Genomic DNA, 140,696 nt, shown 5'->3' with positions numbered 1-140,696 from the left:
TTAACTTTTCTGAATTTCCTGATAGCGGTGTACTCTATGATCTAAAGTGAAAAATCTGACCCCATCTTCTAAAAAAATTGAAATAAAAGGCAAAAAGGCAGAGTTCATTTGGAAACATGTGGCGTTTTATATGTTTAATTCGAAGTTGATAAGCATTTGTTTGCTCTCACAATGAAGGATTTTGCTATCATTTTTCACTTGAGTTAGGTATAGGCGGCATTTATTTGAAAGTTGTAATAATGAGACTCTGGTAACAATTAAGGCTAAATCATTGGTCCCTGATGAAATTCCTTTGTTGTTTGTTGTTTAACAGCCGCCTCGAATATCAATGAAAAAGACTCAATGATCGGACCTAGACCCGAAAAGTCTGCGTCGGGTCCGATTGGGTGGCTGTGTGGACATCCCCACAAAGTTTGATGTCCACATTATGTTTCGTTAATTACAGTTAATTTAGATTGCTAATCTCTCCAGATATGGTAACAGTTTTATGCAAGTGAGCCAACATCCCATTACATCAGAGTTCAGTTTGCCTATACTTGGGTTGGCTCATCTTTTATCAATGGCAGAGTTAGGATTTTTTTGGTCGAGCGGTACTTCCTTGCTTCTTTCCGCATTCTTTTCGTCATACAATTAAAATACATTGAAGAAAGGAATCTGTGAAGTTCAATCTGTTGATGACATCTAGATGATGGTTATGATTTTCACAAGTCATTTGCATGCAAATTTGAACATATCGGATGTGATGCACACAAAAAAATATCATGCCTTGTCTTGGGCAAGCAGGTGATGCACATGGGACTCCAACTGCCGACTGCCCACCTTGCAGACGGGTTCTTCAAGCCCTTTATAAACTAGGTTTTATCGAAACTGGATTTGGCTTAACTTTAATGTCATTCAGATATTCCCAAGTAGAAGCTGTTCGGTAATAGTAACACATGGTTATTATTCCATGAATGTACCCCTAAAAATACGGTAGATTCATTCAACATTGTAACAATGTGTTCATGAATCTGTCTTATTTTTTGGACAGATGTGAGGGACAGTAACAATGTGTTACTATTGCCAAACAACACCTTTAAGATTGTTTAGCTAATAGAAAAGGTTCATGTTTAGTGATTTATGAACCTTCCCTCATTTTTTAGGGTAGGTTCATTGAAGGTATGTTATTGTTCCATTAGGCAAATGGGCCCCTAGTGTTATCAATTTTTTATGAAACATGAAATTTGCAATCATATGCATTTTGAATTGATTATCACAGTATGAATGGCTAGTCTAGGGCTAGATCCACCAAGATCAACTAGTAAATTAGTCTCCCCAAATGAAAGAACTATAAAGCTACTGTAAGTCTGTGCATCGGGCCAGGCCGTTGCCGGGTACCCGGTATCCGGCCCGATTCGGACCCGGGCCTGGGCCCGAAAAAACGTGACCCGCGCTGGATTGACTTGTTATCGGGCCTGCCTGGGTGGGCCCTGTAAACTCGGATTGGTCCCAATAATGATTTTTTTTAATTTTTTTATTAATTTATATATATATATATATATATTTATAATAACTTATTACAATTAATTATTTTTATGTATTAGTTTATATTAAAAAAATATTTTTTTTAATGTAATCGGGTCGGGCTCGGGCTCGTGTTTTTTGAATCGAGTCGGGGCCAAGCCCGAGTTTTAGATGTCAGGCCGGCCCGGGCTGATGCCCAGGCTTAAGCTACTAGGCAAACCCCGTGAGACTCATCTAAAATTGATTCTTATTGCGAAGATACCAGACCAATAGTCAAGTATCCAACCGAAACACAAACGAATCTTAGAGGACTCGGTTCTAGATTGGCTAAACCGATTGGATCACCTCAAGATTGATTGATTCTTGACTATTTCATTTAGCACCCCAATCTAGGTATAGCACTAAGAGATAAACTATGATTGTTTATGCAAAACAAGATAAACACATGTTTATTAGTTGTAATCTTTGTTTGTAGTTGCATTCATAAACTATACTTATTTGATTCTCTAGTCTCTTGGCAGTCACGTGAAATATTACTGATATGATTCAACTTCCTTCAACAAAATGTCTCAAAAGTAGACTAACAAATTTTTAAGATAGATGAACCCTGTGAAATTTAAAATACGTCATTTGCGTTACAGTACTGGATTTGGGCAAATAAAGAGGATTACACTATCTAAGCTCTGTAAGTGAACGATTCATAATCATTCGCACTCATGAACAAGAGGCAATCGTGTTACAGTTGAGCATAGCCCATACCAATAAAGGAAGGTGTAAGGGAAAAAATTTTGATAAAAAGAGCAAATTGCAGCTTATCCATTAGGTGGCATGATCATCTAGTCATCGGACCATCCAGTTCAATCCCCCCGGAGTCTATTTTAAGGCGAGCTGCAATTATGGAGTTGTTCGCAACTTTGCTTGACAAATCTAGTCATCGAACCATCCACTTCAATCCCCTAGGAGTCTATTTTAAGGCAAGCTGCAATTATGGAGTTGTTCGCTACTTTGCTTGACAAAGACATCTACTTTTTTTTTTTGTGAGGATGAGGAGTATTTCATCTTACTACCTATATAGACGCCGAAGCTCTTACATAACCATTTGTCTCAGAGTACAAAGTCTGTTTTTGGTGTATTGGAGTGTTGTATTGGAATGTTGTTCCTGCTGCGCTTCAACTTATGTGTAGTAACACAGGGAATTGAGAGCCTGAAGATTTGAAGAAGCTGATGCGTTTTTCGTTTGCTTATTTTATGTATGGTTTATCGCCAGTGAACATGGTTTGGCGATCCAACTTCCCTTATTAAACTTCCATGTTTCTCAAAAGTTGCGTGCCAACTTTTATCATTCCGACATACTTTTAGATGTCAATTTGAAATTCTCCCCTGCACGAGATATTGGAAGGCGTTACAATCTTAAAAAGATTTTATCATGGAAAAAGTTAAACGTGGAAAAGTACCGGACGTGCGCCTAATTAAGGGAGTCAACATAGGCGAATATGGTGTAGGCAAGTGATGGAAACTAAATATACTTCGAAAACTATGGCAGCTCATAAAACAAACATGAGATGGAGTGCCTTGAGACTCTTTGCACATAAAACAAACATGAGATGGAGAGCCTTGAGACTCATTGCACATAAAACAAACATGAGATGCCACTAACAAACATGAGATTGAGTGCCTTGACACCTGGACCTACATCTCTAAGGTTCTGTCTTGTTTCGGGATTGAGTAGACCTATGATACATCATTCAACTTGGGTATAGTGTTTGTCACTGTTTACAGTCTAAAAAAAGTAATATATTGAAAAATAACAGTGTCTAAAAAAATTTAAACTTAGACTACACTTGAGTGTGAGCTGTCTTGCCATCCGATTGCACTATTCACAGAAAGTGTATTTGTTCTAATGTGATATAATATTAATTTGTTTGATAGTTGTCTGCAAAAGAATGTTATGTTCAAAATATGTACCGATTCATACGGCCAACACAGCATATCGGTGAGACGTTTGATAACAGGAATGTTGTGTTCGAATGACCACACTGTTACACCAAACGCCCCTTTTAAATTCATAATCTGAACTTTAGAGCAGAAGCACATGTTTATAATGGATGGTTTTAGTTATCTTTTTCGTTTATTTGGTGATCAATGGAGTCATCCTGTTTGCTTTTGGGACTTCAACGGCCTAATATTTTATCAAACACCAAACCTTGCTTTCTACTTAAGACGCCTTTAGGCTCCAACTGCGTATGATGGACAGTTGGAAAAAGAAACTCTGGAAATTGATCAAGTTGAAGATTTTATATCAAATTCCAACCACTTTTCTCGCTTAACTCAGACCGGCTTCCAGCTTCTCACCTCCGAAGAGAAAAACTGGAAGACTGCAGCTCTTACCGATCACCTCCGATATTTTATTATAGAGAAAAAGGGGAAGAACTGAGGACCAGGCCGGCTGGCCGGTCGCCGGAATCGAAGAGCATTGAGCCAACATGGTGCGGAGACCAGACTTCCAAGTCGTGCCGTAAATGAATAGAATACCTACCACACCAGAATGTTTGATTTAGATACTCCTCTAAACAAGTCTACTGTTTGCTTGGACAGGACATCCAAGAAATTGGGATTTTATATCGGCCTCCGGTTCGCAACCGGAGGTTACCCTTAAGTTATATATGTTTGATTGCTGTGATAAGATGGGCTGTTTAAGCACACACTGGATAACCTAACCTTACTCATACTGTTATATATTTGAGCCTTTTTCTTGTACGTATGTTCATGCATGTAAGTGTGAAAAGATGGGGCATGGTTGGCGTTCAAAGGTTGAAAGTTGACTGGGTTGGCTCAAGTCGGCAAATTTGAATAAGAGAGCGAATTGGGTGAGGAAAAGGCATGTCGGTGTCTGGTTTTATATTGCCTGACGAGGGTCGAGGTAGTCCAAAATTGAACATTTTGGGCTTGATTTGGTCCGGACTGGGTCCCGCTTTCTCCTGATTATGGTTTATTTTCGGCTGGCGTTGTTCGGGACACGTCCTCGATCCGGCCCGGCCTATGTAACAGCATTCTGAATGGAGTTGGTTCCAATCCAAATTCGATTAGGTGGCCAGTCACTAGTTCAAATCTCAAGGGTGTCGTTAGCCTTTTACGCGAGTCATGGATGCATGGTAGAACCATGTGGGGAGGGAATCAGATGCGATCAAATCAGACACAAAAACAAGGAACTACGAGAGAAGAAAACAGTATAGAATAAGTAACCCTTTCTGTCTTAGTTTTCAAAGTTCAACTAATTGACTTCACAATCAGCATTGAAGTCCCGGGCTAAGCAATTAGTTGACAAACATTGGAAGATAAGGGTTCTGCAAAACGGTCATCAATGGGTTTCTTCTAGCTAAAGTTGGAAAATACCTAAACGGGACAAAAGCTATAATGACAGGCTTCAAGATTAGCCAAATAATCAAATGTACTTCATATTAATTCCGCTTTCTTGAAAGTTCTCTCTAGGTGGTAGGAGTCTGCTTTCTCCATTGCAGAGGCGGAGTCACATGTCGACTAATCTTTTAATCGTTAAGGGGGGTTTTTTGTGAACAAATCAAACTATGTGTAGTTACCTCTAAATTTCTCAAACTGAATCAATGAGAGTTTTACTGGAGCTTCTTTGCCGTTTTAAGGGACTAATTTTTCCCAAATTACCAACGCATGCATCAATAACCGTCAGTAGTGGAGCTAGTTGTTGGTTGGGGTGGGCCACTACCTAAGAAATTTCATTATAATGTGTTAACTTCATATTGTTATAACTCTAAATTAAATTTATATGCAATGTGCACACCAAAGTTGTGTCACAAGTGCCTTAAGGATGAAAAATCTTGGGTCTGCCACTAATAGCCGTGCGTGCAATCTTTCCTTGCGCATTTCATAACCTGTACGTTCAGGTGGTCAATTCAGGCGAGTGAGAGATTCATCTCTAGAGAAACCCGAACGCCCCCTTCATTTCCATTACTTTCCGGATCTTGATCTGCATGGACGTCATCGATGGTAGCGGTACATACAATAACAGGTTTTAGTTTGACCAGTTACACTATGTCCCTTAAAACTTAGGTCGATAAATGTGAGTGGCACCGGCTTTTGATTGGATGGATTGAATGGTAGGTCCGTCTCCGAGTGGCTTGGTCTTTTCAGAGTTTCTTATCGGAACGGAAAGTATTTCTAAAAAATGACCTGTTAAGAAAACAGTCACATGCTTGCGTCGGACAAAATTTCCTGGTAAAGCAATCGCCGCCACGTGCTTGCTTGGGACACATTTCCTCCTGAAGAATTCGCCGCCCTTGCCGCTTCTCTTTTCCTTCTCCTTTTCTTTCCGTCACTCCTCACGATGCCGTGTTCTTTATTAGTTAGCCAGCACACGATTCACGACTCCCTCACAAATATGTAACCATGGAAAACTCATTATTCAATTCACGAGGTCGACGCAGTTTAATATGAAAGACGAAAAGAAAAAGGAAAGGGTCTCTGTGAATTAATTTAGAATTTCTTTGCTTGGTGCCATGCAAGCGAACTGAGCACAGGATGACTGTTCTCTATCATTTTTATTCTTTTAGAGGGCGTTTGACGGCTTTAAATTTTGATTTAAAACAAAAAAACAAAATGTCAGAATTAGAATGGAAATTTCAGTTCTAGTTCTTAGTGTCTTGATAGTATAAAATTTTGATTTATGTATGGCCTAAACGCAAAAGAAAAAATTTTAAAATTCTAAAAATCATATTTGCACTTTTTAGGATTGAATCACAATTATAAAATTCTGATTCAAAATGAGTCAAAAAAATTTCGTTTGATGAAGCAATTTTCAGTTCATAAAAAAGAATGAAGATTTTAATTTTAACAATTCTGGCCTGATCAAACACCCCATTAATCTTGTCATTGTTGGTAATGAGCTTGCAAGTAGTAGTCATCGCCAGAACAATTAGAAACAAGATCAAACAGATGAATTCCCCAGATGAAGAAACTCAATGAAGTTATAATTTATATGTTAATTTCCCTGAAAAAATTCTCTCCTTCTCTTTGATTTTTCCCTTTTCTTCCCTCTGTTACACGCTAAGTTGCAAACCTCATGAAGCCGACCAGAACTTCATTTCGAGCGGTAGTTGATGGTATATCCAAAATCATTATGCAACAACACTACCAAGCAAACAAAATCTGACAACAGTAAAGGGATTTTAAGTGAATTGTGAGTTCCAAAACACTTCCACAAAACGGAATTATCAAATCCCTACGGTGATATGTTACAATCTTTTCATTTCAACTGTTCAAGTATCATCGACAGCTTTATCTGTACATTTCTTTATCCGACTACCTCTCTCAACAAATTGTCGAATACGTATAAGCCTGATCTCTTCTACACACTCTTACAAACCATGAACAAAATGAACGATGAAGTATCAACAAATACCTGGCTGCAACCATGATAAAACAGAGGCAACACCTGCCACCCGGTCACTCGATCGGAGTAGGCACTCTTCCTGCTCCATACAAGGAAACAACCACGCTAGAATGAGACTACTCGGAGATTATCCGGGAAGCCGGAGGGCAAGTCAGGTTCAGACCGGCCGCTTGACCTCCTTGAAGTCGCCGGAGTCAACGCAGTCGCCCCTGTCTCTGTAGGCGTTCATCATCTTCAGCAGGTCCGTAGCTTTCTCCTTGGTCCTTTCCCCACAGCCCAGCTGCAGCAGCAACAGCAGCTTCTGGAACACCCCCATCGAAAGGGCCTCCGTCACCACGGCGTCGTCCCTCGCCCCTTTGCATAGCCTCCACAGCACCGACACCGCCAGCTCCGTCGACGCCTCCGACACCCTCAGCACCTTCTTCACCAGCACAGGCACCGCCAACGCGTTCTCGCACGCCCGCTTCCTCCCCTCTCGGCACGCGCACGCCAGGTCGAGCACCGCCAGCACCTTCTCGCACACCCCGCGCTCGCACTCGGCCAGCGTCTCCAGCAGCACGGGCACCAAGCCGGAGTCCACGACCCGGGACGCAATCTGGTCGCTGGCGGACGCCATCCGGAAGATGGACGTCAACGAGGCCTTCGTCGCCGACGGGCAGATCGGCTCCCGAACTGCCCTTGCGAGCCCCTCCACCAGCGCCGGAGTCGACTCCAAAATCTTCCTGTTATTTGCAACCTCCACCTCGTCTTCCAGAACGGCCCTCAGAAACGACGTCGCGTTCTTCCTCCCCTCCAGGCTGCCCCCTTGAAGCACCCTACCCAGGCGCCTCATGCACGACCGAGTCCACACCCGGGAACATGCTTCAGCGTCCAGCGGCATCACCGCTGCCGCAGCAGCCAGCGCCGCCTCAACGGCCGCATTCGGCTCCACATCCCCCTCCGCCTCCGCGAACCTCTCACAGAAGGCCGCGAGAGCTGCGGTGAGAGCCGCACCCGAGCCGGCTCCCACAGCACACCGCCGGTTCCGCTCGTTCTCTCTCGCCAGAAGCCGAATCCGATCCACGGCGGTCGCGAAGCTGGGCGGACTGCCGCGCCGGCTCGCAATCTCCACCTGAGAGAGCATCTCGGCGACCTGAGACCGAGAAGCAGGTACCCGAGGCGTGGGGATCCTTTCGATTCCCGCGGATGGGTGGTCGACGCACCATCTCTGTATCACCCGAAGGAGCGAGTAGTTGGGGACGAGTTCGGAGCTTTGGAGGGGCTGCTTGGTGACGGGGCAGATGTGGTTGCCGTCGTCGAGCCACCTCTCGATGCTTTGCCGGTCGTAGGTGATGCCGGTGGAAAGGATGACGGGGTCCTTCATGAGGTCAAGCGAGATGGGGCACCGGAATGCAGGGGGTATGACGACCTCGGAGAGGTCGACCGCCGGCGGCCCAGTCTTGCCAGACAGCCTCTCGCCGGACTTGCTCCTTCCGGACCCCATTCGGATTCTCCACAGCGGCATCGAGCTGGTTAGTATGTAGGCGTTGTTGGCCAGAGGAACATAAATAAGGACGAGCGACCGGAACTCGGAGTCCAGTCCAGTCTCCCTACTTGCGTCTGAGGTTGGGAATTTATATTTGTGTGGGTTGGTTGGTTCTCTGTTTGCCCCCTTTAATACGCCCGTTGAGTCAGTCACGGGACGCGGGAACGAGAGGCTCGGGTGGGGACCACCCTCCAGCCGTTCAAAACATCACCGTGGTACCCCCAAACTTTGTCAAATCTACCGTTCATGGCCCACTTCTGTTGAAATTGACGGTCATCAGGGGAGGGTAATTTAGTAAATCGCTGCAAGAGAGGCCAGAAAAAGATTGATTATGGAACTGGCGCGTTTGAACGTTGACCGTTGAAAATTCAAAATGTGACGGTTTATTTCAAAAACTAGCGGTTAGTGTTGGGCGACTTATGGCACTAAACCTACAACTCGGGGACTCGGATTGAAAGATGATCCGGTAAGTGGGTTAGTTAGTTCACACATCAATTCAATTCGATCGAGTTTTTAAATAACCTAAATCGGATGAGTCAGAACCTAGTCGTGAGCAAATCAAGCCGAGCCAACCTTGACTCATGGCCAGGTTTTTCTCGTGAATCGAGCTTACTCAAACGATTCTCAAGCCAACTCAACGAGTCAGCCAAGTATGTTCTTGACTCACTCAAAAGACCAGGTCCAAAGCCCCCATAGAAATGACAATAGATCGGATTTGAATTACGTATTTGATTGAAATGCTTTAAAAAAGTTGAGAAAGCAATGAACATATGAATATGGAATTGAATGAGATTCAGAAATGACACCTGGTTGGATTCATGTTTATGAAGATCTGGTTGGATTTGGATTTATATTTAGTTCAAATTCGAAGATATATTCGAAAGTCATACTCAAGACTGATGTGAAAATAAAAGTTGAAATGGGATTGGATTCGGATTGCAAATTGAAAATTTGGGTTGTAAATATAATGTAGAAATTCGAACCTAAATTTATCCATTGACATTGCTATGAACGCATTTAACATGGGTTTGGTTATCACCTTTGTTAACATAAAGATGAGTTTTCCCATTTTATTCAATCAACTTTTCATTTTGTTTTCAAGTTTTGCCCTCATCGTTCCTTTGATACCACCGCCCTTCTGTGAGGGCATCCTGGGGAGTCCCTGTTTGTATTCCGGTCCGGACGCAAAGGCATGCATTGGTGGAAGACGTTCACATCTGAATCCATGGTCACGCCAACCAAGCAAAATTCATGTCAAAAGATGGCACAAATATCAAAGTCGGTGACATCGAGTCCTCGAATCAAAGCATTTTTCCAAAATGACAAAGAAAAAAGGGTAATTAAAAAAAAATGTGAATCTTTGGACAACAGGGTGACGGATTTGTCCGAGTGCGGCGGAGTTGACATGGACAATACAGAAGCATAAGATCGAGAGCAGAACCCGATCCACTCCTTTAGCCAGCGGTGCTCGTAGCACGAACTGCACCCTTATCACTCCAAGTCAACCGAGTCAAATGCTAGATCTGGATGTTAAATGCCTCTTGGTGGGGCTTAGTTATGTTGATCGAACCAATTTACATTAATTCCACATTCAAATCAACTAGCTGGGATTACATATTTCAAAACCGCACTGTCGCGACTTGACTATATATATATATATATATATATATATATATATATATATATATATATATATGTCGACAGTAGTAAAATACAAGGTTGCCAATTAATCTACTACAGTTTCATCATTTTTCCACTTAATTCACTGGTATCTTCTTTGAACCTATTGTAATGATACGATCAACTTTTCTTGGCCACCTTGGTCTAATGGGATCTAATCGGTCTCTTAATAGTTTCAATTTCAGCTCAAAAAAAAGTTAGCAACCAATACAACCAACTTTATAAGACCCTAAAGATTCCTCACAATCTTAAATACGATGCTCAACTGTTGGGCAGTTACAATCCATCCCTTAAATCACATGTGTACGTACATGTGGAACTCCAAGTATGAATGTTGAATATGGTTATGTAACGACCTGACCCACTATCACACCGAGCTCGGGCCTTTGATCTAACGAATCTCAAGTTCTTTTTTTTTTAGTTGAAACTGAAATTGCTAAGAAGTGAGTTGGGAACCGTCGAATTAAAGACTATACCTGATGTGAGAGTGAGTTAGGTCGCTACACCTATATACCATGTTGTCCAAAATATGGACAAGATCTAGAAATCAACTCTCTTAAGCACCACATTAAACTAAAGTCCTTAGTAAATAAATTGTCATATTCAACATAAAAAAAGCTCGAACTTGTCAAACGAGAAACAGCCATAGAGACGCATCATCATACTATAAACTTTAGACATTACATAGAAAAGACCGTTCTTTTCAATTATTTTAGTATAAGTAATTGCTTCACACTGCATGAGTCCTTTCTTCGTTATTAAGGAATGGATGGTACCAGCCCGCCAATTCAGTCATCCCGTCTTTTGTACAATCCGACCATACAAAATGCCCGCAGATTGTTTATTCAGAACCATATATTTGGAATATTTTATGATCAATTTTTGTAGTTTTCTTCATGCTCTATTCCATCGTCTACTGTGCTACTAAATTGCTACTCACATTTCAGGAATCAGTGGATCCCACTATCAATTTTATAGTCATCTTTGTGAATAATTTAAGGGAATAGTTGGACTACTTGACTGGAACAGTCAACTAGTTCGTCCCGATAGAACATTGCCAATGTAGGCAGGGGCAGAGCTAGGTATTTTTCATGAAGAAGCCCTTATATTAATACCTCATGGAAATTCACTTTGTTCCTTTAAAAACATGGTTTAATTGTTAGTGTCATAAGGACCCCTCTCTTCTTAAATGAACAGTTTTTAACTGTTCCATAAACTTCCTCAAAAGCTAGGAAAAATTCATAAATTATTTCGTAAGATATTATAAAAATCTATCTCAATCTTTGAACCATATTTATGTAACAGTTACGTAATGTTTCATTTACCAAGCAGGCACTTAAGAGCCATTTAGCAAATGAAACACTTTCTGCCTTAAAATTGAGGCAAATTATTTATAAATAGTAGTTCAAGTGTTTCATAAATCTGACTCAATATTTAGGATATATTATTGAACACTCACAATCAAACGACTTCTTCTTATGGATTATCGTTTGGTAACATGGATACTTTACGAGTGCCTCATGAATCTTTCCCAAAATTTGGAGTAGATGCATAAAATGCTTCGGGAATATCCCATTTATCGCAAATTATTCGGCTACGAAACGATCCCTTACCCAAAAATATTGACCGTGATATGGTAAACAGGTAGTGAAGGAGTTTGGTGTGAGCATTTGTGAGCTGGGTCCAGTCATATGAAGTCCATTGAACCCAGTTCAAAAATATTATAATTGCTCATCAATTAATAATTTCTAGCTCAGACATCGGCAACGGTTTTTCCACAATGAGAGGGAGGAAGTTGACCACTAACCGAGTCAAGCAGTCCAGTACAATTCGATCCTCTCATAACTTGGAAGGAACGATAGATAGAAATTCAGGAGAAAAACAACAATATCATATGATGATTCGGCCGATCACTTCTAAACTATCAAAAATAAATAAAATTACTGTTCGGTCTAAGAAGATTCACTTAGAAAATGTAATTCTGCTTCAAGCGGAAATCTCATTTTCAAACCATGTTCGGCAAAACTTACCTTCCAATGTAATTTCTTGACTAAAAGTATATCACTACAACATTATACGTGGCCACCACCGGTATAACATCCGTTTCACAATTTTTCTATAATATTATCCATAAATTAAAAAAAAAATATGAACTACCCTTTATTCCTAAGTTTCTGAGCTTGGAGATCACATATACATAGTTTGTCTTTGGAAAGATAACACCAAATGAATGAAGTCAATGGAGATATATATATATATATATATATATGAACGATAGCTCTTTCTATTTAGAATAACCCAGCTCTCAAAGTTGTTCTATTTAAAGTAGATGGATGGTTGAAAAGACAAACAAGAAGAAAAAAATGTAAACTAATATTAGATGACAAAAATATTCATCATCTTTTTCTTTTTATTTTTCTCTTTAACCATCCATCATGTTGGATCGAACGATACATATTAGATGACAGAATGACTCTAGAAAATTAGAGTCACCATTCAATTTTTCTATATATATTCATCAACTTGCGTTGACTACATTGCCGTACACACCGCTCATCGCTCCTATAGATCTCGCTTCTAAAGGATAGGCGAAGGCAGATGAGACGAGGATGAAAATGGCGTGAGTGGTGCAAGAGTTGTGAAGGAGAAAGATTTGCAGTCTACGCATGGAGTCGCCGGAGTCTTCTCGAGACTTGCTTGACTTCAACTAATTTGGGACCAACCAACCAGTAAGAAGGAAGTTGCACAATCAAGTCGTCCATTTATTCATGCAGTTCTCATTTATGAACTTTTGTTTCTTTTTCCTTTTCTCTACGCGCCATGGAATCAATGCTCCATGATCAGCCAGAGTTGAGTTCCATATTCATCTAATTTGCAGTAAATCAGCTGAGCATCAGTTATTTCTCTCGCCTTCAACTTTTTTTGCAATATCTTTCATCCCCTGAATACAGATCAGTATTTCCAAAACGTTTAATCGATCATGTGATCTCAATTAAACTATTTTTATTTGCAACAGTAGATTTGACTAGAAATTCTCGTGAACACCAAAGTTGTAAGACTAGATTCTAATCTTATTTGATCAGCTGAGCTGGGTCGTTGGTTCAATCTCATGACGGTCAACAACTTAATTAATTAAAATTCGGACTGAGTCTGTAGGCCTTACCTCATACGACCGTTGACTCAATTGGAGCTTTTTTGTTTTTACGGTTGACTGAGTTGTGTTCTTAAGGATGTAAACAGGTCAGGTTCGAGTCAGATATTAATTGGAACAAATCTGATCTATTCATTCACTTCCTTAATGGAGGAGACCCCGAGAGTGTTCATACCTAATCAAGTCGCGCTAACAACTCTACTGACCCATTATTAAAGTCTGATCGTCCAAGTCCAGTTGGTCAAGTCATTAGGCACTGCATGCATTTTCTTGACCGACTGGTCAGCAGTCAATGCACGAGAAAACAGGCACCACACACATATGCATGTGTACATACGCCTAAGTTTAAGCAGATTCATAAATCATATATATATATATATATATATATATATATAAAGAGAGAGAGAGAGAGGTTGAGTTTCTCCAATAGTCCTAGACGATATCTCTGACCTCCGACAACCATGGCACGTGAAAACACAATTAATTTGCCAATTTCTTGCTTATCTATATTTGCATGTCTCATTCACGAGGACCATCTCATGGACTGTTAAAAGAAAAACAAGAAAAAAAATGTATGAACTAATACTAATGTACGAAAATACGCAGCATTTATAACAATTTTCACCATTTAAATTGGCTTTGTCTGCCACTCTGGGGTTTCCATGGAGAAAAATTAACTCGTTTTGAAAAGCCAAAGACTGTAATCAAGTTCCGAAAACAAGCCGCAAAATTTTTGATCACACATATGATGCAGATCCTTGGCCGGTCGTCCTGCCAATTCTCAAGAACAAAAGCATCAGTCTTCAAAATGAAGAGAACCGAAACTCCTTGTTTTGGAACCAGTATAGAACCAAGTTCCCGGGAAATTATAATCAAGTGACGATCAAATTAAATTGCTCAGAACAATTATCTATAAGGTCGTCAAAACCCAAGGGGTATGTTTGATTGACTCGGGAATTTAAGTTGTTGGATTGGAGAACTTTAGATCCTTGACTTCTTATCAGTGACCGAAAATCGATGCACGAATCGATCAGCCGTAGGTCTCACTCCTGAAAAGTATGATGACACCATACAAACAGGCCCGCATTTACAATCCAATCTTGGATTCCGATTTACGTGATGAGCAATTCCAAGTCCAAATCTGGTTAATCTCCTCTGTAAAGAAGGAATCAAGATCGGATTATTAAAGCGAATCACAATTTTGGTACGCATTTTTTTATTTCAATCTGGGCGCATCAAACTACAAGGTCTGACGAGAATCTGAATCCAAATATATTGAAAAGATCGCCCCCATCTTAGTGTGGGCAAAGATCCATTCCAACAAATTCTTTTCCGCAAACAATTATGACTGAATGAAACCAACTCGTTTAAAATTCAGATTCATACGTGAATTTGAAAATCAGTTTCGGCTCATATTCGAATTGTAAAATTCGATTTTGATTTTTCTTCATTCACATGTGAACTAAATACCTGAATATCTGAAAATGTGGATATGGTTAATTGTAGATCCTATTCTAATGTGATCAGTTGGAATCCCTACTAGCCAAAGGTACATATGCGTCCAAAATATATATAGGTTTGGGGTATATATATATATCCAAACCTGTTATTCATCTTCTTTTCTCCCAAGTGTAACTGTAAAGTGTTAACTGTAAGAATCATTTCATCTTTTACGAAGAAAAAGTAAACGGTGAACAGTTAATATTTATACCATATGTCATGTAGGCGAATGCAAAACATTGAAACTTGTATTATCCAAATATATGATGATCTAAATCAAATTTCTGAGTCAGATTTTTCTTATGTTTTTTTCTGAAAATTCGTGCCTTCAACTAGTTTATATAATTCATTTTAATCGTTGCATTTTCACAATTTTTATTTGGAATTAAATAAAGAGCTTGAATTACTGGAAGCCATTGCGCAGGCATGTTTGGTATTTCTTAATCAAAGGATCCTATATGCATGTACATCCAGACTCTCTGTGGCAAAGCGTCCAACAACACCTACTCTTGAATGTACATCCACTTGAACTTCATGCTTTGTGTTATTTCAAGCAAATCTGGATATAAAAAATGAGGAGAAAGAGAGAGAAAGAAAGCTGATAAAATTGAAATATATAACAAAATTTGGGGACAAGAAATCCCTTAAAAAGAAAGAAAAAAAGAGAGGCAACTGTTCATGTAACCTTGTAGAGTCATTGAATCTTAGATTCGATAGACTTTATATATTAGAGCATTTTTACTAATGTACCTCAAATATTCGATGCAGATTTACAAAACAGTAACAAACTATTATCGAGGACTCATTTAATGAGTCCTTCTCATTTACAACAAAACAGTAACAAACTATTATCGAGGACTCATTAAAGTGAGTCCTCCTCGCTGGACATGCCAGTCCTGCTCGTGTGCTGCCATGTCCTGGCCACCATGTTATCAGGTGGACTCCAAAAAGGGTATAGCTTGTCTCACTCATTGTCCGCATGCACCTCAACTAAGCCTTTCCTACCAACCACCGAGTTTAAGTTTAAGATAAATCTCATACTAAAACACCAATTATTTATTAGAACCAGCAGAAACATTCCAAACCTCGTCGTTCTTCATTCAGACGATGCTGTCAGGCCTGTCAAAGCATTCATCTTCTTTCTTCTTCTATCTTGAAAGCACCGGATCCGAACAAAACTTCATGTAAATACAACTTGTCCTTATCCAGATTTATTTTACGAAAGCAACATTTGGCTTGCTGCGCAACGTCTTCATTAAGCCAAAGCTGGATCCTGCAACGACACCTGTCTCGCCGGCTGCACCTCCTAACAGATAAGAAAGGGCGGCGCAGAACAGACCAGGCCAGGCCATTGTCGACCATTCACTCTAAAAAAAAAGGGTGCCCGTGTATTATTTATTCAAAATTTGAGAAAAAAAAGGTTCTTAAGCTTCATATTTGGCTGGAAACCGTTGATTGGCACAAAATATTTGTTTATATATATATATATATATATATATATTAAATGAAGAGCTATGCACAGTGGGGCTGTTGCGACAACACGCTGCACATGACTGAAGCAACTTGCTGCCGGAAAGCGGGCTCCACGTGCAGGAGGAATCGGCCCAATTGGGGCCGAGATTGAAGCAGAGCGGCTGCCAACCCAAAAGGCTCAACTGGATAAGAGGGCGACCCTTTGGTTCTTAGCTGGACACCACCAGCTCTCACACCTCCGGCCTCCCCACCTTTTCGGTCGATCCGTTTATGCCGGAGACCTTTGCTCCGGGGTCGAGGACACTCTTGGACTCTTGACAGCGACGACCGAAGGCTCCCACTCTCCAGTCTCCCTGTGAATGTGCGAGGGAGTGTTTTTGGTTGTCAAGGAAGAATTGGTCCGGCAGAGGTAGACGTGGCCGGATATGAGGCACGTCGGAGGGCCGGCTGGGAGCTAGTGAAGGACATTTATGGTTTGATTCTCGAAGAAGTTCGGCCGGAATTAGTGGGGATGGGTTGTTTTATTCTTACCAGCTAAGGCCCACCATCGCGCATTTCTATTTCATTCCAACTGCGTTGCAGTTGGCGCAGCCGTTTTTCAGACTTTTCGTTTTCCGGAATTATTCAATTGTCCAATATCCATAGGATATGGAGAGTGGAGACGGGAGGAGAGGTCATAAACTCATAAATGGACAGGATACGACGTGGTTGCTCTGCTATCAGATTTAGTTAGAGTTTTCATGTATTTATTTTGTAGAAAATATTTTTCATATAAGTTAATAAGATGATGAGAAATGAGTGTACTCAACCTTACCAATCTCAGCATCAATCAATGCTATGTCTGCTTATTTCATCCTTTCTAAAGTACAAGGCTGCTTTTGATGCATAACACCCCCACTTCCACTATACTATGTATGCTATATCAGCTTGATCGCCAACAAGGCAACATCGACTGATATACATATATTGCCTTTTCAAGAAAAGAAACAAGTTAAAATAACATAATCTGATTTAAATTTAGAAAAAAAAAAAAAGAATAACAATGTTAGACAATGATATTACTGATACTGCTAACATAATGTGCTATGAATCTGTCTTAATGAATGTGTTCATGTTGCCAAAACGCCCCCTTAATTCGAAAATGGAATTTTCGTCTTTAATTAAAAAAGGAAAATAATTAACTCTTTACAAAGATGGGTGATCTATTTCTCCTCAATGATAAAACCGTGTGGCACCAGCACCCACATAAACCAGCTGATATTATAACGTTCGACCAACCTCCCACTAGAAAAGTAGTTAAGAAAATATATACCAACATTTTACTTAGGAAAGCAAGTACCACATGCACCCAGTCATGCAATTTGTCCACAAACTACGGTGGCCCCCTTTTCCCCAGCCAACTGTTCTGCAATCCACACTTCATGCCATCTGCAGTCTCCAATGAAATCCCATATTATTTCTCTTTTTTGTGAAGGTGCGACCGCCTTGCAATCCGGACTGGCGATAGAATATCAAGCAAACATCTGGGGCCAGACCACATGACTTTGAATGAGATGCTGCTCAAGTTGGCCTATGGATAAGCTTGGCTACAGCCCAGAACCCACAAGACGCCCATCCTTCAAAGGCCAAACATGTTCAACAACAACCACCACAAACATGGATTCAAGCAAATCCTTGACCCCATGGCACCAATATGCAAGTAACCAAGCTGTTCAGGAATCATACTGCGGGAGGGAGGATGCAGAGAGAGAAAGTGACCACTCATATTATAACTGATATTCAGAGTAAGAAAGAGAAGGTTGAAAGGTTCCAGGCACGATTGTTTCTGCTAATCTGTACATGGTCCACATTGGAAAGGAAAGAGAAAACTGAAAAGGCAAACCAGACTGGCCATCCTCTGTCGTCCTTGGAATCTAAACTCACAAAGGCACCTACACGAGAAAAATGAAAAGGCAAACTGCAGTCTGGCAATATTCTGCCAGCATTGAACCGAAGTCGTACAGAGTAAAAAAGGATATTCAAATTCAAAATATACATTCACCAAATTATACAAACAAAATGCAGAAAAAACCTCGGTTGTTAGCTCAATTTGGTCATTAGCCAATTTTGATTGATAAGTTACACAGACAATGTACATAACCATTGGCCAGCCAAATGCTCTACCATTCATAAGCATCCTCGTTGTCGGCCGCTTCACCAATGGAACTTTATCAGGTGGAAGAAGTGTTGAAAGGATAAGCAGGAGGAAAACTTTAGTTCCCACCCAAATGCAGAACGATGGTATCAAGTATCAACATCAAACATGTGATGGGAGGATCTACCGCAACACTCATGAGACTTGGTAAGATACAGGTCCACAACAACAAACATACGACAAAAATTGGACTTGGCATATGGTATACTCTCCCTCAGCACATTCACCAGAATGACAAACCTATATGACTTTTTGACCAAGAAATACTGAGTTACAGAAATAGAGATGAAATGAACGAAGGTTAAATAACCATACAGGTGCAGACGAATCTTGCCTTCTACCTTGCCTTCTACAAAATGAAGTCAAGACAGAACTCTTCATTTGAATAAAATACAATGAACCTACTGACGTCTACCAGGGTTACAAGATTTAGGTCATTCAAAAAACAATCCAGTCCATACCAGCATAACCTGCTTGATACGGTGTAAATACAATGGAGAAAAGCAAATAAGAAGACCAGCATTCTGACATGTAAAAGACCAGAAAGCAGAATTGAAGAATTCTTCCACTATTAGGCCGACATATGACACACAAAATCAAGAAACCAAGATATTTATGTACCCAATCCGCATCAGCTCCATCACGATAGAGCCAGAAGATGTAAGCAATCAGAATAAACATGCGAACCAGGAGCAGAAATGTAAGGTGCCACCATTTTCCTTGCTCAAATCATTTACCTTACACTCCTCAACGCCCATCAGAAGAGGTGAAAGAATCGGCGAACCCTGACGGCCTATTTGGAATGCTAGTCTGTGTGTTATCTAGACTAGCCATCGAAGCAGGGTAGGAACTATCACCCATCTGTGTGTCTTCAAAGGCTTGCCATTTCTTTAGAGCTTGAGGCAGAGTCATGTCAAGGTCAATACCATACAAGTCATCCGCATCCGGGCCTGTTGGCTTCCACTGCTCAACAAGTGGAGATAACACATTAACAGCATGGCTCATGTCAGGTCTCTGATATGGCTCTCTAGCACAACAATGGCAAGCGAGCTCTGCAACAATCAAGATGCTGGAAAGTGTCTCCTCATTCTGTTCAATTGAAGAGTCTATAGCATTTCTAAATGCATCCTTGTTTAGATGCATCCTCCTGAACCAGGTAACAAGATGCATGCTCTCCTCAGGCTGGGTCTCATCCAGAGCTCGTCTGCCACTAACCAACTCCATGAGAATCACGCCAAAGCTGAATACATCTGCCTTTGTTGTTACTCTCCCAGTAACTGCATGCCAAAGCAAATATATCACACAAAAGGATTAAGAAATATGCAAAGAGAAAATTCAAGAAACATATTGGATTACATATCCAAGCAAAGTTTAGGGCCGAAAATGTGCATCCCAGTCACATGCAACCCAAACCAGAACACAAAAAAATCCAACCAAAAGATGATCTTAGACTCTGAAGTACTTTGTGATTTCTAATGTCTTTTAGAGAACGAGTCAAATTACATCCTTTACAGCTGAAATTTCACTACTTATACCAATTTTCAAAGAAACAATATTTTTTTCTATGAATTAGGCAACTACTTAAATCTCTTATTATTTTAAGGAAGGGGAGAAGCTATGTCAATCCTACACAAGTTAAACAGCAAGCTTCTACACTAAGTGTGGCACATGCCAAGCCAGAAATCAAGAGATTGAGTCTCAGAAATCGTGAAGAATGAAAGATATCAACTTTATCTGTCCATTGATGAATGTGATCCTAGAAATGATATGGAGTCATGCAGCCTTTTCACTACTCCAACCTAGGAAAAAATTTTGAATTCCTTGGGGAAGCTGCCCCAACATAAAAAAGAAATAATTCCACCTTAAAAGTTTTTACAGATAGAAACATATTGAAATATTCGATCATGGTAGTCATGCAATTCTCTGTTCTACAACAACCAGAATATCAGATGTAGAACATATGTAGATTGTGCTAATCTCCACCCAAGTCAATTACCTGCATATTCTGGTGCCAGATAGCCAAATGTGCCAGCAAGTCTCGTCTCGACGGAATATTTCCCCTCTGGAGCTAACCGGACCAGGCCAAAATCTGCTACTTTTGCTCTCATGTCATCCCCAAGCAAGATATTGGAAGGCTTGAGATCTCTGTGTATGAAACTCTGGTGAGCTAAGCTGTGAAGATACTCCACGCCTCTTGCCACATCCAATGCTATGCTCAGCCTCTTCTTCCAATCCAAGGGCTTACTTCCTTCTTCCTTCCAATTGAAGAGATGCCTACTCAGAGGCCCCTGAGGCATGTACTCATAGACCAGAAGCTTTTCATTGCCATCAACGCAATACCCAAGCAGCGCAACAAGGTGCCGGTGGCGAACCTTCGTCAAGACAGAAATCTCGGACGTGAATTCATCCAACCCCTTCGAGCCAATCACCCCCGACTCCATTCTCTTCACCGCGATCTTTGTACCGTCATGCAATTCCCCCTTATAGACAGTTCCGAACCCGCCCCTGCCCAGAATATTCTCCTCGCTGAAATTGTTAGTGACATTTCTCAGAACCTGGATTGAGATCACCATGTTCCCAGCCTCCACCAACTGAATGTCGCTCGGGCCAGCCGCCTCTTGGCTCTGCGCACCGTTCAGGACGACATTGGCACTGCTGGCTCCAGCGACGGTGATCTTTAACAGCTCGGGATCAGACCCAGAATGCCGTGGGTGGATGACCACTGCGTTTGGACTTTGCACTCTTCCGAATCCCTTCTGCTTCCTCTTGTACGCCATGAAAGCCAACAGCCCCAGCAAGCCCAAAGCGCAAACTGCAGCTACCACGGAACCAACAATCACTCCAACCGATGCAGACGACCGCTTTCCGGCTGAGCCACCTCCAGAAGCTCCTCCTGAGCCCGACCCACCTGATCCGGACGAGCCAGAACCAGACTGGGAACCATCATCCTTCCCAAGCTGAGGGTTCCCGCTCATCAGAAGCTGCACATTCTGCTTGAAAAGCGGGACCTTCCCGGAGAGGGAATTGTTTGACACGTCCAGATAGGTGAGCGCTGGAAGGTCGGCAATCTCCTGCGGGATCGACCCGGTGAGGTTGTTATTGGACAGCATGAGCCTCTGCAGCGAGGGAATCTTCCCAAAGTCCGGCGAGATGGTTCCGGAAAAGCCCTTGTCCTGGAAGTTGATGACTGTGATATTCCCATTCGGACTGCATGTAATCCCCGCCCAGCCGCCGCATGGGTCGTTCCCTTGCCAGCTGTCTGCGAGGTAAGCCGGAAAAGCCATGGCGCCTGCTATCGAGAGGAGGACGGTGACCCTCTCGTCACAGTTTCCGGGGGTAGGGAGGCAGTATCGGTTCAACTTCGGGTCGTTGTCGACACCCACACCGGCATGGAAGACCGGGATTCCCCCCTGAAGAAGGTTGTTGGTGAGCGAGATGTTCTTGAGTGTCGGGATAGAGACGAGAGAGGGGGGACGGGCCCCGTGAAGCGATTGTCCCGGAGGTTGAGGTCGGTGATCGACGTCAGGGCGGCGAGGTCCGGCAGCGGGCCGGTGAAGGCATTGGAATGCAGCCAGACCTGGACGAGGTCGGTCATGTTGGCGAGGACGTCGATGCGGCCAGAGAGCTTCGGGCCTTTCTGGTTGTTAAGCCAGAACACCCGAAGAGACGTGCCGGAAAAGGAAGAAGGGAGGCCTCCGGTGAGATTGTTGTAGGCCAGGTTAAAGGAGAGGATGCTAGAGAAGGTGCCCACGAAGGACGGGATAGAGCCCTGGACGCCGGCGTCGTTGGCAGAGAAGTTAACGAGGGCCGTCGCATCGGCGAGGCTGAGGGGGATGTCCCAAGGGGCGAAGGGGTTGTGGTCGAGGTAGATGGCCTGGAGGGAGGCGAGCCCCGAGAAGAAGTCCGGGGGGAAGGAGGTGAAGGAGTTGTCGTGGAGAATGGCAACGGAAAGGGAGCCCAAGCCGGCGAGGCTCGGCAGAGGGCCAGAAAAGTTGTTGTTCTGGAGCTCAAGGGTCTGGAGGGAGGTGAGGTTGCGGAGGCTCGCCGGGAGGGTTCCGCCCAGCGACAGCCCGCCCAGCCTGAGCCCCGTCACCCGCCCGTCGCTACTGCAATACACCTGCTTCCACTTGCAGGGGTCCGTCGACGAAGACCACCCGAGGGCGGAGCCCCCGGGGTCGATGGCGGTCGCCAGCTCGTGCATCACCCGAGCGTCTCCGGCGTCCGTGGCCGCCAAGCACGCGCCTAACAGCAGCGCCACCGCCATGGCCGCCACCAACGCAGCTGCCCTCAGCCCTCCGCTGCTAGTGCTCGCCATTCTGTGTGTGTGTGTGTGTGTGTGTGTCTCCCTCTCTCTCTCTAGGGTTGTGGCCCTTGTGGGTATGATGGACTAGCGAGCGCTTGGGGAAGGGGACGAAGAGATCATTTCCGCTTCCGTTTCAACTGCGCGCTCTCTCGTACTCTCCATATTCAGAGAAAGAAAGAAAGGAGGAGGCGCGCACATGGCTGTGCGGGGCCCACACCAAAAGAATTAAACATTTTTTTTGTTGTTTGAGGCAAAAAGGAAAATTTATTTTTCTCCGTTTGGCTCACTCTTTTTCAAGAAAGTGCTGGAAGAGGATCTGTCTGCTGCGACTCGCCCTCACCCCTGCGCTCCTGCCGGTGCCTGGACAGTTTATTTCCGCCTTTATATAAATAAATAAATAAAGGTGGGGACGGGAGCGCCGATTTCCAGCGTGTATCGCGCAGAAAATTCCTTTTTAAAAAGAAGGGCATTTAATTAAAAAAATTTTTAAAAAAAATTTGGTCCCCTGCCCTGCCCTCCAAAAATGCCTTACACTTCCGTATCCGGAAAGCAGTTCCCCTTTCGATCGCTTCTGGTGGTCTTGTCCCAGTCCTTCCCGAGGGAAATCTTCGGATTTCCGGGTCTTTTCAGTTCCCGAATTAGCGTTGCGCAAAGTTCCTGCTTCTTGCCAATTTTCTCGATCTGCCTCCATGTTTTTATAATTTCAAGATCCTCAGAGTTCCTGAAACCCATTGACTTGCCCTGAGCGTCTGGGGTCCGACCGGTGACTACCTTTTCACAGGTGGAAAGCGGCAACCAACCTGTCTCCAGCCTGACCGGAAACCCAGGGACCAGGATTTTGGCATCCGTGGCCGTGGGGTCGGGTCCATCATTTTAAAAATGTTTGTAAATAAATAAAAAAAAGGTTATTATGACTTAATTTTAAATAAAAAAAATAGGAGGCCAGGCGCCAGCGCGGACTGTCACTGACAGCAGCCGCGCCGGGTCCCAGCCCTTTGAACTCTGGGAGTTTCGTTTGGTTGGGGTTAACCCAGACATGAGACATGGCCGCAGTTTTATAATGGAAACGGTTAAGATCCGGTGTTTGGAATTTCGATTAGTTTGGTGTACTTAAAATAAATTGGAAGGATCGATCGGTTTCCCGGCGCAGCTTGCGCAGATAATGTGGGGTTTGGACTCAGAAGTCAGACCTAAACCGAATCTGGGTTTCACCTAATCCTAAATTTTTGGTCACTGTCAAGCTTGCCGGTTTGGATCCAACTTAACTGGATTTCAAACTAAACTAAATACAGGTCGTCCATTTATGAAAATCTGTGGCAAGAACACAATGTTCTTCTTATTAAAAACTTTAAAGCGATTTAATTCTAAATTGCCCTTAGATGACACTCTCATTTAACCCAGTTTACAAGAATTTAGTTTCAAAAGCAAACACTCCAAAAATATTGTTTCAAAAGCAAACAAAGTTTGGTGATAAGAACATCCTGTTCTTGAAACATATAATTTTATAAAACATGTTTGAAAAACACCATATTCTTCTCATAAGAAATTAGATCATGCGAGCATGGAGATTATTTTTAAGTTTAACAATCAAATGTTAAATATAATCACGCAATATAGGCTTTTATAACTTTAACACACACACACATATATATATATATATATATGCACACACTATTTTGGCGTAAGGCAACTTGTTCTCTGCCTGTGAAATTAGCCAAACTCATCAAAGCTGGTTTTTCATAAAACCAACACAGCGGCAAGAAGAACTGTTCACAACTAGGCATTGCCCGGCCCTACCTATTTATTGAAATTAGGTGACAGAAGAATTGGGAATGATTGTATCGAACTCATATGCTTCCAGTTGCAGTTAATAAAAGAAAAAATATATAAAAAAAAAATGTTGGATGCACTTAGTGGTCCAAATACATTTTCTATTTAAGTAGGTGCAAGAATGGTGGGTAAAAGCATTTCATATAAAAATAGAAAATTTAGATTTTCTTCAAGGTGTATGCCAAAATTAGTTCTACCTATTCAACTATTTTTTTTTCTCTTGGGTGAGTGATTCTTTCCACTGCCCAAAGAGAGGCTGTAATCCACTCTCTTTGCCTCTTTCTCGGGATTCGTGAAGTATACTTCAGGATTATTTAGGTTCGAAAAGAATAGTACACTGGGTCACGACAGCGACTACCGAAATTTGTAAACCAGATTTCTTTAAAGTGGATCACCTTGTATCTCAGTATTCTACAAACCCTTTGAGGCATTCTACCCATTAAAGGTTGCTTTCTTGTTCATCATCACATAATTATAAATCCAAAATTTCTTATACCTTCAAGTAGATACAGAGGGTCGAAAAGCCTGGAATTCAGAAAAAATTACCTGCCAACAAATTTCGAAAGGAACCAGAGACCAACAAAAGCTTCTCTGGTTGAAAGTTAGGCAATGTGTTCCTGTAAAATGGGTTACAACCAGAAGGACTTGGAAGGCAAGCATCCGATCTTGAAACTCCATCGAGTACCGCTGCTTATTAGGCCTTTTTCCTATCAAATGTTCATATATGGCCTTAAATTTAGAAACATGATTGAGAAGATGCAAGAACGAGTTGATATTAAAGAGAAACAAAAGAAAAAGAAAAAAATGGGTATCGAAATAACAAACATTATCTAAACATGCTTGCTCAACAAGTACATAAAACCATTTTTCTTTCAAAAAATAAGGCTTTTGTTTTGAACATCTTGAAATGCAGCAGTTAATTTTGTACTAATTATCCCAATAAAGGATCGTGCCGGAGGTATTTGTACTAATAATTCTATGTTGTAAAATGTCATTTCTATATGACTAATGTCTGCTTAAATTAATTTCACCAGCTAATAACAATACAAGTAGTTGAATGAAGAGATTAATATTGGCTTTAAGTGGGTTGCATGCAACACAGCAGAGTGGGACAGGGCAAGACATAGAATTTGGTTGGGTGAAGAAACTTTCCTGAAAATGCATGATGAGCAAGACAACTTTCTTCTTCCTGCAAATACATAACAGAACTTGTCTTTACAAGAAAAAGGTAGGTGGGCACAGTTAGTTGGATCAAAATTCAGTGCTCTTTCTCACATAAATGTTATATATATATATATATATATATATATATATATATATATATATATATATATATATATAAGGGAGAGAGGGAGGGAGGGAGAGTAGTTGGGATTGAAATGGGATCATTAGGAACTCCCTTGTTGAGGTCAATGATGAAAATATATACCCTTCAATGAATTTGTATTTTGTTGCACTTTCCTTTGTTTATTACACATTAAGGACCAACTTATGTCTTTCTGATAGATTTAGTTAATGTTCTTCATCTCAGCTACTTGGAGATCTGCTAATTGTATGTAAGTCTCTCTCTCTCTCTCACACACACACACACACACAAAGTCATGGCTCCCTTAATTGAATCGATTAAAACCTTCGCTCCATTATTATCATTTTGCTAAAGGATCATCATTTATTTTTATTGAAAACAACTTGCCTCCTTTTAAGCAACCATTCAATTATTTCTTGTAAGCTTGGAGTTGTATTAATCGGGCTTAATATTATTATACTTGGCAATTAGATTTTATGTCAAAGGTTTTCTGGTTTTATGTATGCATTGTGTGATTTAGTCCGCCTCCCATTGCATATCCTTTTTGCTTCCGGAATTCATTTTCTATCTGCCATAAAATGAGATGGTTTTTTACCTGCATATTTACTCCCTGTTCTATATGTGCAAGTGTGTGAAGATGAAATGCAGGTCTTCCTTCTTTTTGGTAAACCTGAAGAAGATTTAGATCAGGTTCTTTTTCTTCAATTTAAATTAGTAAATGTGCTTATCATACTGTCTTTAATATTATGAAGGAAGAAGTAAGGTAGTCTTGATCAAGACTGGGTTCTTTATTAAAGAACCTTGAGATGACAATCTATAATTAGGTGTCAGTTGGGCAGCATTTAATATAAAAATTAAAAATTGTCCTAGTGTGCAAGGGATTTTTGGGGGAGAAAATTTTAAAAAAAAATGTAACTAAGCATTATTTCTTTTTACCTTCCTATTTAGTGTGTTTGAAACATAAAATTAGTTAATAATTGGTGCTTAAATCGACAAAATTAAATATTTCATTTTTTGTTAAAAACATCTCAGGCAGTAAGGCTTATGTCTGCAGTTCGATTCTAGAGGGTGGTATCTTGCGTGTTGATGTGGGTTGAGCTGTGCCGCTATCGAGGCCAAGTGGACTGGTTCTTGTCTCTCTTTTCAATACATACATATATATTCAGACTTCAAAATATTTCAAGTGAAGGTGAAGAATCAATGGCTTAGATTGCTCAAGAGAAGGCGTTGAAGATGAAAACTCAAATTTCTTTCACTAATTTGACATAAAATATGTTTCTTAATAAATAATTATGGAAAGACGTCTCTGCGCTTAGATCGGACAAAAAATATGAAGTTTCTGCTGAGCCCTAACGTGGGGCCTGACCGAAAAAGGTCAGGACCAACGCATATATCGTGAAGGGAGTGGGAAATTTTTCACGACAAGAGCACATGAGCCAGCAGCATCTTGAATGTGCCAAACCACGTGAAGCTTACAGCCATATATAAAACAACTCGTTATTTTCAGCCTACCGGATCAGCTAATTACATATAAAAATATATATATATTTCACATTTGGATCAGAGTTTTATATATACAACGAAGAAGCAAAACATCCAATGATCATGGCTGACCTGTTCACATTCAGGCCCATTCCAGACTTCGAAAAAAGTATATATATATATATATAGTTGTCGTTTTCAAAAAAATTAATTTTGCCCCCGTAAAGAGCTTGAAAAATCTATTTGGCCGATGTGAAAATTTTTTTATATAACACATAAATCTCATGTCATTTGTATTCTACTTCAGCAATGATTAATTAACGAATCTCATTCCTTGGTCAACATAGTGTTAAACGTCCCCTAGTTGCTTTCCAATAAAAACTCATCACTTTTATAAGCTATGCATCTTTAATACAACTCTTATTGGAGCTATAATTATTCAATACAATAAGATCGCATAATGATTTTTAATCATTATTAAAATAATAATTGGTAAGCCTCCACTTGCTTTTAACGGTTTTTAATAGTGAAATTCACTATATATACATCAAACACATGATAAATAGTCTTAAGTAAACTTCGATTCGAAAGAAATGGTCACTAATATGCACTTAAAAATTTTTATGTTGATAAGCTTTTGGTCTGTAATCTTCTTTTTTTGGCTTCATGTGTCCCGAATTATGTGCATTGGGAAGTGGAAAATTATAGAGACCACATTACCACGTCCAAATACTTTATCAAAAATGTAGTTGAATAATAATTATCTGCTCCAAGCTTTCATTCTAAAAGAGCAACTATGAACATAATTATCGCATCTGACAAGATGAGGGCAGTTGAGATTACTGCATCTATCATTCAAATTTAAATAGATTTCAAGTTTATGTATTAAAAAAAAATATCAACATAATTCTTAACACAAAACCATATTCGTTTCCGAGGGACAGCAGATCGTGCTACAATGACTCGGGAAAGTTTCCTCTCCTCAAGGGACTTTGCCATTTAATGAGAAACATCATGACCGATTGATTGAAGTTAGTATACAAAAATATCATAAAAAGAATGGTGAAGACTTGATTATTGCTCACTGGCAAACAAAAAAATTTTGAAAACTCGCTGACAGAGCAAGCTTGTCATTTTGTATGGAGCAATTACACAACTTACAATAGAATTTAGAACTCATATCATCATTATAATGATGTTCTTGGCTAATTCAAGTAATTCTTTACAATCCATCCTTGATCACTATATATATGGGCACTAACTATTTGCAGTGTGCAAATGGTAAAAAATTAAAAAAACTTTACTGATTCTTCACAAAACTGTGCGTGTGCACGACAGGGACAATTATTTAATGCTTTTTTCTTTTTTTTTTTACTGAAACGACGCTCAGCTGCATAAAAAATAACTTTGAACCTACAACATGCTGTGAATAAATTAGAAAAGAAAGTTGTCAGATAAAACTTTGTCAACTGCTACTTAGTAAGCTATAGAATATATATATATATATATATATATATATATATGGCCACTTATATCGGTTGAAATAATAGCTTGCCTCAGCGAGCGTATATGTATCATCTTGTGCTTCGCCGATCGATAAACAGTCATACATGGTTTTTCTAGTTTCATTTTTAAATTATTTAAGTGATTTATTAAATCACAAAATATACAAATAGACAAATGTAAGCCGATGCGTAAATAAGTATCATTGAGCAAACTTATTCACTGCCAGTGCAGATGTTTGCAGCGTTGTTCATTACTATATTTACTTGTTCTTGGCTTCTTGCCTTGCGTCAAAAGATCTATTGCTCTCAGTCAAAATTAAAACTCAAGGGGACCAATCGATTTTGTATTTATCAGAAAGCTTAGGTTGAGCAGAAACTTGGGGAGGCGGCCAGGTGTCCTCCCACCCATCGCTGCTCTCACTATATTGCTTCTGGTCCGGTTCCTAATCAAATATTTAAGGAGAAACCGATCGAATAATTACAGACAGACACTAATGGCGGTGGTGGTGGGGCTAATGGCCATGGCGGAAGGCGGTGAAAAGGGACCGACGGTGAATCAGATCCCATTCTCTGCGTCATGCGTGTATGGAAACGAATGCGAACCGCCATTTGACTTCTTCATATCAGGCAATCAAGGTGGTCACATGATTGAGCTCTGTGGCATCTCCACCTCCACGCTTTGTTTTATGACTCTCTCTATTTGCGTAACCAACCAACTGTGATCGATCGATCTTCTCCAATCGCAACTCTGTACGTAACATTTTCTCACGGTGCGGTCCTCCCCACTGTCTTTCTTGTCAAAGGCATCCAAATTAAAACAAAAGGAACGAAGGAGATGAATCTTACATTTCTCCTCCAAAAAAGATCCGTCCGATTAAGTTAATTAAATGATCGGAGATCCAGAGAACTCGCCGCCGTCAATAACAAAGCATGTAAGTCGATATGTATAGTCTTATATCGGCCTGTATTTTTTTTTTTAATAATTTAAATTATTTAAGGAATAAAAAAATAATGAGGAATAAAAAATCTTATACCGCTTACTTTTTCTTTTCTTGTCATTCAATGAACTTCTTTGAAAGGCGTAAATTGCGCAAATTAAATGGCTAAGTTGCCTACAATTTTCACCTTGTAGCTCAATGATATATACATATAGCAAGTCAGACCTATTCTAAGGCTAAGTTCACTGTGTTACTTAATAATTCGCCGTAGTGTAGAGTTTAAGAAAATAAAACTAATTGGAAACCCCACAAGCCCCTGTAAACAAAGATCATGATTATTTGATTATTATATTTATATCATGATATATAACCTGACAGATATGTTCATCCTTTCTTTTCTTTCTTTGTGCATTATTCTCTCGACACTGAGCCAGGAGCGTCTTCCACTTGTTCTCTTTCTTACGTTGCGTAGTCAAATTCTTTTGAGATCCTGAGCTGATATGCCTCAGTCGCGTCTCGTTGTAATGGCTCAGATCTGTCCAAACTTCACCTGAGAAGCTGATGTAATCGTAAGACAAGAAGACCACAGCTAACGCCACCATCTACTGTAAAGATCCCAAGGAAGGCCCACTTTCGAATTAAATTTGTTTTTCTTCCTAGTAATTTGCTCGAAAGCCAGAGAAAATGGGGGGATAACACCTAGAGTTCGGGCAGAGCATCAAGCTTTATGTACTCGCTCCTGTAATGTAATACGATTCCTTCCTTAACGAGGATGACTTACGGAGTTCACCTTTCAAGTGAGTGAGACTCATTAACTGACTTGATCCCTTGAGCTTCCCACTCGTAAATAAAGGATGATTTTTAATTAGATGGTGGACCTGCAGTCAATGGTTATAAACTAGCTACTTTTCATCTTCAAGTAGGTTCTGCAATGAGAAGATTAAACGAGGAGTCAAGGCACACCCTGCGTGGTTATTCTAAATATAAATCAAGTGTTCAGAGGGACTGAAAAAGGCGCCACTAGTTGAAAGTTTCGCAACAGAACGAAAGAAAAAGTTGCAGAAAAATGAAGTTCAAAATGCCTTTTCCGCAAAAGACAAAACAGGAAAGGCCAAAGATGACAACATCATGTTTGCGTTATCGAAGAAGTGATCATGGCTAAACACACAGCACAATCTCCGCGAGCAAGGCCTCATCTGTGAACAACTTTCAGATGACACGAGCAGAACTGCCACGTTGAGTCAAGCAGCAGCATGGCCGCGTCATGGTCGCCTTTGCATTTCCTTCCCCAAAAGTGCAGAAGAAGAAGACGAAGGAGAAAAAGAAGAAGAAGGAGGAGGAGGAGAAGAAGAATATGGGATTGTGGGGGCTGCCTCTGGTCCCGATATATGTAGGCTTGTACCACCTTATTTTTGAGTTCTATATATTTCAAAAATAATTTTAGATGTTTTAAATTAATTTAGAAATAAAGATAAAAACTTATAAGAACCTATGGCCTTACAATTTAGGCTTGGGATGTTCCAACTCTCCACTGGTCACTCTTGCAGTTGACTGCCATCGATCGAATTAGGTCGTTGCTGCAAAAGTGAGTGGAGAGAGTTTGCTAAGAAATCGTGTTCTTATAAAATGTTCACATGTTTGGGGCATTTATAATGACATACTAATCATCTTCATTACCTTCTTCTTCTCAAATCTGGAGATTGATCCACAAAAAACATGCTATCAAAGCACCATTAAATTGGTAGCAAAACCTTTTGTACATTTACCCTGTTTTTAGACTTCATCTTCAAATTTAGGTGTCCTATCCTACAGTCTGTTTGCATGTTTTTGTAACAAGATCTAAAAATCTTGTCTGCAGATTGTCCAGACAGATGAATATGACTTGACGTACTAGAAAAGAAGCCTTCGCAACAAAACAGAATGCAAGGTTGGGACTTAATCTAAGGTCTTCAACTTGACGCCTTCACATTGATCTCGTTCAGGGAGACATACGACGGAACAAAAGCGGCATGGACATGATCTTTCTGAAATACAAAGATCAGGTGCTTTAAAATTTCGAAGTTTTTAATTTGCATGGTGGCATGCAAACTCAGAATCTAGATTCTCTAGAGGGATACTGGGAAAGAGTATGTTAACCAGTTAGCTTTCTACAACAGGAGTACTGGCATGATGTCACTGTGTGATGCAAAGTTCGATGAGACGGCTGGATGATACCACGTTGAACGTCCTCAAGGATTCACGCGCGACCCATAAACACAGAAATAAATTTTGTATGGCCAGAGTTTGAATCAGCCACGGGACTAGGCCTGTGTTTAATGGCTACTTCCTAACATCATTGAATTCTCAAACAGAAGCTGCGTTGCTGATGGACGAGCAGGTTTGGAAGCTCATGGATGCGCTCAGTGTGAAGTCAATTGAAAGTTAATAACACGCTGGGTGGAGTGAAAACAGCAGTGCCAATGGAAGTAATTAAAGTAGCCTTTTGCGCTTGAACAACTGAATGCTCCGTATGAGAGCAGAGATTCAGCTCTATATCTTTCAGACCGGATCTATATCTCTGCTCTTCTCGACAGAGGCTGAACATGTAGCACATTAATAACAATGTTGTTTGGTAGACGCCGTAATTGACGGTGGTGTGAGAGGAATGTAAAAGCGAATGCTGGGTCCATTGGAGGCATGAAATGTAAAAGCGAATGACCAAATACTGGGTCTGCTCTCCGTAATTACCCAACCAATGCTTTGTGACAACACATCAATCTGTGGCATCTCCTTCTGTATTGGTCTCTCTCTCTCTCTCTCTCTCAGAAAATAGTTTTAGGTTCCAATAAACAGGATCTAATGTGTTATTTCCTATGATAATATTAATTAATATGGCTACTCCTGCTTAGACTTCGAAATAAAAATCTAATCTACACATTACGCACGATAATCATTTTTGGAGACCAAATACGAAACCATATGCCTTTTTTGTATAAATAAATCAAGTTCTTCCCAATCTAAGTGCAAGGAGATTGCATTTCGTGTCCTGCATGTCGATCTATATGTTCTTCGATGTTGACGGTTTGGAAAGATTGAAGATCATTTATGTGGAAGCACAAGGAAGACGCCCCAGAGTTCAGGAAGTACGGTGTGTGTGTGTGTGTGTGTGCGAGAGCGCGTGAGAGAGAGGATTCAAATATGCCAAATGCCTGATGTTGCCGGATGGTAAAAAGCAACAAATCTGTTGTTGGAAATATTATAAACCCTTGCTCCTGTGGCAACTGTCTTTTAGAAATATCCAAATGTGGCATCACCCGCCCAATGAATTAGGAATGTGACAGCTCAAACCGGCCATAGCATTTCAAACCTTCTTTTATATATATATATATATATATATATATATATATATATATATATATATATATATATATATATATATATATATATAAATAAATTGAATGGTGCTTTAGCTTTTTAAAGTCACTAAATCATCTAATCGATACCATTTTTTCTTTATTTTTCTCTCAACCATCTATCTATTTTACATTAACGGCTTTAATTAGATGTCATCTTTATATATATATATATATATAAATGGTGACTTTAGTTTTTTACAGTCACTCAGTCATCTAATCAACTAAAAAAAAAATATGATAGACATTTTTATCATCTAATATTAGTTTATCATTTTTTTTCTTTCAACCTCTATCTATTTTAAATGAACGGCCTTAATTAATTGGATGACTAGACGACTCTAGATAACTGAATGTCATCCTTATATATATATATACATATTTATTTATTTATTTATTTATTTATGTGTTTGTTTGTTTGTTTATTTATTTATATGTGGGTTTGTATTTCACTAGTCCCGCTGTATTATCTACTGCCAAAAGCTAAGGGCCATTTTCCCTAGTGCGGTTAGATTTAACACCTTGGAGCAAATCAGTATTAAGATGCATCTGTGGTCGTTTTTTGCATTATTTAAAGACCTCCATTTAACTATATCCAAAAAGTTAATAAATATGACAGAAAAAATCAGTTAATTCTCCATTCCCAAATGCCCAAGCACGTATTACAAGTTCCTAAAGGCAGTTTGGAGGAAAATAATCAGCAGTCACCGCAGCCGATCTATGGATCTTGGTGTTTCTTTCAACTGTAAGAAGAAAACTCGGTCCGCCAAAGTTCAATGCAACCAGAAGATTTAACTAGAAAACGGCATTTGCATATCTAATGCCCACAAATGAGGGATGGTACAAGCTCAATCAAAGTTGGATCACGAAGATCCTATTTCTGCTTGGTTTGTTGGAGCTACATTTGTGTATGGATCCATAGATGGAATCAGACCGCCGAAGGACAAACCTTCACCTATTTTCAAGAATCATTCACATCAAATAAACAGTTAGAAGCATGCCAGAACCCCATGTCGCATATCAAAAGCAAAAATGAAGAAACTGTAGATGGAAACTGTTCATGTTCTTGGGCTAAATATGTTAGATTGGTTAAATCCAAACCTAAAACAGGCAAGAACGATAAGATCTTATAGATCCAACCCTTTTGCAGCCCCAGTTGCAAACCTGCACAATGAGAAATTGAAGATGTAGTTCAGCTATTTGCACTAAGTACGCAACAGAGTTTTTCCCTTTAGCAATAATGATGCGTTTGTTAATCAAGAGGGTTAAATAACTGATCAAGTCTGGCGAATTAACAACAGCAGAGAATAAAGGGCAACAGATGTGTAAAATGGGTGTAACTTCTGTGTATCATGGTTGGGCCATTGTCAATGAAATCAGAAAGCTCAACATATTATCACAAACCATATGGTCACTTTCCTTTTCCAAGCCGTACCAAGCCATTCGTCTATGTTCTGCCACCAAATGTCTCTACATATGCGACAAGAAGAACTGGGCGTTCTGTACAAGACTACAAGGTCATGTACTCATAGACAGGAAGCACTGCAGGTCAAGAGATGTTCCTGGTGTTGGGCGCCTTCATCCACCATGATGATCTTCCAGGACCGCGTATCATAAAAGAACGGATTTCGTATAGACCATTAAATCCAGAGCGAATACATCACTATGCCTGAACGCCATCCACAGAAACGACCAGCATCCGGCCAACGGACACCAGCCTACCCGATAACAGCAAAATACATTGGCAATCAGGCCAATATTGCATGTAGTCTAGCCGAAGTGACATCAGAACCAAACACGGAATGCTACCTAACGGGCAGCATGTCCCAGTTAGTTCATCCAGCAACCTGCAAGCATGAGGCATCACAGTTTACCAATAACAATTCCTTTTCCTCCCTGTCAGCGGATCTGACAAACACTAGCAAGCTCAGTACAGACAGTAGACTGAGCCATTAATAAAAGAAAAAAGCGACGGAGGCATCCCGAGCAGTTCATTTGATTTCTCTCAAGAAAGAAGTTTAATGGTCCTCAACCATCAAAAATATAGTACACCATGAAACTGTAGTTAAGATATTTTCTGCACACTCTAGATACATAGCCCTCAGTACCTAATCTAACAGCCTGCGACAATTTACTATATTTACAGAACTTGGGTAACCCTTTGGCACACTTACTAGAAGTAAGTGTTCCTAAAAAGAATCAAAAATATCAAAAATATACACTTCAATCTCTTGGCCCGCACCATCCTCCAGACAATATATTGGCATGCATAGCCAAGGATAACAGAATTTTACAGACCCCCTCTGCAGTGTTTCGAATCGAGCACCAATAGTTACTCGTACAGTGGTATAATGCTGATCACGTTCTGTCTAGCACTATAAGCATGAATAGTTTCTCGGTTGTAGTGAGCAGGTGAGGAAACAGCTTTTGCCTTCAGGCTAACAGAAAGATTGCTGAAAGAATATGTAACTGTACAGATCTCACATTAGTTCTGAGCCAGGGGCTGGTTTGTATCAAAGAACTTGGCCACTGCTTGATATAGCTGCTGCTCTTCGAAGGGCTTAGAGACATAACCATCCATTCCACATTTCAGACACTCTTCGTAGGTAGCCTGAATCAGATCAGCTGTCATGGCCAGTATAGGCAGGTGCCACTGAGACTTTCCCGACCCTCCATCTAATGCGGACCCCACGTTCACCTGCTTGTTTGCCTGATTCTCGAGCTGCCTTATCTGCCTAGTCACCTCAAACCTATAAAGTGAAAAAAGAAAAGGTCATGACTGGAGATCAAATACAACTCAGTCAAGTTTAAATTGCCTTAGCGAGAGAGAGACTGTGTGGGCGTGGTTGTTGAGGAAAAGTGGTGAACAGACATCAAATACAGTCTAGGCAAGTTTAAATTACCTCAGAGAACAAGAGGGGGGAGATAGAATTTGTGTGTGTCTGTGTCGTTGTCGGGGACCAACTTTGGAAATGACATTTAAATCTATTTCTGATTCCTATCTAAAGCATGCATAATAGCATCGCACCAAAGCCAATAATTGCTAGACGTCCTTGAATCTTCTCTATGATTAGTACATGAAAGGGCGACCCACAAAGCAGTAGTATCAACTATCAACTATTAACCAAGATCTTAAAACACAATGACTCAGCAATCCACTCGAATTGACTTGTGCCTTGTCACTTGTCAGGTCAACGCAGTGACCCCACTTGGTTTTGTAAACTTCATTTTTCACATAAACTATATTTACACATATATGATACTATATTTAGTACACAGTTGACACCTAAATCATATATAAAATATGCATTAGAATGCTTATACATATGTGCAAATTTTTATAATATATTTACCATTATGTTACTAGTACCTTGTGCATCTCGCTTATGCAATGAAGTGATAAATATATATATATATATATATATATATATATGTGTGTGTGTGTGTGTGTGTGTGTGTGTGTGTGTGTGTGTGTTATGCAGAATCTATTTAACTATATACACTCGAGATTCGACTGAACCAATCAGTGCAATGACATGATCAAAAGTCTGTCTGGTCGTCTCATGATGACCCTAGGTCTTTGTCAGCTTCCTGGTTTTCATTTTCTCGGCCATGGTGTATCCAGAATCAATGTAACTAATTCATTTGACTAAACCAATATGTGTGATACCACACGCCCAAAACTCCCACAGCCAGCCGAGTCAACTAGGTGAAGCGGTCAAGCTTTCAGTCACTTGGAACAACCATCCACATGACCAGCCTGGAGAACCAGAGCAGCAATACCCTACTACAGAAATTCTTTTATCAAACTTCAGCAAATAATGGGACTTTCTTTCAGCACCACAAGTGCATAGAAGACAAACGAGAAGAAGCTGCTAAGAGCCACTATCAGTGACCAACGACGATGGATAACTGAGGAGGTGGACAATTCCATCATGTCCGCCAAATGACTCTACTGGATGCTCAACAGGAACCTTGATGACCGATTATCATCCTATGCCAGATGATACCATCAGTAATTTTGATGAATTCACGGTTCTGAAAACCATAACATCAATGATGGCCATGATGAGCAGGCTAGCATATTAGGTTTATAACTTCAATGATGGAAATGATGCATCCGAGGAAAAAAGAGCAATGAAAATAATTCTAGAACATGACAATCTAAAGATGAAAGAGAGCACATGATGTGTACACTAATAAGTTGAGAAAGCAGCATACCCATCCATTTCAGGCATCTGGACATCCATAAAGCAAGCATCAAATTTATGTGGAATTTGAAGCATAGCAAGTGCAATTTTTCCACTCTCAGCACATGCTACATTAGCACCATATTTCTTTAGAGCAAATTCAGCAACTTTGCGATTTACGCCATTGTCATCAACAACTAAGATTTTTTTCCCAGAAAGCACATTGCGCAGAAAAGGACCACCACTAAGGACTCCTTTCCCTTGCTGTGTATTGCCTATACCTAGCACCTGTTGAAAACTTGCAGCCATCATGCTGGCTCTCAAAGGTTTCATGATCAGAGTGTCAACAAAACCAGCAGACTTGGCTTTTAAAGACTCTGCAGAACTGATTGAGGTTGCCAGAAGAACCATCTTTGGCATTTCATGGACTTGCCCATTATGCTTGATGTCCTGTATGCACTCAAAAGTGCCAAGTTCAGCCTCACAATGCCAAGATTCCTTTTCCACTAGTATAATATCTGGGATTCTGCAAGATCTCCTGAACAAGTAAAATAAGAAACTCCAGAGTTCAGAAGAATGGAGCACCAATAAGCAATCAGTGAAACATTTATCGTATGATTTTCATTTGAAGAACCATACAAATACATGCCACTTAAGAAATAAAGATACCAAAACAAATTACAGTTTGCAGCCTTACTCATTAAGTGAGTGTTCAATAAGAAGAACACTGTGTTTGTGCAACACATGTTCTTAGAAAACATAGCCCAATAATATGCTGTTCAAGAAACATATTGTGATTAGGTTCAGTATTTGAATGTTGGATTTAGGAACAACAAGATCAATAATTTTATAACCTATGTCACATAGGTATGGTTACGGCTGCAGGTATGAGTATGGTTGCAGAGCACATTCAAAAGATTTGGGTACGGGGACACACCGTACATATGTGTGTGTGTGTGTGTGTGTGTACAACAAAAAAGAAGATTTTAAACAAACAAAACAATACAGAAAGTTCAATTAGAGAAACTAAATCACCAGAAAAATCGTCAAGCGCAGGAAAATCTTGCCAGAAAGTCTTGCATAACAGGTGCAGTTAGACCGCAGAGAAGATGAAGAGTCCTTCAAATTCTGTCGAGTGCTCTTCATTTTCACCATATATACACGATGGTTAAAAGAAAAAACCTAATTAGTGGACAAAAATGGACAACTTTGATTGAGTCCAAAAAGGGATGGACACGGCCATGGGTGTGTTGACACAAAAAATGCGTTTTTTTAGGGGGAAAAAACGTGATAAATTAAATGGCCGTTTAAAACTTTAAAAAAAAAATGTTTTTTTGAAAAAAACATTAAAAACGAAAAACATGTTTTTAACGCATTTTTTTCGAGTTTTTTTCATTTTTTCACTTTTTTATTTTTTCATTTTTTTAATGCTAAACAGTTTTTTTTCTTTTCCATTTTTTATTTGTTGCAAATATACTTATCTTTTGATGTTTGTGTTATTAGTTTCTCACTTATTTTATTTTTCTCTCATTTTTAGTTTTTTTTTAATTTTTAAAAATTTACAGTATTTTTTTCGTCTTTTTCCCATTTTTTTCAAGCTCGTTGTATTATACCTGAGAAAAACCTCGCCGTTTAAAACTCTGAGACATTACTTGTGATTGACTGCACCCGACACGGGGTTCACTGTGTTTGGGCCATGCCAAGGGCATATCCATACATGTGCCCATGTTGCACTAGTTTCAACAGGGGTCCCTCGCCCAAATGTAGGTACTCGGTGTAACATAGTTTGTAACTTTGCAGCATCTATTCCGAAACAAAAAGTATGGTGTTCACATGTGTTCTAGAAACATATGTTAATTGTTAAGCAAACACAATGTCCTTACTAAAAATTTGGGAAACTATATAATCAGAATTAAACTGATATAAACACAAACATATTCAATATTTTGAAAATAACCTAATATTTTTGGCAGTTTAAGAACAGCCAACGGTATCAGCAAAGAATCCTGGTATTTTCAAAATGTCATCAAAGAGAAAATGGCATCATATTATCCCTAATGATTCCTAAATATTTCTTTAATAAAAGTCTCTTTATATTTTCAAGAATGTGATTGTTTTCATGTTGTTTCTTTGATGTAATGTTTTCATGTTGTTTCTTTGATGTTTCAAAAAGTTTCTTATTGTATATTTATACTTAACAAGAAGGATACTAGAGAACCTATTACTTTATAACCCTTCTGTTGTTGTTTGCACCTTTTAAGTTTTAAAGCCCAAGATTTTACTGAAAAACTGCCCAACTTGAAACAAAATTGCCGAAGAAGTGAAAATGTCAAGATTAATATAGGTGACGATGATTATGCACCAACATTCCTTAAGCATAAAAATACTCAAGCCTTTTGGCACACAGTACAAGGTTATCACATACAAACCACGAGAACCAGGACTGTTGTAACTCCACTTTTTAATAATTTTCCCAATACAACATTGCAACCTAGTTATTTATTAACAAAAGCACATTGGACATTAAGATTCACAGTGAAAAAATATTTTCAGGAAAATGAAATCAGTTATTCTGATGAAAAAAAGGAGGAAAAGTTCACAGCATGACCAGAATAATAAGAAAATTAAGCTAAAAAACCCACAAAACGATGGCAGAAAACATACCCGTTTCTAGCATATCCATTTTGTGTAGAGATGACTCGAATTGCCATTTTCATGCAGCTCACAACCTCAACAGACATACCAAGCCTTTGAAGATGGTATTTTGTTACAGCTGCTCTGACAGGTCTGCCATCAACTATAATAGCTTTCATACCTTTGAAGCACATAGGTAGTGTCTCAGAAAGATGCATCTTCCGGTCAGTTAATAATAATTTATCACATTTGCGCACAACAACAGTAAAAGTAAAGGTGCTTCCAATATGCGGCCGACTGATGAAATTTATTTTCCCACCCATCAGCTCAACTAGGCATTTGCTGATGCTCAGTCCAATCCCAGTACCACCATATGTCCGTGATGTTGAACTGTCAGCTTGCATGAAAGGCATGAAGACACGATCTTGGGCAGGCAAGGGAATTCCAATGCCCGTATCTTCCACGCTAACCATCAAGGCAACATTGTCAGATATAGAAGTCGCAGCCACACACTCTGCCACTTTGTCAGACAAAGGCACAGAGTCTGAAAACAACAATTTGAATTTATCCCAACTATTGCTGTCATCAGAAGCTTCATATCCACTTAAGGTATTGAAAACATTGCCAGTTGAAACAGCCAAATCAGTTGGAGATCCTTTTGCACTAGCATCAACTCTAGTATCAACCAATAATTTAGCATGTTCCACAAGATGCACTCGAACAAAGATATGGCCGCGCTCAGTAAACTGCAATAGCATTATCACAATGAAATATATAAAGATAAATTCAGCCTTCAGGTAGAGATCAGGAATGAGAGAGGAACATACTTTCACCGAGTTTCCAACAAGATTGGTGATTATCTGCCGGAATCTTCCAGGATCACCAATTAGAAGTTCTGGAACCTTGTCGGATACGAATACTCCTAGCTACAATTTGTCATTGATACAAGGAGCATAAGCAAGCAGAAAATGTCAGGAATGATAAATTAACAAAGAGGAATTATATGTACAGATTAAAAAATGATACAAAAAATGAATATGAACAATTAATTTATGATACAAAACCAGGAGGCTATATTTATCAATTTATGTGCTATGGTGCGTTAAGTTCAGAAATCTCAGGTAACCAAGCAAAAGAGAAACAATATTGGAACTGTTCGCAACCACAAAGGCAAAACTAAAATCAGGAACGGTACCCCAGGCCACAAGAATATGTAGTTAACATTGTATAGTCAAATCTACCACGTTCAGCTCATATCCATTTTTGTTAGGTTAGACATACTGAAACGAACATGATCCTGTGCCGTTATGAATGATTATAAGGCATACCTCAATGCCTTTATTTCGAGATTTTCCCGAAAATAAAGAAAGAATGTCATCTAGAATTGATCGTAGGTTGAATGGCACAGCCTCAAGTTCTAATTTTCCAGACTCAATTTTTGCCCTGTCAAGCACTTCATTTATCAAAGTTATCAATGCCTTGCCACTGGCCTGTGCAGTTCGAACATAGTCCTTCTGAGTTGAATCCAAATCTGTGTCAAGAAGCATTTGGAGCATCCCTGCATATCAGTAAAGAGTAAAGCAATCAGACTAAGAGAACTTATGTCGAAAGCCTTAAACACTTTTAGGAAGTCTCAAAGTACCTAAAACTCCATTCATTGGTGTTCGAATCTCATGTGAAACAGTGGCCAGAAACTGTGCAGGAAAGAAGAAAATGAAAAAACGAAAATGAAAAGAAAATACAGACAAACTAAAACTAGGACATAACACTTGCAAAGATGGCTAGTCAACAGGATTAGCACCTGAGATTTAGCAACATCAGCAGATTCAGCTTGAACTTTTAGCTCTGTCATCTTGATATAGTCTTCCTCAATCTTAGCAATTTGGATGACAGCTGCATACATTATATACCCAGCCAATGCAGCTATGATAAAGACACCAGAAGAGGACAAGATAGCCATCCATGGAATGGGAGGATTCTGAAGGTACCTGCTCAGACAGAAGAAAAGAAACTTTGATATCACAAACAAAAGGAAGAAACGGGAAACCTGACTTGGCTTTAGTATAGCACCTGCAAATCATTATGTGCTTCCTGAAAGGATCTCCAAAATCAAGCATGCTGGAATGGATCAGTGACATGTCACCTTCAGCACTTTCGGGTCCATACATAGTCAAGGGCATTGAACTGTTTGTCACATCATATACATTCACCACAATGGCCTCATTCCCAGCAAGTTTTCTCAGCAGGTTCTCCACGAGCGACTCAACGTCAAATGCTCCACCAAGGTAGCTAATCAGGAATAGGAAAAAAAGAGGCAAAGCATGCATAAGACAATTAATGAATTTTCATACCAGAAATTTCTTAGTTAATAATTTCTCGGCAAAAATCTTTAAATCATGTTGTCATTCTTTTGTAGGCGTTTCAGGAGATTTTAACATACAAAATAGTCAAAAATAAAGGCACCAAGATGTGTTGGCAAATATGATCAGCCAAACATAACAAAACTAGATAAGAATAAAGTAAGACTTGATGCTCAAGGTGTTAAGAACTCTTTTATATTTTTATGAGGAAAGGCTCATGAAATTCATGATGAACATGGTACAAAAATTTACCAGTGGGCCCCACAATTAGTATCACATAGAGGTGGATGATATGGTTGCCTAGTTAAAGCCAAACTCCACAAGGTCTCCAAGACTCCAATTATTGTAAATTAATACCTTGTTTTAAGAACTAGCGATCACTTCACCCCCACACTTAACAACTTTCTTTTTTTCCTTTGAAGAAAGCTTAAAACCACTGCAGTTTTTCCCCTCAACATTTGCAAATTACTCGAGAAAAGCCTGCCTTCATTAGCAAAGAATATGTCACAAGACTCAGAACCAAAGATAGAAATAACACGTTAGGTGGACATTTTACTTCGGATACATCCTATCATGACAATATTGCCTTTTAAAACTTCTCAGTTATTATATACCTCGTATTAGAGTTTGCATATCTCCAGTAGGCACAGCTTAAATTTCATTTACGCACCATTGTGTTTGTGGGAGGGTGCGTAAATGTAGGAAAAATGGTTTCTCAGGATGCGCGGCTGTTAGAACTCTCGTGGGCTCTTGCAAAAGAAAATATGTGGTCATAAATACTTTATTCAATGAACATGAGTTAGACTGCTAATAAATACTCATAATAGGTAAAAAAAAAACCCAGATCGCACTGACGATTTGGCGAAAAGTCAGGCTTTTCTTTTACAGTTAATTCGTGCCAATGCTTCCAGTCAAGCATATAGACGATAAAAACATATTTAATAGTTTAGAGTTAACAACCAAACGTCCTAAATAAAGACAGATGCAAGTGCAACAACTTGGGACGCTATTCAAGGCCAAGATTGAGCCTGCATTATCTTTAATGGAAAGCTTCAAGTACAAAGCGTACAGGCGAAAACGAGTAAAATTAATGTTTGCGACAACTAGCAAGCAGAGAAGAATACGATATGACCACTCGCCTAAAGCAGGTTCATCCACCACTTCACCTAAACAGGTTTTTCTATTATATAATGAGGAACATGAAATTCTAACTCACCCAACAGTAGCTTCAATCCGATCCTCCACCGTTGCTTCCGCTGCAAGGCTCGATCTGTAGACAGGGAAGGTCAGAACAACGCCAAGATGATTGGACTCGAGCAGCTTGAAAGGGCTCGTGAGGACAGCCTTCCCGGTTGCCCTCGCCCTCAAAATATTCTCACGATCCTCCTGAAACACCGTCACCAGCAGCATAAGCGGTAACTTCCAGCAACAAATCCGAGAGGAAAATTTGCCGAAAGTGCGGGCAAAAAAATATATGAATAGGGTACCTGACCGGACATCATATCGAGCGACTCGATATAAGAAATAGTCTCCTGAGAGAAGATGGCAGGCGCGTATTCATCCTGTATCGGTGAAGCTTCCCTCTTCATCGTCTTGATCGTCCATCCCTGGTGCCTCTCAAAGCTCTCCCTCTCCGAGTGCATCACCCTCTGCGCGTACGCAACGCCGCTCAGCAACGGCCTCTCGAACGCCGTTCCTGCCGTATACTCCGCGAATGTTTTCTGCATTCGGTCGACCACACACAGAAGTGTGAGATACAGGGGCACGCGCCAAAGGATAGAGAGAGAAAATAGAGAGAGAGAGAAGCAACCTGGTCGATGGCGGAGGGACTCTTTCGATGGTGGAAGCTTGAGACGAGGATCGCAAGGGCGTGAACATGGTTCGTGCTCACCGTGAACTGGTCTTGCAGCATCCTTGCCCTCTCGTCGCACATCCCCGATAGCGATTCCATCCTCGCATTCATGTCATCCGCGTGCACATAGTAGTAGATGAAACGCGCCACAAACGCGAAGGCCACCACCCAGATGATGAGACATTCTAGCGGCCGCAATCCCCACCTCCTCTTCGCACCATCCTTCGCCTCTGCCCTCTTGCACCACCTCAGTGCTAGTTGGTGCCGGTGACTTGTCACCGGCGGTGGCCCCATCTTTTGCGTTTGCGCTTGCTCTTCTCCAGCCGCCCACCTCTTCTTCCTCCTCCTCATCTCTCGGGCCTGGTCCCGCCGGTCAAACCCCCAGCCATCGGCGAATGCTGATGCTGCCCTGCCTGCGCACAGCTCTCTGAACTCTCTCTCGAGACGGTCGCACCCTCCTTTCCCTTCAGCAGTCTGACACTGCAGCAGAGCTATACATGGAAAAGGTGGCCGAAATTCAGATGCATCCTTCTCTGGCCTCTACACGGCACACATCCCCCTCCCCCGTTATTGAAACGCGAGCCCAGCCGAAGCTTTTTTATTTAAAAAACCACACCACAAGCGTGCATATAAAAAAACAGAGAAACGAAAAAGAACAGAGATAAAAGAAGCAGAGCCCACGTACAGCGTCACTGCTATCAAAGACCCTCCTCCATGAATGCCGTTCAAACAACTCTCAAAAAGAGAAATTTTGGAGAAAAGAAACAAATAAACTAGCAACACTCGGAGTCCTAAAGAAGATGCAGACGCAAGACAATGTAGAGGAGAGAGGACCGCATTCCAGAGGTGGGCATGGAGTGGCGACCTGGTTTCTGCGTCTCAAAAGGCGGAATCTGCAATTCCCGAAACGCCATCATCATCAACGTAGCACCTCCTCCTTTCGAACTACATAGTCTTGTTACGAGTTTTCCTTTCTTTCTATCTGTATTTGTCCCTTTTTTTAAGAGTCATGTGGGCTGGGGACAATCTGTTAGAGGTGAGAGAGGAGAAGACCAGAGGCAACGGCGCTCATTGCATCCCTAAGTTCGTCAGTATCACGCAAAATCCCTTGATGTTGAAGTATGCTCCCCCACCCCCCCATATTTTGTGTTTTTTGTTCTCTCCATTGTATCATATAGCCTTCCCATTTCCCTATATTTTTCCTCCCCAAGTAAACTTGTCGATATTTTTTTGGATATTGCTAGATACGCTACTGTGATCACCAACGCGGCGTCGTCATTAAACTATTCCCTACTGTATACCCTTTTTGAGAATCAGCCGTTTCTTTATTGCCTTTTCCTTCCATCTTTCTTACTTTTTTACCTTTTTTCCCCGCCACTGTTCAACGAAAGATGCACAGTGACTCGCTTCCTGAGGTCAACTGGGAAGCGGCGGTTCTTGGCAAAGTTGGGGCAATTTTTTGGTAGTTACACCCCGGCGCAATCTCTCTCTCTATCTATCTCTCTCTCGCGGGCGGAAATCTAGCATCTAAGCACTGGATTTGTTTGCCGGAAACATCTAAGTCCATGTGGTTCTCCTCTCCTTCTCTGTTTCTTGCTAGATTCTCTTCTGGTTGTTTATTTGCTTCTCGATTTTTATGACTTCTTTTTGAAGGAGAATCTAGAGCCTCTTTCAAGGACGGCGCATCTTTGCTTTTCCTCGGGCGCTTGAGATTTGGGGGAACTTTCTCTCCCGGGGAATAATTTTTAACAGTCAAAAATGGCTGATTTAAGAAGGGGTCGACGTCTATTCGGAGGTAGATCGCCATTCGAATTTTCAAAAAATCATCTCCTACGAAGCGTTCCAAACGAACTTTGGGAATCAAACGTCCGACATTTAACCGATTACTTTCCCGAAACATTTCAACTTTCATGCGGAAGACCTACATCGATCACCCGATAGCTTCCTGGAAGACCTTCCACGGATCGGAAGCCGGTGAGCGGTGACGATCGTGCACCGTCCATCCCTCCTAGCATTGGGTCGCAAACCCTATGGCCGCGATCGATCGACGATGCCCCAGGAGAGGTCGCGAGGGCGCGATCCTTACTGCCCCCGGAGAGGTAGCTGGGGTTTGGACTATGGAGGAGGAATCGAATCATTTCCTTAAAAAGGCGTCCCGTCGAGCCTTCATGGCAGCTAGTGTACTGTGCTGCCGCCATGAAGCTGCAGGCTGCGCCTCCTCCGTCCATCGTGCTTCAGAGACGCACGCACAGAAGAAAACGCGCGCGCCCGCAGCAACACACGCACACTAAGACAGCGGTGCTTTCCCGCCAATACGGGCGGGTTTTGCCCGTTGGCCAGATGCCACAGGCGCAACCCACTCGGTTGTGATCTGGTGCGGAACAGGGTCCATGTAGGTCGCGTGCGCCGACGAGAGGCTAAATAAAGTGCCGTACCGACATGTTTGAGTGCAAAACGTCGTTTTGCTTTCAAAAACGGCCGTTTAAAGCGTGTTCTTGCGACTACTGAATTAAAAATTCAATTTAACAAAAGTATGTTTTTGAATCAAATACGATTAATTTGGCTTATCAGGGCCTTTATAAAACCCATGTTTTAGAAATTAGTTTAAAAGCCATGTTGCAAAATTTGGTTTTAATATTGTGTAAGAAATTTGGTTTTAAAAACCATGTATGGTGCATGTACTTGTAAGGGTGTGGTAGCCTAACTTAATTGGTCGGGTTAAAAGCTTGTAAAAAGTAGGTTTTTAGTTTGATTCTCGTGAATATTATGTTCTTGTGTCTTAAGATAATAAAACGCGACCTTAAGATAATAAAACGCGACATCTTGGTGTCTCGTGACCCTTTTGCTCACCCCCAAAGGTTGTGGCAGCGAGTTAAAATTTAAAAGATACGAGCTACTGCTGGCTACAGTACGTAAAGAGGTGATCGGGACACTTTGTTCCACAGTCGGAAATAGGGAAGAGGAGGAAAAAGTCCGGGAGCATCATCATGACGCGAGAGACGTCCCCCCTCATGTCATGTGCGCTCTATCAACCTCTGACCCTGACTGCCGTCTCCACCGAATCCCCTGTCCCCTCCGTGAAACCGGAAAAAAAGGGAGGTGGATGTCTTATACCTACTTCAAACGTGTAAATAGTATCTTGGAGCCATATATAATATATATATATATAAAGTGACAATAACTTAAATGAGTCGAGATCAAGATCAAGCTCAGGCTCGATCGAGCTTGCTTTATAAAGCTGGACTCGTCAATTCATAATCTTCATTAAACAAAAAAATAAAATGTATTACACAAAAAATTATGCAACTGCATTAAGTGTTGGTGATTGCTTCACTCGGCGCGCCCACCTACTTTTTAGGATACCCGACCGCAATATCTTCACGCTTGACGATTTCGTCTTTGGAGAAGGTGGGCCAGGGTAGGACGAGAGGAAAGTCCCACCATATTACTTCCGGCAAAAATTTTACTTGCTTTTCAGTGGCTTTTTGTCTCATTATATCAGGCAAGTTTTTATCTTTTTATTAGAGCATGGAATCCTTTTTACATACGTGATTCGAATAATAGTTTCTCGAGGAGAAAAGAAGAGGCTATCTACGTGCTTCACGGTGAAAAATATATTATTCCAGTTTAACTCGTCTCGGTAAGTTTTTTCATTATTGGCATTGTCTTCTGAATTGAGCAGACAAGATTCAGAGGGTTTGATGGATTGCCAATCATAATTGGATGGCCTCAGAATGAAACTATATATATATATATATATGTTAACTACAGAATAACATAGCAAAAAATAAAATAAATATTTTAAAGACAAGTTTCTTCTGCACCGATGGAAGGACGGGGAGCAGAAATGCTGCCTTCCTTTTGCACACTCAATGTCAAGTAAGAAGAAGACCAAAAATATGAAATTTTCCCCTTTCCTTCTATATGCATTTGGCTGCCCTGACTTAGGGCACATGCATTAAAGGCATGACAAAGGCACGTTTTCGCTTAATGTAATTCTTAATTACTATATTTTTATTTTATTTTAAAAAAAAAATCATTAAGAGGGCCTCGACCATCATGCCTTAACGTCCCCATTTTTTTTATAAATTATTATAGCTTTTATTATTATTATTATTTTCAAAATTTTTAGAAACACTGCATCAAAAAATTGAGATTAATTGTAACTGAAGCTAAATTTGATGACGGCTGAATAAGGCTGCCTTAGAAAAAAGAAATTCAGAATCAGAAGTCGCTGTCCGCAAGAGTGGACAAGAGGAGCTCCGATATTCGGTGAACGAGGAAGAGGAGCGGCAGAAGGACTTCGATTTCCATGATTGGGCTTCGTATGGAATATATGAGAATGTGAGAATTTTCGGGTCTGGAGCGAGTTCTGAGGAGAGAGGGACCACTTAAAAGGTGAATGTGGTGACGACGCATACGTCCAACTGGGCTAGGTTCGTTTTCCCCGCCGTATCTTATCGAATCCAGTATATTGTTTTCTTTCCCTCACATTCAATAAGTGGGTCTTGCCCTGTGGGGCAGGTGGCCCACCTCCCGACCCGGCCCATGTGGTCATATATATATATATATATATATGAGACTACTTTTGTGCGTATTCACATATATATATCTTGGGACTTTAGTTTAGGACTCTGCCACTGAGACCATGTTGCTCTTTGTCATCCCTATGTTTTCAGTACCAGTTGAATCATTGCTGAATCAAGTGGGCTAGGTTCTGTCCAGGGGCGGAGCCAAGGTAGGACCCGCTTTTGCATTTTGCATTTTTTGCGGTAAAACGACCGCACCGAGGTGCTTTCCATCAAACACGTGATGTGCCGCTCCATGAAAATTTAGATACATTGAGTTAGGGGCTAAAATTTATCAAAAATCAAACCTTATTGCATAAGATAACTTGGTGGTTAATTAATATCACTTTAGGTATTATGATGACAGAGGTTTGCGTTTGACTAAGGGTCGACATCCAACTTTAAGGTTTAGGTGAACCAAGCCTGGGCCGTCATCACCGGGCATTGTGGTGGTGGGGTCCTTGATAGCTAAGGTTCGAATCACATAGGCGTCGCTTTCTTTGGAGATGATTTAACAGATGATTTAAGTGGAAATTGCATATTTGAGAGGATCAAATTGTTTTTTTTTTCGTTTATTTAAAAAATAGCTTGATTTTTTAATGGGTTTGATTTTTTTTTTACGTGAGAAACAAAAAATAGTAACCTTTTGTTTTGTGCAGCTAATATTTTTATAATTTTAGTGGGTTTTATGATTAGAGGAGTGTGACCCCATGATGCCCACGATGAAGGAAAAGGGTACTTCACTACCTTAAATGCGTGACCTTTTATTCTTGTCACCCGATACGGTAGCAGATATGATATGCGAAATCAGGAAATGAGCCAAAAATTAATATATAAAGATGGATGTGAAAGTGCAAATCGATCACTCAAAGCATGGATTGCGATGAGATAGTCATTTTTAGATATCGCATCACTTTTGAACTTCTATGATTTATCACGGTGTCTGCAGGTAGGAAAAAAAAAAGGAATACCATCGGCAGCGTATCGATCTACACCAGATCATGTATGTAAGTTTTCATTTCTTAAATGATGATTACCTTTTAACCAATTCGAATGATTTCAAATCAATTTGAGACTTATAAAAATTGAACAACGATACGAGCCAAAGTCACTGCAAATACTTATCTCCAGACAAACTGCAAAATTTTACTATAAAATGACTCAGTAGGGGCAAAGTTAAAAATTTTTACACAAAGTAACAAATTTTCAATTAGCTTCATAGCAGTGGTGCAATGCAATACGTACTTCTTCATATCCGCCTTTAGTCCTTGCCACCAGAACTAGGCTTTGATCCGACTAAGGGTCTTGGCGGCCCCTTCATGACCCGCGATTGAGGTACCTACCAAGACTAGCGTTCATGAATCATGAGTACCTTAAACAATAACTTGGTTTTTTAATGGAAAATGACGGGAAGATTTGAAAACAACTATTATTTCAGTTTTTTTTGGGACAATAAAAGCCTTAATTCAGTTATATTTGAGTCCCAATATGGCTTCATAATAAACAACATTTTCTACTCGGCTGGTTTCATGAACTTAGGGGCCTGAGTTGAATTCTAAAAGCCAACGACAACGACAGCCTAGTCCACATGAAAATAAAAACAACCAGGACGTCGAAGTTTCTCCTTGCATTAATTTCCAAATCTGATATCAAAATCGGAATCAAATATATGGCACATGGTACAAACATATTCTCGATGGATCTGCCTAACTTATTTCTTTAAATTATTGTCATAAAATTTCCAACATCATCCTTGACATGTCCAGGCATTTGATGAACTCATTCATGTTCAATCCTAAAGTAACCGCGGTTAGAAGTTTACCATAGTCACTTTGTCAATTAACTTCGTTCTTATATTATTAAAAAAAACTTGTCCACTTGTCTACGCTTATGAAATGGGTATGGACATAGAAACCAAACCCAAGTCCAGCGGGGTTAGAAGCAAAAACAAAAAGGTTCAGACCATTGATTTCTAAATAAATACTATAAAATTTCGTCTACATATTTGAGAAGTACTTTTCTTTACAAGTTTCAATAGTATTTTTAGCCTATTAGATAAATCATAAACATGATGGCAAAACCACTTGAAAATGAAACTCGCCGTCGAATGCTTTTTATCGAGGAATGGCTTTTAGAAATGGTTTTTTCACACTCTTTTTTTTTTTTTTTACTTTTTCTTTCACTTACTTTTTTGTCTCTTTTTTTCTTTTGGATATCCACCTAACCTAGAATTAGGGAGAGGGGAGACCTCAAAAACCAAAATTTAAATTTGGGTTTGAACTTTGAAGCTTGTGCTAGCTCTTAACATGGCATGACATAGATCTGTCCAGCCTCATATCCACCCTAGTAAGAAGAGATTTTCAATTATAATGAAAATGGAATGCTTGTATGGTGTATGTCTGTTAGAATACGTATGTCTGAAACAATTTCGAACAGAAAAGGCCTTGTAAATTTAAAGTAGACCTCACTTTGCCAACCCTCAAGCAAAAAAAAGAAAAGGGCCTTTCTTAGAGCAATATGGGTTTGTTGTGGAAACTCTAAAGCCCTACTGCCAGTTGAGCCTCTTAAAACCCTTTTGATTCTCGGATGGAAGATTTTTTCGGGCCAGACCCGATCCACTAAGTTGGGCCGATGGCAGCAACCCAGAAGAATGGGAGCCAACTATAAGAAGAAGCAATTGAGAGAGGATCAGTGAAGAGGAAGCGAAGGCAGGGCGGGGACTCGCAGGGGAATTAGGAGTAGAGCGGAGGGAGACAGGGGAGTGAGATGGGGAAGACGCCGGTGAGGATGAAGGCGGTGATATACGCGTTGTCGCAGTTCCAACAGAAGGTGATGAGCGGCCTGTGGAACAGTGGAAGGAGCGCCACTCTCCTTCTTACCCCTCTCGTTGGCACCTACTCGCAATCTCCCCCTTAACGCTAATCTTTTGTTTTTGGCCCGCTCGCTTGTTGTTTCAAATCTTCTTGCGGTTTTGTTTCATCTTTTTCTCTTTTATGTTTGGTAGGAGGGAAAGGGAGGGATTGAGCAACCACTCCTTTGTTTGGTTGACGAGGGAAATGAGCAAAATGTATTTGGCTACAAGGAAAAGAAAAAGAAAGGAAAGAAAATGAAGGGATTGTCTAGTGTAAATTTCTTCCCTCTCAAATCGAACGGATTGAAAAGGAAAGGAAAGAAAGGTAAGTGGAAGAGTTTTTTATTCTCAAGCTACCCCTCATTTTCTTTACCTCTTTTCTAAATCCATGTGCTATTTAGTCTTTTTTTCAATCTCATTCCTTTCCCTTCCCTTTCTATCCAAACAAACCTTTTAATCTAACTCTTTCCATTCCCTTCCCTTCCCTTCCCTCCAACCAAACAAAACGTTAAAATTCCTTTTGTTTACGCAAATACTAGTTTAAGAAACTGCCCTCGAGAAGAATGTCTCCAGAAATGGATCAGCGCCTACTCGTAACTTGTCTTCCTCGGCCGGAACGGATACCCTCTTTCTTTTCCCTTCTCTCCTTCTTTCCTGGTCCTTTGCAACACCCGCTGGACATACCTCCTCGTTCAGAACTTGCTCCGCTGCAAAAAATGGCTGCAATCGGCTTCGAAGGTTATGAGAAGCGTCTTGAGATCGTTTTTTGCAAGCCTTCCATCTTTCCTGAAGGGAAGGGTCTCAGGGCCCTTTCCCGTCCTCAGATTGATGAATTCCTCAGTGCAGCATAATGCACCATTGTTACGAGTAGGCGCTGATCCATTTCTGGAGACATTCTTCTCGAGGGCAGTTTCTTAAACTAGTATTTCCGTAAACAAAATGAATTCTAAAAGAAAAAAAGATGAAACAAAACCACAAGGAGATCTGAAACAACAAGCCGGCGGGCCAAAAACAAAAGATCAGCGTTAAGGGGGGAGATTGCGAGGGGGAGATTGCGAGTAGGTGCCAACGAGAGGGGTAAGAAGGAGAGTGGTGCTCCTTCCACTATTCCACAGGCCGCTCATCACCTTCTGCTGGAACGGCGACAACGCGTATATCACCGCCTTCATCCTCACCGGCGTCTTCCCCATCTCGCTCCCCTGTCTCCCTCTGCTCTACTCCTGATTCCCCTGTGAGTCCCCGCCCTGCCTTCACTTCCTCTTCACTGGTCCTCTCTCTCAATTGCTTCTTCTTATAGTCGGCTCCCATTCTTCTGGGTCGCCGCCATCGGCCCAACTTAGTGGACCGGGTCTGGCCCGAAAAATCTTCCATTCGAGAACCAAAAGGATTTTTAAGAGGCTCAATTAGCAGTAGGGCTTTAGAGTTTTCACAACAAACCCATATTGCTCTAAGAAGGCCTTTCTTTTTTTTTTTTGCTTGAGGGTTTGGCAAAGTGAGGTCTACTTTAAATTAAGAAGGCCCTCTCTATTCGATATTGTTCCAGACTTACGTATTCTAGTCCTCATAGCAGCAGTAGTAGTGGATCTAAGGTTTTTTTTTTAGGGGCACTTGAGTAACAAGATCACATATGGTGTGTGCATGCCCCCTATGTATCTCCACCACTGCTTACTTGTGTTCACAAACAATCGCCAATTTTTTACAAGTCAATGGGACCTGCCCCATGCCCAACCCTAAGTAAAACGATAGATTTTGGTGAAGACATTTTTTTTTCCATTGCAAGGGGAAAGAATGTCTTGGTTGCATCATCAGCTTCTCTTTTGTTTTTCATTCACAAGTAGCCTAACCTCTTCACCTCTCTCTCTCTCTCTCTCTGTTCCAGTTCCGGTGGGGCCGCGGATGCCCGGATGAACAATTTCACTTCTCACCGTCTTCCTTCCCGTTCAACTTTTCACCCTTCTTCTTACGTTACGGAAGCATATGAATGCTGGCTTACCCTCCGGCGCTCATACGTCTCCTTCAAAGAAGTAGAAGTGCATTTGGACAAAAAGGACTCGTAACAATTTATGATTGAGCCCGGCCGAGTGATCGAATCTATTCCTGAAGCTAGTGACCAAAGCTTAAACCGATTGTTGTTGGTGTAACCGGATTACCAACCATGCCCTAAACTGAAGTCTTTCATGGATCCACTTATCCTTGATGCAGAGGGCCAACTGCAACTGTGCCAAAACAAATGGAAGAAGGCTCAGTAAGACCTGCTTTTGGATTTGGTGGAGCCTGTGAGTCTAGGAGGAGGGAACCCAGCCGCTCCTGCACGCAACCAATCAGTTGGCTGCTTCCGGCGTCCCTTTTTTTCGATCGAGGCCAGGCCTTCCCCCTCCCTGGATGCCTGTCGGAGAGGCGTGACCCTCTTTGCTTCTTCTGCTTCGTGTGTGTGTGTGTGTGTGAGAGAGAGAGAGAGAGAGAGAGAGAGAGAGAGAGAGAGAGAGATGTCGTGGTCTATCTTTCAGAGGAGGATCGCTCTCGCTCACTCGAGGATGGTGGTCTCAATCGACTGTTTTCTCACTCTCCTCTTGCATTGAAGTAACCACCCGCCAATATGCTGCTACTCCAACTAAAGAAAATCCATTAGAAAAAAAAATGCATTTCATTATTTGGGCTTCCTTCTTTTTTTGCGATGGTGGGCTGCTGAGACATAAAGATGTTTGCTGGATTATCCTGAAAGACAAAGTAAGGAACTAACCTATTCAATGGTTGTCTGGGTTGTGGGATGGGGACAAACTTTTCTATGACCGAGGACTTAACCTGAAGAGGTTGTTTACTTGTTTCATCTAAGCGAATATAAGAGATACAACTAGATGAACTCTGACACTGATTGGATTATGTGTACCTTGTTGGATTATAGTCGGGGCATATGGCTTCTATGCATGCCCTGCTCTTTTCTCCTTTGGACATTCCTTTTCTCTATTTGCTTGTTATGGAAGAAATTTCAAATGAGATAAACTTTTTCTTGTAATATTTCCTTGCCTGGGGCGCTTGGTCTTGGGGTTTCCTGTGAAAAGAGTAATGCTTTTCCTGCATATATTACTGAAGCAATTGGTAAATCCTGACCTAAAATGGCCTCTGTTGCGGTGGGCTGATTACACTACCAAATAGTAAGACATGAATGCACATACCTTTCCTTCTTGGTTTGTTAAACTGATAAGCTCTTTCGTTGCAGGGTACTCACTGTTCAGTTCAATGCAGATGTTGCTGATCATGTCATGGAAGTTTGTTCCGACACAACGAGAAGTACTCTAATTCCACAAACAGTAAACATTAGCTGTCTAGAACCTTTCCAGAAAACAAAGTGCACTAAGTCATCTTTCTCTTACTTTTCAGGTAAGAGTTAGGCCAGGAGAAAGTGCCCTTGCTTTTTATACTGCTGAAAATCTAAGTTCGGCACCTAAACTGGTGTCTCCACATACAATGTTACACCAATGAAGGTAATATTCACTTGAATTTGTTGATTGGTCGTCTCATATTGGTATTTTACTTGTTGTAGTTAAGATTGCAACATACACACAAATGCATGCTCTCCCGCACACCCAAGATATTTGGTCTTATAAGATAGTAGAAAATATCAGTCTTGGTTGGCGTCCGTTTGGTTACTCCTTGTCACTGTTTCTTCATTTTGATTTTTATGCTTCTGTTAGTGGGACCTTTGTTTATGATGAATGAGAAAAAAAATAGTGTTCTACTTGGCTAACCATCCGGCTTTCAGGCTGCAATTTACTTCAATAAGATCCAGTGCTTCTGCTTTGAGGAACAACGTCTTCTCCCAGGGGAGCAAGTTGACATGCTTGTAAGCATTGTGCTCTTCTATCTTACCTTTTTGATCTTTTCTGAAGGAGCAGTGTTGAATCACATGATGATGTTGGGTGGTCTCTGCAGGCGTTTTTCTACATTGATCCTGAATTTGAAGAAGATCCAGAAATGGATGGCATCAACAATTTAATATTATCATATACTTTCTTTAAGGTCAATGATTAACGACATTCTTATCCTTTTGCCTTTTTGTTTTCAATGTAATAATATGCTGGTAATAGAAGGAATTCTTCAAAGCAAATAATTTTGGAAATGCAACTTGTCTTATTGCTGTAACTTTTCTGGTGCATCTTTTTGTATGTTGAGGCCCTATGTGGACCGTTGTGTTTTGGAGGTGGAATATATTAATGTATTGGATGATTATATTTTTGCTTCTCAATATAATGAGGTCTCACATCCATGCTGAGCAGCATATGATAGCATTAAGATTAATCTCGTTGGAGCCGAATTGACAGTGAAATCAACATTAAAAAAAAGGCATCCATCTGGAAACTATGATAAGGTCACGCTGCACTTTACATGTCCTACAATGGACTACGCATGGTCCTGAGCCTTTTCATTGTAGTGCTGATGGAACATTGACAAGTATGAATGAATGGTGGCATTTGAGATTGCAGTCAGAACCACCGGACGATCTGATTTCTCCCTTGATTCGGGGGACTGAAGGAGTGGTCTGTGGAAAGTCACCTCTTCCCCCTAAAAAGTTTATTGAATCTCAAGTCTTCTATCAAATGATGTAAATTAGCTGATTAATGCAAAGGGTACTGGCATCAGTGAGAACAAACCATGTATAGTTGGAAGTTTATTTGTGATGTTCAGTAGATTCGATCTCCTCTCCTTGTTTGTGATGCAAGTACAATTTGTTTGCTCACTACAAGTAATTTGCTTTTGCAGTTAGCCAACAAGTGGCTTATTAGGATCACCCTTTCTCCCTGACTTTCTCTGTATAAAGCTTCTAAGGAACCTAAATTCCAAGTGTAGCTAGCAAATTATGTAGCAGAAAATAACGATATCATATGTTTGCGCATCGTTCAAAGTAGGGGTGGGTATCGGGCCGGGCCGGCCCGCCTGCGAGGAGGGAGAACAGAGAGGGGAAGGGAGAGGAGGGAGCTGAGAGGGAGAGGAGGAGGGAGACGGGAATGGAGATTGGAGACTGAGAGGGAGACTGGAAGGGAGAGGAGGAGGAAGGAGGGGGAGAGGAGCAGGGAGAGCAGAGAGGGAGAGGAGGAGGAAGGAGGGGGAGAGGAGCAGGGAGAGCAGAGAGGGAGAGGGAGAGGGAGAGGAGGAGGAAGGAGTAGGGAGAGCAGAGAGGGAGAGGAGGGAGACGGGAATGGAGATAGGAGACTGAGAGGGAGACCGGAAGGGAGAGGAGGAGGAAGGAGGGGGAGAGGAGCAGGGAGAGCAGAGAGGGAGAGGGAGGCGCGAGACGGAGAGGCGATCGGGTAAGGAGAAGAGGGAATGGAGGTGGGTGACGAGGACGACGCTGGAGCGGAGAAAGGAGTACAGAGAGGCCGTCTGGGAGGGCAGCGCCGCAGCAGGTAGAGACGGAGACGATGCAGTTGGCGATGGAGGAGAGCAGAGCCGCCGCCTCGTCTTGCTTCAGGTTAATCCCCTGCCTCGTCCGCTTCCTTGGCCTCTCCCTGGGCCTCCGGTTCCGCTTCTCGTCCGTCATTGCCTTCTTCCTAGCCATCGTTGTCGGGCAAGGGGGTCGTTGTCGGGCAAGGGGGGAAGGGGGAGGGAGACGGGAAGACAGCCCGTAGTCGGGCCGACCGGGCCGCCGCTGGGCCGGCTTGTCGGGCCCGGGTCCGGCTCGGGCCAGGATTTTCCCGGCCCATACCGAGCCGGCGGCGGCCCGGCCCGACGCCCAGCCTTAGTTCAAAGCGATGCATGAAAATACAAAAAGACAAAGAGAGTGCTATAAATGAACTCAGGGAGGGGTCTGGTTAATAAAAGGCTGCTCATTGTGTTTATTTTAAGGTATATTGGCAAATGCCTTTTTTTGTTTTTGTTGAAATCGTTTTCACCCAAGAGTTTACGTTTTTAAAATGACAACTGTTGTATGGTGTATTGAAACCATAACCAAGTCTTCCACAATAGACATAAATGGGATGTTTTATTCCAAATCCATGATACTGCAGTCTGCAGAACTTTGAGATTGATCAAATAAGAAAACAAAATTCAAACTTGAGGTCAACCACAACTTGAATTGAAACTGATACTAATAAGAAAATATCAAAATTATTCAGAAAGATTGTCATACATGTTAATATGGCTGGGTATGAGTAGGGCTAATTTAGTGGACTCTGGCTTGATTCATGATGGCTAGTTTTGATCAGCATTAGAAAAAGATTGTGATCAAGTACGTACAGTCACCAATCTTTCTAATAATCTTGGACATAACACTATTCCCAGTCCATTCTTATGCGTTAGATATTCTAATTTATACACTGAAAGAAGAAGCCTGTTGCAGTTCCGCATCCAAGGATGGCATGTCTCTTTGATACTAACAATAACATCAAGAAAGAGACTTGCTTGAGCTAGTCTAGCAAATTCTAACTCGCTTAGTAATTGAATTAATTCACATAAAAGGACCAATGAGTCATGATGTATCCGATCACAAAACTTTCTAAAGATCTTAGATGTGGGAAAATTTTTAAGCCACTCCCAGACATGGGGATGTTATAGTTAGAGCAATAAGCTTGTTGAATCTCTAATATCCAACATGGTGAATATGAACAATTGAATCAGGATACTGGGTTCAGGTACGGCCGCCTGGCTTCTTTGTTGAATGGGTCCGGTCGAAGTTCTATGGGCTAGGCTCGATCTCAGACCTGTGTACTTAGAACCATTCCAGCCCTTTGCTTCTCCCCCAAGAGCAGAATACATGACTACTTTTTTTTTTAGAATTTCTTGGGGAGGATAATCAAATTTTGCTTAATTTTTAGGAGAGATACAAAGGTTTTTTCACAAAAGACACCAATGAGTTCATGATTTTTTTTTGAAGTTAGAATCATCTTAAGAAATATAAACTCATATCCTCGTTTAATTTAACCATTTCAGGTTGGCCCTAAGGTTAAACTTGTTCGTTGATCAAATCTATTTTCTTCTAGAAGAATAACATACATAGGTGCCGCCTAAAACAAATAGACCAACGAAACTGTGAAAATCATGTAAATGCCACATGACTCTGACCATAGATTTAAATCTCATATCCCTTTAAATATAAGTTGCCTTGTCACCCAAGAACTTTACGCCCCTTGCATCAAAGTTTTGGTGCCAATATATGAAAATATTAACATCAAAATAAGTAAAGTTTGTAAGGTTGGGGTGGGCAACTGCCCACACTAGCCACTGTGTGGTTTCGCCACTGGTTTGTTGGTTTAAGTGTTTATCTTCTTCCTTTAATATTTATTTCAAAAATTCTCGCTTTTCGCAGATGCAAAAACTTGTGATCCATTTTGTTCATCAAATGGTAGGTTGTACAGGTTGGTTTAATGTCTTTTCATTAAACATGCATGGTTTTTCACCATGGAAGGCTACAATGAGCTTGGATTACACAATGCATAACGAGCTTAAATAGTTGAACTATAATCTTGGCAATGATAAATATAGGAAATTAAATCTGATTTTTGTGGAAAGATTTTTTTTTTTCTTTTATCAATAATTTTGATTGATCTTGCTGGGACTCTTTCCTTCAATCTCTCTATAACAGTTGCCTTTCAACCTTATTGTTAACATCCTCCCTCAAACTGGACAATGGATTTAAAAGTCTAAGTTTGTTAAAGAACATTGTAAAAGGTGATCATGCTGGTGAGCCCAAATTTACTTTATGATGTTTTTTGTGAAGGTATCGTGCTTTGGCAGCGATTCAGAAAACCCAAGTTTGAATCCTCAAGATTTTCTTCACAGGATCGAGTCTTCGCTTTGGGGAAGAAGGCAATGATGTATTTGATCGTCTATAGGCCACTTATGGGCTTCATTCTTCTTCGTCAAACATCCTGCTCTGATATCAAGTTAAAAAAATAAAGAAGAAGCAAAACAAATAAAAACCAGCATTGAAAAAATTCTTTTCATTAAACATGCATAGTTTTTCACCATGGAAGGCCACCATGAGCCTTGGTTATACAATGCATAAAACAAGTTTAAATAGTTGAAGTTTCTATAATCTTGACAATGATAAACATGAGAAACTAAATCTGATTTTTGTGGAAAGATTTTATTTTTTCTTCATCACTAATTTTGATTGATCTTGCTAGGATTCTTTCCTTGAATTTCTCTAGAACAGTTGTCTTTCAATCTTATCGTTAACACTATAATCTTGGCAACGATGAACATGGAAAACTAAATCTAATTTTTGTGGAAAGGTTTTTTTTCCTTTATCATTTATTTTGATTGATCTTGCTGACATTCTTTCCTTTAATATCTCTAAATGGTTGTCTTTCAACCTTATCGTTAACAGAATGAATCAATAGTAGCGAAGGAGCAAGCACGACAACACATAAGGAACTTGCTAAGGGATGCATGGAGGAGGCTGAACAGGGAGCTGCTCTCAGCTCAGCATAGCAGTAACAGACCGCCTTCTCTCGTTCCTTCATAAATGTGGCTCTCAACATTGCGAGGGTCTCCCAGTGCATGTATGACTATGAAGATGACGTTAGTGTATGGCGTTAGTGTCTTGGAGCATGAGTCCATAGACCATGTCTACTCTCTCATTGCTAAGCCCATCCAGACAGCCTAATCAAACCACCTGAATCCTACTTATGATGCTATGTATCATCAAGTAATACATTAGACACAATAATACATAAAATTTAGTTCTCTATCTCTTTGTCTCTCTCTCTCTCTCACACACACGTATGCACACAACCATAATTTGTCTGCGTACGTGCTTTCAATATCACCTTTACTGTCACTATTTTGGATCCACTTGTCTATAGAAACCAAACCCAAGTCCAACGGAGTTAGAAGCAAAAACAAAGCGGGGTTAGAAGCAAAAACAAAAAGGTTCAGACCATTGATTTCTAAATACTATAAAATTTCGTCTACATATTTCAAAAGTACTTTTCTTTATAAGTTTCAATAGTATTTTAGTCTATTAGATAAATCATAAACATGATGGTAAAACCACTTGAAAATGAAACTCGCTGTTGAATGCTTTTTATCGAGGAATGGCTTTTAGAAATGGTTTTTTCACACTTTTTCTTTCACTTACTTTTTTGTCTCTTTTTTTTCTTTTCGGATTCCCGTAATCCTCCACCTAACCTAGAATTAGGGAGGAGGGGAGACCTCAAAAACCAAAATTTAAATTTGGGTTTGAAGCTTGTGATAGCCCTTAACATGATGTGACATAGATCTGTCCAACCTCATATCTACCCTACTAAGAAGAGATTTTCAATTATAATGAAAATGGAACAAGTTTGCTGGATGAGAAAAAATATTTCATCCTTACTACTTGCTCATGTGCGTGGAACCCGACATAAGAAAAGATACATGTGAAAAATGGGAATATGCTACCACTATAGTATAGTGGTTGCCATTTGCATGGGTCACAGTAACATGTTCATGCTTGGGCAATATCTTACCTTTATCTAAACAAATTAAACCCCAAGAATGAAGGAAGTCAAGTTGAGACAAGAAGTGATGAGGGGAAACTTTGAAGTCGCATGAAGAGGAAGAGAAGTGTCAGTTTTGTTTTTTTTAGTCACATCAGATAATTGCACTTATCGACATCCTTTCTTTGCGAACAAGAGATGTTGGCACCCAAGCGTTAAGCCACTGCCATATAAGATCTTGCACGATGGCAAGTGTTTTCAGTCGTCCTGTTTTGAATGAAAGATGCTGGGAGGTAGACTCCCACCACTTATTAAGAAGGAATCATATGCATACGACCAAAAAAAGATGTACAAGGGTGACAAAGATGTCATGCATCCATCGGTAAGTAGTAAGCTCAAAAACCCAGAGTTGCTAACACAACAACCCCTCACAAGTAATAAAAAAAACCAGGTTAAGCCAAAAAAAGGCCTGATACGACCTATACCAAAAAAACAAAATTGAGTATATAAAAGGGTCAACTTGTGGAGTATCTGAAAGAGTTAGAGCAATCCTTTACCAGAGAGCCGATGTTGAAAGGAATTATATCATCTTTGAGCCTCCAGTGGTAACTGTAGTCAGCTAAAAAACTTCATTTTTCATATCAATTCCTTCTACCTTCAATAATAGACTTGAGACATTTGATCCATCCTTTGGTGTTGGAATGGATGGCAAGGGGAATCGGCTGGTGGAGCGCACAATTGCCCCACACTTGAGAATGTTAAATTCTGCATCATCTACATAATAGCATGCTTTTAGGGATAAAACTCCTTTAATATTAGCATCAGGCAACCAACCACAATTCTTTTGCATTTGATACTATTCTTTTGCATTCCATCATCCTGTTTTCTCTGCATATGTAATACATGATATTTTATGATAAGAACTTTCACCAGGTGTATATTTAATCTATCAACATTGATTTCATAATCATCCTAGAACCTAGTCTACACATAAAAAATTTATACTCAAAGATCATTTGTGAGGTATTTACTCATGATGATCATCCCAGATAAAGGTAGAATCCCACAAATTTTTGTAGGGAAACCCTTCTTCATTTTATGAGCCCATGGATCTTTTCTAGAATAATTTCAATGTGAAGTAATGAATTTTCCAAACCAAGATACATACATGCGACCAATGTTAAGAAAATTTAGGTTGTAAATGAAGTACTTTGGTCGGTCTAAATCTTTTAGTTGTTGCAGTCCGGGCTGTGAAATGTTACATTAAGAATTTATCTTTTCTCATTATAATATTTTCTTGGTGAGTAGGAGGACTATTTCATCCTACTGCATGGTAGAGAACAAAAGTCAGACCCGTGCCTAGTATGGTTCAACTTGTGCAATAACGACCCTTCTTAATAAAGGGCTGACAGTACTGCGGACATTGTAACCGAGCGCAAGCCATTGCACCAATCCCCTTTTGAATTTTCACTATGATATCTTGTCCTACATTAGTTGGCTTTTTATGTTAATCAAGTTGTATGATATCTATCGTCTGGGACTGCTACATTAAGGGTTTGCTGCTTTTATTGCCTCTCACTTTTCGTATTGCTTCACATCTTTGGTTGACATATGCTTATGCCCATAAGTTTTTAGATTAAATTAAATTATGTGACGAATCATACGATTTAGTTCCTATACTTGGAGAGGCAACATTTAAATTTCTAATTGTCATGCAGTTTTGGTAACCATCACTGGGCATGTAATAATATATATTTTTTTAAACCTTTTAGACTATCGTGAAGCTGTTCAGCAAAAACTTGGTCGTCGGCCATTTATTGCCCATCTTTATGCATGGTTTGGACGAATTAATGTGTCTCCTTCCTATTGTCTGGTTGGATACGGAGCAAAAAGCCTGTCCTGTATAGAAGTTATGAGGCCATTTATTGGATATTGCTGACTTTAGAGTTTAGACTTGGATACGATTTATCAAATTTGAGTAAGATCTATGTGAAGTAGTGGTTAGGTTTGATTAATAATTTGAACTTGAATTTGGCATGCAGTTGTGCACTCAGGTAATTGAAGTCCGAGCCTTCGTATTTATATAAATATTTCAGTATTTATATGATATTTAAAATTTTTGAACGAATTTATGGGATCTTGTTATTCCTTCATCTATCTGGCTAACCAATAGCAAAACTCACTTACCAAGTGCAAATATGCGAACCACTAACCAGTCTTGTATTAATGCTCACAAAATAGATAGAATTATATCAAAATATAATAGAAAATGCAGATGCAAATTTAAAGAGACCAAACAAATCTGGTTTCAACACTTTCTGATGGACATTTAAGGTTTATAAACTCATACATGCACGTAAAAAGTGAAAAGAGGGTCATGGGTCCTCTGTTGAGGCTGGACCCGACCCAATAAACAACCCTTCCAGCACTTCATTGAGTCCAACATGACATCTCTTTCTCCGTGCATGCAAACATGGAATTGGGAGGTGAAAGAAAAAAAAAAGGATCTGAAACTCTAATCCAACAGATCCAAACAGGATCCTGAAAATTAGAACTGGAAAAAACATATAAACCAGATCCAGTACAAAGCGGAATTACTGATGTTGGCTGGTTACTTTTCGTGTTGGCTTATCTAAATTTATGGGAATATAAAATCATGTTCTAGAATAAAGTTTCATTATCTCACGTATAATATGGTAAAGTTGTATATCTCGAGAAAATCTCGGTAAATTTTAAAAAAATTGAAAATATTTAATAAAACCTGAAAATTATAAAAAAAAAATAAAAATATGAAAAAACACATATAATGCGCATTTTTTTCACGTTTTTTATTTTTTGGTATTTAAAAAAAATGCGCCTAATTACCGTTTTATACGACTAACTTATTTCTCGGGTATTATACGTGTCTTTTTCAAATAATACGTGTTCTAAGTGACAACAGAACAAACTAGTGGATACTGGAAAAAATAGCAATGATAAACGTGATTATCATACAGCACCAATCTATTCTAAAACTTCATAATGAAATCCCTCCTTCTTGCCGAACCTGCATGCTAGAACTGGACAGTAATTAAGATGAAGATGCTGTCGCAGAAAATTAAGTTAGCAAACATTAGCAAGTGAAAGTGTTGGTTGATTTTAGCAGCAAAGTTGTTCATTCAACCAATGAGAGGGGCACCAAAACTTGGGCTCCCATAAACCGGAGCTCGCAGCATATGGATTATAATCTTAATAAACTTCATCGGTTGGTTCTTTAATGAGGGCTAGGCTAGGTAATTTGGAGACGGCCGACTAGATATAATTCATTCGGGATCTAGACTTGCAAAACATCACATTGCATTTCATCAATAATTTCATTCAAGAACCGAAGGGACAAGAATTATAGAGTCGTGGGGGCTGTCTGGGACACATGGTTCAGGACACTATAACACGCTCTAAGAGCTGTAGATGCAAAGTTGACAGACCATGGGAGGAAAGGCGACTTAGGTGAAAGATAATAAGGCAAGCACTAATTTGCACGGCCTCAGAAAACAGGCACCATTCCGGAATATGGATCTTAAGGCATAAGCGGTTTCGCAAAAGGGACCATTTTATTTGTTTCTTTACCAAAAGGAGCTCCTTAAGTTGGAGTCTGAATTGAAGTTGACTTTCCTTTCCCTTTACAGTCTGTTAAAACGACAAAAGCACTTTGACGCATAACGTCCCTTCCGGTACGAGCGACATCATTTAATATAATTATTTCCCATTGCGGGCCCAACTTTGGAAGTAATCACCGAAAACCCACGCTCTTATTTGAATATTTTCATTTGGCAGCATATGGTTACGGCAACGCCATGATCCATCACCCCCCTCAAATCTTATAGCGTCGCTGATAATTAGGGCTCATTCGTTTCAAATGTAGGATGATCTTATCTTGTTGCAGTCTAATGATTCCGAAATGGTTTAATGGCGACGAAGAGCAGCTTATATGGCATGAGGGTGGGAGGAGGAGGAGGAAGACGGGTAAGGGTGGAATGGCGGTGGTGGGAAGGGAGCCAATGGTTTTCTCACCAGTTCCGCTGCGGAAGTGTTCACGAACCAGAGAAGCCCACGCTTAAAACGGCGCTTATAAACCCACTCTCCACGCGTGAACGGAGTTTAAAAAGAAATTCCGAAAAAGAAGAAATATAAAATCTCTCTCTCTCTCTCTCTCTCTCTCTCTTTCCCTCTCTGCTTTTTACAGACAGCAACCCTAGCACCCTGTTTTGTCTGAACTGCAATCTCTCTCTCTTTTTCTGTATGTGTGTATGTGTGCGTTGAGAGGAGGCAGGAGCGAGGGCTGAGCGTTGCGTTTCGAGGTACGTATCTGTAGTGTGTGCCGTGTCTGGTCTGTTCTCGTCCCCTTGTCTTTTGTTTCATTCGTGGTCACTGAAAGTGTTACCATCTTGGGGGTGTGCATTGCTCAAGGCGTGTAGGGGGTCAGTGCCTCTTCTTGGAAACTAGGAACTCTTCCTTCTTCTTCGGGGTGCCCTGCGTATGCTTCTCTGTTTGTGTATTACATTTTTTATTTTTCTTGTCCCTTTTACTGTTATTTCGTGCCTGCACCTTGTGCTTTGCGCGTAAGTTCGTTGTCGTTGTAACTCGTTTAGCATTTCGTCAAAAGTTTTTTGACGTACCTTACGTGGTGTAGGCTGCTGCACTTTTTGCTTTCTTGTTGCTCTTCTCTTTTGCGGTTTCGGAAATGGTTGGTGTTCTTTATATGTATTTCTAGCTTTAATGTAGGTTAGGGAAGCCCTTTCTTTCTTATAATCTCTCCCTTTCATGAAATTGTTGTAGCAATATTCGAAGCGAACTTGCTGAAAGAACAAGCACCTTGCATTTGCAGTATTTTATTTGGATTTTTGGATGTGAAACTGGTTGTCGTTGAAACTTGAAAGCCATCTTAGTTGGGCGGCTTCTTTTCTACTCAAAGTCCTTATGGTTGTTTGTTTGCTTATCTTCATTAAATTTAAAAATTAATAAAAAAACTAGTAAAATTCAGGGCCCTGCAATTGTTCTGAATTTGTTATATCTGCTGAGTGCTGGTCTCATCAAATGTTTGAAGTTGGAACAAGGACGTTTCTGCCTGGAGAAGACATAAGTTGGTATTCGTGCTGAGTCCTTGGCAGGAACAGCAAGTTTTCTTGAGCTAATTCCTCTTTGTGACCTTCCATTTTCGTGTTCTTCTTCTTGATGCCTTTTGAGAAGGTATATTGTCGCTACTTGTACATGGTCAATGATGGATTACTTCATTGCGGTGGAGCTGCAGCCACTAGTAAACCCCTCCCGGAAAATGTGGTTCCGACTCCAGGAAGGGTGCTTCCTGCCGCTAACTCGGTTCCTAAGCTGTGCATGCCGCAGCTCCCTGACCCAAGTCCTCCAAGGCCGGTGACCTGAGAAAAGATGGAACCAAGACTACCAAACTTTCCTATATATATATATATATATATATAGGCTAAACGCATCACTATCTAGTCTATGTAATATGTATTGATGTGTACATTCTATGAACTTGAATGTGAATTTGGTCTTTCTTTATGATCTTGTCTCTTTAAGTATAATATGCTCTATTGTACTGACATTTTCTGTGTGGGATCAGGACTGCAAGTGCAAGGATAAATTCCAAAGCTAGATCTCATGCAGGTGTCATGAAAGGTGGTGGTGGGATGGATGCATCAACAAAAACTCCAAAGACTTCTTCAGGACAGGTCTCAAGTGACTTGTTTTTCAGCCACTGAGCAATGTCCCCATTGTTTGAAGGTTGAACATCTTTTGACTGTGGAATGTTTATCTTCTTTTTCTGATGTGCAGGAACAACCTTCTACAAGTAGCAGTGCTTCTGCATATACTGATTGTGCTTCATTTCAGGTTTTGATTTTCTGCTTATCTTTTGTTAAAAACATATTTTTTTCTTCAAATATCCATCAAATGCCTAGAGTTAAATATCCCTTTTGTAGGCATATTTCAACCCTTCTGGAACTTCACCTATTCCTCCAGCTGGCTTCTTTCATTCTCCAATGGGTTCCAGCCCTCAAGCTCATCCCTACATTTGGGGGGCCCAGGTATTCAAGTAAAATCTTAAAGCTCTTAACATGTCTCTACTTTCTTCCTATTTTTGGGCTTTTGGAATTAAGTTTGACAAATCATCTTAGTTAAAGATTGTGCCAAAAGGCTAGGTGGTTATTCTTGACTTAATCTTCAACTTGCTTGTATACTTAACACATGCCATTTTCTTATCCTGAGGATGATTGTTCCCTTTTTGTCATAACTAAATAAATGTGGTTCTCTAAATGAATGAGCGTCATTTTGCATCAGTGCTATTCACAATTTTATGAATCCTCAATGTCATGCTAAATTGTGGAGTTTAACATTTTATCTGTATATTTATCTCCACTTGCAGCAAATGGTTCCACCATATGGAACTCCACCTCCATATGTTGCAATGTATTCTCATGGACTGTATGGTCATCCATCCATTGCACAGGTATTTGCAATTTCTTGTGACTTCCCTTATTTTGTCAGCTTTGGAAATGAATGAGGTTATGGTCAATGTCCATGTTGCACACTTATGTGTTGTTTTTGGTTAATCTAATCTTTGCTTTCAGGGGTCTCATCCATATAGCACCTATATGATGCCATTCTCAAATGGGACTGCTGAATCTTCTGTAAGTACTTGCTGAAAAGAAATATTGGCTATGAGACTTTAGGTTTAGCATTGTGTTTTGAGCTTTCTCTAGGTGCATGTGGATTATGGAGAAGGGAGGTGTCCAACATCATTATCCTGTGTGTACATGTCTCTCAAGTCAAAGTTCTCTTGGTGGAAACTGATAGGGAAGTGACGTTTTCAGGCTGGAGGTGGTCCTGAACTGGAGGGTAAGCAGCGGAGTCCTATTAAGAGTGCTAAAGGAAGTTTAGGCAATCTGAATACCTTGACAGGCAAAGATAATGATGCTAAAGCATCAGGAGCATTAGCCAATGGCACCCCATCACAAAGGTAAATTTACAATTTGTATGCTATGCTGCTAGGTCTAATTTTAATTCAGATCTTTAGATGCTGATATTGCATGCATAAATTTTTGTTGGTCTTCAGCTGTGAGAGTGCAGATGAAGGCCCTTCTACTGAAGGGAGTGATGCAAATTCTGAAAATGTATGTAGAATTGATGCCTTTTCTGGTGTTCACATTTCATATATGATCTGTTCTATATTTAACGTTATGTGAAGGCCTCAGTTTTTCAACAAGACTGAATTTCAGTGGTATGGATTCTGAAGAGATCCATGTCCGTCTTAGCTAAGACATGGGCATCAGCCGATGCCTTCATCTGATCTTCACCCAAAGGGAGGCTGAGAAAGCAGTGTCTTATGCCCTTTTCAAAACTTAGAATGGTGTCAGTTATCTGGAATTTGCTTCGTTTCTCCCAACAAATGTGACTTGCATCTCCATCAACTTTGAAGTTGACATCTGTGTGATGCTTTTTAATGTCTAGTGCATTCTATATAGTCTAGAAAAGCTTCATGCTATTCATTTTGAATTTTTGAGTCTTTATACATCTCATCTATACATCAGGAAGGTATGATCCTGGTGCTGATTGCTGTGTTGTTTGATACAGATTGCACCTTTATAAAGTCAGTCTTGTGAAGAAGTAATTAGAGAACGAGTGCTATGTATTGACGCTAAGAGGCTGCATGCTCATAATGCAGTCAACATGCACCCATACTTGCTATTTTTCCTTTTCCGTCAACTGCACGATGCAGGAGATGTGTATCTTTGGACTATAGGTTCTTTAATGCCTGATGACTTTATTTCAATTTTATGTTCAGGATTCTCAGAGAGCACCAACCCGCAAGCAAGAATCACTGAGTGGTTAGTATTTACAACAATAAATTTTTCATGCTATTCATTTTTTTTAGTTGAGTTCTTTCATTTTGATACCATTTCGGACAGCTGAGGAGGCAAGGAATGAGAACACAGCATGCAGTCCTCAATGTTCAGTAACACAATTACAGTCATCACAGAATGATACTGTGCCTGCAATGGCGATCCCACCTGTTGCCATTACTGGTCCAGCAACTAGTCTAAACATTGGCATGGACTATTGGAATGGGCCTGCTTCTGCTCCTGCTGCAGCTATTCAAAGCAAGGTTCCTCCTCCTACAAGTTCTGCACCAATACTTCCTGCACCTTCTATGGGACCCCATGATGGTGTCCCATCAGAGATGTGGTTGCAAGTTAAGATGCTGTGCATTCTTGATTACTCTTCATTGTTTCTTCTTTTCCCACAGTTTTGTTGTCTCTAAATTTTTAATGTTTTTTATTTCTCCCTCCTGTTTCTTTAATGTTTAGGATGAGAGAGAACTTAAACGACAGAGGAGGAAGCAGTCTAACAGGGAATCAGCACGTCGATCAAGACTTAGGAAGCAGGCAAGTTATTATGTTGCTGCTTTATAAACAAAAGAATTGTCTGTTTTTGGTCCTGAGTTCCATACATAAGTAGCTGGTTGCCTGGTTGTAAACCATACTGTTTGAATTGTTCATTGTGGCATTGGTTCGACTGTCTAAACACCTGATGTCTTGGTTTGGCAGCGCCTGTAAAGACGAGGGTTGACATGTAGCTTACAAACTGGATATAATACAGAGTTTTCTCATAATTGGTTTACATTTTTAATCTAATTCAGACAATTTAAACTGATACAAATATTAAGGAAAGTGTCTCGGCCAGTCGGCCTACATTTTAGATGTCTATTAAGTTTGAATCAAACGTGAACGTGGATGTTGATTTAGATCGAGGTTCCATGCCATGTCCATCCCATCAGACCCTGCAAATTTTGCATCACATTGTGTCATGTTAAAAATTTAAAATTGTCGTTTGATATCCTATTGTTGGCCATTCTTTAGTAGCTGTATTATCCACTTGTTTCAGCACCACTTTATTTTGATCTATAATATATCAATCTCAGAAATGGCTATTCTTTAATAAAATTAATTACCTAACATCTCTAAGGCTGTTCCTGTTAATGCTTTTGTCTGCTTTTTTGCTGTTTATTTGTCCAGTATATGTTTCTTATAATCATATTAAGTTTCGTCCTAAATAGATAGTTTACATGGCTTCTTCAGGATTATAATCTCTTACCCAGTTTGGTACTCATTATAAGCAACAAATTTGTTTGCATGTTTGCTGTGCAACCTTCTCTCACTTTCCAAATATGATGATGTTCCTTTAGTAACATCTGATCCTTAGTGCTGCCTCCATATACAATGGCAGTGCAGAATACATGAAGAATTTTTGCCTATGCAATGTCAAGGCATGTATTTGAGAGTGTGGTTTTTGTTAGGAATTGGCCATACCTGAGATACTTTTGGTATTTCCAGTAATACTCTTATTTATTTTGCTGCCCTAGATTACTTGAGAAAAGCATAACTGTTCGTTGAACTTAAGTCTGTTGAGCTCCTTTCCAGAAATTGGTTTGGTCTTGGACTCTTGGGTCTTCAGACCTGGATCTTAGAATTTGAGGTTTGAACACCGTCATTCAAAAAGCACTCATCCTCAAGGTGGCGTTCATGGTTCAATTTCATTCAGCTTTTTCTGACTGGTTGTTATCTTTCAGGGAAGGGAAAAACTCATTTATTTTGTGACTTTTCTTTCAATGGAGTGACTTGAGAGTTGTGTGCGGCTGGGACTTTGTCTGGAGATAGGGTGGAGTGGAAATGGAGATGAACGACTGTAGTATGCTTCACGTGTGAAAAGATGGAAATTAGATGGATTTGTTTATTGAGAGGGTCAGATGAAACATGGTTTCTACAACTTTTGGATTTTAGCATTGAGCTGAAAATATGGTCAAAAGAGTGCCTTTGGCACTGCATGGGTCTTTATCATAAACTGGACCTGTGGATCAATATTAATGTGTGTTTGTGACAGAAACGTATGTGAGGCATGATTATTTGTTATTTTATGTTAGATTTCATGCAAAAGTACCAATCAAACTGGAGGAGGGTTTCCTCAAACAACAATGAGCTGAGGCAACTGTTCAATCAGATGACTTTTTCATGATGATTGATGATCAGGGCACTACTTGAGGTGGTACTGAACCTTCTTACGATATGGGGACAAAATGGGAAAAACCTTTTTTTTTGTTTCTTTTTAAAATACCTCCTTCTTTCCACTTTCTAAACATCTCTAAGAGCTGTGGGAGGGGGAGGTTTTACTAGTTTGCTAAAAAAATCAATCATATGTTGGTGAAGACCTTCCATTTGAAGGCATTGAAAATTAAAATTTAAAACAATTAACAACGAAAATAAGTTAATGAATACGAAGGTGATGATGATTATCATTGACCGGTGATAATCATGATATCTGGTCCCTGGCAATAACGAATTATATGGTGTGGACTTGTGATATAATCTAAAACATTTTAAACTTGTGATTGATGCTTATTATGTTATTTTGAATCTATGATTTCTCGTTTCTAATTGTGTTGTTGATATATTATAGCTTATGAATGATCAATCACAAACATTCTTTATGTGAGATGTGTTTTTTATATGGAATACATTTTCCCTGATTTTTTCTGTTTTTGTACTATTTTTTCTATTTTTTTTGTAATTTTTGAATTAAAAAATTAGTTTTACAATACATTACGATACAGTGTATAGGTCAATCTGACCGATACAAGTTACGGTATGCCTTTTACAACATTGGTTGGAGCTATTCTTGAAGCTCCTTTTCAGCTGCTTTAGGTTAAGTTTGGTTCGCTATGTAGTAAAAAAAACAGTAGTTGGGTCTAGGCAATTTGGGCGAAAGAAAAAATAATGGTAATAAGAAGAAGGAAAAAAATATGAAAGAATGAAGAAAGGAGAAAATAGAAGAAGAAAAGGGAAAAAGAAGTTTTTCCTATGGCCTCCTTTCAACTTTACAATTAGGTATTACGGCCTAGTTGAAAAGATGGTCCCCAAGGCCTACATGGGCATGTGGGAGCACTTGTGACTACATAGTTCATAGTTGGTATATGAAAGGCTCTCTAAAACCTATATTAGATAGGAAGTAAATTTTCCTAGAACACAGTTGTTGATTAGTTGAATGTCATTTCTCAGGTCATGGTATTGGATTACTACATTTGCAGGGTCATCATGACTTGCAAAATCGGCACAGTTGTTGAATGGGTTCCCCACCTTTAGACTGGCAGCCTTCCCTGGATATGGACAAGGTCTTTTTTACTAAAGTTCAAGTACAGTTGTCAAACCTGCAAGTCAACTTTGGAATTGCCTGAGTTTGTCCCAGATCACCAATTAATTGGGTCTGGATGCAACATCTGACCCATATACAGCTCAGTTCTTCAGAAATCAGGTGTAGATTGTCCGAATTGATGAATTGGCCATTCAGGCTGGAATTGCCCAATTCTGGTTTGGATCATTTCATGCTGATAAGATTCAGAATCAGCAACTCACACTTGCTTTCTCTATCCTGTTTCTAATTTAAAAGCAGGTCAACTACCTGTATAAAAGCCCTCACCTGAGGGCTCAAACATTAAAAGAAAAAAAATCCTTTCTTCTCCCTTGCAGACCTGGCCATCTATGAAACCAATGGTGCTGCCCGTCCATAAAAGACAGATCTCTCTCTCTCTCTCTCTATCACAAGGTGATGGCGAAGGAGGGTTGCTGATGGCCCCTTGCTGATGAGAAAGCTGGAAAAGGCTCCTCTCTCTATCTCCACCAATCTGTTTCCAGAGACTCATTGCTGATCCCTTGGCTCTGGTGCTTTCTTTTGGTCAGAGGAACATTTGGATCCTCTCTGCAACTGATTGTGGCTATTTGGCCTGGGCGGCAAGCAGGGTCCAGATTCTTATGATCATACGATGTCCTAGATCAGATGTAATAAAATCTGATGCATACCTGAATCCAGCGAACTCTACATATAATTGGGTTATTCTTGTCATATGTCGTATTTATATCAATGTTCATAATGAATGAGAATGAGGTCGAATATTGTGCCTGTTGAGCACCTCTTTGTTCTTGCTCTTCATACTTAATAATTCATGCTTGATGATCTCGTGGACACATTATAAAATCCAACATCCGCGGCCCTCTCTCTAGTCTCTATTGACCATTTCCCTAGCTTGTGACCCGTTGGTATGCCACTGTGCCTCTTCCAAAGAATGAGAACCAACTATTTGGTATGCAATAGTGTGCACTTATCTGATATTTGGATTGTACTTTTTTGATGCTGTTTGTTAGTTGTAATTTTGCAGTTGTGTTTCATAAACTACAGCTATTTGAGTGAGCTTACTTGATAGTTACTTGTCATTTAATAGTAACATTGAACTCCTTCAGCAACTTGTTGTGAAAACACCCTCAAAAATTTATTACCTGACCTAGTTATGTTGCCGAGTCAACTCAGTTACCCAATAGTCAGCTGATCTGATTAAGGGGTTTCCTGACTATAGGTTCAAGAATATATGTTCTTGAAGAAAGTGAAATATTGAAACAAGCCAAATAGGTATGAGTTCTTGGGACATTCCATCACAGGCTTAGACGCTATAATTCAATCTCTTTAAGAAAGACTCTAAATCCATGTTGCACTGGGTTCTACTGCAGGTAGGGATGCTGGTGCAAGTAGGTGTACTGCTATAAGTCACCAAATTCAGTAATGAGCTATGTCAATTGCAGTCAACTGTACCTATAAACGTCGAACCCTACCTTGATTTAAGCAAGAGTCCTATGCATCATAAACTCACATGCTTTGTCTGTTCTTTTTATTTTTACCGTTTCTAAATTTTGTTCACTTTTGAGCTACACTTATTTCTTTTTCCCAAACATGCCAAACTGGCACCTATTTGACACAGTTTGGCTGTAGATTTGCATTTTTTTGCATGTCTTTCTTTCAACAATGGTTTCATGTATACCTCGAACCTTTACCTGACACAATTAGAGGCAATCTTGTAGGAGATGGATAAACCTTGATCGATGTAGTAGTGTTCTCTTTGAAGTTTCACTCAACCCCTTCTCATATCCAAATTACCTGAATACAGATCATTTTTACTGTGCTGAGAATGTGGTATTTGATCAGGATTGCATTGTCAGTTGTTCTTTCTTAAGCTATCTGCGCAAAGATGCATATCTTCAATAATTGTTTTTTCCCTTTTGTTGTGTGCTGTCAAGATCTTGACCTAGCATTTTTGAGATCTCACTTCCATTACGTTGGGGTGGCTAACCTGGTGTACTTGAAATTTCAAGAGTTTGACTTAGGTTTGTCAAGCTTCTAATAGCTAGTATTTGGTACTTTTGGGCCCTTGTTGGTGGAAGCTTTCAGGATTGTTCCTGTCAACTGAGTGTTAAAGCAGACAGTAAGTTGCTTTGATTGATGATCAGCTGCCACGGTACAAAAATCTTAGATTTGAGTTCGATTACAAATGGCAAAGAGATCTCCCGGTTTACCTCTCAGCTTTTGGGGTTGGAATTTGAAACTTCGGCTACACTTAGCAGGATATCTGCGTAGCAAAGAGTCCAATAGAGTATCATATTGATCTTGTGGCTTGGAATGGGAATCGTCCTTCTTATCCTGCACATGAAAGTAGAGGTAGATGTATGTAGGTATGGAACCAAGCTGGACGGGTACTTGCGGCTTCTCCTTAACACCATTTGTACTCTTGATAACGTGTAGAGCATAGAGAGAGTTGTTTCTGAGCTCTGCCAGATGTCTTCAAATTTGAGTTTGGCTCGTGTCTTTCAGGTTAGGACTCAGTCAACTCAACTATTATTTTCTGTCTGACTATCTGTTTGGCAGTTAATGCTTGGTCTGCTGACCCAAGCAGTTAGTCTGGCAGGTTTTATTGCCTTATTGACTTCAGTTCAACACCTAAGCATATACCAGCGAAGACGCAACATAGAAAGGAGTCTCTTTTTCAAAACCTGGGATAGGAGACTATTGTCAAGCTACTCCCGAATGTGAGATATCATATTCTTGAACCTTGGAAGACAGAGATCTTTTTTCCTGTAAGGTTGAATATGTATCTCAACTGTTCAAAAATCCTTCCTAGTTTGCCAATGTGAACTTTGTTGTATTTTCTAATTGTTTTGTTTCACCATCACAATATTTCCAAGGGTACACTTTTCATTTGTGGTCTGATATCTCCAACTTCATAAAAGTTTGTGCAATTTTGTTCCTCTTTCCCTTCCCATCTTTTCAGCCAATCTTTTCTTTGGCTGCTACTGAAAGAAAGGGTAGTAAATATAAAATAAATATAAATAGTTCTTCCTAAATATGATGATGATACCTTATTAATGGGACCAGAAGTTTAATTGTTATATTGTCATTCCCAGTTTTACAGCCAAGACTTTAAAGTGCATTATGACTCTAGTACCATAAGTCCAGTTAGATTAGAATAGGCTTTTATGTTGAGAGTCCCAAGCATGGTTAATGATGAAGATTCCGTGGCAAAATGGAGTTTTTGACATCACCACCGTGTTCGACATTGTCTGATGGTTACTGGGTTCTGGGTTCTGTCCAGGATGTGTAGAAACTCCTAGCTATCATGGAAGCTCGCTTCCTTGGAGGCATTTTTATGAATGTGTGAAAGTGCTTTACTAACCATGTAAAGTGCAAGCTTTTTGGAGGCTGGACATTAGATTCTTCAGATTGATCCAAATTTGTAAAATCAAGTTGTAGTTAGTGTGATAAATATGCCATAGTTGGTAATCTTGTATCATATCTAGGAGTAAAGCAGAAGTCATTTTTTTTTTTACATAAAATTTTGAGGATACTCTAATTAATTTTTATATGTTACTATTAACTTCAGTCTTCCCGGTGTCTGTGAGCTTTCCTTTCTCGCTTTTTTCTTTGGTCTGTTAACCGATTTGTTAGTGGCTTCTCTGTAGTCAGGAATTTACATGGTTTGTTAGGGATGGTGCTATCCATCTCTATTTATGTGCAATCACAGATCTACTTTGGTCAGTTTGATTCTCACAAGTATTCTAAACTCTGTTTTACAGAAAACTATATCCTTTTCTTTCAATCACGATGTAGCTATCTCTCTCTCTCTCTCTCTCCCCCTCTCTCTCTCTTGAACCAGGCCATTATGTGTAGTGGGATTGATTATTAATTCTCTTGAAGATCTTACTTTTGTTAAGATCGTAACTCATGTTTGTATCTCCACTATATAGACCTATACACATATACACATTCCTTTCTCCATTTTTCTAATTGGATGCTGGATCAAACCAGGCTGAATGTGAAGAGCTGGCCCGGCGTGTAGAGACCTTGAAAGATGAGAATGGTTCTCTCAGATCAGAATTGCGTCAATTGAGAGAGGAATGTGAGAAACTTAAATCTGAGAATGATCATCTAACTGTAAGTTCTGCAAGCGACACTTTCTTTTAGCTGTCAATTTTCCTGCCAATGTAGCAGCAGCACTTGCCTTCTCTCTCTTTCTCTCTTTCTCTTGTTAATAATGGAAAATTGAAAATTCTGAATGTTGTATAATTTTGGGCTTCTGCAGGAAAGGCTTCAAAAAATGGTCGGAAATATTATTTCAGAAAATGGTCACGACCAGAGTGAATGCAACTCGCAGGTAGCCAGTAATTTAGAAAATGTGGAAAAGGATCCGTAATTTCAGAAAGTTTTTAACACGACCGGAACGAACCAAGCAACCGAATGTGGTTTTAGTTTTGTATTTACTAATGCTCGGGTCTCCCTCTGTCACTGATCTTTTTTCAAGGTGTGTGAGGATTGTTGGATCTCGATATCATAGGTAGGGTCAAAATTGAAATTGTAACCATGAAATTTCGTTTAATAAAGATTTAAAACATTTTTGTTCCGACTTTTGGTGGTTTTATGTTGGAACTGTGGCTGTTGGAACTATCTGCTTTATGACTTTTCCTGCAGACCCTGGCTCATGGTACGTGTATGTCTGAGGCTTGGAGGCCCTCCTGTTGGTCTCTCTCTCTCTCTCTCTCTCTCACACACACACACACACACACACACATATATATATATATATTAGACCATTTATGTAAGAGATGACAACTATTCCTGATGTTGTTAAACCAGCTCTGAACATCCTAATGTGTTTATAAATATTACCTTAATACATAAATCATGTTTCAATTCAAGTTATTTTTGTAAAATGTTAGATTTTTGTAGTACCAAAATTTGGTGCATAAGAGCTGTTCACTTATTGTTATTAAAAATTATTATTTTACTACATATTTTTCATCAGATCACTCTTAAAATCACATTTATATGGTTAGATCGTAAAAAAAGCACTTTAACAATTGATTTTAATAAGTTTGGTTTGTATCTCTTACCTAAGTACTCTCTCTCTCTCTCTCTCTCTTATATATATATATGTGTGTGTGTGTGTGTGTGTGTGTGTGTGTGTGTGGTTAAGAGATAAAAACCAGTCCTCTTAAAATTCGTGTTAAAAATGTTTTAAATAAAATGTAAACTTTATGAAGGGTTTATAAACAATAATTTAATATAAACTATGCTTTAGTTCAAGTCATTTGTGTGAAAAAAAATTGTTGTTTATATTACAAAAAGTTTGTTGTTATAAGAGCAGTACATTTTTTGACAACTAAAAAAACATCATTTGAGTAAGAAAATGATTAATTTAATATACATTTCCCATCAAATTACTGGTTAGATTGTAAAAAAATATTTAAACAATTAATTTCAATAGAGCATGCTCCTTTTTATTGGAACTTGTACTAGCAGTTCTGCATCATGGGTGGCAACTGTTGTGGATAAAAATATTCATTACTCTGTTTTAAATTCTCATGCCTCAATAGGGATTACACATAACTCCTAGGATGATCAAGGTATTCTATTCTGGTTTCTCTTACTTCCTCCCTCTGGCGTAGATGAAGTCGTCAACTATGTCGAATGGAGCTCGTGCTTGTGCTGACCGGCTCCTAAAAGCCCGAAATGTGGTCACAAACAAGTTCCTTAGTCCATTATTTGGTTTCATTCTCGCGAGAATCGTTATAGTATTCGTGCAATCGTTATGGTATTCATACAATCTGGTTGTGATAAATGCACGCACTACATAGTTCAACTTTGGACAAGTTAGTATGCCTCATTAATGGGGCTTCTTCCTTCATTGCCGCAATGACAGGTTGAACGAACATCTTCGGCTCATCTATGTACATACCAGTTGATGTGTGCCAATTTGGGGGTCTTCTATTTGTAGCCCATCTCGTTAGGGGAGATACTCCAAAGAGGTCAAAGCCCCTTTCATTTTTCATTTCATTCAAGTAGGATCCCCATTTACTAGAGTATTGTGCATCCACCATTTGCAGTTTAGATTGCAGTTTAGAAGAATAACATCCACAAGAATCAATCTGATAACTGAGCTCTTATCAGCCCCAAGTCCAAGCAGTTATTCTACACCCTTTAAGGCAGCCCATCTTGTTAGGAAATTCAGAAAGTAGCTCCACATCTGAGTTCAACTAGAGTACAAGATCTGGAAGGGCTGCAGCTGCGACACCCCGTCTCATGGCAAGATGTCTTAGAGTGCCGTGTGAAATTGTAATAGCGAACAAAGAAACCCCACTGCATGGTACGCACTCTTACCTTGTAAACATGGTCTCATAAGCAATCTGAAGGACTCTAGCTGTGACTTCGAAGTCCCTTGCACTGATTTAAAGTTTCAAATGCTACTGCATTAGTGCATGAAATGCAAGGCTCCCTCCCTAGATAAGAGGCATATCTTCCTAGCATGTTAAGCTTATCGGCCTTGTTAAAAATAAAAATCTCTAGACAATACAAGTTTCTCCGAATTTTGCAGTGTATGAAGCAGAAGATTAGGCCAAATGCATAAGCATAAATAAACATATAAAATTATACAATCTTACCTCAATAATGTGATTTCGACATACCCATCTCCTGAGAATAATTAACGAAAGTGGAAGAGAAGCACGTAGTTACCTTGGAAGCACAGTCTGTAGTGTCTTAAAAGTTAAAAGTAACTAAGAGGGTAATTTAATTCTCAAAAACATACCTAAAGATTTGGGTTACAATTTGAAACGCACCTACTTTTTGTAGATGGTCAAAAGAACATTTAAATTTCTCAGAGTTATAAACTTTAACGGTTTACATAAGTTTATTCTGTCAGCTGATTCAAAAGAATTATATAAATTAATTTCTCACAAGTCATTTTTTAAAGTGAACATTTATTACCCCTATAAAATGGACAAGTTACTCTGTAAATATACTTTGCTTTCTCGTGCAATTTTATGTGTGCATGTATGATAATATCGAAGAACACATTCCCAATTTGTCTAATCCTTAGGCAGCCGTTTGTGTCTGTGCCTATGAATAAGAGAGGGATATTGACGCAAAAAGCGTCGGAATCGTCTTTCGGAGCACCAGTCTCTCTGCTCTTGATTCTTATCTCCGTTCTCTGGCGATGAAGCTGGCTTTCGTTTGTTCCCCTCGATTTCTTTGCAGCTGCAAATGACTGATGTCATAAAGGACGTAATGGACTTAGTCTTACCTATTCTGATAATGCAACGGTATGCAATCTAGAGAAGAAGCGGCTGTTCGAAAAGCTTCTCTTCATCATTGTCAGGCAAACCGTCCAAATATGAAATTCCCACAATGAATGGCAGACAACACAAACTTACTCCTAATTACGCTTTGTGTGTATGAACTATCGATCCAAAAAATCATGTCATCTTCCAGATTTTATGCGTTTGGTCTCGCAGCTTCCTGCGAATCTTATTTCAAAATGATATTAATAACGTTTTTTTCTATTTTCGGACGCATACGTATGTAGTTTGCTTGAGCATTTCTGTCAGCCGGTTATGCTATGCACATGGTTTATTATTAGAGACTGGAGATGTGCTTGGAAAGGCGAAGATAAGAGGCAAAGCTTCTGATACAGAAGGGGAAAAAGCAAGTTGGTATGTTCAAGGAAGGTCGTCAAGCTATGCGGGTTTCTTCTCAGGTGAGAACCGATCATGCATGTGTTGACAGAAGATGGTGGCAGGTGGGTCATTTGGTGGCATGGCTCTGCTGAGTGCTGATGGCCCTTTTCAGGGATGACGTTGAGAGATGCCAGCAGAAGAAAAGAAAGAAAACAAAAAAAGGAGGACATGGCAAAGCGGTCCGCTGCATCGAAGGCAAGCATGCATGTCAGAGAGAAGATGGGCATGTGGATTGTTGGGGGATGTCGTCTACACTGCAGGCCAAATCTACGAAGCAGGGGCACTGTGGCATCAAGAAGAAGCGGGACCACTTTGAAAAGTGGTGAGGCGAAATTTTGGTAGTCCCATTCCCGCCTCCCACTTTTTCTTCCTTTTGCTTTAGTTATGTTTCTGTAGCTGTTCCCTTTCCTTTTATCTGACCGTCTCTCTCTCTCTCTCTCTCTCTCTCTCTCTCTCTCTCTCTCTCGTGTAGCTTTGGGCTTCCGCTTGTCGCAACTAACCATCGATCGCTTCCCCAGACATATGATTGTTATCACCATTAATACTGCCCAAAAGACCGACTTGAGACTCTCTCTCTCTCTCTCTCACCACAGAATTCAAAAGATAAGTGGGAGGCAGGGGAATTGCTGCTGCTGATTAGATGACCGATGTGGGTTGCTACTAGGTCTGAGTATGTGAAATTCGACATATTCTTTTTCTTGAAAATTGGCCTTTTGTTGTTGCTGGCAATCTTTTAAGAGTTTTTATTACTCTTTCGGATACTCCTAGCAACTGCTGGTTGATGCAAATATAGTAACTGTTGTCCTTATTAGATTACAGGCTTCAGTCCTTTCCTGTAAACGACACATTTGTTTGTGAGTCCCCGGAGATTGGCCTTGTCAAATTGATTCCTCCGATGAATAATTGTTTTGGTGCCTTCTTTTATGTTTTCGTTGTTTATCTTCTGAGGTTCCAGTTGTCATTCTTGGCTCTATCTATTGGGTTCGCATGAGTTGAAGTTATTGTAGTGCAGTGAGATCTCCTGTGTGGTTTGATGGAGAGGCAGTCATAGTTCAGTTTGTACATTTAGTATTGTTTCATCTGTTTAGACCGTGCTGGACTCCTAATTCTTGTTTTTTTTTATGCATGTATCGTGTCTTGCATGTGATTTAGCATTTATTCCTAGGCCCTGCAAAGTTTCTCCTGAGCTAAGGTCACACGTTGAAATTCAATTGTTTGGGTAGCTATTGACTTACTCTGTTGCATGCCATGAGATGACTGGGTTATTCATATTACGTTCTAAGATTTTGTCTTCCGCAAGCAAGTCCTTTTTGGTGGTTGTGTTTTCCATCCATTGAAGAATTAGTGAGACATATGCTTTTAAACAAAATGGTTGTGAACTATTTTGTGGTGGGTAAGAAGCAGGTACCTTTAAGGTGATCCTTTGGTGATCAAGTTCTTGTTTTGTCTAATCACAAACCTTACCATATTACCATGACTTCTCAAGGAACTTCAGTTGATATTCTATTATTTTTTAATTGTCATAGCATTTGATAATAGTGTATTGCTTCCAGATGAATGCGTTAATTAATTGATTGTTTTTGTACTAATGCAACTGTGCTAAACTAAGAGAAGCCGTTGATAATTGATATGATTCTTCATGGTGTTTATTCAGCAGGATCTTTGGTTGTACATAGTTTTGTCACTAGAAAACCACCTAGGAGCATGTCCTCTTCTTCTTGCAGATTGCTTTGATTTCAAAGTTATCACCTTCATTTGAACTTTTTGTTTGCTTTAGTTGTGCTGTGGTATTCAAAAGTGATCACACACGCTTGAGATGATTCTGTAGTCAGGCCATGATTGATGTTCTCTAGAATGCCATTCTGACAGTTCTGACAGTTTTATTCTTCAGGTTCAGTTGTGATGCTTTTGCCCCTCTCTCTAGGAGTGGCTTTTAACAAGCATTCTTTTGTAGTTGAAAAAACTAATAATCTTATCAAAATGGAAGCTGTCCCTCACCTGTGCCTTCAGAAGATACATCCTCCTGAGTTGTCGAAACCCTGTGAATCATATTCTAATACTTTTTTCCATCAATCATATTGGTTTCTGATACTGAATGGTATGTAGCCACAAATGGCATATGTGAGGTACAATCTACAAACAAAACCTTTGGATGGAATATATAATGGCACACATCCTTGATCCAGATTTGCTTCTCTCAAATGCTTAAGCACATTTTGTTTGACCTTAGAGGATGTTGAGAGGCATGCTAGACAGTCCCATGGCATTCATTTTACTTGTTCGCACTAGACAGTCTCATGGCATGCTTGTTTCTGTTGTTCATTTCACATAGCAGCCTCACAATGAGACCTTTTTTCTTGCATTTTTTTAATTCCTTGTTTCTTGAATCATGAGGTTGCTAGAAGAAAGTAACATGGATATTCTTAGAAGCTGATTTGAGGTAAAATGTCACAATGTTCAGTGACTTAATGTGAACTGGTGAACAGAAAGTTCCTGAAATAGCAGATGAAGCCCATGAGAGTGAAAAGATGCAGAAGGTCTGTCAGTTTCTCATTCAACTTGGCTGAGACTAAGTCCAGATCAAAGTTCTCACAAAGTAGTGAGTCTGCAGCAAACATTATGTCTATTCAAGAGCTTATAGTTTGATTTTCCGACTTAGAGAAAATAGGCAACATTTTAGTTACCTTCCCAGTTACTTTTTCCATGATTTATCAATTTATATGACAAATTTGTCATTCAAAGTTGGCGAAAGCATTAGTAGAAGCTTTCCGCAATTATTAGTGCTTAGACAAGTGTGAAGTGTTCTTGCTCTTCAGTGAAGTGAGGAAAGTTGAAGCCTCCGCATGATGGTTTTGGCCATCCCCGTTCAAATTTTCACTTGGGACACGACCTCCCTATGAAGGTTGTTTTTGTATAGATGAATCATGGAAGTGAAGAACTACAGGGCATTAACCAATGAAAATTCACCTTCATAAAGAGATTCACAAAGCATTCCTTCCTTACTATTCTGACTTCAGTATTCTAGGTGCTTCTTTTTGTGAGGGATATGGCTACTACATTGGTTCTTGTCCATCTGGACTTGCAAGCTAGAACCCAGCTAGCCAGATTATCTTTATACATCACATCATTATGATAGGTGTGTTCATATGTCAGGCAACCTTGCGCTCAAAACACTTATTGGTGTGCTAACATTTCACATGCATCAGCAGAAGTAAAAAAAAATTGTTGGTTGTAAAATTTACATGCATGGATGAAACTCTTAACTGGTATAATTTTGTAAATTTACAAATTACATCCTTATAAATCTGGTCACAAGAATGGATGTAACATGCATGGGTATATGAGCAATATGATTGTTTCAGTTGCAGTATCAATGTATGACAATTTCCTGAATGGATGAAGAAAGACATCACTCATATGGAGCATGATAGTGGAGGTAGAATAGTGTGAAGATGGTTGATAAGTGTCAACACCAATTGCGTGAAGTTGAGCCTTAGATGTGCTTATGATAAATGATAATGGAGTGGACCGCATTGCTTGATTAGTCATTACGTGATACAGAAAGGTCTTATAGGTTTCTAACCGAGTAAACATCGTGTAGTTTGAGCAAGCAATCATCACGTTGTTTTAGCGTACATGCTACCATAAGCAGTTTTTGTCACGTTGGTAATGCATGGTTGTCTTTTAGGTCCTCCATGTCAGGCCATATAAAAGGTCTGTCTGCACAAGGTGCATGAGTATTTAGGTACTGGTGCTACAGAAGGAATCATAAGCACCGTTTGTCAGCACCTGTTTTTAGGTGAAATTTTGACTTTCTGCCTGCAAGTTTTGATTGACTAGACGCAGCATTGTTTTTGTGAAACTTAGACTCTCCTGACGTGAGTTGTATGCTTGCCACAAGGCAAGTGCACCAAGAGGTTCTTTTCTTCTGCTTTCACAAAACATGGAGATGCAAACACAGTATTTGGGAGCAAGTGCACAACCACGTGCATGCATGAGAGAGTGAGAGAGTATGTTTGTGGTTCTTTTTTCTTATTGGCTGAAAGGCATAGGGAAGAATGAATATATTAACTTCCATGCATGCTTCATATACTAATTGTGCTGTTTTTGAGTGCTGCAAGTACATTTCCTATCAAGTGACAAACCTGTTTCTCATCACATGTGACTAAAGAAGGTACTTACCTTACAACGGAAATGTGTTCCTATGTGTATTTCATTATGTGTGGGTGCGAGTGTGCATAGTATCCTAGGCTATGAGGCTATTTCCTCGTTAGCCTTGGTGCAAATAACCATAAGTTGATGCTGAAAAATATTTAAATATAGCTTTTTCTAAATATGTAGCATACCATGTGACAGAATCGGGACATCCATAATCATGCCAAGATCCATGACCTTAATGGAGGAGTTGCCAGGTCTCTTGAAGGATTAACCTTATTGTCTTGACCGTTGCAGAAGATTATCTCTTCATAAGTGCAAGCCTTAATTTGCTTACTCCCACCACACATGCAATTGTCATGTCAGCTAATTTCAATCAAGGCTTCGTGACTTTTTTTAAGGTCTTGAAAATGCTGTTTAAGTGTTTATGCATCAGAAGTGAATGATTGAACGCATGTTTCTTAGAAAAACATGAACGTGTGCACAAAAAATATTAGTCCAGGTACATCTAGAATGGCAAATGCTTGTTTACGTGTTTATGCATTTTCATGAAATTCCCTCGTTCTTTTATGCGAGCAAATATGGTAATTTATCATTTTATACTGCTGTCTGCCTTATTTGTAGATAATGCTGTGCCAAATAGCGCTGTGGTCTTATTATTGGTACTTTTGGCTGTTAATTTTATTTCAATATCGATCCTGAACGTTCATCTTCTGCTAAATTCCTAGTTGTGTTAGACTAGTTGTGTTGGGAGCAAAGTGGAATGTGAAGGACAGAGGTAACACTATTCTTCTGTATGTGTGAAATAAAATTGTAATATCATGAAGATAAAAGTTTAAGCTTTCTTATTGGTTTTGTTGATATTATGGTTAGGACATGAGGTAAAAGGTGGCTTCAATTCTTTTTAGAAGTATTTTGATTGTGAAAAATAATAAGCATGAAGCCCATGCATTTCGCAGACCGACAAGGACAGGAATATGCTCTGTAAAAGTTATCTCCTGTATATTTCTCAGCAACCGTGAAGTTTCTCTTCGTTGCGTCAAAAACGAAAAATGTGACGGCTCAGTCTATAATTGATCTGAGTGCCTAGTGTGGCGCATCCAGATTCACCTCGTAGCCACTTTTATTGATCATTTTAAAAGGCTAAAAAAAAACAGGGTGCTTAGTAGTATGAAGCACGAGTATTAAAAAATGCTCAAGATTTTCAAAATTTTCAGCATATTTTTTAGTCCGAATATGTGATTTCGTAATGAAAATTTTAGTTTGGCATATATGTACCAAAAACTTCTCTTACCAAGACTTTCATTATTTGCAATCAAATTCACTTATCACACTAAGCAAAATGTCTGCAGCTTTCTTTTGGAGGGGACTAGTTTGCATGTGCTGCATCTTTACGTCCATCCTGCGGGAATCAAGCTGTAGTTCATTTGTCCATATAGGTTTCACTGACAACTGCAAATATCTCATGGAGATAGAATTGTCTTTATAAAACAGCTTAAAATGGTCTGCGGGTTATGCTTGCTAGATGAAATCGTTGGTACAAAAATCGTGTCTTAGTTCCAGATTTAGTAAGTTATGCCGTTTTGTTTCGTGAACATTGTCACATATATCATGTACGGGTATTATAGATTGAAAAATTTTTTAGGTATAATACGACAAAGTTTTATATTTTGATAATATTTCGAGAAAATATCGGCAAAGTTTTAAAAAAAATAAAACATTTAATAGATCTTAAAAATTATAAAAAAATAAAAAGATATTAAAAAATTTTAAAAACATGAAAGAACACGCATAATATGCATTTTTTTCATGTAAAAAAAAACTTGTTTTTTTCACGTTTTATATGTATGACTTATTTTTTGTGTATTATACACATTGTTTTCAAATAAGACTCGTTTTGTGTGACATGCTGTGGTAGCTCTGGATTTTTTTTTTCTCAGGTTTCCCTTTGCAATTCATGTTAAAGCAAGAAAACATCCGACTGTTCAGAAATAACACCATGTGTCACGCACATTCATGTGGACAGGAGAAACCTATTATGTAAGGACAAACTATGAGACACGCGGTAGACATCAGAGTATGAATGAGAAAGAAAATGATGTTATAGATGCAATGACTACGTGCCTCTTCAACATTTATTTTCTCAAGAAATCAAGCGCAGACATTTTCCCGAAACTAGACACTCTATTCAGAAGCTCCACAAGATTGTGTTAACAAACAGTAAATAGTAAAACCCGACCCCGAAGAAAAAAAAACATAGTTAGCCAGTTAGGGGAATTTCTAGGTATTGAAACTTGAATATTTACTAAGAATAATAAGATAATTACCAAAAAACTTAATGTACATGGTCTTCTTTTTATTAAGTACATATGCTTGCTTTGAAAAGGAATCTCTGAAACACATGTTGCAGAGTATCAGTTATTGCATCCGATGCGGGTATTCTGAAGGTTTGAACGAGCAAGTAGTCAAAACCAGTCTGTGCATATCAGAAAGATACTGTAGTTTCGTCATTATTGGACAAGCATCATACAGTGCAGTGGATGTGGCTTGCAAGTTGCAAAGACCAAAGCCATGTACTAGGTACTGAATGAGAAAGAGAACACGCGGCTTTCCTTTCCTCTGCTAGCTATGTACTGAAATCAGAAGTACTTAGTATTCGTCTTTGAATGGTTTCTGCACTGCAAATATGAATGGTTGTTGTCTCCACTCGAAACGCAGAGAAGCACCGTGAAATAAAGGCACTCTGATTCCTTTTGGCTCATAAGAGAAGATGATGATGAAGAACAGTTCTGGAGCAGAGCTTGAAGCTGAAAATTACACCGAGGAGGAGACAGTTGTTAGCAATCACGTCGTTTCAACTATGTTCATCCGAGCAGCCTCCCCAGAAACTTTTAAGGATGCTTATTCCTCTCCCACTCTTCGGACCTTCAGCTCCCAATTGAAATCTGAACCAGTTTCTCTTGACTTGTCACTCAACTGTAACAATGGTATCGCTGCTGCCGATGTTTCTGCAGAAACCAACCTCGATCTGATGGTTCATACAGGTGCTTCAGTGTCAAACTCAAGCATGAACAGCAATGACATCAGTGCTGCCGGACTTGCTGACTCTCCTCTTGTATCTGAGTCGAAGATTTTCTCTTGCAACTATTGCGATCGCAAGTTCTTCAGTTCTCAGGCACTGGGTGGCCATCAGAATGCTCATAAGAGGGAGAGAAAACTGGCAGAACGTGCTCATGAATTGGCTGTGTACTCAGAAAGATATGCAAGCTGGGTATCCTTTTTTCCTTATGGATCTGAACACCGGTCTCTTGGGATCAAAGCGCACTCTCTGGTGCATAATGCTGGTTTTCACAGGGCTAGTAACAGAGGTTGTGCAAGATTTGAAGGTGAGTATGTCGGGCTGCCGGTTTTCATGGACGACGGAATAGGACTTGTCTGGCCAGGAAGTTATCGAAGCACGGTAGAGCCGAGCAGCACAGACAAGGATATTACTTTTCAGTTGCAGGGAACTCCAATAAATGCTGGCATAAACAGTCTGCAGCTTCCAAATGGCAAACCATCAAACTTAGACCTTACACTTCGTTTATGATCTGCCCTGCTGATGCTTCCTTCCTTCTTGCTGTCTCCTATACGTAAAACTTTTACTCCCTCCCGCAGAAGCCAGAGGAAGGTTGTAAATTTTGTTTCCAGTAGAACCATCGTGGTTGGTTTTTCCCTTTCAATTAATGTGATGCTACATGTCATTTTCCTTTAAAACTCAAATATCTCTCTCTCTGTCTGCTTAGAGGGTGTTATATATATATATATATATATATATATATATATATATATATATATATATATAGACTGTGCTGTGAATCGCAATAACCGTCCATGAGTACCATTTTGACTGGTTGGAACAGGTTTTTCAAAAGAAAAAACAATAAAGGGACAGGTGCTATTTCTGCCGTCTTTCTCTCCCCTTTTTCTTCCTTTTAGTCTAAAGCTAAAGCTGGTTATATATATACATAGTCTTTGTGTATGAAATTTCATGCATCCTTTTAATAATGATAAAAAAATGTCCATGATTAATACAAAAAAGAAACTTTTTGTAGAGACAAAAAAAAAAACAGTAAAACAAAAAAATTGGAGACCAGTTTGTAATATATCGATATGACTAATATACTTATTTAAGCAATAAAAAAAATCTTTGTTTTTTGTCTGGCTTTTAACGTTATTTCATTATCTTATAAATATTATCTCATACTTATGTTTAGCGTTATCTCATATATTTATCTATTATCTCATCATTTCATAAATATTTTATTATTATCTCATAAACAATATTTCATAAGTACTTATGTTTAACATCATCTCATTCGTTCGTCATTTCATTATATCATAAATCTTTTGTTATCTCATAAACATTATTTCATATTTATGTTTAGCGTTATCTCATACATCATCTGTCTGTTATCTCATTATTTCATAAATCTTTTCTTATCTCATAAGCATTATCTCATACTTATTATTTCATACTTATTTATTATTTCACACACATGCATATATAATGTTTAGGCATGAAAGCAAATATACATATTAATAATAGGATTCGCATCCATCGTACGCTTATTAAATACACGAAATGGTGTACCAAATTCGTTCTTCTCTACGTTTCACTCTCTCTGGACAAGTAGAGAATTCGTTGAAGAGTATAAAGCAATGTGAAACGCCAAGTTGCACTCACATTTTTTCATGTACATAGCACTCGTCATTTTCCATTTACGGTCTCATGGGTACATCGGCGAAGACGTCAGGGTCATGTCTCATCTTAAATTGAGGCAGTGACTGTGTTTGCGAACCATCTCATGGAAATGGCTGGGCTGGACGCAGCCTCTTCAACATATCACGGGTTGAGGTACTACCAGAGGCCGAGCCTGGTCGAAACTCAATCCCCTTAATTGGTTGATGCCGTGTCCGGCCGGCGCAGTATCAAGCATCTGAGCCGTGGCTTGCCCAGTACTACTGGACCAGCCCAGCCTGGTTGTAGTTGGTTGGCCTTGCGTTGTTGCGACTCAACATCTTCCTTTCAATTCACATTGTCAATGAAGTTTAACATAGGATTATGAAATTCAAAACAAAAAATACGGTTGAGGGTTTTTATGTATCGTGAAATGGATTCTCTCATGTGGCACTTGATTACCAAGCTCGTAAATACTAAGATATACGATCCATTATAGATTATATTAGAAGGGCCTCACATAGTACAAGTAAACTATAAAAAAGTTGATTACCAAAAGGAAATTTATAAAGCTCTAGTCAATAGAATCTATTCGAAAAAATCAAGAAACAGCTTGAAAGATACACCAAAAAATTCATCATCAGAATCACAGCACTAGTTTCTACAAATTTGGGCCAACATTGAGGCCTCTGTTGGATGAAACCCATTGTTTCATTGTTAAGTAATTGATCTGGAAGCTAGAATCTTCTTGATCCTCATTCTTCTATTCTTGAGGGATCTTATGAGATTGGGCTTCTTGTTATGTGTACATTTGATCTTTCAGTCTCAACGGAAGGTATGTTTTGTCTTCTTCAGTACAGCATGAACATGGAGAGTTTTGACCGGCTGCCTACTGTTAGGGGGAGGGGAGACAAACTCTGCTTTGGTTTATCAGGAGAGCAAGCGATTGTGGATCTCGGCAGCATAGACCAGTGGCTGGAGAAAAGGCGGGAGGGACAATGGGGGAAATGTGATGGACTTGTCGGAATTCCCAGAACTATCGAGAGGGGCCAAGAACTCGGACGATGGATTCATCCAATCGCCAGCGCCCGAGATGAGGTTGAGATTGGTCCGCCGGCATTGCAGGGGAGCCTCGTGGGTCGAGATTGCAAGCAGAGGGAGCTACCACTCCACTTGTCAGTGCATTTGGGGGAAGAGTTGGCATGATTTCGTTCATGGGTGTCGATAGTGGAAGGTGAAGCAGAGGATTCCAGCATGTGATGTGGCTCCCTGCTCTGGAGCAGAAGGAAGTTAATGGGAAGAAGAGATTCTTCATTTCCAAAGCCACGTACTAAGAGATGATAAAGACCTACTAATATGCGGTAGTCGCAGCCATGGCGGGAGGTGACAGTTGGATTCGGCTTGACTATTCCTTTAATTTTTATTTGTTAAGAAAGCTGTGGAAAGATATCCCTGTTGTTAAATTTTCGCAGGTGGGGAAAAGGACCATCCTCATTAGGGTATCCTCTGAGGAAGAGGTGAACCTCCTTCTCTAGACTGGGGCCTGGAGAATAGGCAGCAAAGTCTTGGTGGCCAGGCAAGGAAATGGAGGTCAAGGCCGCCTCCATAGTCAGAATCTGGGTTAGATTGCCGGACCTTCCGGTTGAGTTCTGGAACAAAAGGGCCTTCTCTGATCTGGTGCAGATCATGGGGGTTCGACTAGTGGGTATTGATCAGTTCACCTGCAGTAAGGAGAGACTGGGGTTCGTAAGACTCCAGTTAGAAGTGCCCCCGGGCTTCATCCCGACGCTGGAGGCTTTATCTATGGTTCCACTATTGACGTCATCCTGTGGAGAAATTAAGGGATCTGTGTCTTCAGCTCGAGATAGTGAAGATGCTTTTGATCGATCATCTGTGAAAATCACCTCTAAGGAAAGGAGTGTTTCCAGAGGAGTCGACAGGAGGTTGGTACTCCCTTTCAAAATAAATGCCAAGTCCTGGATGACGTAACTACTCCTAAGAAAGAGGAAGGTGATGCTAAAGAGACCCCATCGTCGCCTTCTATGCCTCCTCATAACAAAGAAGACACCCAGGTAATGAAGCTGTAGAGACTTCATCTCCCTCGAGCCTTCAAAAACAAAGTCTAAGCCCGAACCATATCAAAATCAGAATGAAAACAATGATGTCCAGGTACAAGAAACAGTCTTAAATGCGAGGAGGTCAGCTTCTTTAAGAAAAAAGCTGGATCAAGCTTGCTCAGCGAGGTGTTAAAGTGAAATGCAGCAGGACATTGCTGTAATGAGAAGCGTCCGTCGATCATGAGTTGGGGAGACTTGGTCATGACCCTGGTCCACACGAGATAGCAGCTGAACCTCGTAGAGACTCGCCCATGGAAGCTACCCTAGTTCCTTCATAGATGCAAATAGAAGATGGAAACCTTGATGGAAGGGGACGCTACGCTCATTGCATAAGGTGCAGCCCTCCATTCGTTTCCATGAAGATGATCAGCCGGAATGCCGGCGGTCTCTTGGGCAGAGCCTCCCTCCCAACGAGAACTAATGCTGATGTTGGGAGATGAAAAAAAAAAAAAACAGATGTGCTTGCAGTCGTGGACTCGGCTAGATTTCGAGGGTCTGAGACTCTGAATAAATTGTTACCTCAAGCTTTCCGGACTTGCAGCAGTATCTAACTTAGAATGGGAAGGTCTGTTGTGGACGAGAATCGTAGTATTTTGGAGTGTTTCGATAGATATTGGATTGATTGTAATTTTTCTGCTTATGGCCTTAATTCTGTCCTTGCTTTTGTTGGAGTGTACTTAGATACAAACTTTTGTAAAAAGAAATCTCTCTTCACCGAGCCGAGTTCTTTGATTAAATGGACCCCTGTGCTGCAATGATAGGACTCGAAAATTCTTCCAAAAGATAAAAGTTATCAGGGGCCAACAACGATTTGTGTATCCCCCCTTTGAAGAGTTGAATCAGTGTTCTCTTCCCTTCATTTGCTAATCGAACAAAGAAGAAAGACGAAGTTGGCAGTCGGCTTCTGTAACTCCACTCTTTTGCAAACTATCATGTTGAAGAAGAACAAAAGTTCCATATCCGAGACACGCGTCCTTGTTGCCAAGATTTCAACGGTTGTTAAAGTCCAAATCTCGTTTAGACGATGTTCTCACGTAACTGCAAATGAATCGCGATGAATTAAGTTCGTTTATGGAAACTTCTGTAACTTAAAGATTTCAAGGCTTTTCGTTCTCATTAATTGCATTGGTGGAAGTTTTTGTGGTCCGAGACCCATAAATCAACTATTATCGCAGGGCCTTTGCTTAGTTTTGAAAATGAAAATAACGTATCAAGTTTTAGAAATCTTAGCACGTTGAATTCTATGTTCTTGGAAGTGAGAAAAGTGAACAAAATTTCACTGCACCAAATCTGGACACGGTGCACATCGGGTTGATGAAGAACACCGATGAGGATGCCAACGAATTTTATCTGGATCAGATACCGCTACCACTGTAACTGACTTAATCTGATATTGCATAACCAGACTCGAATCGGTTGGGATCCAAATAGACATCAATTATATATCCAATAAATTTAAGCAATTTTTAGAGTAGATGCATGAATGAAACAGTAACAGGTCACAGATGTTTGTTATGGCAGCGGGATCCAAATTTGGTTTCAGGAATTCATATTTTGAATATGGAGCCAACACGGTTCACTTGGATACCACTCGGGTTCAGGTTGGGGAAGAAATCAAAGATAATCCGGTCATCATGCCCACAAGAACTTGTCACCAAGTTTAGAACTTCTTTTTGTAAAAGCATGACCAAATTGTATTTTATTAGGTCAGGACCACCGGTAGTCCATGGTATGTCCGGGTATGGAAGGTCCTGATTTGGATCCGAATGTAACCGGAAGTAAGTGGTGCTACACCTTTAGAATTGGACCTGGGTCTGGACTCTGGATCCAACTGAGTGAGCTCAGGTGAGACGATTCGAGACACTGTGGGCCCTTTGCTCAGCCTCAACCGGGTCTCGGTTTGGATTTGGAAATCCGGGTCTGAGATGTGGTTCTCTGAGCCCATCGAGAACCCGGTATATTGGCCGGACCCTCCCCATCCCCCACCCCCTCCTCCTCCCGTTCTGCCCCCACACCACAACACCTCCCCCCCACCTCCTCCCTCTCCCTCTTTTCTCTTTCCTCCCCACCTCCTCCCTCCCTCCCTTCCTCTCTCCAGTCTTGCAATACCCTTTTGCCCCTGCGTGCCCTAGTTTTTCCCTCGACCGCCGTCCGGCGCCGGCCGGACTTTCCCTCTAGCATCCAATATCCGGCGCCGGCGTCTCAACGTCTCTGCCGCAGGTGCTCTCTCTTTCTCCCTCTCCTCCCCTCTCTCGGAAGAGGCCTGAAAGGGAGCTTCTTTACCGCCATCTACCTCTTTTTCAGCTGGTCGGAAGTGGGTGGGCAGCAGCTCCTTGACCTGCTTCTGTGTCTCTTTCTCTCTCTCTGGCCGAGAAGGGGCCAGGATGCAACCCCATTTACCTGATTATCCTCTTATTCTCTCTATTGCTGGTCGGAAGATGGGACATGCGGCAGCTGCTTTTGCCCATTCCCTTCTCTCTGTTTATTTCTAGATTTCCATTTAATTTGGCGTTTTTAACCTAAATTTTGTGACAAGTGATTATCGATCTTCTATCGTCTCAATTTGGTAGTTGCTTTGACGTTTGATGTAAGATGATAAACAAATGGAATTACGATGGAATTGTTGTTCTGTGATTTCTCGAATCCCTAACAGTTGCTATCTTTTTCGGCCTTATTTCTTTTGTTATTTGATGGCATTGCTAGTTTTCTTGACCATTGCTGGCACCAATTAGAGGTTTGCATGGGGGTTGGAATTCACCCGAAAATAACTGGTTTTTCTTGGTCAAATGATCTGAAGAACTTCTTTTTGTACTTCTTGTTTTGCCTTTTACAAATATTACAGTTCGCTAAGATGGTGATTGTTTTGTGGCGTTTCTCTTGTTGGCGATGATGGCAATTTAACATCACTGTCAATTCTTCTTAAATAAGAAACAAAGATACAAAAATAGGTACTGTTGCTGATGTATGCATGCTATTGCAAATCTCATTCGAATTTGAGTGGTAGTGGGCTAGATTGTGAAGGACTTTTTAATTCTTCACTGAATAACCTTAGTCCTATTGTGTATCTGTAGGCAAATTATTGTAATCACTAGAAGTTACATGTTATAACTTAATCTGGAGAAAAATTGTGAAACTCGACGAGCAGAGAAAGAACATGCTATCATCCAAATAGGAAAACCAGGCTTTTGAGGCCTTCCATAAAACAGATATTCACCCTGTTATCCTTTTGAATTTGCATAATCTTCAAAGTGAGATATTCACAAATGTGCAAAAACACATAGACACACTCCAAAGTCCAAACGTATTCTTTGGATGTCAAGCTACCTTCAGGCAAAGATGCCATCATTCAGATACAGAAACCAGGTTTTAGGGTGTTTCATAAGCCAGATCTTCAATCGATCGTCCTAATGTTTTGGTCTTTTCCATAATTTGGTAATCTTCTTTTCAGGGCCATCGTTTGCCACCTGTGTTTATGGTTAAATCAAGGGGATCATTCAACCAATTCGTCCCTTTACCTTAGGTTGGTATTCCGCTGTTTACTTCAAAATAAATAAGAATAAATCAAATATGGGTATTTCATGATCTTCTAAACTCACTAATAAGTAACATTGTCAAAAATTTCAAGGATTTGTATTCTGGACATTTGAGTGGTGGACACAAGGAAGCTAAATTATTGCATTTGCTATCATAACTGTGCTGGAAGATGTTAACATTTTCTTTTGTGTCCTTTTTTCTTTCTCAGCTTCCTGCTTCTCCTATCTGGGAATTGGTTTCTTTGATGTTTGGCCTTTTCAGTTACCTGATCTTATATGCTATGTGAGCCTCTAAGCCTTTTTTATTTCTTCATTTGATGTTTCTTATATATTATTGATGCAGATGGTAATCTGTGCTTGCCACTGCCAGTTTGAAACATAGAGACGTGGAATGATGGCTGTTCACGAACCTGCTAAGCGTCAGTTAATTGAAAGCAGTGATGATGATGATGATCGTCCTTTGACATTCAGAAGAGGCAGCATATCCTCCAAAACAAAACAGTTGGATCCATTGGTGAGTCGGCCACCACTGAAAAAGCCTACCACTGATATACGGGCTCCTAGTGCTCAAAACTCAAATTTGCAGGCAGATAAAGGTGTGTCATCCACAAAAGTAGTGGTGAAGAAGCTGTTTCCTGCAACTTCACAGGCGTCTTCTCTTGTGTCTTCTCGATCAGATGCAAATCAGTCATCAAGTCAAGCCAATAAGACGAAGGTTTTGAGCAGGCCTTCAAATGCACCAAGTATCGATTCTGATGATTCAGATGATGATAGGCCATTGAATTTCAGAAGAACAATGCTTACCAAGGTAGTTACTAAACCTAAGCCAGAAAACTTGATTGACTTGAAAAAGGAAAAAATAAGTCCAACAGCCTCATCAGAAGATTCTGAAGACGATAAACCATTGGCTCTGAGAGCAGCAGTAAAGCCTTCAAATTCTGCTGGCATTTCTATTAAACCTGAGATAGACTCAGATGAAGAAGACAAAAAGCCTTTGTCTTATAAATTGCAGCAAAATGGTTCTGGCAGAGGCCTAAATGGTCAACTGACTTCAAAAGCAAACAGTGATATGAAGAAGAGGCCATTAGATGAAGCCAATAGGTCTTCTAGTGTTCCTTCAGCTAAGAAGGCAAAAACATCTAGTATCTCTTTACCAGCCAAGGTTAAAGTAGAAACTGGGGTTAAGAGAGAACCAAGAGAATCATTTGATGATGAAGACTATCATCCTATTGCAAAAGGGATGAAGAAATCAGTTGCAGATGGTAATAATTCCCTTGCTAAAAAGGCTCCAGCAAAAGTGGCAACTTCAATAAAAAAATCAACAAAAAAACTTAAGAAGACATTGAAGAATTCCAAATCGCAGTATGGTAAGTCTGCAAAAGTTCCACCAGGGTCAGGCGGCGGCAAGAAATGGACTACCTTGGAACACAATGGGGTGATATTCCCCCCTCCATATAAGCCTCATGGTGTAAAGATGCTTTATAATGGAGAACCAGTTGATTTGACTCCTGAACAGGAGGAGGTATGCTTAACTATTAACGGTATCACCTACATCTACTCATTGTCTCTTTCCAGTGCTTTCTACTTCTGTATTCAGGTGTTACAGATTTATTTATTATTTTTAATGTTTTCTGTAGTTCTGATTAATATAGAGAACCCCTAATCATTTCCCTTAAAATTTTACAGGTTGCAACGATGTTTGCTGTGATGAAAGATACAGAATATGCAACAAAAAAGACATTTATTGAAAATTTCATGAACGATTGGAGAGCTATACTTGGAAAGAATCACAAAATCAAAAAATTTGAGCTATGTGATTTTACCCCGATCTATGATTGGCATCAGAACGAGAAAGAAAAGAAGAAACAGATGAGCTCAGAGGTATTGTATGTGACAATGCAAAACAGTGACATGGATTATCGTGCTTGATGAACAGATGAGCTAAAACCAAGTTCATATGTCCACATTTGAAAGTAATATATGTATTTATTGTAGTTGACGTCTCTGCCTGTGCTTTCTTTTTGGGTACTTGCATAATGAATTTCATTGGTTTTACTTGAAAAAGGGATTCAAATTTTTAGCTCCGATGCTCCTGTTCTTGGTTATAGGATAATACCTAATGTCTGTTTATAAGTCCCTCAGCCTCGTTAGTAACTGTATCAATGATTTCCACGAAAAGGTAATCTAAAGACTTCTGTTACCTACAAGATGGTGTGTTTTAGGGAAAACTGGAGTGCTGTAATTTTAGGTAGATATATTCACGTTTTCACAGTGCTTGGTAGTGCAACATGGGTAACATGCCTTATTTGAGAGTTTATTATTTAAAAATTTTCTTTTACAACCAAAAACAGTTTCAAGGATAAGATCCCTGTTAAGAGATTACTTTAGTTGGATTTATCAGACTCTCTCTCTCTTTTTCTCCCCATATATGTGTGGATGTGTGTCTGCACGTATTATACATATTTCGAACTGATCAAATATTTGAACCTCCATGCATAAAAATATTGAACTTTATTCTCGCCTTGATAACATATGTGTTGGAGTTACTTACTGGTTTGGCTGTCCACATGGCTTATCCATACATTCAAATCATAACTGTACATGTCAAATTTGCACAATATGGTGACATATTTCATCTACGTAGAACTAAAAAACCACTATGATCTACACCATTTTATTTTTATATTTTGAGTTTTATGCATACCTTCACAGCATTGTTATAAGTGCCACAATGTTTTTGAAATACCATGATATTATTGCCAAAAGAAAAAGGTGTATTTTTATTGGGAGAATATAACAATATTTTCAAGATATCCAAATGATATTGCGACAATATTGCAATAATTTTCCTTTTATCTGAAAAACCCTTTTTTGTAGGCTCTTATTGTGTATTTCGTTCTTCCTTTTTAAATTTAGAAAACCTATTTTGAATCTTTACCAATACTGTTCTATGAAAATTAGTAAAAAAACCTAGAAGTTCATACATTTTTTAATATTTTGTAAAATATCTGAGATTTTCCCGAGGAAGACACATGAAAGAAAATTTCAAAAGAAAAACCTAGCCACGTGATACCTAAGAACATTGTCTGTGACTATGCGATGGATGCATTCTTGCACACTGATGCATGTCTATACTATTATCTATACTATTGTCATTTACAGGTTTTTGGTGGCAAGATGTTTCTTGGGTGTTAGATGGAAGGGTTTTTATTTTCTTTATAGTTATACTTTTTTTGGAGAAAATCTCGAAATTTTGACAAAAAAGAATTAAAAAAAATAAAAAGCTATATAAGTTTGAACCTCTACTAATTTTCTTACAAAACCATTGGTTAAAATCCAAAATAGTTGTAAAATATTGGAAGAAATGTCAAAAGTAAATTTCCTGGGTAGGAAAAAACATGAAAAATATAATATGTCTATTATACTTTGTTGTTTTTGAGAACACTTTATTTGTTCTCCAGTTCAAGAAGAAAACAATGATCCTTAGCAATTTGAAATAAGCTCTCTAGTTGTTCTAACATGTACATATATATATATATGTGTGTGTGTGTGTGTGTATATATATCATATATGTATTACTGGAGAGCTATTGTGTTTGAAATCTTAATCTTGCATAAATCTGAGCCATGTTTTTGAACTTTTCTTTACGTCTTTCAAATCTTATGCAGGAGAAAAAATCTCAGAAAGAAGAAAAACTGAAACAGGAGGAGAAATACATGTGGGCTATTGTTAATGGCGTGAAAGAAAAGGTCGGATCCCATTTTTCCTTTTCTTTTTCATAGTTTTGTTGTTCTTAGTGCTTTGGATGTCTGGTCTGTTGATATCAATGCCACACCGGTGCTGGTGCAGCTGCAGCATTTTCAAAAAAACATGGGTGCGTATGCGGCGAGTGTGTGTGTATATATACATATATATACATATATGATACAAAAATTTGGTATAAAAATGTGTCCATAAACAACAAACTTAACAGTTCACAATTTTCAATTAACAACCTATCATTCTATCGATGGTTCAATGAAAAGAAAGTAATTTTTTGTTGTTGAACGGGATTTGTATCTGCACCCAGCATGACTCAGATGCTGTGACTGTTTTGGTGAGTCCGTTTGACTTAGGTTAGTAAGTGAATTAAATGCAGTTTCGTTTTCAGAAGGATAGCTTAGACCTCCATCAGTATTATTTTGTATTAGTGCGTCAGGTGTTCATTTCTTTTCCTATTCTAGAAAATGTGGACGGCTAATTGTCAATGTCGAGTTAGAATTGAACATGGTTTCTTTAAAGGGCCTATTGATTTTTACTGGTTTGCTGGTGCATCTGTATAAGAAACTTGGTGACATTTTCACTTTTGAACAATAATACTTTTATTGCTTTCAAGGAAGGTTGGGCATCTCTTTGGAGGGGAAGGATTAAAATATGCGAGATCTTGATACAGTTTTTGGTTGGATGACAAGTATCTCCTCAAGGCCCAGACAATTGCTAGTCTTATTTTGCTCCTTATGGAAACTTCTAAATCGGACAGCATAAGATTTAAGAGGCTATCTATTTGATATCTTCTAGTTTGGGCCCTCTTTGACTTAAGTGATCATATTTCAACTGCCAACTTGGTTGCTTGCATTCATGAATCATGTCCTTTGTTTTGCATTCCCTTTTTGGAGAGCTGCCTTTGGTTCGTTTTTTTTTTCTAAGAATAAATTATTGACCCTTTCACTGTTCAATAATTGATGGCCTAGCAACAAAACAATCTATAATCTAACTTGGGATTTGGACGAACTAACTATTCTCTACCTCATCAATCATTTGTTGTACTGAGCCTATAAAATTGGGGTGTTCGTGATAGTTTCAGGCCTTGCTGATGGATGCTTACTTGTAAGTTTTTCACTTAAAATATTTTAGAGTTCTTGTGGTACATGAGTGAAGGAGTAAAAATTTTCAATTACTGGTTATATATTTGTTTGTGATTTTCTGGAAATTTAAGTTGATACTATCAAACTGCTTTTTCGCGGATAAGTAACAACTAACAATAATCTTACTTTGGATCATTTTACCATTTACATATCTGTTTCCTTGCTCTTCACTCATGCACCCGGGGAAAAACCGAAGGCTATGTTTTTAGTTTTCTTTTTCTGCATTTTGATGTTCATTTGTTCTCGAGAGCATGATGGGGTCAAGGCATTATAGCTTAGATAAGTCTTGATTGGCCCTAATTTTGCCGATTGCTCCTTGCTATTATGCCTCTTGTTTTGATACTATGACTTGTTTGTTATCTTGGAGTTTTCCATCAAACTTGTCTAATAAGTGCAATGGGTGGCCGTGATCATGAACAAGGAAGAACCTCTCGAGGCATGCATGGGGTCACACTGCAAAAGAGGATCCTGCTGTTTGAAACTCTCATGCATACTCTTATCTTTTGGGTGCCACATTGGTATCAACGTGGCTGGACATAAGTGCAGCTTTGAATGCGGCTTGTACACAGTTCAAGAAGTGTTGTGAAGTCAGCACACCCATGTTTATTTCTGCCCAAATATGGACGTGGTTGGATTTTCCAAGTCTAATTTGTCCAGAAAGTCAATATATTTTCGTTTCTAAGTCCATTTCAATATGCTTTGTTGGTTTCTAAGTGTAGTTTTTTTATCTTGGTCATTGAGACATTATTGATAGATGACATATATATATATATATATATATATATATATATATATATAGTTATAGTGATTAGATCGTCTGTCCCAAGTTTTAGGTGCCCTGGTATTTCCTGACTTTACACCATTAAATGATGGTGTGGTAAAACGATCTGGTAAATGTGATCTTCACAATATATTCAATGGTAACAAGTTTTGAATAACATCATCCCAATGTGTAAGAAGGGAAATGAAGCTCATAAAATATCAATGACTCACGATGCATCAAAATTTGATGATTGGAAAACCGTGATTTGTTTCTTACAACTATAAACCAAAGCATGATGTTTAACAGAAAAAAAAAATGCTAGATCCATCTATGCATCGGATTATGTATGCTTTTATTTTAAGCTGGGGCACACAATGGCACACCTTCACTCTACTTTTAGTATTATTATGAATCCTCTGCCAAGGAGGTGACTACTTGGAAGGTTTTGGTCACTCAAAAATTTTGAAATGATTTTCTGTTAATGGTGTATGCTAAAGGAGTAACGCCTGGATTATATTTGCTTTGTTTGAGCATTTTCTTGGCAGTGTTTAAACAATTGCCAAAGATGAATTTAGACTTTGAGTAGAAAATGTTTCCTTTGAACTAGTTTGGTGGGTTTATCACTACAGTGAACTAATAAATGGATACGCAAGAAACCTGACATTTGTTGTTTGGTAGCTTTTTTTGGCTGATTAAGCTTGCATGAGAATCTGGGAAGTGATTCCTTGCATAAAACCAAGTAGTATCCTTGTTATTTGATCATTTCCATTTTGTTAAGCAAAAAACTGGTTGGATAATGTCATTCTAGGGGAACTAGATCCATCAACCAGTTCTTGATCTTCAAAATCTAATTACCTCAAAGGGCTTCCCATGGTTGAGTCCCTAAAGATGTTTCTGAAGATGCAGCTGAAGTGAACCACCTGAACCAGATATGTGATCTCTGAGTTGGTGATGGTTCAAGAGATTTACTTATGGAAATGCTTTAGCCGCATGACAGTTGTTTTAATTTTATCATTATGGCCAAAACTAATTTAGTTTTTTCTATTGTAATTGTCCAAATCCATGTTGGTCAACTAGTAAGCTTCTGTTCGTTTTCTGTTTAGCATTCTTTTAGGATGTTCCTGTATTAAACAAAAAGCTTTAAACCATTTTTGTCCCTTATGCAGGTCGGCAACTTTAGAGTTGAACCACCTGGACTTTTCCGTGGTCGTGGAGAACATCCTAAGGTATTTTTCTCCATATAGCTGCTAATTCTTCTAGAATTGCCATATTCTTTGCTTGTCGTAGTTTCAATATTTATATTATCAGTGTTTTTTTCTTCAGATGGGAAAATTGAAAAGGCGTATCATGCCGAAAGACATTACCATCAACATTGGAAAAGGTGCTCCTATCCCAGAATGTCCAATTCCAGGACAAAGGTTTATATCGCCATGCTTGCATCATTAGCATTTTCTTTGCATAATGGTGCTTTATTTGGTTTAACTTTGGTGAAGTACAGCTGGAAGGAGGTAAAGCATGACAACACAGTAACATGGCTAGCGTATTGGAACGATCCAATTAACTCCAAAGAATTTAAGTATGTCTTCCTTGCGGCTAGCAGTTCTTTGAAGGGGCAAAGTGACAAGGAGAAGTATGAGAAAGCAAGAAAGTTGAAGGTAAAATTTTCCCACATGATTCATTAAATTTATTTCCATTTGTCTTGGTGACATTCAGGGTGTGTTGTTTTAGCATGTTATTGTTGGAGTTACACAGTGGAGCTTTTCTGTGGCAGGACTACATTGATGACATAAGGAAAACTTACACAAAACATTTCAATCCAAAAACAGACATTACACAAAGACAAATAGCAGTTGCAACTTACCTTATTGACAAGCTCGCTCTCAGGGCAGGAAATGAAAAGGTAATCTTTGTTTTTGGAGAGTGCATTTAGGTTGTTTGGGTGCAGTGATTTTTCTCTTATCATGGTCTGTGTTATTTGATAGTCCTGTTTTGGAAAAACAGCTATATTTTTGTATGGCAAGATTATATTTTAAGTGTGACCTTTTTCTAGTTTTTTCCTCTTGTATCTTTTTTCTCCCTTCCTTTTCTTTCTGAAGTAAGCTGAAATCAGATTACTCATTAACGGTAGAAAAGTTCTTTACAACATTAAATAAGATATGACTTTTGGTGCTGCATACAGCACTGGAATGAGGAAGCTCTCATGCTTTTAAATTACTATCTTAAAGCTACTTTATATTGGTATAAGATGGGAACAGCAAGTTCTGCATTGTAAAGAATTATTGCACTTAATAATGTGTCTCAACTTATATATATTTGAGTGCAACTGCAGTGCTCAGTGTAGGTATACTTAGTCAATATCGGGTTGGACATTACCAAGCCTTTTCTCTAAGATGCTTCATTTCAACATGTATCATGTATTTTTGGTAACATTTGATGTCCGATGCATGCACCTTAAACCTCGTCTGTGACAGAGAAGATGGTTTTCTTCTTGAAGATTAGCCTTTGTCCATTTCACAAGGATGTAACTTCTAAGATTGCAAATGCCTGAGCTTTGGGTATCTACAAAATTTGTTCTGGTTCAAGCATTCAACCACATAAATAAGCTACACTGATTTTGGAATTGAAATTTCATTTTCAAAATTTACTTACTTTAATCTACTATTCTTTGACAACTTATTTTCTGTTTAAGTTTGTGTTTTCACATCATAGACTATTTTCCATTTATCTGGGCCTTTTTCTGCTCCATCTGTAATATCCTTTAGGTCGATGGACAAAATCTTCCAGATAGTTGGAAGTGGTATTAACAGGCCGACTTCTGATTTTGTAATGTGATTTCTGTTGCTGTTCTAGGTGTACAACATTTATGATCTCTCATGTGTTCGTGAAAATCCTTCTTTGGATGTTTTATTTCTCACAGGATGATGATGAAGCAGATACCGTGGGTTGTTGCACTCTGAAAGTGGAAAATGTTACATTGCGACCTCCTAGATCACTTGAGGTAATCCAACATGTTACATCAATATATTTAAATAAACAAAGTTACTGCATGCCTATCAACTACCATGATTTGTCACCAGTTATCGAACAATTTACATTTTTCATTTCCAGTTTGACTTCCTTGGGAAAGACTCAATCAGGTATAGGAACACAGTAGAAGTTGAGCTTCCTGTATATGAAGCAATTGGGAGATTCAAGGCCGGTTAGTGGATTGATTTTGCACCCTTTTGGTAGTCTTTGGTAATATGTATGTCCGGGCCTTGCTATAATGTCTTTTGTTGGACAGGTAAGAAAGAGGGAGATGATCTCTTTGACCGGCTGGATACAACCAAACTAAATGCACATTTGAAAAACCTCATGCCTGGACTTACGGCAAAAGTTTTCCGTACATACAATGCCTCCATCACATTGGATACGGAGGTAGACTGCCCAGTACTACTTGAACTATGCGTGTTGCCTTTTTATTCTCCTAAATTCCTTATTAGCTTTCTTGTCATGCCCACCTTATTTTTTTTCATTTACATTTATGTTTTTCAATGTTCTCCTCCTGGTGGTTAGTTGCGGCAAGAGGAAGCTACTGGTAGCTGGCAAATGAAATCTGTAGCAGAAAGAGTTTCTGCTTATCAAACTGCAAATAAGAAGGTGAGAATGCTATTTTTGTATGAAACGATTCACTTTCGTATCTAACGCTTTTGCTTAACATTGTTCCATGCCATATCCATTGTTTTTCTTTTTGCAGGTTGCAATTATCTGCAATCATCAGCGAGCTGAATCAAAATCACATGCTGCACAGATGGAAAAATTATCTGAGAAGGCTGCCAAAGCACAGGTTACTTAGCCTTCTTTTTCTCCCTTCCTCTTTTTGCATGGTTCAAATGCAGCTAGTTTAGCAGGCGTTAATCAATATATTGTCCAAATTATACCAAGTTTCTCTGTTGCTAATCATAGGAAGAACTGGAAGCACTGGAAGAGGACCTCCGCAGAGCGAAGAAAGGGAAGCCCCCGCTAAGAGATCCAGATGGAACACCGAAAAAATCATTGGCGCCTGAATCGTATTGATACTCTTCTATCTATTCTGGACATTCTTTTAAATTATTCGCTTTTTGAACAGGTAGGAGAACCTTAACCTTTTGTTGGCATGCAGGCTAATGAAGAAAATTGCATCATGTAAAGAAAGAATAGAAAAGATAGACAGGGATATAAAAACTAAAGAGGAGATGAAAAATGTTGCCTTGGGTACATCAAAGATCAATTATATGGATCCACGGATTTCTGTTGCGTGGTGTAAGCGTAATGAGGTTCCTATTGAGAAGGTGACAACAATTTCCATCCTCTTTTTGGTCTTTCTTTCTATTTTACCTTACTGATCTGGCTGTACTGTATATGATTGCAGATTTTCAACAAGTCACTTCTGGCCAAGTTTGCATGGGCCATGGACGTGGAGCCTGAGTACAGCTTCTGATTTATGAAAATCTTGAAGGTACCACAGAAAATTTCAAGACACAAATATAAATCCCTCATGATGCAGATCGAAATTTAGAGTCCCCCCTTCATACGCATCAACAATGTGATTCTTTCGTTTGGAGAAAATTCTTTGGTGTTTGCTCCATGGTTGAGGCCAACCCATGACCAGTAGCTGGAGACAAGGAAGCCTTCAATCGAACATTGTATCATGCGACTCCTTTCTCTACGTCCCAAAATATGTATTGGCATTAGCTACGTTCAAAGTAAAGGTCTTCTCTTTCGTTATTTCTTTGTGTCTGTCCTTTTTTTTCCCTCTACCTTGGGTGCTTATGGCTGCCTCAACTTGCCCCAAGATGGCATAATTGCATCCCTGTGGTTCTCTCTCAAATGAAAAATTTTCAAACTGGAATGTATTTTTGTCACATAACTAATTCTGTTGCCTTATGAAATATGCAATACTTGAGGTTGGCATTTGATTAATTCTTTCAAAACTCAACTTTCTATGATCCGCATGACAACGAAGGTACGGGTCACGAGGGGATGAATTCGACGCGATAAAAGGTGAGTTTAACCAACTTGAACGCGAGATGGGTACCGGCTCATATGATTGCCCACTTCGTGATTGCTCACCAGCGTCGTCCTTTGAACGTTCCTTTGCTTCAATTTGTGAAGTCTCGGACAGTGTCCTCATCTTGGTCGATGGTGTCTGTAGTCACTTGGCGTCTGTGTGTGTCTAAGCTTGTGAAGGAGTTCAAACTTTCATATAAAATTTGGTTGGAAATTCGTAAAAACTAGACGGTTACGTCAGAGATAAAAACTAGGCCTGAGATAAAAACTAGACGCTTTAATTTTGATGTTTAAAATGTATCTTTTTGCAATCTAACCTTATTGATGTGAACGTGATATGTAAGAGAACGTGATATGTAAGAATAGGTTGATGCAAAACATATATTAAATTGATTAGACTTTAATAGTATTTTTATAAAGAAAAGATGTATCCCCCCGTAACATAACATTTTGATAATTAAAAGAATCCACATTTTTCATGTAAACAACTTGAACCAAAGTATGTCTTTTTAAAATATTTTTTTTGCCAAAAAAATTAAAGGGTTTGGTTATTATCTGTCACTTAAGCGTTGCTTCTCTTTCTCTCTCTATATACATGTACACACACATGTGCGTCAACCTTAATTTTTCTTTTGGTTTTTCTCTTAATTAAATATATATGTAACATTTAAGGAAAGACAGATATGTCAAAGTTATCCCAGCAAAAGTTCTTTGAAACCGTGTATATGAGCATGCACGCTTCTTTCACTTGTTATCTTAACATCATATTTTTATTCTAGAAAACGTAGTGTGATTGCAACTAGTGTCTAATTGTCAAATTTAAAAATATCTATAATCACCAAGAACATGTGCTCTGGGAACGCGTCATTCAAAAAACAGTACTTTTCTTACCAAACGATCTTTTTGCATGCGTGCATGCGTATCGAACGTATAAGATTCATTTTGATGCCTCTTTTGTGGTTCTGAGGGTTTGCTCTCAAACGCTCGGCAAGTCAATACGTTTACATTACTTGTTTAACTTGCTGATAGAATGACATATAATTCATTAAGGAGATTTATGTACCTGTGATTTTAAGAGGACGAAGAAGTTGATGATCCACATGGCACCATGCTTCCCCTCTTCTATTAAACTGAGCACACAAACACACCGTACGATGTGAATATCTTAATAATCCTTGAAAGTCATCGTATAGACATCCATGTTAGGGCCTTTACGGCTTTGTCTTTGAAGGAGAAGAGGAAAGGGCAATAATATGGAAGATCGAAGCACTGTGTGCTGTTACAGATTGTTTGTTATAGAGGTGAACACTAACTGACCCTTAACTGGATTATTTATAGACTAATGTTATCAGTTCTCACCATAGAGGATCTATAGAGATTCGTTTGATTGATTATAATCACATATACATAATGATAAGAACAAGATTTAAGTCCTTCTATTACACCTTGTAGTTCATGCAATGAAATTAACTTGTAATTACATATAGAGATTTGTTTGATTGATTGTAATGACATGCATGTAATGATATAAATGAAATATAAATCCTTCCATTATACAGTTATAGTTTGTTCAATGACTTTTACTTGGCTACATGTATAGAGATTGATTTAATTAATCATAATCATATGTACATAATGATACTAATGAGATATAAGTATTTCTGTTGCATGCAATGAAATTAACATGTAGTTACATCTGTTCTTCAGCTTTCATCATGTGCCAAGCTCACACACTGGCATGAACAAGCTGAAACTGATGGGCCTAAGAATAATGGCACACTACCAATTTGCAATCTCACTGCATTATCATGTATATCTAGGGGCAGAGATATGTGGGATCTCCTCTATGAATCATCAAGAAACATACTTTTTTGGCTTGAGTGTATATCCTCGGGAGGACGAACTGATCGGCTCCTATAAGATCCCATTAGGAAACACAGTTTTCAAGTATGAAGATATCCTCATTACCTAGTTCTGCAACATCATGAATTCTATATCACTATCTTTTATAAGGTTTCTAGGAACCCAGTGTCGCAAAAGAGAATATTTACTTGCACTGTTTATAGGGCTGTGCAAGTTGCAATCTTGCAGACTATACAGGGAGAACATGGACTGTCCATAGCTCTTAAGGTCTTCAAACCGGTGGATCTTCCAAATAGGGTTTGTTGTAGCCTACCAAAGCTTTTCGCTGACTGTTTCCCTATTATGGAAAGTTCGAGTATGAATATCCCAGAACATTTCCATGTTGCTAAAGGTTATTTTCCAAATCATATGCAACTAATCAGTCTAAAACCTTTTGGAGAAACACCACTATAGCTTTTATGTGCTGTTAGTTTGAAGGGCAAGAAGTTGCATCTTATATAAACCTTTTGGTCACAATATTTCTTTTGCTCTTCAGCTATGAATGTACTGATTGGCAAGGGAAATTTTAACCGGTGAAGTTTTTTTTCGGGTATAATACAGCGAGCTTGAAAAAAATAAAAAAAATACGGTAAATTTTTAAAAACTAAAAATAAAGAAAAATAAAATAAATGAAAAACTAATAACACAAACATCAACAAATAAGCAAATTTGCAACAAATGAAAAATAGAAAATGAAAAAAAAAAACTGTTTGACATTAAAAAACTGAAAAAAATGAAAAAAGTGAAAAAACACAAAAAAACGTGTTTGTTTTCTTTTTAACGTTTTTTCTAAAAAACGTGTTTTTTTAAAAGTTTTAAACCACTAGTTAATTCATCGCAGTTTTTTCACTTTTTTTTTTTTTTTGAAAAAAACGCGTTTTTTGTGGTTTTAAACCACTATGGTTTTAACTGATGCGCTAGAAAAGCATCAATAAAAATAAGCAACACGCCCTCTTATGTAAGGACACAATCAGTGAGGAGTAGCTCAGAAAACAAAGAAAAACTTTTCAAAAGAGGTCATCCAATGGAGTGCAAAATGAGATCCTTTGTGTGGGTAAAGTGGACCTGCATTTGAAGATTTCCTCTAGTAGGCCGCTGAATTGGGCTCTTTATATTCTCACATCACCTTAATGGAGACAAATTATGAGAGAGAGGTGGACTGCAGTACGTACTCCCATTCCTGATCTTCTTGAGATACCAGGGCTGCTTTGGAACTTGGGTGATTCATAGTATACCTTTCAACTCTACTATATATATATATATATATGCAATCTAAAGAACAAAAGAATTAAAGGGCAGCCCTACGCTCAATCCCATCAGCCATGTATACACCTCAGTGAAGAAGGTTGAATGTTCCATGTTTAGGTGGTTGGAAAACATGTCTATGAAAACAATATTCGTTAAAGACCATTTGCCGGCTTTTCCAGATTAGTACATTTCCCTCTCTGTTTGGGCACTAAACTTGAGGTGATTTTATTCACGGAGCATCCTCTGTCCTTGTCCAGGGCCAGGGCCTCTGCTTTACCGTGTTTGGGTGCATAAAAGTGAGAGAGGGAGAGGACAAAAATCTGGAAAGTAGGTGGCAAAATGTTACATAAGCGAGGGAAAAGGCTGAAGAAGTCACCAGAAGTTAATTAAAATAGTATCTTTTTTTGCTTTAACTATCAGCAACTTATCAAGTTATACACTCAACGAAAAGGTTCATATTATTTCAAAATTTTTATACAACTCTCACGTTCTTTTAATAATATCATTCCAATCGAAAACCAATATTTGCTAATGAGTTTAACCTCAGAAAGCGATTTGGAAAGCTCAAGTAAAATATAAGAACTTTCAATGACAATAAAACGGGGATTAACTAAATCCTCCCAAAGTTAAACGAGAGTGTGTCAATACTGAGAGCATGATGAAATGAAAAATGTATGGACAAAAACGGGATTGCCACCAATGAGAAAAAAAAAACACGCAAATCGAGGATAGAGAGGGAGAACGCGCGATTAGCGAAGCGTCCCCTCCGCCACCACCCCAAGCCAAGCAACGCCATGAAAACTGCCTTGAGCAAGAAACCATTCCCCCGCTCGAGTTCGCAAGCCTCGAGGAGTTGTTGCCACCTCGCCCGCGCCTTTTCGACTTCCTTGTTCCTAGAAGGCGATGTTCTTTAAAATAATGAAGGCGCGGGTGAAGAGTCAGATAGCCAGAAGGAAGAGAAAACGAAGATTGAGGTCTGCATGCTTCCTCAAATTCACATCCCGTCATTGCTTCCTCCATGCGGGTCCTGCAATGTCTACGTACTTTACGGTCTGTTAAAAGACCGCCATGTTCGCTAGCAAGTTAAACACTTGCCTTCTCGGTAGTTCACATCGGCGGTTCCCCTTCTTGTCTAATGTCTAGTCACTTGGTAACGGATCGATTTTTCTCCAACCATAGTAAATTTATCACTTCGTATGGAAGTTTATACTTATTCAAATGGAAATTCTATACTTTTAAAGCCCTAAATTGTCTGTGTCTTCCTTCCCGTTGCTTTACCCCTTGTGCAAGCTACGTAACAACAGATGCCGCCGTCACTTTTGAAAAGGAAAGAAAACCAGAGAGAGATTTTTTTGGGCTCAATGATTAAGAATTTAAGAGCGGAAAACTTGCTCCTAACTTTCTAGTAATGAGGAATTTTTAACAGGAAATTAACCTTTTGTTTTAAGGTAGCTGGAAATACTTGTGTGAGACCCGTAATTCTTTTTTCGCAGTTTCTTTTTTTTCGGATATCTTAAATTTCTTAATGACGCATATCACTTCGGGATTAGCGAGCACGCTGGTTTGGTTTCTTTCTTATTTTGTTAAGTTCATCGTTACCACCTCGGTTTCTTTCTTATTCTATCATGTTTTTCCTCTTGTTTGCATCTTTCAGGCTTGGACTCCCGGAACTCTGTAAAAAGCGTGCCAACTTCCATGTGAACTAGTGAAGGGCGATCAAGTGATTGAAGTTGCAGAGGAACCCAAAACAGCTAATGGGTAGCCTTCATCCAATCGTAACGTTATTGGTTTTTTTCTCTTGTTGCTGCAACTGCCATTCATGGAGTTGGTTTTCTTCTTCTACATCCTCAAATTCTGAAGAGATGCCTATGGTGTCAAACATTATGAATGCCGAGTTTTCGATGGATAATATGAACAATCCCAAGGGAGTTGAGTTGGTAGAGAAAGCTAAATCAAGATTAGTTTCTTCAAACTCATGTTGGCAGGAAGCCTACCAGAAGCTGTTCTCAAGTTGTGGTGAAATAATTGGAAACCAAGAGAAGCAGTCTAGGCTAGCATGGCATTTGAGTGATTGTTTTCAGAAGGATTCCGGTAGACCTGGTTTCTCTGCTTGCGATTCTGCCATTCCCATGGCTAAGTGCCTGAAAAACTTGGATGAATTTCAGCATAACATCTATCTTCAATTTTTCCTTGAAACAAACGCTATTTGCCATCAGCTGCAGTTGAGTATTGCTCAACTTTCATTGTTTTGAAAATTTTGCTCAACTTTCATTTTGTTTTGAATTTCTTTTATTCTTTTCTCAGTGTCGGTGAAGAATTCTCTTTGTGATGTCTTTAGGTCTGAAGCATTCAAGCGGAAAACGGAGAGGTTGGTGAACGAGTTGCAAAGGTCAGCCAGCTATGCAGAGGAGAAACTGGAGGCTATAGAGGAAAAGTCCGATTTATTACTAAAAGATTCTGACAGGATTCATGATTCATTAACATCAATTGATATGCAGACAGAAGAGCTGGTTCGTACATCTAGAGTTGTTGAGGACCACATAGGCAAGGTGTTGGACAAATCAAAAGCCGTCTTTGAGCAGTCCAAAGAGATAGCTGCTTCACAGTCAGCGGTACTAGAAGCTCAAGAAAAAATGAAAGAAGGGCTTAGTTCCAGCGTAGCATTCCTTAGTGAGTCTTATGAGAGTTTGGATCAGGGGATTGCAAAGCTGCAGAGCGGAACACTGGAAATTCAAAGGGAAATATATCAGGTTGGCGATAGCATGTCCTTGCAGATGAAGAGCCTTCAAGACAAAGCAGATGATATTGAAAATGTTGCATCGGTATCATTGGATAAACAGAGGCAGCTCCTGGATGGTCAGTCTCAAGCCCTTCAAGGGCTCAATTCTATTACCCAGTTTCTGTCACAAGTACTGGAGGAAAGCAGGTATTTTCTCTTATTCTAAAGTCTGCACAAAATTGGAACTTGCAATTGTCATTAAGTTGAAAAAAAAGTGCCTGAGATTGGCACATTCTTTTTCACTTGCAGGTCCAATTTGCAGAAGTTGGCAGACTTTGGGGAGAAACAACAGGAGGAGCTGCTTCGACGGCAGGAGCAGCTTCACGAGACTCATGATCGCCTTGTTGAAAATTCAGTGTCCATGTTGGCTGCACAGGTTAGTCTTCAATTCATTCTTGTACAGTGAATGAACTTTCTCTTGAAAAAACCAAGTTAAACTTGTTTTACTCACGGATACACGTATTTCTATTTTCAGGAGGCATTCGAAAAGAAGCAGGCAATCATGTTTACTTCTCTAGAGAAGTTATTTTCGTTGCATAATGCCATTCTATTGGAATCTCGCGCCATAAAAACTTTTTTCTTCTACTTAGGCATGGTCTTTGTTATCTATATGATGACCAGTGCAAAACAAACATTTGGTGCTAGAGCACGGCTTTACCTTGGTGAGATTTTCTATGGTCATGACATCCGGTGAATTTGTTCAGCATAAGTGTCTAAGTTGAACCTGAAATCTTCTGAAAACCAAAAAATGGTTATCAACGACTCAAACGAATTTACTTGTTGTGTCATCCATAACATGACAAAATTGCAGGTCTGTGCATTGTATTCGCTGTAGAAATCTTGCTAGTTCGGATTGGAGCTAATGATCTTGATCAGCAATCTTGGGTTTCATCTAAAATCTTCTTAATCCGGTTATCCTTTCTATCTGCTGCCTTGATTCAGATTGTGTACTCTGTTTTCAGTTTCAGGTGAGAATTAGGTACTATGATGTATCTATCATTTTCTATTACGTAGTTCAGTATATCTGAACATGCCATGCGGTGACTTTGCAGGGATTATGAAATTCTTAATCACAGGATGCTGTTGACAGTAATAGAGAAACTGAATGCCATAGAAGGAGCTTATGGTGGGAACAAATCATCAGGTATTTACATGGCCCTTTCTTTAAGTTGGAAGTTAACGTTCAGTTTTTCTTCTTGCAGAAGATGACATGACATCATTATGCACTGGGGATGATACAGCGCTTGTTTCGTTGATGAAACGAGAGATACTGGAAGAGGAAGACATCCATCAAGATCCTGATTATCATCTTCCAGAGGAAAAAGGAGAGAACTCGGTTACTGATTCTGTCTCTCGGACGTACAATTTTCGGCCAAGGAATAGGCGTATGCAGCCTCTTAATTAAGCTCCGTACACATAATAATGTATTACTCTGTTAGTTATTGTGGTGACTGAACATGTCTATGCTCATGAATGTATTTCTTTGGTCTTGCGGACTCATAATCGTCTTAACCTCAGACCTTGTGCAGTATATATTGATTGCCGTGTGCATGAGCCAAAGTACAATTGGCTACTCCAACGACTAAGTGCAGTAAAGTAAACTGAACAACAAAGTCGAGGGAGACGTTTTGGGAGAAGCAAATAGGTCAATGGTGTCAAACACCAACAACTGTAATTTACATATCAAGGAACAAGAGCAAAGTCCTTGGAGAGTAATTTTCTAAGAGAAGTTTTTCCTTATCACCTAATGAGTAACACAGAATGCTACCGCAGCACCAAAGAGAAGTACCATGAGTCCGAGGAAATTCACTAAGTATGCTTCACTTTCACGAACCAGGCGTTGAAATATGAACTTCTCAGCCAACCCAGTCTCTGCTGTGCAAATTGTCAAAAGGAAGATTGTAATACCCATAAGTGCATGCCAAGGCACTGCTTGTTCCCTCCGGGGAGTTGATAATCCGGGATACCAGAATGATAAAAAACCCAAGAGCCACTGCCCAAAGACAACAAACGCATGGTTCATGATAGGTGAAAAATGTGAAAAGTTAGGTTGACTAATTTTCTCACTTTATCCAGTCGAAACAAAAAAAAAATGGAAAAGTTAACACGACTTCCTGTCTTCAGATTAATACCCATGTGGGACAATACCAAGGGTAAGTTGGATGGGGGATTTCCCCTTACCCTGTAATAAGTTTCAACACAAATGGTCTTTATGGATAAGCGGAAAGACACAAAAGACCATCTGTGCCGGCTACCAGAAAGATCCACAGCCCATAGCCAACCAATCGGCTACCTATGGCTGTAAAGTCCTCGGTTGTCCCCAGACTTTCGGATGTCTTCTCTCTCTATTTCGTTTCTGTTTATGAGCTTCCTCCTAGTTGTAGAAACGTTGAAATCTCTTTCTCTCTGTTACTGAGCGAGGAAGTTTCTCTCTCTCTCTCTCTTTCTAGAGTCGTTATATGGAAGTACCTGTAAACCGAAGAGGCAAAAGGTGGTTATACCCATCCATGAATGGAGTGAATATACATGAGCAACACCAATCTCATTGTGAAACTTGAAAACAGCGTAGATTCCCAGAATGCCCAACGAAAGAGCAGCAAGATGCAGCAGCAAGTGAACCAGCTTCTTCGTTTTCTTTGGAGCAGGCAACATTTTATACATAACATTGGCCTCCCCAGCAATAAAGACAACCCCGATAAACATCGAAACTGGATGAATCTGTACATCAAAGGAACAGAAGAACCGAAAAATCAGTGGGCATACGTTGTAGCAGCAAACCTTATTATTCCGTAAGGACTAGAGAAACGGGGAAGGAAAACTCAGATCATGTTACGTTAAAGATCCTCTGTTTATCCTGAGCGCTAAAAGAAAGACCTCCCCTGTAGTGCAGGTTCCACACAAGCATGAGCACGGCGGCTATTAAACCCAGTAGGTGCACCACCAACAAAACTGGCGTAACACTAACACCCAAGCTCGTTTTCTCTTTCGCAGCCATGGCCATCAGAGAGAGAGAGAGAGAGAGAGAGAGAGAGAGAGAGAGAGAGAGAGAGAAACGGGGCGATGGTAGTAAATCTGAACGACGCCTGCAGTGAGAATGGTGAGCACTGACCGATTTACGGGAGCTTTCTGAGGATTGGCGGTGACGGACTGTCGTATTTATGAGAAGAACAGTTGGATGGTTGAGATTATTAATACATTGCCAAAAAAAAAAGTTGAAATATCTCATGTCCGGAATGCTTGTGTGCAACTCATGTGGTCTAATACCACTTGATCCACTATCATATTTCACTCAGGACAAGCCACTACGGCCTTTGATAATTCAATCAAACAAAATCTTTGCTTTAATTTTTTGTTTCTATCTGAAACAAGTTATAACTTTCGTTTCAGATAAGTAACTATGAGCTTATTGACTTAAAAATTTAACTTAAAAAATACTAAACCGTGATTAAGTTTATTCTTGCGGTCCAAAGATGAACGAGTGTTAATGGGGGGGTCCATGTATCCATTTTTATAGCTGCAAGCCTGCAAGAGTGTAAGACGAGTGGCGCACGGAGTCTGGTGCTTTAAAATGAAAACGACGAGCAACAGCTCATCGTCTTTTGGTGTGGAATCTCTCTCTCCTTGCATCATTCTCATGTCACCGTGACCGCACTTGTGATTGTACGCTTTACCATTTGAAGGCAAGGATCACAATGATCTTCCAAGAAGCCTATGTGAGAAAGAGAGAGAGTCAACAGCATCCCCAACTTCAACTGCAATGGCGGTTGTAAGGTTGCAATAACGTATGTGGTAAAATGTTGAAAATATGAACGTGATCGTTTCAAAGTCCAAAAACTAGAAACCGGCTCTTGAATTAATTTATTTTAATGGGCAAGCAAGACTTCGCTAAGAACGAATTTTTGTAGTTTCTAGACAAAGGTGCTCAACTTGTATTGATATAACCAGGAACACGATCAAGTTTGAATTTTCTTGAAGTTTCCAGAGAGAAGAGGAGCCGCGCCACCCGTGCAAGCCAGATTGATTGATGTTGGACCAATAAGCAGTACTGGTTCAAAACCGACATTGACAACATCGTGCGTATCAATTTGTGCAAGGGAGTGACACCCACATTTCTTGAATAAGCAGCAAGAAGTGTTACAAGGATATTAAACTCTTACGTCCTTTGGCAAGAATTGCTTAAGCTGTCCCATCTAGCTAGGTTTCCAAAGCCCATGTAGATAACAGATAAAAGGATAAGATCCAGACTCCAGAGAAGAAGAAGAGAAAGGAGGCTTGCACCCGTTAGACAAGCAGAGCAAAACCTCAATCTCATTTCAATTGCCTAAATCACAGTGACCATAATGCAGAAACTTGCAATAACCACATATCACAACATCAACCATGTGTTTATACTCATGGCCGCCCTGGCCACTTAAAATGAGCTAAAATGCAAGCCAGGATTTTCTGCCAAAGATCTTCAAATAACCAGCACTTGTTTGCGCTGGTTGAGGCCTTTTTTTTTTCTTTTTTCCTTCCCGGAACCAGTTGAAAGAGGCAAGCTAAAACCCATTAGGGAGTAGTAGTAAAACCCCTTGGGTGTGCCTCCCACCTCAGCATCGAGGCTGAAGCACTTGCCATACGCTCTATAATAGAGCACATTCACTCTTGTGTCACACATGGCATCGAAGTTGCCTCTGTGCTGTACTGAGAGTCTTCTGCAATGTAGTGACTGTTATCCTTTTCGTCATGCCATCTGAGTACCTCCTTGATGAATTTGAAAGCTTCATCAATGTTGCTCCTTTGCCTGGCATTGCCTTGCCACACAAACAGCTTGCGGTTACTGTGTTCACTATACAGGCTCTTGAACTGCTTGGCTACGTAGAAATATGCTTGATTTGCAACTTTAGCATAACTTGATCTCACGGGTCTAAAGTCCTTAAACCATTCACATACTGTGAGTGGGACAGTATTGATTTTTCCCTCAAAGACATCAAACTTATTGAGGACGAGCACAAACGGAGTGTCTTCAAAAGAAGAATGCCGAACCATGCATTCAAACAACTCCTTGCTTAGCAACATCTTGTTCTGTGGAGGAGACGAGTTCCCTGCAGCTACCACTTGGTCATAGTCACTCAGTGAAACACAGAATATCACCGCACGCATATCTTCAAACATTTCTAGCCATTTGCATCCTTCACCCAACGCATTGGAATTCAGTCTAATTAGTTGGTACCTGTGAATTGTAGGACATAAGTTAAAGCCTTGGTCCTTTGATTTGCTCACGTCTCCAAAGTCAAAAGTAAAGAGACTTACTTTGTCAGTGGTGAGGATGATTCATGGTTCCCATCAAGTGACACTGAAATTTGGCTTTTATCTTCTAATAAGAAATCCATAGATGCAAGACCATCACCAAGAGACAATCCATCAGCATACAAGATATCCATCTCTGAAGGTTCATAGTCATTTCTTGATATTTCCATTGCCTGAAAAATGATAGACAAATGGAGGGATAAGAATCTACAACCCAGAAGAAAAGAAATGACAGTTTCATATTACAAAGAAGCAGAGCTAAATTATTTGGAATTTTCATCTGAAAAAAAGAAAGGATGGTAGATAAGCACGTCTAGAGAATGGTCATCAAAGAAGATACTTGATAGACTGGGTCAGATTAAAAATATTAGTTGTCTGTTCCATGATTCTTTCTTTCATCATTAAAAAGTTCAAAACAAGAACCAAAATTGCTAAAGAGAAGTAAAGTTACACCATGTTTTTGGAGCATGAGGACTAAAGAGTGGCTAAACAATCACATGCAAAGCATGAACCCTTACCTTGTCTAGAAAGTAATTAGCAACATCAGGAAGAGCATGCACTTCATCCTTCCGCTTGTATGTCTCCTGAATTGCAGGATCATTCCAGGCATCAACCAAACTTGAGGCATGTTCACGACTTGCAGCAGGAAAAAATGCATCAAAATTTCCCGTAGAAATGGTATCCAGAAGCCAGTCAGAAAAGTGCTTGAGTCTGGTGTTTAATGAATATAAGGAAGAAATCTTTATTGCTTCATCTCCCCCTGAATATAATTGTCCATCAAATAGGGTGGTCGCGGATGGGTTTATGCATGTCATTATGATTAAGAATGCACAAAAGAATATTGTACAAAAAATTGTGATACTGTTGTCACTTGTCAGGTGCTCATGTGAAAAACATATAAATATGCCTATGGAGTATGAATGCACAGATAATCGAATGTACAGAAATGCAGAGGATATCTACCTAAATGATCCTGTGAAGCTGTTTGATTCTCGAAGAAGAATTCCTCCTCAAAACGCTCTCTTGCCTCAAACAAAACACCCAGGTACTTGTAGATGTCACTTTGAATTAGGAACTTCATATCCACTAACGCTTCTTGAGAGAATGTATCAAACAAATACTTTGCCTGTTGAGTTGATGTGACAAATGTAATCCATATGTGAGGAGCAAAGAAATGACAGCAGCGACAATGTTCACCAGAGCTATATTACTAACAAGATGAAAAAGTTAACTAGAGGATCATTTTTTATCATGCTCATAACCATAGCATCAAGCAGATATTATCTTATATAAAACAATGTAACTTCCATGTCAAGGTCAAAAGAATTAATTAACGGGTCATCCTTATCATGCTCAAGTGCACAGTATCGTACAGATGTTCTCTTGTAGATTACGATGTAGTCTTCATGTGGAGGCCAACTTAGTGGGGATTAGGACGAGGTAAATACACTTTCATATTGAGTACTTCTGGTAAGCTGGGGAAATATTAAATGTGACTGAGTACTTCTTGTATGCTGGAAAATATTAAATGTGACTATGTATAGGTATACTACATTTGAAAACAGACATGCATAAAAAAATGATTGAATTTCAGCTTTCCTTTCGATTGGAAAGAAATAGATAAGACACTGCATTTTTTATATATGGACCTGTAACAAGAACAAGAAAAGGAAAAAATCATTCTTTCCCCTCTTTGGAACCAAAACTCCTCTGTCCAATTTACACCAGAAAAATATTTGATTGAAAGATAATTATCAGAAACCAACTCAATCATTAGAAACACTGATGCACCAACCAACAGTATGCCCGTACCTGTTTAAAAATGGTGGTAGTTCCTGAGCCTTGAGGTCCAAGTAAGAGAAGTCTTTGAGTTTTCCTTTCCTCTAAATACTTTGGCACAGGTCTAGGAAAAATAGATGCATCCTTAGCTGTTTTAACATGGGGCACTGGCAGCGATAAAAGCGAACACAAAAGACGAGTCTGTGCCTACATAATGAAAATCAATTTTACTTCTTAAAATGAGCCAAAGTTCTAAAAAGGACTCCGAGAAAATGATGTTTTCTGATGGAAGACGACAAGAAAGCTTCATTCCAATGTTTACCTTCTCCCAGATTTTGCCTCTAAGATTTTTCTGACCTTCTTCTACAATGGAGCCATCGTCAGATAGCCAAAAGATGGTTCCCGGAGGGCATTGTATCTTGGCCCACTGTATTCAGAAAATATTATCTCTCAAATTCTCATGACACTGAATTTAATGTATTCTTAAAATTTTCCATTTTGTTTGGAGAACCATACAGAGAATATATTTAAGGAAACAGATCCAGCAAATCTACTATCCAAGTGAAAGCAAAAATCTAGAGATGTTGTCAAGCATAAGATCTATTAAGTTAGCATATCAAAATTGAAAATCTGTAACAATATATAATATTTTGTGCACAGGTAGAACCAAGAAATGCTTAACGGATTCAAGTACTTATGATGATATAAGAGTGGAGGATTATACAAGGAAGTATATAGTGGAATACATTTTCCACCATAATAAATTGCAGTATTTCTTATAACATAAAAATAATATTTGCATGTGCATGAAAGTTTGTACTTTGTATTGCATAACACAAGAATCAAACAATCCACTTGGGTATTTCATATAGCAAATGAAGCAAATGAGGAAGGCAGAAAATGACCATCACATAAGCCTATCAAACACATTCCTCAGAACATTTTTCATGCTCATATTCGTGAGATGATATGAAAAAAACTATAGAGTGCATTTTTCAAATAACAAACACCAAGAGGAAGCAACACCAGTAGTTATTTATAGCAAAACCATTAACTGACAGGTGGTAACTTAAATCTCTGACGTATTTGTTAGATCAAATCCTACGGATATTAAACACTTGAGCGACGAGTTTGCAGCTCAATAAGTGTCCAAAATTTTCTTGTCCAAATATGTATTGAATTTTACATTGGCTCTAAATTCATATCCTACGGCTAAATATGTTTTCACCTGCTCGCATCTAAGTGATTTCATCTTGCCCGTGAATCCCAGTTGCATTTGAATGACTAAAGAAAGAACTGTCAGCTGCGGGATAAATGTCTCGTAATTTCCCTTAAATTTTTATCTTATCCATCAAATGTCTAACGACCATGCATATTTTTATTCTTTATTTTTTACCTTTTATTGTTTAATGTTCAAATATGTTCTGATTCTTTTGAGCTGATCTCTCTCTCTCTCTGTCTCTCTCTCATGCTCACGTAAACACACACAGACAAACACTAATGCGCTAGTTCGGTAACAAAAATGGAAACTATTTTCGATATATGATTTCTACACTTCATTTTGCCTATCAATCTTGGTGACATCTAAATTAACATTCATTTAGCAGATAAATAAGAGCTTCATAAAAATTTTCTCCAAAGATCAGCTTATAAGTCATGAAACGGAAACCATAATCTTACTTGTAGCACTTTTCGTTCTTCCTTTGTAATTTCTCGGCCGTTGAAGTAAACTTCAGTGTTCCCATTGCTCGCCTTTGCCTGGAGTTTTCCTCCAATAGTCAACTTAGAACTTATGATCATATCAGGCTTTCTACCCTCCTGTTATTCAACATCACATGCATCCCAAACAAATCAGGAATTCAGTGTCAAAATAGAAACAAAAGGAAATGCATTTTTCAAGCATAAGAAAAGAGAAACTCACCTTTCCCCAGAACCCTGAGTCCTTGTCGTACCAGTATCTCCCTGGCTTCAACCTTCTTGGGGGTATGGGGCAGCCCTGCAACTCCGCCAATTCTTCTCGACTAAGTGGCCTGTCGTTGACAATGATCTGCTCGGAACGCAGTTGATTGGAAGGGCACTCAATCTCTGCCTTCATGATTTGCTTGATCTCCAAAGGACAGTAAAGCTGATGCAACAATCTCGAAGGTCTGCCAAGCCTCGACCTTTTTGATTCATCAATTGGTTGCCCAATGCAAGTAATGCACTTCCTTCCTTCAGGCATTGAACCCATGGCCCTGAGTACACAGTTGCCACAGTACCCAGCTCCACACGCCAAGCAGGACAACGTTCCCTTGAAGAAAACTCCTCTCCCGCACCTGGAACAGATGTGTTTCTTTCTTGGCTTACATAAGACACCTCGATGACGAGATCCACCATCAGTGAATTCGTGGGAGGACGAATCCACGGTTCTTGACAGAGAAAACTCTGAATCATCAACTTCAGAGTCGTCCATTGTGTCGAACGTCACAGGCATTACTCGCCTCCTCCTGTTGGCTCTCTGGTTCATTCTATTGCTCGGGGAAGATGTGGATGCAGCAGGGGGACACAAAGGCAATGAGGTACGCTCATCCACTGAAGATGGGGATGAAACAACAGAGTGAAGCCTCTTCGACCCCAAAGCCGATTCATGTTCGTCATCAGAGTTGCGGGTGGAGATGGCCTTATCTGATGCCTCCATTTCTACTTCCTCAGAGTGACCTGGTATAGAAGCGCGCAAGTTGGATGGTCCAACATGGTCCGAACTATTTTCATCATCTTTTGTTTCAGAAACAGAGGCTTCATGGGGAATTTTTGCTTCCACTCCCATCGACTGAGAGTGATGACTAGAACAATCAGTTCCAGAATCAGGCAAAGAAGATGATCCAATACCTTTCAAACTTGAAACAGCACAATTTTCCTCTGGTTCCGAGAGGACAGTTCTTCTGTCAGAATCCTCTGGTTCTAAACCCGACTTACAGATGTTTTTCAGCCCGACAGAACACGAAATAGAAGCAGCAATCGCAGAAACATCATCCGAGCTCTCCAAGTCGTGACTCACTCTCTCGGATAACACGGTTCCGTTGCAGGAGTCCCCTGTTTCCGGAGCTGCCGACTTGCAGTCTGAGGAAGAAACTCCATAACTAGAAGCAGACGAAGTAGGAAGGTGATTCGACACTTTATGGTCGCGGTCGTCCGATGCCAATTGTGGGGTTACCGCATCTGAATTCTTTGCATCTCTATCATTCGAACCAATGACGCCATTGCCAACTTTACGCACATTACAAGGCACAGCAGGAGTAGAGTCGTCGGAACGACGATCACGCGGTTTTCTTGGAGGAGGGGTCGCCTGATTTGCGTCTATAGGTTGGCAATGGGCACGGTTGGAGCGATTAAAACGAGTAACACGGAGAGGGAGTGGCTCCACTACAGGGACGGGCAGGGAGGAATCAACCGTCGGGGACGCCGGAAGCGTGACACTGACGAAACGAAGGTCGACCGGCGCGACCTGAGGGAGGTCGCAGGCGAGAGGTGGCCCTTCGTATTCGAGGGCGATGGAGTAGTCCAGATGGTCATAGTCGGGCAAGATGGCACCAGGAGGAAGCATCTTCCTCAGGAACTCTTCCCATGATTTCTGAGACACCATGTCCGCCATCCCTCTCTCTCTCTCTAACCCTCAGAATTCCGAACCCGAACTTCCCAAATGCCTGAACCTCAAGCCCCTGAATCTCTTCTCCCCAATAATGGAAATTTAAAACTCTACTTCCCTGAATGTGTCCTTTCTCGAAAGACTGCAAGTTGAAGACGTTTTGAAAGTCAAGCGTGGGAAATCGAGGAGAGAAGAAGAAATAAAAGTGGGGGGAGAGAGAGAGAGAGAGAGAGACGCGGTCATCCATCACCACTAAACACCTTCGACCAGGTTTACGCGGGGGAGGGAAGAAGAAAGGAGGGAGACTCGACCGTTGACATTGACTTGGACGTTGCGCTAGAATTCAAAACCTTGGACTCGACTCGGTACAAACCGGGTGGGTCCAACCAGTCAGGAAGGGGATTTTGAATCTCGATACGGGTGGGTCCGGACCTAATTAAACGTCTTTGGATAATATAACAATAACTTTGAATTGGGATAAACGCATGAATTACTAAAACTCGTGTTACATGAATCTGCTTTAGTTTTTGAAACACATTTGTTGAATATTTGGACATTCACAAACTGTTCTTTCATTCCCCCTTATAGCCTACAATGGATCGGAGCTAAAACCAGCATCACAATCTAACACCATTGCTTCTTCAAGTAGCTAAATGTAGGAATTACTGCTGCAAATGAATTAGATGCACAAGATTTTTCTTTCCAAAAAGCCTTTCAACTTTTCTTGGTACAACAAAAGGACACTTGCATTTGAATTTCTTTCAAAATTCAAGCAATCGGACAGTTTAAAATTCAGATGTGTCTTTGTTGGTCCTTGGGAATTTTTTCAATAAATTTTTCACTTTCTCTTAAAGAACAAAATTGTTTTGAGACCGGCGACAGATTTCTTTACATCTTGTAAGAGTCAAAGCGTGACTGCAGGCATGGTAGCCATGACCCACTTTGGGTCTTAATTGGATGACAGCTTTCATTACCAACCCTGGCTCATTAACATATGTGGGAATCATATTAGGACGTATGTATGAAATTAAGATATTGTTAAATTTAATTAACTGCACAAAATATTAAACTTAGATACAGAATTAGAATTTTTCTTGTTCTTTTGTCTAAATGGGGGTTTTGGGTTTTCTTGAGCCAATCTAGCCAGATTAGATTTAGATTAGAAATTGCAAAACTGGCCTATGGTTTCAAGTAACGTGACGAACTTAAGAACATGGTTAGTTAGACTCCAAGTGCAGTAAGCAATACTTCTTTCCCAAGCAATGACCCCATAAATTTTCCGTGGTCTAAGCATTCGAGTCAAGCATTTATTGTGGAGATATGACTTTCTGTCAATGCAATTTACAATAAGGTCTATGGTAGGGGCATGAAGTTGTCCACACTTATCAAAATATGCATCCACCTTCATTACCCTTGAATCATAATAGAAAATGGGTTACGTCAATTGGAAAGCTGTAATAATACTTTTTTTTTTTTTAATGATCTCCTTCTATAAAGTGAACAGTCTCATTTAAAAGAAAGAAAAGTCCATATGGAAAAGCATTATATAATATCATATATCTCAAGATGATAGACTTTTAGCCCTAAGCTTTGTCTTGGCAGTTATGAACATAAACATTGCATGTATTAACATATTCCAAGGCATAGTGCTTACTTTTGAAACTAAACCACTTTCACTTTCCATGCTATATATAAATGGTGTTAAGTAAGTAGGGCCTGAAGATGTTCACATTATAGACAATTTTTAAGCACCTAAACGTCATAACAAGTTTACACGAATTTAATTTAATTGCATCTATTCAATGGGGGCAGAAACAAGAAGTGGTTTGAAACGTACCGCCCACGCATGTTGGTGCGAAGAGTTTTTCAGACCAACGGCGGTAGCAGGCTGCTGTTGGTTGCTCTGACGGAGCCCCAAGAAGGAGAAGCAGAAGCGCATGCTGCAATATGAGAGGAGCCTTGTCAGCCTTTCTTTTCCTGTTGGTGCTCATGCTGTCTGTGGCCGACTTCGATTCCTACAATGGCAGCGGAACAAGTTCCTCCGGACTTCCTTCTTTCATCTCTTCCTTGTAACCATGTCTGCCCCTGCTCCCACTGATTCTTCTCCAGCACCCATGCCTGTCCCTCCCACTGACTTTGCCCCAGCACTGATGCCTGCGCCTCCCATCGAGTCTGCCCCTGCAACGCCCAACGCCACACTCAGCACCGTCTCGAATGCTTTAGTGATTACAGTAGGAATTCGAGCTCAGCTAATTAAACTCTTTTTATCTTCTTTCACTGATCAATTGAAATGGCCAACCAGTTTTTTCTGACTGTAACTATCCTCTTTGGCTGCAGAGGAAGAAGAGAGGCAGAGGTGTTGAGACGAGCAGGTTGGAGAAATTGGAGGAGGGTCTTGCCAGGTCGAGGGCGACCATTAGAAGGGCTGTTCTGGCGAGAAACTACATTTCTCAGAAGCGCCAGTGCCTCATGCCGAAGGGGGCCATATACCACAATTCTTATGCATTTCATCAGTAAATCAACTTTGTATTTGACTTCTTTTACAAAAAGTAAAAAGAACTAGTGATCAAGCTTCCTAGGAGTTGATCAGGCCTTGACCACTTCAAGAGTCTTTTAGCAACAAGCTTATAATTTGTACATGGCATTTGAATCTTGTTACTGATCAAGTTATTGAGCAGCCATGCCTGGTGTAAACAGGAGCTACATAGAGATGGAGAAGAGGCTGAAGATATGGATCTACAGGGAAGGGGAGCCGCCCATTTTCCATGACGGGTCTAGCATGAGAGTGTACTCGATTGAGGGCCATTTCATCCAAGAGATGGACAAGCAGAGGCTGCCCTTTTATCACCAGTGATCCAGAGCAGGCCTTGCTCTACTTCCTCCCTTTCAGTGTTCAAAGAATGAGAAGGTTTGTCGCCTCCAAGGCCGGCGTTGTGGATCTTCACCGAATGTGAGCAGTCATCAGAATCTCCACCACATTCCTTCAGTTTTTCTTTACTTCTTAACCCGTTATTCGAAGCCTTTGTGGAAAGCACATTTGCACCAGCCATTATTCCTCACATCAACTAGCTGTAAACAGTGATTGGAAGCAGCAAGTTTGCATGTGCTAATTCCAATGCCACATTCTACAAACTATACAATATTAATAGGTCTTTATCAAAATCATCCTTCAGTCATGCACTTAATTTAGTTTTAATGACTAACAAGTGCATTCTTGTCATTGCACTCAGTGGAGGTGAGAAGGAGGTTAACAATCCACCACCAAAAAAGAAACCCAAAGGTCCCTCAATTCCCCCTACCTTTGGGGTTCTAGACTTCTTTAACATTACCGATGGTGATAGTGCACCCTTCAACTTAGATACAGTGTCACATCACTTATGACACAAATAAGAATCAAACTAAAAACCTACCTTATACATGCCCTTAACTCAACCAACTATGCACTACCTTATAATGCCATTTAATTGCACTCTTGAGGCAATAAATGTTTAATCAAGATTTGCTCAATCAAGATTTGCTCAAGGTTGTGGGATCAAGAGAACAACATTGGACCTCATCTCTCCATCAATCCTCATCAATCCAAGATCCTAGATTTGTGCCCTCACAGACTCACCAGCATGAGCATAGTCTCCAGCATACCAGGTTACAAAGATCCACTCATTAATTAATGTCGATCTCAATGAATCCATTCTTAAATCACTTTTTCCAATGTGTGTTATGGTTTCCTAACATCAAAAGTATGAGCTGTCCATCCATTTTTCTAGAGCAGGCCTGGGAAGGCTATGCGTGCAGATTCAGATTCAGCTATTATTTCAATATTATGGTGACGCCTAGGCATGATTCAAATCAGTTGTCCAACATGAACACCAAGTACTGTCTCTACCTAAGTGGGTATGAAGTCGCCAGTCCCAGGGTCATTGAATCCATACTGGCTGGTTGCGTGCCGGTGCCGATTTTCGATGGCTACGTGTTCCGCTTCATGATGTTCTAGATTGGTCTCAGTTTTCAGTTTCAATTCCAGTTCAAAAATACCCAAACTTAAAGAGATTCTGATTAACATTCCTGAACATTCATACTTGAAGTTGCAAGCAAATGTCATGAAGGTTAGAAGCACTTTGTGATTAATGACCCTCCCAAGAGGTTTGATGTCATACATATGTTGCTCCAGTCTATATGGCTCAAAAGACTTAATGTGTGGTTATATGATTAATGCCCATCCTTCTTATATTCTTCACTTGCTTTTGTCTATTCTCTATTGTTAGCGTTTTCTTTCAACGTCTAAAAGCAAATCAAACGTATCTCATCAATTCCACCAATGAGACTTTCTTGGGAAAGGCATTAGTGATTCACCTGAATTAAATAATAGTTTAGAATGACAGTATTAGTATGTTAAAATGAGCGGCAATGCAAGAAGCAACATGATTCATTCCTTTTTATCAAGAGCATGACATAAAACATGACTTTCTACCATTAAAAATAAACTAAAGATGTTTAGGATTTGTATGCTACCGTAGACCCAAAGCAGCAGTTCTAGATCCTTGAATATTCGGAAAAATTTTCCGTTACACGTTTGATGGCCTGGATTCTTTTGAGGGGGAATTTTTTCAAGGAAAATTCTCCACGGTAAACTGAAAAGATGGTAAATTTTTCTTTTCCTTGTTTCAGGCCATGTTTGATGGCCTGGAATTTTTTTGAAGGGTAAAATATTCAATGTTTGGTATGCAAGAAAACTTTTTCATGGACAAAAAAATTGACCGTTGCATTATGAAAGTTGTTATCGTTGCTGTCACTACAAGCCTGGAAAGAAATCCTCCTACCTGCAGGCTATGTCACACGGATACGGGTACGGGTATCCTATAGATACGGGTACGGGTACGGGGACACGGCATTTTCCAAATTTTAGGATACGCGGATACGGTGAATATTATATTCAAAAAAATTAAAAATGATAATAAAGAAAGTCTCAAACAAAACATTGTTCATCACCAATCTCAAAAGTGATAACTACTAAGACATAAGCAAGAAAGTCTCAAACAAAGTGGCTGTGCAATAGACGCAGCTGATCCAGAACCTCCAGAACCACAACTTGTAGGTTGAGACTGAGACACTGTTTTTCCTTTCCTCGCCATACTACATTAAACATATAATGAACATAAACATGCAGTTACAAAACATATAATGAACATAAAACGTCTGAAATAAAACAGCCGAGGAAATATGCATACTATCATGTTAAACTTCTAAAATTAACATTTTATATGTTAATGCCATCTAGATTGCATGCTAGAAGCCAATAGAATCATTAATTTCCCAACAACAGCCGAGTTCATCTATAATATCTAGCTGCGATCGATTATGTAGCTGAACCTGCTACATATCTAGCATCTTCAACAACAACGAAGGCTACATATCTAGCATCATCAACAACAACGAAGGCTACATATCTAGCATCATCAACAACAACGAAGGCAAAATCCCCAAATCGGCAAAATCCCCAAATCCCAAAATCAAACAAAAAAAAGAAAATATCGCACATAGCAGTGAAGAATAGGATCCTTAACCGTCCAATCTTCAAACCAAAACATCCCAAAATCGGTAAGAAATACCCAATCTAAAAAATCCCTAAATGAAAGTTGAAACCCTAACTTCTAATGTCGAAAATAATAGATAAAACACTTACCTGTCTGTCGCCGGCTGCCGCCGGACGCCACCAGATGTCGCCGTCGCCGTCGCCCGCCATTGCCGAACTGTGCTGCCGTGGAAGTCGTCGAGGTAAGGAAAGTCGACTGTCGGAGGGTAAAGTCGCGTAAAGAGAAAACGACGGTTTAAAAGAAAATCGGGTTGGTTTGGATCGGGTCTGACCCAGACCCGATCCAAAACGTATCCTGCGGTGTCCCCGTGTCGGGATCCCCGTGTCGGCGTGTCGACGCCGGTACTTGACCTTCCCAGCCGTATCCGTGTGACATAGCCTGCAGGTAACTTGGTATTTTGACATCAATAAGAAGAAAATGTGATTGGGAAGCTGGAGAGATCCAACATAAGCTAAGCAGAACAAGAATAAAGTTTACGTTTTTCTTGGCTAGCAAAAAAAAAACTCAAAAAAAAAACTCACAGAAACACAGAATCGTGATGATTCTTTTCCCCATAACATCAGAAAAAATTATTCAAACTAAAAGCATCATGTGCAACAAATGTTTTGAGCTGGACACTATGTCACAACTACTGGGAATAAATCATATAACACAATCAGCTAGTTATGCAGAGTAAAAGTAAATGCAGACCTGATCTCAGAAGCATTTCCAGCAGTAACAGAACCCCCATCCTTGAAAGCTGACCGAAGCTTCCTTAGTTTTGCAGAAAAGATACATGAGCAGGCAGTAATCGAAGCCAGCAGAGTAAAAGAGTGATTCATATACTGTTACAAGGCTCTCCCACACTCATCACTCAATTTTTCTTCATATCGAAAGGAAAACCCCAAAATTTACCCAACGTACTAATTTTTCTACGTCACAAAACTCATGCCATCAATTGTTAAAACTGGAATTCCTTTATTCAGATGGGCAAGCTAATTGCCCAAACCATTAATCCAAAAGAAAAATTAACGATTAAAATAAAAAATTGAAAATCTCAAACGATTTTACCATTACTATTAGTGCCCTTCTTCTTCCTCGCGTTCCTCTCTCTCTCTCTATCCCCCCTCTTCTCTTCCGTCCCCCTTCCTCGTCTCTCGTGCTCCCTTTCTCACTCTTTCATTCTCTCTCTCGCTCTCTTTGGCTCTCATTCTCTCCCTTCCTCATTCTCTCTTAACTCCTCCTCTATTCACCCGAATGAGCAAGAAGAGAGGCGGTAGGGTTCCCAAACAGCCCATCTTAACGCGGGCATAACAAATAGAGCCTCACCTGGATCAGCCGCACGTTGCAGGAGAACTTTTTGTCGCCGGAAAAGCAAGTGGTCGCCGGAGAGTGAGTTCCCCTGCACGGAGAGGGAGAGTTCGCAGGCTGTCCACTGCGAAAATGAAAATGGAGAAGCCAGGGTGGAATCGCCGGCTGCTCCATCGCGTGCGGCGTGAGAACAGACAAAGCCCGAACGGGCAAAAAAAAATCCACGGTAAAGGAGGGGTTTCGGCGAGGAGATTTTTACTGCGATTGATTGCATCACGAAAAGCCGTACAAAATCGGCAATTTTACCCTGATGCTAAAATCCATGTGCATCAAACGTGGCCTTATAGGTAAAATAACTAATTTGATCACTTGCCCCAAACTCTCAACTCGATATGGGTGGAGGAAAAGTGGAGCCCTAGCAGGGTTTCTGGTGAACCCATCGGTACTCTGCTGGGTGGCACCACTTGACAGAGCCTCGGCAAACCTGCCATCATCGGCAGGGGCAGCCACCGTGGTTGTCGGAGGAAGAAGGGGAGAGGAAGGATGAAAGAGAGAGAGAGAGCAGGGAAGATTTGGGTGACTTCATTTCGTACCAGAGAAACCTATGTATGAACAAGGATTGATTTTACTTTCCCATCTAGCTACTCTAGGTTGGGGGGTAATTGCATATCAAAGGATTCAGGTTTGATGTCATTTAAATATTAAAGTCACTCAGCCATCTAATTAGAACTGTTTGACCCATCATTTTAAGAAAAAAATAAAGAAAAAAACGTGATAGGCATTTTCATCATCTATTATCAGTTTCAACTTTTTTTTTTCATGTATTTCTCTCAACCATTTATCTGCATCAAATCGATAACACTAGTTAGATAGCTAGGTGACTCTAAATAACTAGAATCACTATATATATATATGAGAGAGAGAGAACAAGGAAGATTTGACCAATTCATGAATCTCATGTAATTACATAAACATTAGAAACGTGATGGAAAAGTTTGAGAATTAGCTAAAGTGGATACTGAAGTTAAGGCCCACCTGGGCGTAACTTAGAGACCGATTGCAAAGATTAGTTCCACAACATTCAAAAATCTTCCAAAAACCCAACGGCAATGTCAATATTTCCGATTTGTATTGGATATTCGATCGAAACGTTCTAAAAAAATCAGATGTGAAAAAAAATTAATATCTGATTAAGAAGTTGGATCAAATTCAGACTTAAGAAATGTCATCCGATTGTTCAGATTTAGATTTGGATATATATAAATATCCGATCAGATTTAGATTCGAACATGATTTAGTTTTAAATAAATATCACATATTCAATAATCTTGTATTTTGAAATCAGCTAGACTCGGTTTAAAATTCAGATTCAGATATGAATACAAAAATCAGCTTTGGATTATGAAATTGGATTCCGATTTGGATATACTTTTTTTGTTCATATTTGAATCCGAATATGTGAATATCCGAACAAGCATATACAGTTAGGGGAATGTCTGAATCAAATCTGATCCATTAACATCTCTACAACTAGAGTATTACATTGCCACTGTTTGTAGTCTAGAGAAATAGAGCTTATAGGAATCGAACTCTTGGTCGGGCTCTCACTAACCTGTTAACCCGACCAATTATGCTATGCAAGATTGGGCATCGGGCCCGGCCATGCCAGCCCATCCCAACATCTGAAACCCAGGCTCGGCCCGGCTATAATAAAATAATATTTTTTGAAAATTATAAAATAAATTTTAATATAAAATATATTTGTTAGTAATAAATATATATTATTAAAATTAAAAAAATTATAATCCTTAACGGCCCGGTTATAATAAAATAATATTTTCATCTTCTAAAATATACATGGGAAGATGAAAAATTAGAAGGTAAGGAAGTGGCGAAGTAACCAGCTTTTTTTGGGGTTGTTTGGTAATTGTAATACATTATTTTTGTCTCATGAATCTTCTCAAAAAATGAAATATATTTATGAAAAACTTGTTATAGTGTTCCAAGAACCTGCCCCATCAAGAGTAGAGCTGAGAATTCTTCATGAAGGAGGTCAAATTATAGTTTCAAAATTTTGGTAGAGGCCGAAATATAATTTTGCAAAATTTTTATATAAGATGAATATATTTTTGTTTTATTTTACGCATAATTTAAAAAAATTAGCGGGATGGCAGGGGCGGGGGGCTAAATCCTGCACCAACTCTTTGAGGGGTAGTCAATCTCGTATACCAATCATCCAACTGGCGTTTATTTTATGAGAGGAACCACTAAGTGAAATTATATTGTTATAATTGATGAAAACAACTTGCACTCTTGAGATTTGAGGGGCTAAATCTTGCACGAACTCCCAAGTGCACGATTCAGTTGCTATTGGAACTCATTTTTCAATAATATCAATTTGTCGAAAGCCTTGAAAAATTCCTTTCGAGTGCTCAACAATCACCAACATAAAGAAAACCTTTTTTCCAATGCAACCAATCCTATTATAGTACAGTTCTTACGATCTAGATTTGGGAAACAAGACCCGGGATCTTGCTTTTTTCACTAAAGAACCAAAAATTTGGGTATTTTGCTACTTAGCATCTTAGATTATGTTTAATTGGCAGAATATGACAAGATCTTGTATATTTTACTACAGATATCAAGATTTGGGTATTCGTCACTTAGCCTTTTTAGAGAATGTTTGTTTCACCAATTCTCATGCCTCAAGGGGCATGTCGTAGTTGGGCGAATTGACAGAACAGGGAAGGGGCCGGTTGCCAGTTCAATTCCTATAAACGGTAAAAGCTTCATTGGACTGCAAATGATGAGCATGTGCATGCGACACTTAGTTGACAGGTGTCCTGCTTCCCACCAAAGGCTAAGGCTAAAGAAAAACAAAGAAAAAGTTTAAGTTTCTTGAGGGTATCTCTCCCCAAAAATAAGACATCACGTGCGCTGCCATTCACCAAAAAGAGAAAAGGAAACAAAGAAAGATATACCTTCTCTTGAGAAAAAAGTTTAATTCAACACACCAGCGTTTCTTGAATTGCACTTGCTTGGTTTATTCAATAGTGCTGGTGTTCCATTCAAACGCCGAACAAGAAATCAAACATACTGTCACTGCTACAGGACACCTCTGTTCAATCACTTAGATCAACAGAAAGGTGGAGGCATAATTTTTGGATATATCTTGTAGTTTTTGCACATATGGACGATGTACAAGAACTTTTTTCGTCTAGGCAAAAGGGAGAAGTAAATTCTATGGGAAACTAGAGAAAGAAAGAGAGAAAGAGATCTAGAAAATCATAAAATCAAATATTTTAAAAGAGAGAGATACATATTCGTATACATATATGAAAGCTTACGAATGATATTTAGTTCAAGTAGAGAAGAGAAGATCATTTTAGAAATAGAGAGAGAAATTTTAAAATGAAAGATACACACATACACACACACACACATATATATATATATACATCAAAATTGAAGTCGGTTGTTTTCATTTCTTGATTTTTATTCTCATGAAGACATATATGTATATACGTGTTATATACATATACGTCTACATGAATACATTTCTTTATTTTTCTCTCTTTATGATTGAACATATGTTATATATATACACGTATGCGAGAGTTTAAAAAAAAAGAACATATGTTCAATCATAAAGAGAGAAAGATAAAAAAATGTATTTATGTAGACGTATATGTATATAACACGTATATACGTATATGTCTTCATGAGAATAAAAATCAAGAAATGAAAACAACCGACTTCAAGTTTGATGTGGGCCGGAGGGGAGCTTGACTCATGCAAGAGTTTAAGCTATGTCTCTAAGGCCGCATTAGAAGGTTTCTTTTGAAAATGTTTTGGAAAATATGATTTATACAAACATAGAATGTTTTTATTTAGTTTGTCACAAGAGATATATTTCTTCCACCGTTGGGTATGGAAGAAAAACAAGCAATATAACGTGACACTCGTTAGGGTTCTTAATCGGGTGATTATAAAAGAAACTAAATGTGAGAATGACATGAAAATGCATATTAACTTGTACATTTTAGTAAGGGTTTTTCTTGGGTTGGACAAGTCCCAACTTCAAAATCACAAAAAAGAAATCTCAACCATAGATACTAATTCTCACCGTGCATTTGCTCATTGATTAAGGAGAGATTAGAATATCATGCATGAGAATCATTTTAAGCAGGAATGATGAATAAAAATAATATAGCAAGTATATTTTTGGAGATAAATGAAGAAATGAAATTTATTCCGTCTTGCCCATGCTCCCGGTGCACTCAAGAGTAGTTTTTGATTCCAGATAGGAAATCATTTCAGCTTTCTTACACGGCCATAGGGAGGTGGCAAGAGGAAAAAAAAAAGATGAAAATGAGAGGAAGAATACATACATCGAATGTGAATGATATTGGAAATGAACCCTCTCTTTTGAGTGATCTTAAGGTCTAAGATGTTAAAGATGAAGCCTCCAAGAACTTCGTGCTCCCTTGAAGAGTTGTTGCTTGATGAAGCTTGCTCCAAGTTGAAGAAGGAGAGAGAGTGAGAATGAAAAAGGAAGAGGGAAATAGAGGAAGAGAGTTAAGAAAACTCTAAGGGGCCGTTTGATGACTTGGAAATCTGGAATTGGAAATATATTTTTAGAAATATATTTCTTGGAAAAAAGGAATGAGAAAATTTTTTTCGATTCTCATTTTGATGTGTGTGTGATGAATGAGAAAAAAATTTCCTTGAAACTTATTTCTTAGTTTGATGGATTGGAAATTTTTTTCCGCTTATTGTGTGAATGTGTCTATGCATTTTCACTGTTCAAGAATGCATGCCCTCCAAACAGCATGACAGTAGTTAGTTTAGAATTTTTACTAAAAACATGGTGCATCTAACTAATTTTGGTAAAGGATGCTGGATAAAAATGAAAATAAAGAAAAGTAACTGGGGCTGAAGTAAAAAAATTTTGTAAAAGGGGAACGACGTTTTTGTAAGAGGGGATCGACATTTTTTTCTTCTGTTTCATTTCTCAGCGTCGTCTTTTCTTTCTTCACCTGCCGGCATCGATTTGTGGCTGGAGACCGACCAACTGTGGCTGGAGGCGATTGACAGTTCGGGAATGGCGACGGAAGAAATGGCTGTCGACAACCACCAGCGATTGACGAAATGGTAGCGAGATGAGGCGTTTTTTATCTATTTCTATTTGTTTTAGGTTTTATTTTTCTTTATCACCGGAAAAACCAACGGCCGATGGTCGCAATAAACGCCGGCGATTTCTAGTTATATTTCTGTCTCTTTGTCTATCTCTTAGTCGCTTTCTCTCTTTCTCTAACCCTTGGCATTGAAACCCTTTGTCATGACTATGGGTCGCCGAAAACCAAGAAGCTGAGGCTGTCGTCTCCGGCTTCATTACCGTCTTCCTTTTACAAATGGTCGAAGCCGCGGAGAGATGCCGTTCCTATGGTAGAAGAGCTGCTGCGGTCCTGCGGATGGGAGAAGAGGAGGCTGAGGCGCTACTGTGAAGAGTGACGGAGAAGCCCAACGGTCATTTTTTTATTTCCGGAAAATTTTTTCCACCCCTTTGGGTGGAAAGAAATTTCCGGAAATATATTTCCGGAAAGGATGGCAACGGTTACATTTTTCTTCCCTAGTTTGATGAGGAGGAAAAATTTTTAAAAATTTGAATTTTTTTTCTTGGTGAACAGGAGATTTCCTGCCCGTCAAACGGGCCCTAAGTCCTCAAGTAAAAATTGCTAGAATCTCTCCAAGGGCTCACTCATTGCTCAAGATAGGGAAAATATGAGTATTTATAGAGAGTTTTGGGAGCAAAGACTCAAAATTCAAATTTTTTGAATTTGACACTATTTTTATACGAATTTTGAATTATTTTGAAAAAGAAATGGTTTGAAAATGGATATGATTGGCCATTAGGCATGAAGATTCATTTTTGAAGTGTAGGGAGGGCCAATGTCCACTCAAAATGTCTCAAAAACAACCCTACGGTTCGTTTTTTTTTTTTAAAAAAAAAGATGAAACCTACACGTGTGAAGGGTCGCTACCGTGGGCGCGACGTGTGCTTGCGCACGCGACAGCATTGTTGCGCTCAAGCGCGCACAACGTTCGCACATGCGAGCTTTTTCATTCATTTTTTTAAATCAAATCAAATAAAATCTAATAATATAAAAATGATATTTGTATAGAAATTATAAATATTTTTTATTTAAAATGTAAAAAAGGTTTGTTTGTTGAAAATGGGTGGCCGACTTCGTTTTGAGTCACTCGAGACTCGTCTCAAATCCAATTTTGGTTCAATCGCTCGCCGACGCGTTCTTGCGCTTGAAAAATGTTTGAAAACATGTTCGAATTCTTTTGGGTTTGAAATACTTGATTTGGATCTAAACTTGGGTTTAAAATTCATTTTAGAAATCATGGACCCAAAATTTTAATAGCTCCCTTTTTTAAAAAATTTAGGGTGATAACATCACATGAAACAAATTGTCATAAAGATTTAATATAAAGACAAATACTTATTGTTGAATATTGTATGTGTGTGTGTATAAGGTTGCCATGTTTTTGTCGTTGTATAAGATTTCAATCCTACATATTACAATTATGAGATGGAAGAAGCAACGAAATTTCAGGTCCGAAAATTGACGCCCATGGGAATCGAACGAGTGATTAGAGTGAGAAGGAAACATGTGACGAGGGAAAAGAAAAAATTCTCAAAAAAGAAAAGAACTTGTGGTGGGTAGCTTTAGCACGGCAGGTTCCGGGGCTCTCGAATATTCATTTTTTTTAAGTGATCACTCGTAAATGTCCAACCAGTGTGGGCACTGATTCTATTGACGATCGTGATGGCAGTCAAACCTGCGTTAATTAATGCATTAAAGTAATATTAATAATGGTAGCAGAACGAAATCGACTGTGTTTGGAAAACATTCTTCAGCTCTCGGGTACTGTTTGATGAATAAATTAATATTACAAGCTGATTGATCGTTACCTGGAGGAAAAAATTCTCTGACACATGCTGCTGGACTTTTCATGCACGGTGGTTGGTTGTTTATTTTATTTGCTTGTTTGATTCTGCATTTTTTATTTTAATCTTTCAAATTTGGCTGCAGAAAGTTAGGAACCAAACGGTGTGAGAGACCTTTTGGTCTTGCAAAATGTGGTCGGTAGGAGTGACGTGCACGCAAAGTTGTGGGCTAAATGGAGGCGTTTTGTTTAACCAGATGTAGAATTAGGCATCATCACTTGAGATATATGATCCCACTTCCCAATTTGTCGAACTCCAGAGTCCAGAGTTTGGAACTACGACCATTACCCCCCAATTTGTCAAACGGCAGATTTAAAACAGCCTCAGATTATTCCACAGGTCTGGCTGCAGAATTTAGAGCCGGGGATTTAAAGTCCCAGTAAAGAGACTTGACGGATGAAGGATAACTTGTCCGAGGGGGCCGGGAGGGGTTTAATTCATGTTATTTCTAAGCCGAAATCCTTCTTGTAACTCACGGACTTTGAGATCCTACAATATTAAATCACCTCGAATCCGATGTTCTAGACATGCAAACACGCCCCTCCGTAAAGCAGGAGTACTACAGCTCTCATTGATACGAAGGGAAAATATTTTCACGAAGGCGCACTGCGTGCCTTGCTTGTAAATAATTCATGGGTAATTTATAGATGAAAAAAATGCCTATATCCTTACCTGATTATGGTTATATATAAGGATTTCCAGCAAATTAAAGAGGCTGCATCATGGAAGAGCACCCAAAAGTAAATAAAATAAAACAAAAAATCGAATCAAGTTTCTTGCAAGATCAAGAACAGCATTTATTTTTGAGTTTATTTCCACGTAAGAATTCATGAACAGGCTCTCTGGTCTAAGTAAAAATTTGAACGGAATTTGGTCGACCAAAAAGGCATATTAATTAAGGGGTGTTTGGTGACATAAATGCTGCATTCTTTGGAAGGCAGTGCTATATGAATGGGTCGGTTTTTATCGAAATATATTAATCAAACACTGGACTCCAGAGAACACGGTGTTCTTGTTACCAAACCCCTCGTGAAGGTCGCTAGCATTGCCCCCACAGTGAACTGTTAGATTCTCCATCCTTCTTCTGCTCCTCCTCTTCCTCTTGCTTGTTCTGATCCTTTGATATTCAATTCCTACTCTGCTATGTTTTGGCCTGAGGCATCTACTTTGCTGCAATTGTTCAGATGTACTTTCATATCATATCTGTGGTGTTATATGGTTTTTGTTTTATATATCTAACTGACTTTTAGATGTTGATGACGAACAATGGTTGAATCTTGAATGAGATAAAAAAAAAAAAAGGTTTAGCTCAATAACAGCTGTCTTAAAATGAGAAGCAACTGGGCCGTGCAAACACCCCTCATCAGGAACACATGAAGAAAAAGAAAGTTGTTTTGAACTTAATCTTTGATTTTGAGTTTGAAATGCTTGATTTATATTTAATTTGGATTTGATTTAGATTTAAGAATTGAATTTTGGATTTAAATAGTTTAAATTTGGGTTTTGTGTTTGGATAAAAGAACATAGCATTTTGAAAAAATTTGGGATGATTACAAATGCATATAAAAAATGTGAAGAAAGAATGTATTTTATTTCTATGCAAAGAAAATAAAAGCACAAAATAATTATGGTTTAGGCAAGTATCATAGTTTAATGCATTTCATTTACATATAAACATTAGTTTACACAAACACCATATTTCTTTATTAAAATTATCTAACCATTATAGACACGCAATGTACACTCGGATGCAGCATTCCTGAGCTAAGTCATCCGAGAGGCATTGAAAGCATTCAGCATTCAACAACAAATACACACACTAGTTCTAATGACTGCTCATCTTGCCTTCCTTTCCACTCCTTTGGTTACTTCCCCCAAGCTTGTTTCTAGTACCAAGGTTGAGTTCAAGCCATGGAGCACCACCCTTGTGAGATGTGAGCCTAGGGCTGAGATAGGTCTGCTGCTCAAAGGCGGTCTTCTAGCCAAGTATACGGAACTATGACTTCATGGCAGTGGGGAAGATGCATGAGCCATAGTTCTCACAATACATGATGCAACTCGCCAGGGTCTCCTACTTGATGGCCACCGTTGAGGACATCTTCACATCTCTAATTGACTTGCTCTCTTCTACTCTACTCTTGGGCAGTGGACGAGTGTGTGCAGAGCTTACTTGGTTGAGGCAAGATGGCACTGTGCGCTAAACAGACACCAAGTCTTAAAGAATATCTGAACAACATTCAGGCAGCCATGACCGGCCCTATTCTCCTCCTTGCCTACTTCTTCCTCTCCCAAAACGTTGAGGAACAAGCAATCCAGCAGCTGCAGTCTGAGTCCAACATCATCAACTTGTTATCGATGATAGTTCGTCTCTCGGCTGACCTCTAGAGATCCAGGGTTGGTTTGCTTTACTTTTTGCTGGTTAACTAGTATTAGCTTCTTAGTTGACAATGTTCAGAAATGATTAGCTGATGATCTTCTGTTTATATGGTGAACACTTGATTGGATTTGGGAGAAGGAACAGACCTAGATCGGTCCAAATTTATACGAACGAGGCAGGGTAGCGGAAGAGCAAACATGACAGCACACAAGGAACATGAGAAAGGGATGCATGATGAACATGGAGCTGCTCTTGACTCAACAGCAGCAGTAGCAACAAACCACCTTCTCTCGTTCCTTTATGAACGTAGCTCTCAACATTGCGAGGGTCTTCTAGTGCGTATGGGATTGGTGTCTTGGAGCATGAGTCCATGGACCATCCCAACTAAAAGGGATTTCAAATGAGAGTCAGATTTGAGATCCGAAGCCCACTAATAGAACCTTCTTGCCCTTGAATTCTTTTCTTTCAATAACGTCGTGGTCAAACTACCCCACATTTTCATATGCAAATATACAAAGTAGATAATTGCTGAGTCGATTGGTGTTGACCATCCTTGTTTCAATTTTGTTGATGGAACCGTGACTGTAGCAGGAGCTCTTAGCCTCGATTAGTATGAGCATACCATAGATTAGCCCTATTTTTTCTGGTAGATGACCAACATGACACACTCTCAGTCTCAGATGGAGTAACCAGGCGAACATAGATTGTAAAACTCTGATGTTAGCGTTCCTAGTCGTAAAGAGAAAGAGAGCTGGAGAAACATGATTTGGGTTACTAACGTCCTTCCTAGGGCAAGCTGTGCTGTTTATATCGGCTGTGAAGGAAAATTATCATGCTGGGTAGGAGAGGTTTATTGGGCCCATGAGAGGCCGTTGCAGCAACTGGCATCATTCATAGGATTAACTGAACTTTGTTGAAGGCGCTAATGGTGGATGAGGTTACCTATGGTCGTGCCAAAAAACTGGGAAAAAAAAAAATGAAGGGCAAACGACCATGGGTATGGAACCAATGACTGACAAACACTAATGCGCACCTTCAGAGCGACGATCACGCGGCTTTCTTGGAGGAGGGGTCGCCTGACAAGAGCAACATCCGGGCAGGTGACGCATATGATGTTGCTCAGATGTTCCTGAACCCTTGGTGTCTGTTTAGCTTGCCCTTTTTACGCAAATCAGGCGACCCCTCCTCCAAGAAAGCCGCGTGATCGTCGTTCCGACGACTCAACTCCTGCTGTGCCTTGTCATGTGCGCAAAGTTGGCAATGGCGCCATTGGTTCGAATGGTCGAGATGCAAATAATTCTCATACGGTAACCCCACAATTGGCATCGGACGACCGCGATCATAAAGTGTCGATTCACCTTCCTACTTCGTCTGCTTCTAGTTATGGAGTTTCTTCCTCAGACTGCAAGTCGGCAGCTCCGGAAACAGGGGACTCCTGCAACGGGACCGTGTTATCCGAGAGAGTGAGTCACGACTTTTGATGTTTCTGCATTTGCTGCTTCTAGTTCGAGTTCTGTCGGGCTGAAAAACATCTGTAAGTCGTGCTTAGAACCAGAGGATTCTGACAGAAGAACTGTCCTCTCGGAACCAGAGGAAAATTGTGCTGTTTCAAGTTTGAATGATGTTGGATCATCTTCTTTGCCTGATTCTGGAACCGATTGTTCTAGTCACCACTCTCAGTCGATGGGAGTGGAAGCAAAAATTTCCCATGAAGCCTCTGTTTCTGAAACAAAAGATCATGAAAATAGTTCAGACCATGTTGGACCATCCAAGTTGCGCGCTTCTATACCATGTTATTCTGAGGAGGCCCAAGAGTCATGAGAAGTAGAAATCGAGGCATCACATAAGGCCATTTCCACCTGCAACTCTGATGACTAACATGAATCGGCTTTGGGGTCCAAGAGGCTTAACTCTGTTGTTTCATCCCCATCTTCAGTGGATGACGTTCCTCATTGCCTTTGTGCCCCCCTGCTGCATCCACATCTTCCCCGAGCAACAGAATGAACCAGAGAGTCAACAAGAGGAGGCGAGTAATGCCTGTGACGTTCGACACAATGGACGACTTGAAGTTGATGATTCAGAGTTTTGTCTGTCAAGAACCGTCGATTCTGTTATAGTCGTGTCCCCCAACAAGAATGCTTCAACAACAATAAAATAGGGCAAACCACCACAAACTGCTGAAAAACGGAATTACAGGGCAACGTGCATAAGATCGAGATTCCAACACCAATGTTGCAGCAATATATATCAAAATATATGCTAGAGATGCAAGAAAAAGGAGACACCAATTTACGTGGAAAAACCCCCAATAATGGGGTAAAAAACCACGGGCAAGAGAGACTTTTTATATATCAAGAAAGGGAGCCAAATACACGAGCAACAATATCTCTACTGTTTTAAGAAAAACAGTGAACTCAAGAGAGCAATAACAATCTCTTATACGAATGAAAGAAAGAGCCCCAAAGATTCAAGAAAGAAATCACCCAATGAAGACTCCCTTCATTTTCTCTTTCTTCTTTGTCTTTCCTCTTTCTTCTTGGCGTGCCAATCGACCCACGCACCTTG

The 140,696-nt window shown here is 39.6% G+C and overlaps 11 protein-coding genes and 1 long non-coding RNA gene across 22 annotated transcripts; 6 read left to right on the top strand and 6 right to left on the bottom strand.

The window, feature by feature from the left end:
• Positions 1-6,715: 6,715 nt before the first annotated feature.
• LOC116262774 (U-box domain-containing protein 21) lies at positions 6,716-8,529 on the bottom strand. Its single transcript, XM_031642267.2, has one exon. It carries the CDS (start codon positions 8,427-8,429, stop codon positions 7,083-7,085), a length of 1,347 nt encoding a protein of 448 aa, XP_031498127.1. The 5' UTR covers positions 8,430-8,529; the 3' UTR covers positions 6,716-7,082.
• Positions 8,530-18,719: 10,190 nt separating this feature from the next.
• Positions 18,720-22,903, bottom strand: LOC116262446 (receptor protein kinase TMK1-like). The gene is given in 3 exon segments (XM_031641841.2): positions 18,720-19,725; positions 20,445-21,917; positions 21,920-22,903. Coding segments are annotated over 3 exon segments (2,847 nt in total). The 5' UTR covers positions 22,764-22,903; the 3' UTR covers positions 18,720-19,195.
• Positions 22,904-35,160: 12,257 nt separating this feature from the next.
• Positions 35,161-46,362, bottom strand: LOC116262572 (probable histidine kinase 6). The gene is made up of 12 exons (XM_031642048.2): positions 45,106-46,362; positions 44,199-44,731; positions 43,876-44,109; positions 43,605-43,774; positions 42,099-42,317; positions 41,830-42,016; positions 41,671-41,722; positions 41,357-41,586; positions 40,856-40,954; positions 40,059-40,774; positions 37,426-37,932; positions 35,161-35,954 (listed from the first exon to the last, which is right to left on the bottom strand). Exons 1-12 carry the CDS (start codon positions 45,158-45,160, stop codon positions 35,690-35,692), a joined length of 3,267 nt encoding a protein of 1,088 aa, XP_031497908.1. The 5' UTR covers positions 45,161-46,362; the 3' UTR covers positions 35,161-35,689.
• A 7,114-nt stretch (positions 46,363-53,476) lies between these two features.
• LOC116263439 (uncharacterized) lies at positions 53,477-55,690 on the top strand. Its single transcript, XR_004174659.2, has 4 exons — positions 53,477-54,947; positions 55,038-55,141; positions 55,420-55,500; positions 55,590-55,690. It is a non-coding gene; the product is annotated as an uncharacterized LOC116263439 (long non-coding RNA).
• Positions 55,691-64,944: 9,254 nt separating this feature from the next.
• LOC116263263 (bZIP transcription factor 16-like) lies at positions 64,945-76,898 on the top strand. The gene is made up of 13 exons (XM_031642926.2): positions 64,945-65,412; positions 66,693-66,801; positions 66,905-66,961; positions 67,051-67,155; positions 67,494-67,577; positions 67,699-67,758; positions 67,942-68,087; positions 68,184-68,241; positions 68,913-68,955; positions 69,037-69,320; positions 69,436-69,513; positions 76,307-76,432; positions 76,581-76,898. Exons 2-13 carry the CDS (start codon positions 66,742-66,744, stop codon positions 76,689-76,691), a joined length of 1,212 nt encoding a protein of 403 aa, XP_031498786.1. The 5' UTR covers positions 64,945-65,412; positions 66,693-66,741; the 3' UTR covers positions 76,692-76,898.
• Positions 76,899-79,413: 2,515 nt separating this feature from the next.
• Positions 79,414-87,921, top strand: LOC116262351 (zinc finger protein 7-like). Of its 8 annotated transcripts, none has more exons than XR_007574479.1 (3): positions 79,414-79,726; positions 79,860-80,348; positions 80,483-86,940. XR_007574479.1 is itself a non-coding variant. In XM_031641644.2 (3 exons), exon 3 carries the CDS (start codon positions 86,936-86,938, stop codon positions 87,752-87,754), a length of 819 nt encoding a protein of 272 aa, XP_031497504.1. In that variant the 5' UTR covers positions 79,430-80,348; positions 80,483-80,680; positions 86,884-86,935; the 3' UTR covers positions 87,755-87,921. The 8 variants fall into 8 exon arrangements, 4 of the variants coding, with proteins under 4 accessions (XP_031497504.1, XP_049936068.1, XP_031497499.1 ...); XR_007574478.1 differs by having other exon boundaries at positions 79,414-80,030; positions 80,123-80,348; XR_007574481.1 differs by having other exon boundaries at positions 79,414-80,348; positions 80,483-80,680; positions 81,902-86,940.
• A 5,096-nt stretch (positions 87,922-93,017) lies between these two features.
• On the top strand, positions 93,018-104,948 carry LOC116262338 (DNA topoisomerase 1 alpha-like). The gene is made up of 16 exons (XM_031641612.2): positions 93,018-93,222; positions 94,879-96,057; positions 96,222-96,416; positions 98,204-98,284; positions 101,369-101,428; positions 101,526-101,620; positions 101,701-101,857; positions 101,974-102,102; positions 103,120-103,200; positions 103,311-103,401; positions 103,486-103,619; positions 103,758-103,841; positions 103,939-104,028; positions 104,148-104,251; positions 104,344-104,512; positions 104,593-104,948. Exons 2-16 carry the CDS (start codon positions 94,927-94,929, stop codon positions 104,659-104,661), a joined length of 2,670 nt encoding a protein of 889 aa, XP_031497472.1. The 5' UTR covers positions 93,018-93,222; positions 94,879-94,926; the 3' UTR covers positions 104,662-104,948.
• A 4,233-nt stretch (positions 104,949-109,181) lies between these two features.
• LOC116262594 (protein GAMETE EXPRESSED 1) lies at positions 109,182-112,566 on the top strand. Of its 2 annotated transcripts, none has more exons than XM_050079859.1 (8): positions 109,182-109,354; positions 110,035-110,601; positions 110,719-111,306; positions 111,409-111,535; positions 111,635-111,821; positions 111,971-112,127; positions 112,212-112,285; positions 112,362-112,566. In XM_050079859.1, exons 2-8 carry the CDS (start codon positions 110,135-110,137, stop codon positions 112,562-112,564), a joined length of 1,803 nt encoding a protein of 600 aa, XP_049935816.1. In that variant the 5' UTR covers positions 109,182-109,354; positions 110,035-110,134; the 3' UTR covers positions 112,565-112,566. The 2 variants fall into 2 exon arrangements, with proteins under 2 accessions (XP_049935816.1, XP_031497943.1); XM_031642083.2 differs by lacking the exon at positions 109,182-109,354 and adding an exon at positions 109,754-109,828.
• Positions 112,567-112,667: 101 nt separating this feature from the next.
• On the bottom strand, positions 112,668-114,314 carry LOC126410424 (probable ascorbate-specific transmembrane electron transporter 2). Its single transcript, XM_050079860.1, has 3 exons — positions 113,993-114,314; positions 113,629-113,877; positions 112,668-113,152 (listed from the first exon to the last, which is right to left on the bottom strand). Exons 1-3 carry the CDS (start codon positions 114,158-114,160, stop codon positions 112,904-112,906), a joined length of 666 nt encoding a protein of 221 aa, XP_049935817.1. The 5' UTR covers positions 114,161-114,314; the 3' UTR covers positions 112,668-112,903.
• Positions 114,315-115,189: 875 nt separating this feature from the next.
• Positions 115,190-121,993, bottom strand: LOC116262593 (extra-large guanine nucleotide-binding protein 3-like). The gene is made up of 8 exons (XM_031642081.2): positions 120,149-121,993; positions 119,908-120,045; positions 118,550-118,654; positions 118,261-118,434; positions 117,412-117,574; positions 116,967-117,208; positions 116,452-116,621; positions 115,190-116,371 (listed from the first exon to the last, which is right to left on the bottom strand). The coding sequence occupies exons 1-8, from the start codon at positions 121,856-121,858 to the stop codon at positions 115,798-115,800; spliced, it is 3,276 nt and encodes a 1,091-aa protein (XP_031497941.1). The 5' UTR covers positions 121,859-121,993; the 3' UTR covers positions 115,190-115,797.
• Positions 121,994-123,657: 1,664 nt separating this feature from the next.
• LOC116261839 (probable glycosyltransferase At5g20260) lies at positions 123,658-124,994 on the top strand. The gene is made up of 3 exons (XM_031640733.2): positions 123,658-124,083; positions 124,190-124,365; positions 124,550-124,994. Exons 1-3 carry the CDS (start codon positions 123,790-123,792, stop codon positions 124,704-124,706), a joined length of 627 nt encoding a protein of 208 aa, XP_031496593.1. The 5' UTR covers positions 123,658-123,789; the 3' UTR covers positions 124,707-124,994.
• A 1,771-nt stretch (positions 124,995-126,765) lies between these two features.
• On the bottom strand, positions 126,766-129,314 carry LOC116261838 (uncharacterized). 3 transcript variants are annotated; one of them, XM_031640731.2, is made up of 4 exons: positions 128,752-129,314; positions 128,134-128,196; positions 127,533-127,831; positions 126,766-126,982 (listed from the first exon to the last, which is right to left on the bottom strand). In XM_031640731.2, exons 1-4 carry the CDS (start codon positions 129,005-129,007, stop codon positions 126,860-126,862), a joined length of 741 nt encoding a protein of 246 aa, XP_031496591.1. In that variant the 5' UTR covers positions 129,008-129,314; the 3' UTR covers positions 126,766-126,859. The 3 variants fall into 3 exon arrangements, with proteins under 3 accessions (XP_031496591.1, XP_031496590.1, XP_031496592.1); XM_031640730.2 differs by having other exon boundaries at positions 127,533-127,821; XM_031640732.2 differs by having other exon boundaries at positions 127,533-127,821; positions 128,134-128,192.
• Between the last annotated feature and the right edge of the window lie 11,382 nt (positions 129,315-140,696).

The sequence above is a fragment of the Nymphaea colorata genome, chromosome 10 (assembly GCF_008831285.2).
Source record: "Nymphaea colorata isolate Beijing-Zhang1983 chromosome 10, ASM883128v2, whole genome shotgun sequence".
Taxonomy (NCBI): domain Eukaryota; kingdom Viridiplantae; phylum Streptophyta; class Magnoliopsida; order Nymphaeales; family Nymphaeaceae; genus Nymphaea; species Nymphaea colorata.
The sequence above is the reverse complement of the archived record's forward strand: the minus strand, read 5'-3'. Positions and strand labels throughout refer to the sequence as shown.

What these genes read in the sequence shown, in the direction of transcription:
- LOC116262774 (XM_031642267.2), bottom strand. Translation starts at nt 8,429, where the DNA reads ATGCCGCTGTGGAGAATCCGAATGGGGTCCGGAAGGAGCAAGTCCGGC.
- LOC116262572 (XM_031642048.2), bottom strand. Translation starts at nt 45,160, where the DNA reads ATGATGATGGCGTTTCGGGAATTGCAGATTCCGCCTTTTGAGACGCAG. An exon ending in CGGATTGAAGCTACTGTTGG is followed by an intron (nt 42,318 to 43,604) that starts GTGAGTTAGAAT and finishes ATTCCTGATTAG; the next exon opens with CTACCTTGGTGGAGCATTTG. An exon ending in AAGCACATAATGATTTGCAG is followed by an intron (nt 42,017 to 42,098) that starts GTGCTATACTAA and finishes CTGTCTGAGCAG; the next exon opens with GTACCTTCAGAATCCTCCCA.
- LOC116263263 (XM_031642926.2), top strand. Translation starts at nt 66,742, where the DNA reads ATGAAAGGTGGTGGTGGGATGGATGCATCAACAAAAACTCCAAAGACT. An exon ending in CTGATTGTGCTTCATTTCAG is followed by an intron (nt 66,962 to 67,050) that starts GTTTTGATTTTC and finishes TCCCTTTTGTAG; the next exon opens with GCATATTTCAACCCTTCTGG. An exon ending in CTGAGAATGATCATCTAACT is followed by an intron (nt 76,433 to 76,580) that starts GTAAGTTCTGCA and finishes GGGCTTCTGCAG; the next exon opens with GAAAGGCTTCAAAAAATGGT.
- LOC116262351 (XM_031641644.2), top strand. Translation starts at nt 86,936, where the DNA reads ATGATGATGAAGAACAGTTCTGGAGCAGAGCTTGAAGCTGAAAATTAC.
- LOC116262338 (XM_031641612.2), top strand. Translation starts at nt 94,927, where the DNA reads ATGATGGCTGTTCACGAACCTGCTAAGCGTCAGTTAATTGAAAGCAGT. An exon ending in TGACTCCTGAACAGGAGGAG is followed by an intron (nt 96,058 to 96,221) that starts GTATGCTTAACT and finishes AAAATTTTACAG; the next exon opens with GTTGCAACGATGTTTGCTGT. An exon ending in AGAAACAGATGAGCTCAGAG is followed by an intron (nt 96,417 to 98,203) that starts GTATTGTATGTG and finishes AATCTTATGCAG; the next exon opens with GAGAAAAAATCTCAGAAAGA.
- LOC116262594 (XM_050079859.1), top strand. Translation starts at nt 110,135, where the DNA reads ATGGGTAGCCTTCATCCAATCGTAACGTTATTGGTTTTTTTCTCTTGT. An exon ending in GCTATTTGCCATCAGCTGCA is followed by an intron (nt 110,602 to 110,718) that starts GTTGAGTATTGC and finishes TGATGTCTTTAG; the next exon opens with GTCTGAAGCATTCAAGCGGA. An exon ending in TGTCCATGTTGGCTGCACAG is followed by an intron (nt 111,536 to 111,634) that starts GTTAGTCTTCAA and finishes TTCTATTTTCAG; the next exon opens with GAGGCATTCGAAAAGAAGCA.
- LOC126410424 (XM_050079860.1), bottom strand. Translation starts at nt 114,160, where the DNA reads ATGGCCATGGCTGCGAAAGAGAAAACGAGCTTGGGTGTTAGTGTTACG. An exon ending in ATAAACAGAGGATCTTTAAC is followed by an intron (nt 113,878 to 113,992) that starts GTAACATGATCT and finishes TTTGATGTACAG; the next exon opens with ATTCATCCAGTTTCGATGTT. An exon ending in TTTGCCTCTTCGGTTTACAG is followed by an intron (nt 113,153 to 113,628) that starts GTACTTCCATAT and finishes GTCTTTGGGCAG; the next exon opens with TGGCTCTTGGGTTTTTTATC.
- LOC116262593 (XM_031642081.2), bottom strand. Translation starts at nt 121,858, where the DNA reads ATGGCGGACATGGTGTCTCAGAAATCATGGGAAGAGTTCCTGAGGAAG. An exon ending in AGCTTCACAGGATCATTTAG is followed by an intron (nt 117,209 to 117,411) that starts GTAGATATCCTC and finishes AATTATATTCAG; the next exon opens with GGGGAGATGAAGCAATAAAG. An exon ending in TCATCCTCACCACTGACAAA is followed by an intron (nt 116,372 to 116,451) that starts GTAAGTCTCTTT and finishes TACAATTCACAG; the next exon opens with GTACCAACTAATTAGACTGA.
- LOC116261839 (XM_031640733.2), top strand. Translation starts at nt 123,790, where the DNA reads ATGCTGCAATATGAGAGGAGCCTTGTCAGCCTTTCTTTTCCTGTTGGT. An exon ending in CGAATGCTTTAGTGATTACA is followed by an intron (nt 124,084 to 124,189) that starts GTAGGAATTCGA and finishes CTTTGGCTGCAG; the next exon opens with AGGAAGAAGAGAGGCAGAGG. An exon ending in AATTCTTATGCATTTCATCA is followed by an intron (nt 124,366 to 124,549) that starts GTAAATCAACTT and finishes TGGTGTAAACAG; the next exon opens with GAGCTACATAGAGATGGAGA.
- LOC116261838 (XM_031640730.2), bottom strand. Translation starts at nt 129,007, where the DNA reads ATGCAATCAATCGCAGTAAAAATCTCCTCGCCGAAACCCCTCCTTTAC. An exon ending in GGAAATGCTTCTGAGATCAG is followed by an intron (nt 127,822 to 128,133) that starts GTCTGCATTTAC and finishes AGTTACCTGCAG; the next exon opens with GCTATGTCACACGGATACGG. An exon ending in CGGCAGCCGGCGACAGACAG is followed by an intron (nt 126,983 to 127,532) that starts GTAAGTGTTTTA and finishes TGTTTAATGTAG; the next exon opens with TATGGCGAGGAAAGGAAAAA.